We start from the raw sequence: 143,536 nt of genomic DNA, 5'->3' as shown, positions 1-143,536 counted from the left end.
TTGTATGTCTAATTCAGGAAGGAATAAAGCGTCGCACTAAAAGACTGGAATGTTCCCACACTTTTATTTAGTATACAAAATTGCTAAAGAGGAAGCAGTCCTATGAAATTTGTTGCCATGATGGAGATCAACACTCGCAGCAGCTGTGAACGTTTGTGTCAGTACAACATTGTGAAATAATAATAAAAAAAAACACATCCAATGATTAAAACTGTCTGGCAGCTGCCAGTTGCCAACCACTGCTCTAAAACTCACTCAGTACCTAATTAATACCATGTATCACTGCAGAGATGATTGCTCATTAAAATGTGAAAAAGTCACGAACCTTTATTAAAGACTTGACTAAAGTCTGCTGGTAATAAGTCTTTAATAAAGAGTTGTTTCCAGGTGGAAAGAGAAGCTTAAAGCGAATTTGGCAAGTGAGATTTTTTTCCTCTACACAGCTCCCCCTACAGTTCTGGAGTGCATATTTTTACAACGCCACCATAAACTGCTTCATCCTCACTGTTTTGCATGCTTCTGTGTTTTTATATTCTCACCATTCATTCACAAACAGCCGATGTTTACTGATGCGTGGCCCCTCACTCGGTCCGACATTAATTTCCTCTTCCTCGCTTCCTCCGACAGTTTGCTCTGCTTCATTTTCGTCAGCTCTGCCATGATGAACGGTACCTAGGCGGTGTGTGCGTGTAGTGCTGTGAAGCAAATTGTGTTTCTCGTGAGACCCGAGAATTCGCGAGACCTCCTGATTCTGTGAACTCAGTGACCCTGATCTTGCAAGGCTGTTTTTATTTTGCTAATTAGGGTCAAAATCCTGCATAGCTTAAAGGTCAAACATGCTGGAGGAGATTTTTCACAACAAAGGCTTGTTACTGACTTGCGGCATCACTAAGTCCTATTTACTGTATTTAAAGCCACTACGTTTCACTTACACACCTTTAAAGTGTTTGTACTAAATGAACATTCAGGAAGTGTCTGTCAGCATGTCACTTGCCTTCCTAATCCAATATTGATTTCATATTTTGTTCTCCTCAGGAGTAATAATTAACTCTAACACTGATAGTACAATTGACACCTTGGCAAATCCCCGGATAGCCGGTGGCAGCTTATCTGCAACAACAGGAGCTACCTTAAGTAACCTTCTCTCAGCTTGTCTCTTTTTCACACATGTAGCTGCACAAACACACATTTACGCATGCATGCACACACTTTATTAAGCTAATTTGAAGCCAATATCAATCCTTTAACGAGATTGGAGCTGTCCCTCGAGCTGAGTTTGAGGTCCATCTTGTGGAGTTACTTTAATGAGCTAACATAGATCTACATAAGCCAGTAAACGGGAGGGCATGAGACGTTACCTCAGTTCATCCCACGCATTTCTCAAAGCATGTAACTCACTCTCTAAATCTTGGTAAAGGTGTATTGGCTGTGCTGTGAGAACTTTTGGCTTTGCTTTGCCATCCATTCCGCTGACTTTCCATGTCTCTTCTCAACCTTTACTCCACCTTTTATCTGTCAGAGCGGCATCACTGCTGAAGAAAGGCAAGATGAAGGATGGATAGCATCTTGGCTCACCCGTGTAAGAGGCAGCTGGCTAAATACCCCCTATAGGCACTTTGTCAGACCATATAAAACAAGCCTAATGACAGTTCTGGAGTCGGCTCAAGCATCAGCATCAGTCTTTCTGCTAATGGGTTATGACTGGCCACAGTGAAAGCTAAGTTTCCCCGTGGACTACACAGCACCCTCACAGTGGGAGTCTCTTTCACTCAAGTCACTTTACTCCTCTGATGCTAAAGTTTGTAGTGATGTGGTGGAATACTGTATATGTGTTTGTGTGTTTGCATATGTCTGCAAGTGAGTGTGTGTGTGCTTGTTTGTTTCTTCTTTAGGGACCGTTTCTGGCATACACAATTGTGGATAGGTCGAGGTTAGAGTTAGGCATTACTTGGTTAGGGATAATGCTTTGTTTAAGCTGTCAAAATGAATGGAAGTCAATGCAGTGCCCTAAGAAGAATAGCTGCACAAACCTGTGTGTGTGTGTGTGTGTGTAGAAGGGCGGTAGAGCTTCCAGCATTAAGATTGCACTTGGCACCGTGTCCATATATGCCATTCAAACAAAAGTGTTTTGACAGCACACATGAAGATTCAGCAAGACTTTGGTTTCTCTGAGTGTCTCTTGTCACTTGAGGTTTTTAAACATGGTTTCAGCTCCCAGGATGGTCAGAATTCATTTCTAAAAGAGCTAAAAGACGAAGGAGGCTTTTGACTGGGTCTGTTCCTATAAACCATTTTGAAGTTAAGATGGAGTTTAACACATTGGGATAGCTCTCATGGAGGTCAAGCTCATACAGTATTTCAAATCTGATGAAAGCCGATGAAAATGATGATGATGGGGCAACAATGCAAAAATCTGAAAGTAAAACTGTTTAAACCCATCTTTAAGATATAACTATCCTCAACTTGAGGAAATCCCAGTGTTTTTCTCATGTTATATTAACCAGAAATTAGATGGAGGGTTGGTATTGTTTTGAAATGTGTATGCTACCCTTATTAATACACTAGGTGCCTTATAGTTGATATAGTTATTAGCAGTTTTGCCTACGGACAAGTTTGTAGTAGAGTTTTTAATTGCAGGACAGGACTTCATGATATATATAATATAGATTAATATAGATGCATTTTCTAATCTGACTCTGGTAGACGCACAAATAATTGTGTTTCTCCCAATATCAAACTTTTTTAAAATATCTATTTGTTCCCATTCACGGCCAAGACGCAAGAGGTTAGCGGTCCATCTGCTCTGTGTCCAGTCTGAGCCCTACAGAAATAAGAGCTGAAAAAAGGAAAGGCAACTGAAAGAGACAAAGGGAGCTGTCATGACTATCGATGTGACCAAGAGAGCTCAGATTCAGATATGAAGCGACGAATGGAGTGAGGTAATGTTGGATGTTGAAACACACAGAAAAGGAGGGACTGTCCCCCATCTCAACTGGAGCTGATCAATTAACTCCATTATGTTAATCTGGGATGGACTCCATGTTCCCTGTGGCTCAGTCTACCCAGCAACCAGGGATAAGCCAAGACACAGAGGACAGGGAGACAAGTTAATTTCCTGCCGGACAGCTAATGAGGTCATGAAATGAGAAGCCTGGGGTCCTCCGTTCTCTCCTGTGAGGTCCTCTCAGTGTTTGTCACAGACCACAGTGACCACTGTGATGCCTTTGTTGAAGAAATGCTTAAATGAAGATTTATCAGAGACTGTGTTGTGTCTTTTCTGTGTTTAAGCGAAACTGAGCAGGGTTATGGTTAGGGTTAAAACAGGATGATTTTTACCCAAATGAAACAGCCTTATAGTCATTGTGATGGTCAATTGTCTTGTTGTGGGAGATTGGGGGCTGTCTCCACTCCCCCTACTGTCTGATAGCGGAAAACCAGCCTTGTAAGATCAGGGCCACGAACCTGTAATCCACAGAATCAAGATGTCTCACAAAGTTTCAGGGTCTTGCAAGAAACACAAATTGCTTCAGGGCAATACACACACACACACACACACACACACTCCCTCTAGCCAGGTACGGGCCATGAGATCAAGGCAGCGATAGCATTATTTTAAACAGTCGTCCTGGCATAGCGAGCGGCCACACATGAGTAAACATTGCATCGACTTTTTTCAAATGGCGAGAATTGAAAAATACAAAAACGGATTTTGACCGGTATGGACTTCATGGCTTCATGGCTTGTGTTCGCCGGCTCTGTTGAAAACAAATGCACATGGCCAGGAGACGGGAAGGGAGGGAGGAGTGTCAGCGGTGAGATTTTACAACAGTGAGAATAAAACAGTAGACAATGGTTGGATGGATGTTTATGGTGGTTTCCTAAAAATATGTACTCTGTAGAGAATAAGCAACCAGACTTGCAAAGTTCCGCTTTAATGGGGCCAGATTGTTTTGTGCAAGATATTAAACGTGACGCACTCGGGGGAAGTTTTGCATGTAAACATGTAGTTACACATTAACAGTTGCACAACAGAGTGCAAAAACAGGTGCATTCTTGGTTCCATCACATCCAGGTGACTGGTAACATCTGCAGCTTTCAAGAAGAACAAAGCAACACACAAAACACTTTGTGTGTTGCCAGCAAGGTTGTTACTGCATTTAAGCGTGGATCCCTAAGGTTATTCATGACAGTTAAGGACCCTGGCGGAGTTGATAGCTTCGAGTTGACACACCACATCAAAAGCACTTCAATGAACCAGACACACGGTCAGGAGTAAAAATAAAGGAACAGAAAAGCCAAGAATAGCCGCAGCATGAGAGGAAGGAGTGAATTACTCCTGCGATAAGCCATGATTCCTACACATGCAGTTGGATCCCGATGTGGCGAGGGCATGCAAATTGGTACCAGCTGTGTGGCCTTGGAGTATGCTGCTGCGGACAGGAGACGGTGTCCAACTATGCGGATTAATCATTTACTCATATAACACAGCCACGTTGGAAACCTCAGGCACTCACTGCATTTATCTCCATTTATATGTGGTGGCACTCTTACTTGGCTTTGAGCTGCAATGTGTGTGCATGCGTGTGTGCACGCGCGTGACTCAGATAAGTGTCCTGGCCTCAACGGATAAGGTAGCAGTACAAGAATGCCCTCTCAGTGGATCAATAATTTCACTACTCCAAATCATGAGTGATATGATTGTTATATGATACACCTCCTCCCCTTAGGAAACCTCATCCCATCTCATAATGTTGTCTATTGATAGTCCAAAAAAGTCGCGGTGACTCCAGTTTCCAAGCTGAGCTTTCGTAGAAACCATTTGGCCCACATTTGGTTTAAGATGCATTCCTGAGATTTAGCACCCAGTTTTCTAGGAACAACTTTTTCTGGGAAAACTCCATCATACAGTATTTCAGACAACTATATATCATATGAAATTTTGATTTAGGAAAGTGTGATTGAGCAAGTCAAGCCAGCGATAGATGCAGCCAACAAATAAAGTTTATTACCATGAGAAACACTCCATCAAGGAGAAGCTGAAATGTCAGCAAAGTCATGGCTGACAGGAGACGACATCCACACTGAACTCTTTGGATGTGAAGCACCTACTGCCAGCTCTCGCAAACCGCTGGCTTCATAAACATAGAAGCTCCCACCCAGCTTTACAGATGGGGGTTAAAAACTCAGCTTCATAACATCTGTGTTCACATGCACACTCGTATACAAAAATCATTGCCTCATTGAGTTGTTAGTTTACAGGACAAGACCCCCACGTGTTACTCAGTGAAGCCTCTGTTTATGGTGTTGTTTTTACAGGTCTATAAAATATTAGTCTGAACCACTCTTGCTCTTGTACGTGTGGAAAAGCCACATCTGAGGCCTGCTGGTTTGTCATGAGTGACTGTGGGGAATAAGAGCTGATGCCGTGGCTTGGGACCCTTCCTATAACAACACAGACTCTTTCGAGGGTCCTGCCACGACAGCCAAGACCACTCCTTGGGCCTTGCCTGCTGTACAGACTTCAAACATCAGACGATCTTCAGGGGACCTGTGCTGTGTTTACTGACCAACTGTCTGGCCGTTTGCCAAGAGCATAAATCATTTGTCTGACATCACCACTCATCTCTGTCTGTGGGTGAATGATAGGTAGACCTAATTGGAGCTATAAGAAACCAGCATCAGGCATCTGTCTTGCACGACCCTCTGCCTGTCCCTGTTATTGTTTCCTTCTGTCCCATGTCTCTGTCTTGTGCATTTTCTTTTGCAGTGGGACAATTTCACATCTTTTTTTGGATGACTGGATTATAATAATCCTCCAAATCAGCTCTGGCTTCTCAGGGGATACAACTAAGGCCACTCCCTCCTGAGACCATTACAGCTGTTCATTTATCAGACAGCGAGACAGATCCAGAGTGACAAAGCACATGTCTATATCTGCCTTTGTTTATTCATCACTCCCTGCAAAGTAAAATCAGTTCAAACACAAACCTTTAATCGTTTTCTACCCTCTGTTGCGCACACACAAAAAACTCAAATGCCCACGTACCATTTAAACTCTTGATAGAGCTCCTTTTGCAAAGCCAAGAGCTCAGGTCTTATAGTATCTGTCGAGTTGAAGCCAGGACATACCATGGCAGGTACACTTAAAACAACACTGAAGACAAATCAACCCAGGAGATTTCTAATTTGTTTTTCTTGGAAAGACTGTGTGTAACTACATAAACCAAAGAGGATTTTGTATTCCCTATGAAAATCATGTCCACAGACAAGTACAGCTCATGCACAGCATTCAAAGGAGAACGCCTGGAATCTAACATACACAAAACAAACGTAAACAGACTGAGTTATCTTTGTATATTCAATGAATAACTGCACATCTGAGAAATGTAAATAACTCAGACCAACTGAATCTTGAGAGGGGATATTGACCATGAGAAAATGTGAACGCTGTCCCATAGGAGAGTTGGTGAAGAATTGGACAATGAGCTATTATAATGGAAGATGGCCCAGGGCAGCGCATTTGGCATACACACCATATGCACCACTTTGTGGACTGCATACATCCATTTACCCCCACCCCACACTCACACATTACAAAGTGTATCCCATCCACTAACCAAGAAGGAATGTGGGTCCAGTAAATATCTAGAAGGGGAGAGTTGACAGATGGCAGTCCTGAACACAATAATTACCACATACTTCCCACCACTGTGCATGTCTGCTACATCCTCAGCTCCTCAGGCCAATTCCCTCTAACCCAAACCAACGATGCACATTCAACCAGCAGAGAGCCCACACAGCTTAGGTCTCACAAGCCTGGTTTTGGGTTAGCAGCTAAATCTAACCCACACACATACAGATCGGCTAGCTGTTAACCATAAGGATTAGCCCACAGACATATAGGTTTAAGCTAGCACGAATCATGTGATACCACAGCGGGGAATCAGTTCCGACCACAGAGGCCTAAAACCACGGAGGCACCGGAGGAGCCATTGTCTGCCTCTCTCACCAAACCTACCGTGACAGACTCCACTAAGACCAACGATTAGACCCCAGGAGCATAAACACTCAACTTCAATTCACTAGCTGTCTGTAGCTCCCATCCAACCCACAGGTATGGCTACGCATGCTGGAATGGCCGAGTAATCATCAGATTGGGGTTGGAATCTGCAGCCATGAAGATGAGTGGCGCCCACCATCGCAATATCATGAAAACCGAGCTGCACCTCACTGTGATGAAGCTCCCTGGTCCTTGAAAATGTCACACTCTGCAAAGTGCCCTGTCCCCTGTTTAGAGAGTTCAGCGCCAAACACTGGAGGAAGACATCAACACTGCAGTTACTACAAGTACTCACAGGTCCAGTTTATTTCAAATCATTGCACAAGAGGAGCATAGCTTCAAATGTTTACAGCAGATTTTTCAACCTTGGGGTTGAGATGCTGTTTGTGGTTGCTTAATACAACCACAAACAAGCTCACAGGAGATTTGTCAAACCGATACATGAATGTCTGATATATTTAGATGAAAAATAAGGGGTTTTAAATCCTTCAAAAGTGATTTATTTGGAGCTCTTGAAAACAGAGGTAACATACAGAATTTGGTGACCTGAAAACTGGGTCAGAGAGGTTGAGAAACCCTAATTCAGACATAAGAAATAACTTGTCTTGAAATCCAACCAAGCGAACAAAGAACAGATTTATTACATGAGTCAATAAAAGGTGCTCACAGGCAACGGATGAGAAAGGGTTTAAGGGATAGATAAGGGATTGTGAGAGGGATAAAAGTGTGTTCTGAGTGTGCACAAACAACTGAAGGGAGTCTGCTTCTCTCTTACTGCAATCTTTCAACACAACGTAATGAATTGGCCTACCAGGGTTCACTGAGTTGATCTACAAGCACTCTACTGACTCCCCTCTGTGCACTCAGCTCAAGGAATGTTCACACATACGGTTACAAACACAAACACTCAGGCATGGCCTGAAAACTGGTAGCAGGTTATCTAACATTCCTGACCTGGAAGACATTGGCTAAATTTGGAGACCGGTCCTTACCAGCAGAGTCACAGCACTCCTTTTTAGCTCAAATGCCTTAAATGACCTAGGCTTGATTTTCTGAGAAGGACCTCGTGTGGCCATGTGAATTATAACTGTTGTTTGTCAAAAGCAATGGTGGAAGCAGTGTGACGTTGTTTATGCTCCATAAAATATCCAAGGCAAAGGGTCTCTGTTAGTGTTTGGTAAACGTTGATACTTGTTTACTTCCAGCTATGTGCTTTGCTATATTAAACCATGATATCATCATGCCCTAAACTGAACCGCATAGTGTTTTAAAAACAAAACCTTTTTTTAAATATTAACCCAAATGTCAGTCCTTTGATTAGTTATGTCCACGATAATTTATCGAAACATATCCTTGATGGATCAGAACAAATTTGAGAAAGACACAAATCATTTAGTGATCTCCAGATGATGATTCCTGTATTTTTGATGTGGCACAAAATATTTAAGGGATATTGCTTGGATTGCCTTTGTTGGGGAGTGTTTTTCTCTTAGTTCTTCATTTTCCTCCCACAAACATGCACATTTTGGGATTAGGCAAAATGGACCGTAGGTGTGTGTGTGAGAGTGGATGGTTGTTTGTCTCTATATGGCCCTGTGATGGACTGGCGACCTGTCCAGGGTGTACCATCATGTGGAGGATAAAGTGGTCGTTGGTTTTAACTTTTGCAATCATCTGAAATTTGTACATTGGTTTTTTTTATTCACCATATGCAAATACATTGACAAAAAAAACAAAACTAAGATGCTTTATCCACCACATGAGGGTCGTGGGGCCGCTCGTGCCAATCCCAGTTGACGAAAGGTACACCTTGGATAGATCGCCGGTCCATCCGAGGGCAAACACATAGAAACAAACTAACAATGCTTAGTGTGTCCATTTTACAGCTATAGACAATGTAGTATTAATTGTGTGAACTTCATACAAAAACAACCTCTGATGGAAACTTATTTGTTGTTGGCTGACAATTGTAGGTAAATGAAATTTCAGCCAAAGTTCTCTCTGAGCTTTTATATGAAGTTTTTAATGTCAATTAGCATCACTCGATTTGCCTTTAACCTTCTCCTGGTCCATATTTATTCCATCTGCTTTTTTCCCTGCGTTTTTCTTTCTCTGGGGTGAAGAACAGTGGTGGCGGGGAAAGAAACAGAGTAGAGTGCCGTCCAACCCCATAAGACCAGTCTCCATCAGCCACGCAGCGTCAGTGATGGAACCACACGCATTAGTAACCGCACTCACAATTGCTTATGTCAGATATTATAAAGTGGCCATGGGGGAATTATGGAGGTCCCCAGTGTGTATCTTGAAGGCTACTCCGAGTGGTCTGACCATCGATAGATAAATTACAGGTTCAGTGTGACTGGAGTATTGACAGAAACTGACTGAATATTCTGTCCTGATGTATTTGTATACATGTATAATCACTTGAAAATAAAAACTTAGGCTTCAACAAAAAACAACATTTATTTTAGTATGTGAAGGCCACTGTAGTTCTCTGACAAGCTAGGGAAAGGGAGCAGTGAGTGGAGTCCTGTGTTTGTTACAGTCTCCAGTCTCACCACTAGATGTCTCTAATTCCTACACAGTGGACCTTTAAAGAAAAAAGCAGGGGCCACTTACTGTGATATGATTAAAGTGATTCACTACAGACACAGTCTGACAGCAGCGCTAATAGGCAGTCTTTTGCCCCCTCCCCCCCCTCTTTTTTTCAGAAAGCATTGGGATGAGGTTGGGAACATGTTGGTCAGCAATGTTGTTTACAGAACTGCCAAGCTCATAAATTCATCTTTGCTCACTGTGAGTTGACATATTGTCAAAATAGTAGCACTTAATCAGTGAGATCTCCCCAAGGAACAAAGAGCAAACAGAAACACCCATGCTCAGTCCATACCTCCCACGACTCACACCACAGAATTTTTGTCCCAAAGCTCTCTTAGATGAATGGGCTGCACATAAAGCCAGGCTGACAACACTGTTAACCAGCTTTAACCTGTTTCCTGTGAATGGGAAATATGGGAGCAAGTGTTTTGATCACTGAAAAATACTTTTTTTTTTTTATTTAAAGTTCGAATATTTTTATTCTGTGTGTTCTCAGTACCAATTTGTGTCAAGTGTTCCACCAATCTCAATTTGTTCTTCTCAGATTTGTTTGTCTCTTGTATCTTTAAATGCTGACCTGTGTGCCTAAAAAAGACGGATAATCACACCCCAAGACTGACCGGACAAATCAGTTCAAGTTACGCTTGAGTACGAGGACTGCACATTTGGCGAACTCGTTGTTAAATTTGCTTCTTTATTGGGTGTTTCAGTTGTAACAGCAGCTAAGCACAACTGAAAAGAGAGTGGAAATCATCATTTCTATAGTGGAAATGTGTTCAAGTGAATGCTAATGGTGTTATTTGTGCAAGAGAGGCTCTGTTTGTTACCTTATCAATATATATGATAAGGTATTCGAGCTGTTTACAGTTGTAGAAGACCTGGTACTTGACATTTTAGGAACAAGCATGGCATGTATTCAAAATACCTGCAGTGACAGAAGGACAAATATTAATGATTGAACTACCAACTCTGGGTAATTCTTTGATTTTCCTCGTCTTCCTCCCTTTATTTCTCCATCACTGTGGGTCTGTCATCTGGGATGATGGTCGTGCAGGAGCAATCGGAATGAGTGTGTGTTGTGCGTGTGCATGCGTTCACATAGTAGTATTTGCAGTGGGTGATGGGGTAATGGAGGTGGTGGTGGTGGTGGGGATTCAGCGTCTGCTCTGCAGATGTCATAATTAGGAACTGGAATTCTGGGAATTCCTGGGAAGGTTGGACAGTCCTAGAGGGCTTTTTATCTGCTGCAGACCCAGCCCCCGCCACCCCCCCACCGTCTGAGCCACTGGCCATACGGAAAAATACAACATGTTCCAACACACACCATCACAGCAATCAATTACCGCTAACTGTAGAACACACATCGTTAACAACAAATATCCCAAAACATCCTACAATTGTAACCTCATTGCACTGAGGTTCACAAGCATCTGTGACATGTTGGTTTGATCTGAACCCAACCACTAATTTATGAGCTGGCTAATTAACCTCAACTATTCTAAATATATCATGTGCTTTATACCACAATCAGAAAATAGTTGGCAGTTGACATTTTTTTCCAAGCCGGGAAAAAAAAAGCTAAATGCATATGGTACTCCTCAACACAGCAATAAAATACTTCTTCTTTACATACATTTAGACTTAAGTAAAACTCTTACTTCAATGCTGTTTTCTGTAAACACAGGTGCCAGTTTAGAAACAATGTTTTTCAGTCAAGCCATGTCAAACAACACTTTCTAATGAGCTACCTACCAGGGATATTATTGCTCACTAATGCATATTTCTGCAGAGCATTGGCAAATCACAGACACAAATAAAATTCTGGATTTATTCTGCTTCAGAATCTGCCTGTTTATACACCAATAACTCCAGAGAACCACATTAAACCAAGCTGACAAGTTGGTGAAATGAAAATTAAATATTGTTGCTTTGGGTTTGGGCACTGACAACCAGCAGTGAGTCAGCTCATTTTGCCATTTTTAGTGTCTGGTTTACAATTTAAAATGGGGCTTTGGTTAAAAGCCTGAAATTATTTTTGCGGTTAACACAACTTTAACTCAATTTTGTCCTTCAATGTGAAGCAAATCATTCCATCAAATATACATTGGTGAATTGTACAATGTTCAGAAACCGTCAGGAATGGTTAGTTTCAGAATCATTGCATTACTTAACTATGTATGCAGCAATAAGAGGCCGTTCACAAACAAATGACAAACACATAGGAGAAGCTTGTAGGTTTGCTGTCATTAAGCAACCAAAACCTGGGAGCTGCTATGAAGACTGTAGCTGTGTCAGCGTCTCTGACTTAATTAACACATTACACTGAGAAAAATCATGAAACTAAACAAAAACGATGGATTATCAGCACAGCCTTTCCCTCACTGCAGCTTTGCTGCTCGATGCATGTGTGGAAAAGCTGTGCCTGTGTGTATCCTCTCCTTCAAGAGATTCATCTGGATGATGGAGGTTCAAAGCTCATTTCTGAGTCAAAAAAAGACCAGTTTGACCAACTTCTTTGGCCTGGTATGCTTTGAAAGTGATCGCTGTTGTCCCAAAAGTTTAGACATTTTCATCCTGATGTGACTTGGAAGCACCCAGAAAAGCAGGTGTGCCACAATGGATGTGCTGCGACTATGTGGTTCTCATTTGCGCATTACTGATGAAGTCCTGTGTTCTGGAGTGTTTGCACTGGCAAAGGCGCGGGCCTGCACCCCAAACAATTTACATTTGGCTGTGATCACCCAAACATGTCTACAGGCCCTCACCTGCATTCTGTCATGTGAGTGGTTGCAATTTATTACACACAGTTGGTTTTACCCAGATTTTTGGGCACCATTAAGTTGTTTACTCCTCATTTAGAGGAAGTGAAAGAGTTGTGTCTGTTCCTAACTCATACATTCCAGTGTGGATGCCTTCAAACACACAGACCAGGATTAACACCCAGTAGCCTAGACCTCACAGTGCCATGTGCAACAGACATTTCAGACAACTGCCAAATTCACTTTGGTTTGCCAGCCTTCCTGATGCTGGAGGCATGCAACCTATTAGTTTTTCACAGGTTGGCCTAACATTAGCTTTTATTTGCTATGTTTCAGCCAGTGTTGCTTTGTGGAGATAATTACACAATAACCACGCTGAAAAGCATGAACAGATTTTCAGCATTAATGCAAGAACATAATTATTCATAAAGTCATTAAAGGAACAGTGTGGGAGATTCAGGGATGATGGGAGAACTCGGCACTGGACCATTGTATGTTCTGGTGAAGGATTCAAAATTGGACCTGTGAGGTGTGTTTGTGGACCACATAGAGGAATAGTGGTTAGTGCTGTTTGCAGCCCGGTCGGATCAAAGGCCTTTCTGCATGTTCTCCCCGTGTGTGGGTTTTCTCCGGGTTCTGTGGTTTCCTCCCACAGTCCAGAAACATGCAGAATTTAACTGGACACTCTAAATTGCCTGCAAGTGTGAGAGAGAATTATTGTCTGTCTCTATGTGTTGGCCCCGCCTATTGCCCTACATCTGCTGGGATTGGCACCACCCAAATTAACTGGCACCAACCATTCCATTTCTCAGTCCCCTTCCCTTGGGGTACCAGAGTAATGGTACGGTACAGGTAGAGCTAGACCCATGACAGTCAGCTGATTGGGCGACAGAAAAGCGGCACTCCTTGTTTCTTCAACACTCGCAGTCTATTCTCATACAAATCTTGACGTCTTGTTGAGACAAACAGCCACAAACCAAGCAGAAAAAGAGCTGCTGGATGTCCTCCATTGTTGTCCGTTGTGTTGTTGTCTGCTGTGGCAACTATCGGGCACAGCGCACACCCCGCCTACCAAGTAAAGGTATTGTCCTCAGTCGAAACACAAGCCTGACCGAGGGTTTTACCTTTCCAAACCGAACTGTACCATAATGGAAACATGGCTTTACAGTGGGAAGAGGCGTTGTTCCTCTGTAAGAATACTGTGAGCCAGCTCATCTTCTAAATGAGTCTAATGAGGCAGGAACAAATGACTATCCACTCTTAACACTCTCCCTCTCTACGTGCACTTCCCTGAATGTTGTCAATTATCCCCCATGCCTTGGCTGACCTGACTCTGAATGTGGGTCACAGGCCACACAATCACCTGGTAATTACCACAGAGTAAACAAGCCAAACCAGGAGAGAAGTTTTCACAAAGGACCCTTCAGCTCTAATGAGGGGTAAGTGTCATATTATGTTGTACCAATGTTGCACCTGTCCATCCGGATAAATGTAGTATCCCTGGATCCAATATTACGGGATCAAATTTGGGGGATCAGTGTGAGCCAGATAGGCTCCCTGTGCCTCGCTCATGTTGTCTAAACTGACCTTACATAATAAGCCCTTTGCCCAGTTCTTGAATTGGATGATTAATTGCTCACCGGTCTTTTCAGCAGCTATGACACCATGTGCCACCCACGGAGTCTGCGCTGGCCTCATGTCTCACTCTCATTAAATGGGGCCTTTGTATCCCAGCTGCCTGCTTTTGTGCGAGCATGTCCACCTTTCAGAGGGGTCGACCCCTGTGTCTCCAGCCATGATGACATCACCTCTGTCCTCATCGGGCTGTAGCAGCCAAGGTGAGGGCTCTCATGTGTAGCTACGGCCCATCTCTTTCTCCTTATCACTCAATCACCTCTTTGTGCTGTGAGGCCTCTGGGCTTATATGGACAGTAATGAGACAGGGGACAGTGTAATCTGCCAGCGCTGTAGAAATATAAACCATACAGAGCAAACTCTATAATTGCACACTGTTTGAGGGAAGTTAAGTGAGGGTCTGAGATGTGGTGCTTTCACACTGACTGGAATCAGAGCCCAGTGCTGGTCTGATGAGCTCTTTCGAGAGTCACGTGAGTTGACACGCCATACATTGCATTAATGGTGATTAGAGGAATGTGCTTTGGAGGTCACTGTTTGTGTTTTTCTGGTTCTAAACAAACAAACAAACAAACAAGCAGAAAGTGCCTCATTTTGCTTTTTGTTTTTGTCAGTCAGGATTTTGCCACTCCTGCCCAGCAGCCAGGGTTTATTGAAATAGGATGTGAGTGCCTTTGAACACACTTTCTGCATTTATTCTACTCACAATGAGGCTTCCATGCTCCTCAGTGAGATCAACCACTCTCTCTCTTGAGAAAGTCTCTTGACAAAAAGGCCAATCCTGCACTTTCATTCTGCTGAAACAAGAATGTCTTTTTCCCAACTGCAGTTCCCATGTCAACATTCAGGAGAGGAGATGTACGATTTTCACACCTGACACCATCACACAGACACATTCATAAACTGAGACAGATTTAGAAACTAGGATATCATGTTTGGAGTTCCTCGAAGACATTGGTATACGATACTCTACAATCTCATTCTCTTACAGTCCAACACTGCTCCCCTTTCGTGCTCCTAGTCCTCCAAGGGATTGTATATGTTATGTTCACACTTCAGGGCTTCATGTTCAAACATTTATTTGCTGTTCACATGTATTCCTTTAAGGAGATTCACATTTTTGAAGTCTGAATTGACCCTCTAATTTACATCATTTTTAACAACAATGTAAAAAATAAACTCCTGGTATGTTTGAGTAGACGCACAATATGTATTCATATAGCACTTGATGAACACTCAAAGCTGCTTTACACTGCAGTTTTGCCATTCACCCATTCACACCCTTTCACTCACGCTTTCATACAGAGCAGCACATTTTATAGTAGTACATAATATAGCAGCCTGTGGCCAAGTGGAAAGGGAACTTGGCTTGTAACCGAAAGGTTGCCAGTTCAAGTCCCCACCAGGTTGAAAGGGCTCAGGGTTGAAACCCCTGAGCAAGGTACCCAACCCCCATTCCTCCCCGGCGCTACTCAGTGTGGCAGCCCACTGCTCCTAATTCTAGGATGGGTCAAAATGCAGAGAATAATTTCCCTAAGGGGATTAATAAAGTATCTAAAAAAAAATATATACTACAACCTTGTTTGTAGTTAGCTTAGCAGCTTATTTGTGTTGCTAAGTGGACATGCTCCCACAAAAGCACAGGTTCTGGTGTAGTTCAGACTGCTTGAAAGTGAACTCTGGTGTGAACTCCATCCACACCTTTCACAGGAAGTGGAGCAGCTGCAGCTGCAGCCTCTGTGTTTTCATCCACATCTCCCGATAAGGAGAACAGAGAACAGCACATTGATTCTTCATGTTGGGGTGGGGGTGTCCAAACTCCTAACACATTTATAGCCAAGCATCGTCACCCCAGAAGGTAGACCGTTGACTCCTCACTGATTCTGGGCCACAGGCAGTAGGGCACAATGGATGAAATGGCCCAGGAGATTAGGGCAAATGTGCTATCTTACCTGTGGAGCAGGATTGGTTGTGACCCCTCAGACCCAGAGGATGGACACCATTCATGGCATAAATCCTCTGACTGTGTTTCGACTTTGTTACAGTTGATACTTTGTTTCTTTGGTTCTCTCCCGGGTTCTCCAAGCTGTTCACTCGGGAATGTGGATGAGGACACTGAGGCTGAAGCTGCTCCACCACGCCCGCTTATCGGCCTCCTGTCTGCATTAAACATTAATGTGCCAGTGATCATGATATAGAGTTTTTTACTGGCCTATACATGTAAGACCAATGACTTAACAGTGTGGTTCCACTTTATCTTTAGCTGACATATAGGGTGAAAGGTGGGGTACACGCTGGACAGTTCCTGTTTGATATTTGTCTTTGTGAACGTGAACCGAAACCAGCTGGAAAATGAAACCATATATCAAACTCCCATCAGGTGCAGAGCAACGAAGCAGACCATAACGTGTCAACATACCATTAATGATAAGATTAAGTTAAAAAAATATACATCTATTTTTCAACTTGGGCTTGAAAAAAAAATGCTCCTAATCTTTGACTGACTGAAATTTTAAGTGCACTATTTCAGTGTTCAGTTTACCCACATTTTACCTCAATAAGGCGTGTATTCCTTCTTATCTGTGTGTGTGTGCGTGTGTGCGTGTGTGTGTGCTGTCTGACAAGCACTAGTTAAAATCAGCAGCAGTTGTGCATACAAGAAAAAGATAAAAGCTCCAGGAATTCTCACATGACTGTTCTCACATTTCAAATACGTGTCAGATAACAAAAAGATAGAAAGTGACCCACGCCATACCTGACCATGTCTTAATCATTGTTGTTTTCAGATTCTGTGAGCGAGAATGATCTATTGTGCAGCAGCTCTCCACAACAGTCAACCTTTCGTGAAATTGCACCCAATTATGCTTCAGGAAAAGTACTATATATAGTTGTAGTAGTATGAGAGGAGTGGCAACATTAATTGCTGTTATAGAAGCCTCCCTACCAGTGAAGTGACCACCAGCTCCATTTACACACACAGGTTTGTGCAGCTATTCTTCTTTGACTGCATTGACTCCCATTCATTTGGACAGCCCAAACAAACATCAATCATAACCAGTTAATGCCTAACCCTAACCACATTTTAAATATTAGCCCTAAACTTAACCATTTCTTTAAATATGTCTCGACAAGGTCAGTGTTTCTGCCAGAAAAGGTCCTAAAGAGGTAACAGACACACACACACACACACACACACACACTCCAGGCCTGGCCTCTCTGTTATGGTTTCATTGGTGGATTACTTGCCAGGGCCCGGGGGTCCAACTCAGAACACATGTCTGCTTTCTGTATGTTTATAGTACAGCGGTCACAGTGAATGAATGTTACTGCTGTCATCGTATTCTCATCTATTTTCTGGACAGTGTCACCAAGAGGAGACGATGCTGTTATACATCACAGAGCTGGAATACGCAGTCTTAACACTGCTGAAACAATTCAAACTCAATATAAAATAATTACAATTCAGAAGATAAAATAAAAAATCACATGCACTGTCATGTGACACATTGCAGCCATTTTAGATTGTGGTGAGAAGAGGAAGCGTGTGGAGGCTGAGGATCTTCATATGAAACACCACACTGATATTATTACAAAACATACTATTTTAGACGTAATATTAACTCCAAACAAAGATGACAAATCCCCAAATTGCTTGAAATTAAATTTTGAACATTTATAACTCATCAAACTATTAGTGGTAAAACAAAATTACTAAATGTTGAGGTTGGAATGATATTTTCTTAATTAAATCTAAAATGTCTGCCACAAGGGGTCTGTTAAAAAAACTGGAACAAAAAACTTGGTTTGATGATGTCAGGAAGGGAGAGTGGGATCATGGGTATTGTTGTCTCTGTTGGTTCCACTGCACTTTACAGCAGCAAAATGTGTAGCAAACAGCAATTAGTAGTTAGTGTTGTAATGTAACGAAGAACAAATACTTTGTTACTGTACTTAAGTATAATGTTCACATATCTGTACTTCACTTCGTTATTTATATTTATGACAACTTTTATTTTTACTCCACTACATTTCCTAAATAAAATGTGTACTTTTACTCCAATACATTTCCCTTAACCATGTTCGTTACTCGTTACTACAAAATAAAAGTACAGTTGGTGACACAATGCCTGTTGTCGCTAGTTGTTTTTAGCGGCACCAGCTGTTAGCCGCAGATTCCGCCTCCAAGTGGACTTAAAACACACCAGCGGCTCATGGTTTACTGTGTCGGACACTGAAGCTCTGGTCTCTGGGTTTCTGTTGTACACTCCGGACGCCGGCTATCAGCTATCAGCTGTTTCAGCTCTCAGCTGTCAGCTAAGCGGTGAGCTAGCGAGATCACGCAGATAAACCGCGTCTATTATTTCGTCCCCAAGATGAATTAAAACACAGTGTGTCTCGAAGCTCCACAGACTCCAAAAGCTCCAGAAACTCCAAAGGTTTTAAAAACACATCAGACACAGGGAGGTTGAGAGAGAGAGAGAGAGTTTGTCACCATTCATAACAGAAGGTTAATTTTAATGTTGTTTGAAGTTGTTCACCTGTACCTATTATTATGCTTTTATTGTTAAGAAGCCACAATAAATGTCAAAATTGTAATTGCTCACTTTGTTTAAATACTTTTACTTTAAATACTTTTACTACTACTTCTAATACAAAAAGTACATTTTCTATCAGATATTTACTTTTGATACGTCAGTTACTTTAAGACATATACTCATATGATTTTCTAAAAGTTGACTAACTTCTACCAAAGTCATTTTCTAGTAAGATACTTGTACGTTTGCTCAAGTATTGCTTTCAAGTACTTTATACAAGACTGTTAGTAGTCATGAATCACTATAGTGACAAATATATACAATAGAATTAAACAGAAACAAAAGACAAGACCAAGTACTGAATATTTGCTTTCTCACTCTGATCGATATTGCGTTGGACGGACATCACTAAAATCACAACCTCATCTTTCTTTCTCAACCCCATCTCCTGATCTCACCACTCGACCAACCACAAATTCAGCTCCTTCTCTGTCCTCTTTCACCCCTCTATCTCATGATCAAGTTCTTTCCCTAATAACCTCTGGTCACCCCACCTCCTGCCCCCTTGACCCTATCCCTTCTCACCTTCTTCAGTCAATTGCTCCTGATCTTCTTCCTTTCCTCACCCACCTCATTAACACATCTCTATCATCTGGTTGCTTTCCGGACTCTCTTAAAGAGGCCAGAGTGCCCCCCCTCCTTAAAAAACCCACCCTTGACCCGTCTGAAGTAAATAACTACAGACCTCTCTCTCTTCTTCCTTTTCTCTCCAAAGCTCTAGAGTGTGCTATCTTTAATCAACTCTCCTCCTACCTTCACCGGAACAACATTCTTGATCCTCTTCAGTCTGGTTTTAAAGCAGGTCACTCGACCGAAACTGCACTTCTTGCTGTCACTGAGCAACTCCACACTGCCAGGGCTGCCTCTCTCTCCTCTGTGCTCATCCTCTTGGACCTTTCTGCAGCGTTTGACACAGTTAACCACCAGATCCTTATTTCCTCCCTTCAAGAACTAGGTGTCTCTACCCTACTCTCATCCTATATTTAAAACCGAACATACAGAGTAACCTGGAGAGGATCTGTGTCGGAACCCTATCCTCTAGCTACTGGGGTCCCTCAGGGTTCTGTCTTGGGCCCTCTCCTCTTCTCTCTATACACCAACTGTCTTGGTTCTGTTATTCTCTCTCATGATTTGTCCTGTCACAGCTACGCCAATGACACCCAACTCATTCTCTCTTTTCCCAGCTCCAACACACAGGTAGCAAAACGGATCTCCGCATGTCTGACCGACATCTCTCAGTGGATGTCTGACCATCACCTGAAACTCAATCTCGACAAGACTGAGTTTCTATTTCTCCCAGGAAAGGGCTCTCCCACCACAGACCTAACCATCACCCTTGACAACTCTGTGGTAGCTCCTTCTCATACCGCAAGGAACCTGGGTGTGACACTTGATGACCATTCTATTCTCCCTCACTGCCAACATTGCTGCAACAGCTCGATCTTGCAGACACATGTTGCACAACATCAGAAAGATACGACCTCTTCTAACCCAGAAGGCGGCACAGGTTCTGGTCCAGGCTCTTGTCATCTCACGCTTGGATTACTGCAACTCCCTCTTGGCTGGTCTCCCTGCGTGTGCCATACGACCTCTGCAACTCATCCAGAATGCAGCAGCTCGACTGGTCTTCAACTTACCAAAATTCTCCCACACTACACCGCTCCTCCGCTCCCTTCACTGGCTTCCTGTAGCTGCTCGCATCCGCCTCAAGACTCTAGTGCTCGCGTTCCATGCTACAAACAGATCCGGTCCAGCCTACATCAGGGACATGATCAAAACCTACACCCCAGCCCGCCCACTCCACTCTGCATCGGCAAACCGGCTTGCTGCCCCCTCACTGAGAGGATCGCAGAGGCATTCGCAGAACTGTTCACTGTCCTAGCTCCCAAATGGTGGAACGAGCTCCCCATCGACATCCGGACAGCGGAAAGCCTCCACATCTTCCGCCGTCGACTAAAAAACTTGCTTATACATCGCACTTATGACTAGCACTTCATAGTTTGGCTTACTTGAAGCTTACTTACTTCTAGCTCTTATTTGTACCCAAATGTTTAAATGTACTTTTTGTAAGTCGCTTTGGATAAAAGCTTCTGCTAAATGACATGTAATGTAATGTAAAAAGGGAACCAAAATCAAAATGTCCCATATTTATGTAGAATTAAAGAGTTATGGAGATAAGTTTTTAGATATTTGGATGCAAAAATGTTACATAAATATATCTTTAAAATGAAAACAGATTGTGATTTTTATTTAAACATCCTGAATAAAATGTTAAAATGTGTGACATTCATTCATTTGGTCAGTAAAACCAATGAATGTTGTTATTGTGTGTGGCCTTGTGGTGACATACTTGTTAGATTACCTTAGATTACATACATTTTACTTTAATTTATCACTTTCACTTCAGTGGAACGTGACAAATATCCACTTAGGTCTTCCTCAGTGTCTGAAGATTATTTAATTTTTGTTTTAAAAAAAGTGAAGTTATGCTAAGGTGTGTGTTTGTAAAGTGTGATTAAATACTAAATAATAAGCATTATATTAACATTAACAATACTATAATCAAAGCAGAGATGTATGAATCTCTAAATAACGCCAGTATTTGAAGAGTTCCACGCCGTTGCTCTTGGTTTGAAGCCTCCCTGCAGTTTTTCCCATGCGTCTTGAATGCAGCACCAGTAGGCAGCAGTGACACACATACTATTACAAGCCTGTGGACCACTGCAGCACAGTGATTGGGCCAAATCGAGGGTGTGTTCACAGCGTGGGTAGTTTTTAACAGACGTGAATAGAGCAGGAGATTCCAGTTTGTGGTATAGGTAGGACTGGAAACACACTTAGCCCATGTCCAAACGTGTGTGTGTGTGTGAGAGAGAGAGAGAGAGAGAGCGTGCTGGAAATTCAGCGGACCGTGTGAATACTGCTGCATTGCATTTTCTGGTCTCTTCTCCTCAAGCATAAGCCAATTTGTGGCACAGACACTGGAAGAACTTTTTTTTTTGGGGACAAAGACTGAAGTGATGGCATGTTAAATTTAGATAACACCAGACTCATATTAAACCAAACCTTTGTATTAGAGTAATAATAGAGGCATAAATGACAAGATTATCATACATTCATGGCATAATTACTCTTCCACATTCACCATAAGTATATAATGGGAATATTGAAATGTTGTGGTTTTCTACGCTGTGCATCTCCTGGCCAAAATACTTCCCATTTCTCAGCAGTGGTAACGTCTCCGAAATTTCAATCCACTGATGGAAAACCTCAATTAAAACGATAGATACTGAATTCTCAAGATAATAATTATCTATATTTAGAGCTAAAAGAGATTGCCATTTTGGTTAGGTTGGCATGGGAGTCCAATTCCCCTCTCCAGGCTAATTTCATTGATGGTCTTAATATAGCCTGCATGGGTTTACGATTTTTCTTCTTTCCAGCATCGAGAGCAATAGCTTCCCTGGAAAAATGGGGGTTTATGAAAATAAATGAAATGTTATGATAAACAGATTTCAAAGTCACAGCTCTATGAAACTCATCCAGATGCCTGTTTCTCCCTCTGTCTTCCACACACATACACAGGTTTGCACGGCTCTTCTTTTTAGGAAACTGCATTACCTTTCATTCATTTGGAATTAAACAAAGTGTTATCCCTTAGCTCAAATATTAGCCCTGAATTTAACTAGTTCCTCAGAAATGAGGTTCTGCCTCATCGGGATCAGGTTTTAGTCTCCATGAGGACTACTGGTCCTGACAAGGTCAGTGTTTACGCCAGAAAAGGTCCTAAAGAGGTAACAAATATAAGAGAAAACACACGCAAACACACACACAACCACCAATTGTTTCCCCATGTTCATTTATGGGGTGCCTGAGCAGTGGCGTAATGTATTTGTCTCCGGGTCTGGGTTGTAGTCGGGCCCTCACCCTTTACCCGATGACACACACACACGAGACCACCTCCTTGTTCCTCATTATTCTGCCACCCAACCTGAGAATTTTAACAGTAAACTACCAGTGACATGAAAACTGCTGGTTGTGGTTTTAGGAGTGTGTGTGTGTGTGTGTGTGTATATGTCATCTCTGTGCCACCCTGGGTTTCCTCCAGGTGTTCCCACACTCCTCAGGCACGCAGCAGGTTAGGTGAAGACGAAAATCCAGATTGTTATGGCCTTTCCATTATACAGTTCTAGCACCACTCGGCTCAACTCAACTCAACTCCTAGTACCTGGTACTTCTTTTGGTACCTGCTCTGGCGAGGTTCCAAGTGAGCTGAGCGTGTCGTCCAACACAGGAATCAAACCTGCCAGCGAGCATACATGGGTTATACTGTATCTACTGTGCAGACCTTCATGTAGTTGGTGGGTGACGGAAGGATCCACAGCTGGACGTGTGTTTGTGTCACACTACGTCACAGCGCTTCCATGTTGAGTAGGTACTATGATGTAATGTAGTGAGTAGTGCTAGATTATTGTGACGTGCTGGTCAGGTAAGTCAAACTTTTAAAATTTCTCCTCGACTAGGGTCTGTATGTATGTAGTTAAAAATCTTATATGAAAGCAACATAGCATATTAACCCTTCTGTTACCATCCTATCATCGCCAACAGGATTTAGCATGCATACTTGTCATTACCGTTTGTGACGCCAGCTTCCCAGTACCCTAATTCGTAAACAGTCAAGTAACTCCCAGATACGGAAAGTGAACGTTATCTAGGAAAAAGGTTGCAGAAGCACTCACTCATTGAACATTTTTTGACAATTCAAGAGTAAATCCCGGCGGCCTGAATATCATGATGGTCATAAAAGGGTTAAAGGGTTTAAGTTTAAGTGTGGCGAGTTTGATGCTTGCTGCTGTAGGACGTTATTGGAGATTAGCATAGCAGTGTCCACCATTGCTACTATGTAGCAAAAGTTACCAATGTCGCTAGGTGATGACAATATGACTCCTGTGTCACCATTGTTGGGTGCACTTTGTCCGACAATAAACTGGTAACAGGGAAAAACAGCCTTGTCTGAGACCTTTTGAACCAAACACGTGAATGTGTTTTGATTGGCTGACACTTGACGAGTTGATCATTACTCAACTTCTGCTGCAAGCAATGTGAGCAAAACGAAGGAACCCATGATGTAGTTTGGCAAAACTTGTGCTGCTCCATTTAAAGTGAATGAGACGCCTCCTCATGTACACGTGTTCAGCGGCATCAGTATGCGCACACTCGCCAGGGTTTATGATAGTGAGCCACGAGTGGGTTCCTGCATAAAGCTGACACTAACGTATTTTACTCATGGACAAGACGCACACTGAGGAGGTAACTACAGCAACACTCTCGTCTTTGCTCGGCATCTGTAGCCTTCCTGTTTAGCCCGACATGCTGCATTTGATAAAGCTTTCTTTTGCTTTATTTCCATTCCTACACAAACAAAACTCAATGCTTCAGTAATGATGGGCTAGTCAGACCTGCATAACGAAACATATTTTAGATTTTCATGGAGAATCCAATCCAATTCATAAAAGTCAGTCTACCGGCCATTGTAGGCAACAGAGGAGGTTAGAGAAAGTCTAATTTTGTAAGTCACGTGATATCACAAAATCATTTCAAGCTATTGTCCAACTGTGTAACAAATATTCTTCGCCCATGAAGAAGAAATAAACAGAGCATGAATGCATTAGTAATCTTACGTAGCACACCTTTAAGTTAAATTATAAAACTACACAAATTGGCGCAGCAATACTGACAATATGTCCTAAAAATGTTTTCTAATTAACAAAATATACAATATCATTATTAAATTGATCAGTGATTTCAAGTAATTTTAAAATGGACAAATATTTAAATAAGCAAATAAACTAGTGAGTAGAACATTTGTCTAGTTTATTACTAATGACAAAATAAGTAAAGAAAAAAAGGAAAAGAAATAGGCATCTTTATTTATGTCGTCTATGTGACTGTACACTTGTTCAACAAGTATATATAAGAGTATAATTCTTGGATGTTTGTGTAGATTGCTGGTTAAGATGCTGTCAGAGTCCCAAAGATTGTGTTTACGAGGAGATACTACTCATCAAAAGCAGAAGATTATATATCAGGGGTGTCAAGAGAAAGAAAAGTGAGAAGGAACAACTGTAAACTTATGGGTGGGCAATTTCCATCATGACATCGCAATAAAGATATTCATGATTATATGAGTGCTTTTCTTGATGTGTAATGATGTATACTTCACAATAATAACATATTTATGATGCAAAATGAATCTATTAATGTCAATTATTAAAGTAATTAAAACATGGGCAACTGATCTTAGCTCAATCAGCAACACACTTAATGTTAAACAAACCCATTAGAAAGTGATCCATCCATCATCTACCGCTTTATCCCCCCCAGAGGACAGAAATGTTTTCACACACACCCCCCTCCCGAATTGAAATACTATTGAGAACCTGATCATTTTTATTTATTTATCTGTATATGAGTTGTCCTGCCCTGCCTCTCACGCCCCCTGGCCTAAAGAGTGCTGATACAAAGGCTCCTGAACTTCTCCAACATTAGTTGACAGACTTGTACTGTTTTGTTTGTTTTTAGTGTTTCAGAAATAAACAAATCCAAAATTCTTTTCTCTACTGTTGTTTTCCCTGCATCATTTTTGACCGGAGCTGACCCTTACACTTTGACCTGAGTGTGGAAAGTGATCATTCAGCATACTTTAAACATGTTTTAATATGTTATCAGACAAGCAAATTAGAATTCAAGGTTAAAAGAAATAAAAAAAACAACATTATGTATCTACTATATACGGTATATGTACACGCTGTGTGTTCCACCCCTTGTCAGTAGGAGGTGCTGCAGCAGCCTATAGGCACCCCACTTACCGCGCCCCTGTCGTGGGCCATGTTTTCATTATAACATGAAATTAAGTGGTGGGCCGCCAGTTTGACACATCTGAATAATGTGATAAAAACCTACCAGGATCACTGATAAAAAAAAAGTTTTATGGTTTTGTCTATGAAACTATTTTGCAATGTCCACTGAGATTTGTTTTTACATTTGATGGCGATCCCTCATTGTTTGTAACCTGCCTGTGACCTTCTGTTAAAATCTTGTTCCCTGTATTTAAAAAAAAAGTATTGCCATGGTTGTAATTAAGACAATGGAGAAACAATTAGTATCCGTAGGCCCCCTAGAGGCTGAGGAAACAAGTGCAGGTGCTTATGCCCAATTCACCCTGCACCTTGACAGTCGTTTCCTGCAGCCTCGCGCTATGCCATGTGAGTGCTGATTGACATGGCAATGTGCAGTCATGCACGTCTCACTCTGCTGCCTATAGAGGCTTTTATCTTAACGCACAGTTTACAGCATTAAGTCAGTGGAAACATTTTAAAGACAAGAGACTTTATGTTCCTCCTACAAGCTGGGCCTGTTTGCTGTTATTCCACATGGCATCCTCAAGTGTTGCTCTTGAAAAATATTCCTCTAACGTCTCCAAATGTGCAGCTCTGCCAACGCTGGCCCTCTATTCTTAGCTCTCTCCCTGTAGTAGTGGTTAGCAGACCTCATTGTCACAAACTAAAACTGGGCTCTGTGTAACAGACCTCATCATATTCACTCCCCCCCCATTAAAAAAAAAAACTTAAAATGCATTCTATTTAAACACATTGCATTAAAATCACTATAAAACAAAGCATATAAAATTCTCTTTATATTGCTGTTGTGTTGGGAGCACTGTTTGCTGCTGCTGCTGCTGCTGTAACTTTTCACCCACTTTCTGTGAAAGAAACGACTGCAGACATCTTGGGAGCTGCAGTTAATTTAATTACTACCTTGCATTAATGACTTAGTCGGGTCGTAGACGCACACACAGCTAAGCCTATTTTATGGAGAGTGTACTTGGACATGAGATGCCTCAATTTTCTCCAGTCTGTTGGCAGGCTCTGTACTTCTTTTTCCTCCCACCACTGCTCTCATGCATTATTGCATCGCAGCCTAAATAAGTGTCAAACAAACTATTGACTTAAAAAAAAAAGAAAAGTCTTGTAATTTATGTAAATCTGTTATGTGTGAGTTAGTGTACATGATGTTTGCACTGCAGCACATTTGATTACTTTATCACTCAGGACCTATCACAGCACATTCACTCATGAATATTGCGTGGTAGAGCTAGTTTTTCTTTCTTTTTTTTCCGCTAAAAAGAGGACTTTGACAGGACACTCCCCTAAAACCTTGGACGTGGATGTCTGCGCCTCTGATTGGTTGCGAAGCCCCGACCGACAACACCTGCTTAACTCCTTCATCCAAATTGACACCCGGGGCTCTGAGGAATATAGGCAGCATCCCTTCCAGCTCATGCACTCAGTCTCACAGCTGCCCGTAAGACACCAAGAAGCCGCAGCTGCGCTGAGCACTGATCCAAGGTGAAGCCTCATACACACATACACACACACACACACACACACACGCGCACCTACACACACACGCGCGCGCACACACACTGTCGGATCCTCGCTGGGAAACGAAGCGCACTGTCACTGGGAGACGCGATGTTGCTCAGACTGGCCGTGGCTCTACTGGTTTTGTCAGTGCTGGAGCAAGTAGTGGGATCGGATAATACTGATATTCATGACATCCCGCCGGAGAAGCCTGTGAGCCAGAAAGGACGTCTGTCCCTGCAGAACACAGGTAAGAACACACACACACACACACGCACACACAGTCTGTATTAGGTGTCATGTAGATTATTGTGTGCGAAACACTCACTCAAGTCATCAGCGTGGAGGCGTTTGTGTGTGGACACGTGTTTGCGTGGCTGCAAACACACGCGTCCGGGCGGTTTGAATAGAAACCCCCCGTTTTTAACTTAAACCCCGGCGCTGTTGCGCGAGTCAGTGCACGAGCTTTTTCGATTATATACCACCGGAAAGACGATCTCCTGTAAATACTCGCAGACAGACACCCAATATGTTAGTAAACTATTAATAGAACGGCACAAGGTAATAGGTAATGTATACGGCAGCGCGTCTAGGTGTGCGTGCGTGCGTGCGTACTGCATGGCTGCTGTACGTGGTGCGCGCGCGCGCCTCATCATAGGAAACAGTTTGAGTGGGAATCTTTTTTTTTTGTGAATTTGCATGAGTTCATGTATAGACAGTCTGTGTTCACACGATGAATGAGGTCAGTGGAGCAGAGATGATTCAGCAAAGCACATTTCTACTAGTTATAATTGTTATTTAATTGTTTATAAAGCTGTTTTCAATTAGTTTGTTTTTTAAAACATGATTTTCAAAATACAAGACATTCTTTGGGGTTCATTTGCTGATGCAATGAGTAAAAAGCAATTTAAAATGTTAAGAAAAGCGTTGTTGTTTTTTTTTAATTAACGCACAAACACCGGGTTGCGGCACCGTCTCGCGCTCTCTCTCTCGGTGTCTGTCATACTCCGCGGGACGTGAGACGCGCCGCGTGAGCACGTGTGAGAGGACTGAAGGATTGTTGTCAAGTCCCTTGTACAAACAACGAAGACCCACGGAGGGACTAACACCCACGCGGGTTCCTTCCTTCCACGGAGAGCACGGGAGACTTAACCGCCGCGAGCTCACGCCTCTGTGTAATCCAAGTCTCGTTGCGGCTGAAGACTCGTACGATCCAAGCACATTCCCGCGATGCCAAAACAAGCACTGCTGACAGCGGCTCACTTTTCCTGCGCACTAAAGTTCACCTCAGTGCCTACAAACCTCCACACACACACACACACACACACACAGCAAACAGAGGCTCTTTTGTTGACAGCAGTGGTTTCTAATAAGTCACATTAAATGCTCTATATCACCGAGACTAATAATAACTCCTCTCTTCAGGAGGAGACCGTTTCTCACGCCCAATCACTTATCGTCTCCAAGATAAATCACGCATGTAATTATGTTTTACTTCGGTCAACAGTCGGGTTTTCATGGCCAAACTGAAACTGTAAACCGACTGTTGGCTCCGGGCCCCAACCTGCAAAGTTTCCGTATCTACTTTGAAATAAAACAGCGTGAAGTGGAAATAAGTAGCTGTTTATAACAATAAATGACTCACAATTGTTATTATCAGTGGAGTAAAGAATGGAGATGATGTTAATATTTCAATCCAGAGACGTAGGAAAGTTGTCCAGCTTGCATACCTGCAGTCCTAGTTATTTATTTTTATAGTGCCACAAGGGGGAGTCTGCATCTCTCCAGTCATTCATCCTGAAAAAGATTATATTCTTTTTTCACTTTATTCAAAAGTTTAACATGTATAAAAACAGAATTTTGTAACACACTTTGCTAATGTAATTTTTGTCTTTTTTCTTACTTTGGTATCACTTTTTGATGTCAGTACTGTTTTTTTTTTTTTTTTACAGTATGTCTATATTTGTGCACATTTTCTGTAGGTTTATAGATTTGAACCAAATGGATGCAGACTACGGACAGAAGGCTCCACCCATTTACGTTATAGAATCTAAAAAAGTGTTGGTTAGATATAAGAAGGAGTTCACTGTTATTGTAGTTATACAATACAACTTTGTTTAGTAGCAAAAAGATATGACAATAAGCACATTAAGGAAAACTGTGACAGTACATTTTTCTTATTGTTCCATGATTACTAGAAACTTTATTATCCCAGCAGTGTGACATTTATTTTGTTAGTCTGCTCTGCTACTTGTTGACATTTGTGTTTCAAGGCTGCATCTGCAATGCACCATCCCACCTGGATGCTAGGCAGTGCAGATGTACCATGGTGCAGAATGACACAGTAATATCTCTGTCGCCATAGTGCTCCTCCGCAGGAACCCCTCGGCTTTGGCAAATTAGTCTTCTTCCCCCTCCTGCCCGTTTTGCAGCCCGCTTCTCTCTCAGGCAAAGAGTATCCGAAACTGGAGGCCGCGACGGCACCAACGACCGCCTGTGTCTGTGGAAACAGTTATACGCCACATCAGCTTTGCGAGTCGTGCAGCAATCAGTGCGAGATTGGGGGGAGTTGTGCCCCCCGAGCTGTTTGTTCTTCCTCGCCAACGCGCCTGTAACAATGTCCTGCTGTGAACAGACAATAACGTCCCCCTCCTCTCTCTAACCTGTCCTCTCTTTCCAGCTGAGATCCAGCACTGCCTGGTGAGTGCAGGGGATGTCGGCTGTGGTGTGTTTGAGTGCTTTGAGAATAACTCCTGCGAGATACGGGGGCTACAGGAAATCTGCTTGACGTTCCTGCACAACGCTGGCAAATTTGACTCTCAGGTATTAAATGAATGTCTGTCTGTTTGAAAAGAAGTGGTATAATCTGAGGCAGCATTTCTTTTCCTCTTCATTATCCATGAATAGATTTGAACACAACTGCTTTTTTCTTTTCACCTATACCTCAAAACATTTCTCAAGAAGTGCAATCGTCCAGCCTGTTTTCCTCTTGTAGGAAGTTCACTTCCCTCTCAGTGGACTGATGCATGTACAGTTAGGACCAAGGGTCAGGAGCCAGCTGGCTATAAGCCCGGTTAGCTCCCTATTCATACATAGCGGAGGTTGAAGCCCTGCCAAGCCAGGCCTGACTGGAGTCTTAATGTGTCTATAGGCTCACTGAATAGGAACTTACATCTCCCAGAAGATTTCAGTCGAACAATAGTAAGATTTATTGTCATTCATGCAGAATGGCATCTCCACATTCAAAGTCAGAAGTGTATCGTTGCGTGTTTATTCAACATTTCCTCTAACATAGCCACACGTACCCTCCAACTCTGCTGAATCATGTACACAACATCTACTAAAACTAGGACGTGCGAGTGAGAAGCGCTTCCCTCTGCCTTCAGTCTTTGTCTTGCGAGTTCAATCAACAGGTGTGCTTCTGTGTGTGCGCAGGGGAAGTCCTTTATCAAGGATGCTCTGAAATGTATGGCGCACGGGCTGCGCCACAAGTTCAGCCTTTATCAAGGATGCTCTGAAATGTATGGCGCACGGGCTGCGCCACAAGTTCAGCTGTATCAGCAGGAAGTGTGCGTCCATTAAGGAGATGGTGTTCCAGCTCCAGAGAGAGTGCTATATCAAACACAACCTGTGCTCTGCTGCTAAGGAGAATGTGGCCGTCATGGTGGAGATGATCCATTTCCAGGATCTTTTCCCTAAAGGGTGAGTTGCTGGTCCAGGTTTGGGCTGCAGGGCTGTAATTTCTCCAGGCTCCTCTGTTCTCTTCCATCTCCGATTGTTTACCTTCCCCGGACTCTTCTGTCCTTCCATGTTTAGTCATAGAACAATCCTATTCCTGTCATTTGCTAGACCTCATTGTATTGTGCTTCCAAACATTAAATCACAGGCGTCGTGTGAGTAATCTGCTTCTCTCTGCCCCAGTCCATATGTGGAGCTGGTGAATATCCTCCTGAGTTGTGGAGAGGAGGTGAAGGAGGCGCTGACGCGGAGTGTCCGGCTACAGTGCGAGCAGAACTGGGGAGCTCTGTGTGATAGCCTGAGTGTCTGCTCCTCCCTCGCCCCGTCTCCTGGCGGCTCCGTGAACGAACATCACCGTCGCACTTTGCCCTCTCACCCCGAGCCGGAGCCTCCACGGCCCCCACGGAACGGCGAGAAGGACAAAGCTGGTAAGGCGGGATTCAACGCCCACCCGCGCAGTCGCAGTCAAGGACCACGTCGCCAGAGTCCAGAAGCTGGAATGGCGGCTGACCAGGAAGACCTCGCGGCTACCGACGTCCGGAGGTGAAAGTGCAGAAGACTGTCTCGAATTTGAACCCCTACTCCATTAAAAACAACAACAACACACTTATAGACTTATGCACCTTTCTCTCTCTCTTTCTCTCTCCCCCTTTTTCTCACACACACATGTACACGCACACACAAACACAAACATACACACACAAACACACACAAACACAAATTCCCAGACAGACTGAGCAGAAGGAAACAAGCCCCGACCTTTCCTGTCCTCATTCCGCCCTCTCCAGTCATTCCAGCAGTCCCACATGGTAAACGTGCAGGGTAATTGTGGTGTAGCTTGTAATGTTATGCCAGACTGTAGGCCACAATTAAAAGAAAAAAAAAATGGAATAACAATTGTAATTATCATGATAACGTCAACTGTTAGGACTGTTTTGGCTCTAATATAGCTTTTTTTTTTTTTCAAATCGTACTTGCAGTAAGATTTGATATATTTGTATTATTTATTTTTATTCTTGATGCAATGTTGGAATATCAAAATGTACATAGAAATTGACTTATCTATATTTATATGAACATGTATAAATATAGTTACAATTTGCAATACTGATATACTATAGGTGACATAGTATATGGTGTGCTGCCTGTCGTTCTCTTCACAGTATTGCACCATCACACATTGGTTTGTAGATATGTAACATATACCATTTGTTGTTTCAGAGTGGGAATGTGTATTATGATTATAGATACTTGATGATTGAATACAAATTGTACAGGTTTCAAGTCCAGTTCTGGCACATAAGGATTGTAGTGCATGGTGGCCACGAAGCCAACAAACGTGTGCACTCTTAAAGTGGAAATCCACTCTAAAGAGAATGCAGAGGTAATACTATGAATATTATTTAACCCTCTGTACGTAAAGATCATAAAGCTAGAATTCAGAGAGCGAGACCGATTTCTGATGACATCAAGCATGACCGTCTGGCAACGATGAATGGGAGACTAACAAAGCAGTCACCGGTGTGACGGACGCTCTCTGTTTCATATGTATCAGTGCTTCTCTGACATGTGTCTGCTTTGGATTCGACCGGGCTTCGGAAAACGCTGTCTTTGTACAGCTTCAGGACACGTCGTTTCACAAATAATCGTGGAAACGTGTCACGCGTTATGTGTTATTTTTGAGCTGAGTTTTCTGTCAGCCGTCAGTGAACTGAAGCTAAAAGAGATGACATCCTGTGCAGTTTTCACCTTTTCAAATGTAAAAATCAAAAACACATCAAGGTGCCTAAACTTACTTGTTATTGTCCACAGTGACCGCTTCTCTGTGATTTAAGTGAATGGATGATACTGTGTCATGTCGAGCTATATTTTTTACCATGATGTTGAGCCACAAATTTTTAGATATTGCACTTTGGATGATTGTCAGCTTGTGTTTGACTGCTGCAGGTTGAGAACTGAGACCAGGCTAACAGAGCAGTCACATTCTAATCAGATGATATTTAATTTGATCGAGCCTGAGTTTATTTTATTTTTTTAATTAATCAAATACAGCACCAAAGCCTCATGTGCTCCTTAGGACCAGTGTAAGACCCTGCCTTAAAAGAGACACATTATCATTTTTCCAGTGTCCCAGTGGCCAGGAAAGAGACTTGACAGAAATCCTCCAGATCTCTGGCCCTGCTAAATCAGCCCTTATTCCTCTCTGGTCCATTACCTAGGTCAAGAGAGACATGGAGCCCTGTTATCCTACCCGTTAGAGCCGCAGGCAACACAGCGAGGACCCAGGAACTGGGTTAAGTCCACACATGAGGGCTCTGGTGCTGTTATTCTTAATGTTATATTTACCAAGGCCACCAGAGAATTCCTCTGGGCTACAGCCAGGAACCAGCAAAATAGTGAGGCAGAGAGGAGAGGAGCAAGAAGGACAGAGGTACACTCAACTTTTTTAGAAAAAAAAAAAAAAAGTGTAATGGGTGTCATCTTTGTGTGCTGTAACTGTAGAGGTGCCATTTGTGAGCACATGGTGTGCTTGGTACTTAAAAAAAAAAAAGGTCAAATGTTCAGATTTTGTGGCTCAGTTGAGGGTTTTATCCTGATGTACTTACAGTATGATAGTGTTTTATTTTCTCTTAATCCTCTAGAGCAGTGGTTCTCAGACTTTATACCAAGTACCACCTGAGAAAATATTGAGCTCTTGAGGTAACACCATTATCACCAACATTAAAACACAGTGGTGTGAATAGGTCGAGCAAAGTCAGCTACAGACTTTTCGCAGGAGGCAGATTTATTCCCAATAAGATCCCAATTTGCTCTCCCATCCTCCTCGTCTTCCTCACATATACTTCACACACTGGTATAGTGAAATTAGATTAAGATGGAGCGAGAGATAAGGTTACTCTAAGTATTATAATTATTATTATTTAATTTATTATCATCATTATTATTATTATTATTTTGTTTCATATTCTACACACTCCGGTCAAATTTCCACAGCTCCACTCCGATCAACAGTATTTCAGATTTACCACCAGAGAAAGCTAGCGTACCACTGGTGGTACACGTACCATAGTTTGAGAACCATGGCTCTAGAAATGACATAAGCTCCAAGGGGTCAACTCATCGGTGTAGACTTTCAGGCTTTTTATTTTTTCTGTTATGGAAGCTGGGATTCCTGTGACATCCCAGCACGAGACATAAGCTAATCTTTTTTTGAGAATGTACTGTATGTGTGTAACGTGACAATCTGTTCAGCTCTCTGTCATTAAGTTTGATATGGCTTTTTGTAATAATATAGTGGCTTGAATGGCTATTATTTGTGTGTTCAGAGGAAAATAAAACTAACCATGTCTCCTGCAGTGCTCCATCACCACATCATGACTTTTTCTCCGTTAAGCACAAGGACTTTACTTTCACTGCTGAAATACAGAACATGGTCTAGAGGTTTGGAACTCACCTGTAACACATTTGGGCATATGATCCTGTAAATGAACTCATGAAACCAGCTGTATCTTGTTATCATTAAAATATTTTTGTCTGTATTTTCTACATCTTGTGTATTTCAATATATTTTTATCGATATAGAAGTCTTATGAACACGTCTAGTTGTATGGCACAAACTCAGTTTTACTGTACAAGAGTTTCTAAAGTGAAACATTCAACCAGATCCAAGCACGTGACAAGAGCGGCCCTTGTTGTCTCAGGTATACACACAGGTTAAAAGACACCTCTTTCTAGTTTGACTCTGACAGTAAACTATGGAGCCTTGTTTGAGGAACATCCTCCTACTTGGAACGCTGAAACATTAAGGTCAGAGGTTCTGGACTGAAGACGATGCTTGGGGTCGGTTCAGGATGTTAGTCTCAACCATGTATAGACCATGCACTCTTATTTAATAGATAGACTTCCTACTATTGTTCTGGTGCCTGAAGTTTATTTTGAGCCAAGTGAACTTCATAACGGTACATTTACATTTGTTATACATGAGATTTTCCAGATTATTCTCCCAGTTTGTACACAGTGTTACAGGGAAAAGAAGAGTTATAACATACAGTATATGGTTTCTACCAGCACTGCCTCAACTGCCACTGCTGACACGTTACAGAGTCAGAGTGCAGTGATGACGATTCACCACAAGGTGGTGACATCTCACTTCCAGTTGTGAGAGCAGATGGTGGAAGCAGGTGCAGGTTATTTGAATTTTAGAAAGGGTGAGATCAGTTTCTCAGTTGGAGCTGCACATTCTTTAAAAGCCGGAATCAATAATTAGGCGTGAGGTATGTGTTGTCTTTCAAACTGTGTCCTTTTGTCTGCCTCTCTTCTCTTTGATCACAGGAAGCACACAAGAGCAGTGTGCTTTGTATTAAATATGTATATTATATACATATATATATACTCTGCTGGTAGTTTTGTATAAGTGTCAGTATAAAAATGCACCCATGGTGTCATCAGAGTTTGCCCTTGCAACAAACAGGAGGCATAAGTGGATATTTGCTAAACTAGGAAAGTCAAATGAAGGATACTATCAAACCGCCTGGAGAATATAGTATTTTGGAAATTAAACAAGGCTAAGACATGAAAGTTATATGAGAAAACATAACTTCTCAGTGTGAGGGACTAAAACAGTAACTGATCTGTTTAACCCTCAGGTAGAAAAATACTGCTGTGAAAATGACTTGACAATTTTGTTTGCTTTGACAGAAAAGATGATTCAGTTACACATGTCGAGTCATTTGACTCAACACTTAAATAGCTGCAATGAATTAGCCATCGCAGTCCAGAAAGCCACAGTCATGGAGCTGATAAACTCGGCCTCAGAGCATGAGGTGGCATATTCTCTGGGTCTGCAGTATGTGTGTGTGTGTGTGTGTGGGGGGGGATTATGCTGCGTCACACTCGTCTTGTTGTAACAACACATCAAGCATGAGATGGATGACCTCCTGGCTAAACAATAACCTGCTGGTTGGACCAGAAATCTCCCAGCTTGCTTGGTTGGTATGGTGACCGTGCTCTATGAATACGGAGGCTGCAGATATCACATCTGAGAGGAGGTGGAGCAGTGCAGAGAGACCGTGCCTGTGAGCACAGAAACCTGAGATAGTTAGTTCTGGGTGCTTTGTGAATGTCTGCTACCTGCTCCAGTGAGAACTAATGAATTAATGACTGGGTGCCTCAGCTCCATGGATGAATCTTTTAAGAACTGTCCAGGGTTTGAATGAGTGCACCCCGCATCTGTGTCCTGTTTGTGTCAAAATCTAAATTCACACCACACTGAATAATCATGTATGTACCTTTTTAAACAATGGAAAAACCAGTGGAACCTCTGCAGCCCTCCTCAGTTTCAGTGGGGATAAAAGTGTGTGTTACTCCCAGGGGGAGAAAAAAAAAAGAAATGCTGACACCACTGAGTGTGCAGAGTTACTGCCAGCCTCTAAAGGCCTGTATTGAACAGAAGCATAAATGAGAAAGTGGAACATGCATTCAAACACGTGCACATGCCAAAGCCGGCTCGCTTAGCTAGTGGATACTGTCCTGAGAATATCAAACCAGTAATGCCTGGACCAGCAGTCTGTTATTTTTAACCAGAAACCAGAAGCTCAAGCCAAACAGTGGTGTGTTGTTAAACCACCCCAACAGGCCCTGCAGTGCATGTGAGTCGGGTGGGGTGATGTGTGCAGCTACAACTGCAGGATACAAATAAAGGCTGGGTCTGCCTTAGGGGAGTGAACACTGTGTTAACAAGACTATCTCAACCAGCAGGCAGTGAATGATACTCGGGTGGAAAGGCAAACTCTGCATCTTGAAACAGGATTTAGTAAAGGGATTGTTGTCATTGAGTATTAATAATACTGTTTAAAATCACAATGTGTCTAATGTACCATTCCTAAATAACCATACATAGCTGTGTGGCAGTCGCTGCAGTTTATAGGAGTTAGCTTTGCTCGAGTAGGTTTAACTCAAGTAATTGTACTCCCACTCGTGTAATGTATACTGTCAGTGCAGTAGGAGGACTTCTTCTGAGCAGGATTCTCTTTCCCTTCTCAGTAAATGATCATTAAGGTTTTAATGAGTCAGCATGGGCAAAGAGAAACTGACACCCATCTGATGCCCAGGCCTGAGGCTATGTTGTCACATAAATAATATTGTCTACATTCTAGTAAGTGAAAGCATGATATGATAATGTCAACACAGATCTGACTCTAGTGACATTCACTAGCTCTATCTATCTATCTATCTATCTATCTATCTATCTATCTATCTATGGAGAAACATTTGTTTATCAATCTGCTATTTTTTCCCTTTGTTGGGGAGTTTGATAAAAAATTTCCTTAGATTAATCGTGTCTTCTCTTTTTCCTTAAAACTCCTCCCATTGATATGAAGGCATCCTTATTTGGGAGGAGAGCGTCTTGTGTGCATGTGCTGTTCAGCGAGAAGGCGTGTTGTGGGCGGGACTTATCTGCAAACATCCTATCAACTATTAGACTTTAGCTCAGATGGGAGGGGCTTGTAAGGGAAATCCTAACGCCGAGTGGCTGCCGGGTGATAGCGGGGGCGGGGCCCACAGACGGAAGTGTCTCCCGACTGGTCCAGCTGTCATCAAGAAGAGAGAGGAGACCATTAACACCGGCTGCCTAGGAAATACTGAAAAAGGAAAAACGCAAAAATATGGCAACACCAAAACGATAAGGTCATGTCGCCGAATTGAAGGTAGCTATGCCCGACATGTCACCAAACACATACGCTTGTTGCTACGTGTGAACTGCGGTCGCGGTGGCGTTGCGTTATTTCGAGCCGTGAAAATGATGACAGGAATCGGTAGGGCTGTGTGACATTGAACATACAGGACACGGAACAGACGAGGTCGTTTAAAGAGCCATATACACCATTTCTAACTTGTCATATAGTGGACATTCTTGCGCTGTGTTATCGTTGGTGACGATGCCGTGAGCGTTAACGACATTTCGGGGCACGTCGTAGCCGTTGCATTCGTTTTTATTGCTCTCCGGCTGTTTTCGCTAATATGCTTCAACGTCGCTGCGGTTGTCGGCTATTATCCTAGCCTAGCGGCTTGCTGTGGGGAGCTACCCCAGATTTAAGGCAGACAGGAGACGTCATCAACATTTTCCTGTATTTAAGTGGTTTCGAATGAGGAGGTCATTGCTGAAAAACGAAGATAATTCGGTAGGTGTCCACTGTATGGGCCAACACAGCGCCCGAGCGTTCACATATGCACTGTAATGCATCAACGCACTTTAAAATGGACTGCCGGGACCTGCATGATTAATATGGCACATGGAAGGTGGCGGAGCAGCTGTTAGCTCTGCTGCTAGCTGCGTAACGACCTTTGAAGACGTCAGGCTGTAAGCTGCCTGCTCTGCTCAAGGCTGGTTGTTTACCGTGGTCGCCTGCCTGCTAGCCAGTGTTATATTTCATCTAGGCCTTCAATAGCCAAGCAAGTCAATGACTTAATCTCATTGATAGCATCACAAGACCAGACAGAATGCAGCCCAAGCACGTTCACTGCGTTTGGCAAGGCTTGTGTGTGTGTGTGTGTGTTTTTTATAAGAGGCCTTATTAACTTAATGTGTTAATAGTCTACTGCTTTTCTGCCATACTTCTCCCTCAACCTTTATTTTAGGATAAAGAAGACGGTGAAAGCCAAAAGTCAACTGAAGATTTACTGGTTGTCCTAAATGGGTGACTACGGGTTTGGAGTTCTGGTGAAGAACAGCAGTGGTAACAAATCTGCTTTCCCTGTAAGGATCCCTCCTCACCTCCAAACCCAGCACCCTCACCACCCCTCAAACCCCCCCAGCCCCCCCTCCTTCGTAAACAACACCTGCTCCACCAATGGGGGCAGTGCTTGGCTGTTCCCTGCCGTAGCCCAACACAGTAACATGCAAGATGAGATTCTGGAATCGGACAAGTCCAAGGCCTTGGACCTCCAGGACATGCAGGAGAAGTCTCAGGTTCAGGCCCAGCCTCAGGCCCTGTCTCCGGGTCAGCAGGAAGCTGGTGGAGGCCTAGGAGAGCTTGAGGGGGCACTTCCTGAAGACGTTTCCCTGGAGAAGGGTTCTCTGGAGAGTAGTGGTGGGAAGGAGAAAATGAGGATGGAGTCTCCGGTGCTGAGTGGGTTTGACTACCAGGACAGCCTGGGAATGGGTACGAGCATTGCACAGTCCACCTCCTCTTCATCTTCACTGACCAGCTTTAACAACTGGTCCCCTGCCGTCCCATCCACCCAGTCTCCAGTGGTCGGCGAGGACATCGGAGGGTTCTTCGGCCCAGCTGGCTCTAATGCCAACGGACCTCCCCTGCTGTTCCAGAACTTCTCTCACCATGCTGGCCCTGGTTTTGGGGCAGGGGGCAGTTTCTCCCCGCAGATTGGACCAGTCTCTCAGCACCATGCTCCAACACCCCACCCCCAGCACTACCACCCCCATGGTCAGGGGGTGCCACAGCAGCACCGGCGCTCTCCAGCTAGCCCTCATCCACCTCAGCCTTCCTTCCCTCCACATCCCCATCGTAGTGGACCGTTCACCCAGCTTCCCCATCTGACTCCTGCCCAGAACAAACCACCCTCTCCTTGGGGAAGCTACCAGAGTCCCTCCACTCCCACATCCACCTCCTGGAGCCCTGGTGGGTACAGTGGCTGGGGAGGCCCACAGGGAGTTCGAGAATACCGGCGGGGGGTTGGTGGAGGCATGACGGGCCTTAACTCCATTTCACCACTGAAGAAATCCTTCCCCAACAACCAGGTATATGGGATTGTCACAGATAAGTCTTAGTAGAGCTATTTATTATTTCATGTGTTCTCGTCCTATAGATTTTGTCGGGAGACTTTTAGGAAACATATGTCTGTCCACACAGGTTCCCTCCCAGAAGTTCCCCAGAAATAGCTCTGGCTTCAATCACAAGGGCTGGATGGAGGACAGCATGAGCCGCAGTGAAGGCATCTACCCTTTCCAGGTGAGCATACCACATAGGTAATACTTGCGCTGATGTTAAGGGATTTATTGCATGAGTTTTCTAAAAATAAACTCGGCAAAGTTGACAATCATATGAAAGGCAAACATTCGACGTGAATGGAGGTCTTATATCTTCATGAAATGTAAATGTGTTCTCTGTGAAAGTCAACAATATCAATCATGTTAAACATGTGTATCTGTGTCAAATTCAACAAGTAAGCCATTGAGGAAAAACAGGATACATGGCCGTCAAGCAAACTAAAGGGATGAATTGAAACGTATTGTGCATGTTTGTGTATGAGGACTTATCTAGGTCATAAGGGTGATAGAGAGCATCAATATCATCCGCTCCGATCACATGGCCTTCCTCTTGTCCTGATTTGAGGAGTCTTGTGCTCTGCTGCAGCTTTGATGCTCACAGCCCATTTAGACACAATGTGAATCACCCTTGTTTGTGTTACAAATAACTCATGACTTTTCTGTGTTTTGAAAATTGTTTTTAAAATGAATCTATAATATTCTTCCTTTCCATTAACATTTGTGGTAGTTTGAAGTGGGAGCATGCATTTTTCTGGCTTCTTTAGTAGAATATATTCTCTGATATGATTTGAGATAAGATAATATTTTGCAGGGGCCATTTTCTGTTCACAGTGCTCTCTCTTCTGACGGCCTCTCTGGGGATATTCTCCACAGTTTTTTTTTGTTTTTTTTTAATTTGCTTATTGGCACTGTAGCAAAATTTGTCAGGGCTCCTACATCTTGTGCTACTTTCGATGTGAAGAGGAAGTAAAGATGTTCACTGTTGTCTTCCTCTCTTTCAGCAGGAGAGAACACGGTCCTTTGATGGTTTCAGTATGCATTCTCTGGAGAACTCACTGATTGACATTATGAGGGCTGAGCAGGATTCCCTGAAAGGTTGGTTCACACTCGAACAGAGGGGTAATTTTCCTCTCCGTCTGCAGTTAAGTTGAGGTCTATGGCACATACATGCTGCTTTGCTATGATTAACACAGTGTTATTGTAGCCATTTGAATACATAATGTTTCATTTTGAGTTACAATTTGACCAAAATGTTGGTATAAATATTTGACAGTAGTTGTGTATATTTCCACTGTTTCTTTGTTTTCAGTACATTTAGTAGACAATAAAATGTGTCCATAGCAAATTCCAAGTAATCCTTTATCTGGTTAGAGCCCTTAAGTATTTATTCCTTATTTAAATAAAAACTTGGACTAGGCTATATAGTTGTAATGTTATCACTATGAAAATGTCTGTAATTTAATTAAGCCAGTTATGGAGATAAATACTATATCCTTAAAGATAACATTTTGACGAATTAGAAGGAGCCACCTAATTATGGTTTTAAACTTATTTATGGGTAGTAAATGACAGTAATGAGAACATTACATCAATATGCAATTTAATAAATTGTCAGTGTCAAGTATCAGTGTTTTTTGTGTTGGTACAAAAACTACACTTATAATTATTCTGACCTTTATATTTGTACATTTCTGTCACATCCTCTGTAACCCCTGGATACCACCACCTGCAGCAGTTTTGTGATCTCATTAATAAAAGATTGCAGTTCTGTTTTGTACCCATCTCAGACAGCTCTACTGTTCCCAAATTAAGCTGACTAATAGTTAGTTTTTTGGCTCTCCTCTTCCATAATTTATACAGCCGTCATACCATTTGTCACGTGTGTGTACTCTGTCACTTAATTTGCAAGTTGGCCTCAATAATCTTGTAATAATTTGCATAGTTTTAAAGCTAACACTTTGCCTTGTAATGTCAGAAACCTTGTTTGACAGAAACATTGTTTGTTTAAATGTGAGAATAACCTGAATGAATTTGCTGCACATTAACTAAATACTCTATTTGTCTTCTTGAAAGGTGCTATTTACATTAAACTAAAATTCTCCTCTTAGGATTAGGAATCATTTCATTTTGCAGTGTTCTGAGTTCTCCTCTGTTTTTTTTTATCATACAGGACGTTACAGCTTTTCTCACCAGGGTGGAGATGGACCTCTACCTATGAATGGTATGTAAATAACATGCATACAATATTGCAGTGCTCTAGCAGAGGTCAGGTGTTTGAAAATAAGACCTGCCTATAGTTCCTAAAGCAAGTCCGTACTTCACGGCTATCTTTAAAAATTGTTCATTTGCTTTGGTGAGCTCTCATAAAACAGTTAAATGTCTGGATGTCATAAAATCATACTGATATGCACTAAATAACAAGTGGTAAAAACATAAAATGATTTACCTTACATTACTTATTTTATTGCACTCTAATTTGCTGTGCCATAAAATGTGGTATATGTCTTAATTCAATCTCAATACCCAAAGGAAATTCAAGTACAAAACATAAAAACTACAGCTCTGCTTTGCCTTTTTAAACGTGTCCTTATTGCATTTTTCTTTGTAATTTTGGTTTTAATTACATGTTATTTGAAACATTTAATATCTTTGTCTTGTTCATGCTGGACATAAATTACTCTCGGTGTGATGTCTGTTGCAGCCTAAATGGGTTAAAATAAAATTACTGTAAAGAATTTTGGTCTGTGGCCACACAGAATGGCTGCTGTGGCAGCCATTTTGTGTGGTAACCTAACAAATTATTTTCCAGTCTCGGCTGGCGTGTGCTTGTGCATATTTTATTTATGATGTACCTTTTTCAAAAAGCCATTTCAAAAGTGTTTTGTGTCGTTTTACATGCAGCGAGAAGTTATGGCAGAAGACGAGGTAAAGTTTGTGAATGTGTCTTAATTTGTTCATTGTACAGAAAGCTGCAACAACCCCTGAAATTATGACTCTTTGTATTGCATCTGTGTTTGTCTGCTTTATTTTGTTATTGTCACCAATTATTTCTGCCTTGATTTTTGTGACGTTTTAGCCTTTTCCTGTCGGGCCTTACGTCCTTTGAATGTCATGCTTTTATTGCGTTATTAAAATTGTAATCACAGCTGCTTTTATATGCATTTCTTAAAACAATTAAATTTATTTGCCTCTGATCATACTCCCTGCTCCCTGTATTAATACCTTTTCAAATCGGAAAGAACTGACATAGGTCAACCAGTATGTGAAATCCAGATGATTCTCTCCATTAGGTAATTCCTCTCTGTTCCCCATGGAGGATGAGCGCTCCTTTGGAGAGGATGAGTCAGGTGACCAGGGGCTTCCTGGACTTGGCTCCACCCACTGTTTCCCCCACCTCAATGGGGAACGTGTGGAACGTTATTCTCGCAAGGTGTTTGTTGGAGGGCTCCCCCCAGACATAGATGAAGGTAAAGGCTTGAGAAGGTAGACCATGCCCCCTAAAACAAATGAACATTAATGACTTCCCCACCCTAATGTAAGGATTCACTTTTATGTTGATGCTTGTCAAAGACAGATTTACTGACTGATTCTCTGTTTCAGATGAAATCACTGCCAGTTTCCGTCGATTTGGTCATTTGTTTGTAGACTGGCCTCATAAGGCAGAGAGCAAGTCCTATTTTCCACCAAAAGGTAGAGTCAAACCAGTTTAAATCTATATCCGTTACCAGTGTGTCTACAGTACAGACCTGTGATGGTGATCATTTTCTTGTGTGTGTAACCTTTGCAGGATACGCATTTTTGCTGTTCCAAGACGAAAGCTCCGTTCAGGCTCTGATCGATGCCTGTATTCAAGAGGATGGAAAGCTTTACTTGTGCGTCTCCAGCCCCACCATCAAAGACAAGCCTGTAAGTGTCATCTGTTGAGCGGCTTGGTAATCCTGCCTAACAAGTACAAAACTAACAAATGTTAACTTAATAAATAGTTACACAGGTTGTAGTTGTTTAAGTTTTGATCGTTGTATCATAGAAGTAGGCTCTTTTTCCCTTAGACGTTTTTTTTTTTTTTTAAATGAGCGGAGTCGCCCCCTGGTGGTCAACTGCTATTTCCTGCTACCTCCAAGCTTCACTTTTCAAACCGGAACGCTATGTCCATGTGTTTATACACAGTCTATGGTTTCTCCAAAACCTTACTGAAAAGTTAAAATGACAACCATGGTTTGTAAATAAGAGGGGTGATTTTTTTAACACCTTAATTTACTCTCATGCGCATGTTAGACATCAGTGTGCTTGACACAAAATGTGCAAATAGTGACCTCAACTGTCAGACATTGCATTGAAACCTGGAGATTGTCTGGAGGGACTGTACACGTACACAGAAGTCACCCCATACATTTTTTTGGTGATTTGGAGACGTCATGAGAAACTGTGAATAATCTACAGTCAGGGAATTGACAAGTGTCTCATCATATGAGAATATCTTGACCCAAATCTGTGGACAACAATGCAGTCCGTGTCTTGAAATGTCTTTTCAGTCATTGAGGGGGTTTGATGTAAACAATTCTTCAATCTACAATCTTTTAATTTTCATAATGAATTGACGAGAATTAATGATCGTTCGTTATTTTTTCTTCCATCTTGACCAAAGGTCCAGATTCGACCCTGGAACCTAAATGACAGTGACTTTGTAATGGACGGCTCTCAGCCACTGGATCCTAGAAAGACCATCTTTGTAGGAGGTGTCCCTCGACCTTTACGTGCAGGTACGCATGCGTGGTGACCTCTAAATGCAAAAGTGTGCATTCTCATGACTGAAATCGTATAGATTTCATTAAACTGCATCCTGTGTTTCTGTCACAGTGGAGCTTGCTATGATTATGGACCGTCTCTATGGGGGAGTATGCTACGCTGGGATCGACACAGACCCTGAACTTAAGTATCCAAAAGGGGCGGGGCGAGTGGCCTTCTCCAATCAGCAAAGCTACATTGCAGCCATTAGTGCCCGATTTGTTCAACTGCAGCATGGGGAGATTGATAAACGGGTGAGTTGAACTGAGATTAGCAGCTTCCTTAAGGTCTAAGTGCAGAGTGGATGTCCATAAAATATTAATTTCCACTTAGCTAACATACTGCTGTGTGTATTCAGATTTCCTCGGACCTCCTTTTTAACAGTTTCCCTGTGCTTCTCAGGTGGAAGTGAAGCCATATGTCCTGGATGATCAGCTGTGTGATGAGTGCCAGGGAACCCGCTGTGGGGGGAAGTTTGCTCCTTTCTTCTGCGCCAACGTGACCTGTCTGCAGTACTACTGCGAGTACTGCTGGGCAGCCATCCACTCCCGAGCTGGCCGCGAGTTCCACAAGCCGCTGGTGAAAGAGGGAGGCGACCGACCTCGACACATCTCCTTCCGCTGGAACTGAGGCGAGCCCAGGGCAAGGGAGGGAGATGATGCAGGTTCAGGGGAGGGGCTGAGAAAGGGGTTGTTATGGAAGGGGTACGGGCTATGGTATGAAAAATAAATGCACTTTTCTTTTAAGTTAAAAAAAAAAACAACATAATTTATTTTTTATTTTATTTTTTTTTAATTGGCCCTCTAAAAGAAGTAAATGCTAAGAAGAAAAGAGTGAAAATCCCATTTACGTTTTTTGACTTTAAGTGTGCATGAACATATGGGTGCATTAGATTTGGATTTAGACGTTTTCTGACTTGACTGTACTTTCTTTTCACGTTAGCTGGTGAAGCTGCTTACATTTGTTTTCAAGAGTAACATAAAATTTAAGTGAGGTTCATCATACCTTAATCAGTATACTAACAATGGAAGTTGAGTTTAAGAGGGGTGCATTTTCTTGATTTTTGCTTGCAGGATTAGAGAACAACTGTACCATTTACCAAAAGTTGAGTGCAAATAGTTGGGTTGTACAGAGAAATGAGTTTTTAAAGCAGCTCATTGTATAGCATCTGGCCACGTCCTGAAAAAAGAAAACAACAATGACAAAATCTCTTAAAGATTGCTAGCATGAGGTTTTAGGTCTTGGTTGAAAAGTTGACACTTTGTAACCAGATAGGGCAAACCAAAGATTGGCCTAAAACACATCATCAGAAGCAGACATCAACCTGAGGGTTTTCAGGATAATGTTGTGTCCTCTTGTCGTGCGACGGGAGGAGAGGCTGGGAGTTGTTTGGCGTTTTGATTTCTGGGTTTCAGCTAATAAAGACACGGCCCTCAGGGCTCAGGTATTGGCAGTAGTATTTGCTCACTTTATATTGTCAGGGATATTAGCACTGGAAGCTAACATGCTAATGTAGTACAAACTAATGGGAATGCACAGTCCAGTCTCCCTGAGCTGTCCTCATGGTGTACCACTGCACGCTCTACTATGACTGGAGCTTCTATCACAAGTGTTGTGGTTGGAGATGGTAGTAGCTAGAATTTGCTGTCACAGAGATAAAGATATTATTTTATACATGGCCTGCTGATTTTTGTACAGTGTTTTATAGCTGATTATTTTGTCATGAACATATATACATTTATTATGCACTACTTTTCTAAATATTTTTTTCAATAGTCATTTTAGGCACATTTTTCACAGATGGGAGAACTCCTTTTGCAATACCTCATTTTTTTCACTTGGTGAAAAATAATTTTGTACCTTTGTTACTAAGAGATCTGCATTTATGGTAAACTTAATTTAAAAAGAAAATGATGAATGATATTAATATAATTTTCAATTAGCTTTTATATATTTAAGTGCTGGTAAATCTGAAAATTGTCTGGTGCATTGGTGTGATTCTGTAGATAAAAAAAAAAAAAATAAGGCTATTATTAACTAGTCATATGGATTCTCCTCTGTCCTCATAAACATTATTACAGGATCCTAAGGCATGACAAGACCTTTCTTAACTGATTTTGATAGTCTTGAAACTATAGTCTGATATTTCACCCCTAGGTTCAGTCAGTAAGAGTATCATTAGGGTAAATGTTTTGGCTTTGTTCAATGTGATATCTTCCCTTCTCTCACTGGAGTGGATGTTGAACATATAGATCCTCTTTCTGGAACTGCCTGTAAGTTCTACGTATTCTTGGCATGCATAATGTAATACAGAAATAAAATGGCTAGTGTTAATGCAGGACCTAATGTAATGCACTAGATCTCCTTTTGACTTCCTTTTCCTTATCTCTTTGAGATCACCTCTCTCGTAGCCTCTCTTTACATGATGGAGTCTGCCTTCCTTACACAGACGTGATGTTTATGCAATCAACACAGTGACAACACTTTGGATGTGTTTTTTTGTAATGTAGAGGACACTCAGTAGGACATAGGTGAGGAGAGTTGATCACTTGACCCCCCTTTGTGATGTGGCATGCTTTGGGACATAACCTGAATGTGATTTAATGTTGCAAGTTAACTTTGAGCCATTATGTGCAATACTTATTCTTTCCAGAAACAAGTCTCTGCAGTGTAAGTCATTTAATCCATATAGACCATGCAGTCATTTAACACATTTGTTTCCTATTGTTCATGCTGATGTCTGCAAGAAAAAAAAAAAAAGAACTAATTTATACCTGAATTTATTTTTAAACATTAGTTTTGTGCTTATTTACTTATTTTGCTACAACCATGCTACTGTGATTGAAAACATTGTATATACTAGGTCGATAATGTATTTAGTATTTGCTATATTTTCTTTTGAAATGTTTAACTATGATTTTGATCAGATTTTTTGTTATATTTTTGGGGTGATGTGTTAAACTCGTGTGTCTAGTTTTTCTAATTGCTGTATTGTGCTCCACATTTTCAGATGAAAAGAATATTATGTCTGTTAGTATTACTTGATTGCAAAATTTCAATAGTTTTTAATTGTATGCTGGGAAGGTTATATTTATTAACTTTTTTTTACCTGATATTTTGATTTTTATTCAGCCATTTGACATTTATATGTAAGTTCCAATTTTTATATTTTCTTCCTGATTAATTTACGCTACAATACAGACATCAGTTTTTATAGTTGGTTTGTAGTATTGAAGTAAAACAAAGATCTAATGTCATATATTCATTTGCTGCCAACTATTTGTAACTGTATGCATACATTTGAAGTATTTGTAATGTGAGATGTTGAATGAATAAAACAGCTGTGAGGAAGAATTATTTGCATTTTGATTCTCAACGGTTCATAAGAGGTCTATGTTAATCACTGTGCTTTCTTAATGTTTCCTTGTAAATGAAAGTGATGTGATTGCGAGGGGAGTGGAGTTGAATCAGGTCATGGGTATTAATAGTCTGACTTATTACTCAGGTCTTAGTGGCTGCTATTTATTGCACCAAAAAACATTTGACAAGGCATTACCATTTAATGTTAAAACGATCAATGCTACATTTCAAATAGATTTAACAAATAAGCCATGGTGAGTCCAAACACCATACAGCCACAAAAATAAATGAATAACTGCTTTTATGTTGTGGCAGAGCAGTGCATTTCCCTGCCCTGTTATAAAGGAGGTCATTCTTGGCTTGGCAAGTCAAAAAACATACACTACATTAACATTAAAACCAGTAAATAGTTATACCGCTGTAGGTGACTGGTGTGAGTTGGTTGGTACGTAGAGATGTTTTCTTAAGGTAATATTACATCTCTGTCTAATGCGCAGTACATGTTTTGATTTGAAATGACTGGTTACCTTGGCTTTGATCTGACTACTTTGGCTTTGATCTAAACAACACTACTGAAGCCAACAGCAATGAAACACCAAAGTGCATCTTCTGTCTTCGATGAGGTAAGTGACAGATATGAGCTACAGCCACACAAGTAATCTGATAAATGTGACTTTTCGAGATACAATTATCTAATCAATGCTAAACACACTTTAGCAGTCATATATCGGAAGAATATGAACCACACCATTGACCAGACCATGGCACTGGATCTAACATGGCGCCAGGCCATAAATCTGGACCACACCATGGACAGAATCCTGGACCAAACGATTGTCCAGACTGTAGACCAAAACTTGGACCAGACCATGGACCTGGACCAAACAATGGGCCAGACCACGGACCAAACTGTGGACCAGACCATACATGTGCACAACACCATAGATACAATTCTGGAACAGACCATTGTCCAGACTGTAGAACATCCTGCAGATCTGGACCAGACCATGGGTCAGACCGCAGACCAACACTTGGACCAGACCATGGACCAAACTGTGGAACAGATTATAAACCTGGACCAGGCCATGGGCCAGACAGTAGAACACCCTGCAGTCCTGGACCAGACCATGGGTCAGACTGCAGACCAAACCTTGGATCGGACCATGGACGTGGACCAAACCATGGATCAGATCTTCGACCAGAGCGTGGACTGCACCATGGACCCTAACCAGACCATTGTCCAGACTGTGGCACAGATTATAAACATGGACCAGACCATTGACCAGACTGTAGAACATCCTGCAGACCTGGACCAGACCATGGGTCAGACTGCAGACAAAGCCATGGACCAGACCATTGACCTGGACCAAACCATGAGCCAGACCACGAACCAAAGCATCGACCTGCATCAGACCCTGGTTCAGACAGAGCCTAACTCTCAGTGCCAGGTGAAAAAGAGTAGGAACAAGAGACGTAGAAGTGATAAACCTCATTTCATTTTAAAAGTCAAATTCCCAATATTCGAAGTTTTGGCTAAGAAGAGAGCCATGAAGAGGGCCATCGCACTGGGAACTGTACCGTCTCCGCCTGTCGAGAATAGAAGCGAATCACCTGAGATCCCAGGTAATGTAGCTGCTAATACGAGCTAACAAGCTAGGCTAACTAGCGAGTGCTTGCTAGCAGGAACAAATAATGAGTTGAGTTAAAAATATGAATAAATTAAAAGGTAATACAAAACTATATAATGTGTTTGTAATTGTTCTTGGTAATTTAAAAAGTGACCTGTTTTCACGTCTGTTGGCCACCTAAAGTTATTAAGTATTGCTATGGCTAACAACCTTTGTAAATCATACTATTCAAAATTTTAGCAGTTAGTCGCAGAATAATTTATATAGCAACAAGACCAAGTTCACTATCCACATTAACACTATATTTATGTAGTATTGATACACTGCGTGTCAAAAAAGCATTAAAATACTTAAACTGTACTGCAATGTTGCAGAGATTCACTGAGCCAAAAATGTTGACAGTCAAACAAAAAAAATCATATACTGATTTAGATTTTCTTTCCATGAAAATGAGAGCGAAGGTGCAAAAATCATTATTCCTACAAATTGTGAATCTCATCACAGTCACTATCAGTCAAAATAATCATATTTTGTTTTTTAACCACTTCATGGAGCAGGAGTTTCTCTATGATATGTATTTGTACACAAGATTGTATGAAATAGTTATTTGTTAAATAAACTGTTATGTGTCTGCTAAAGCTAACATGAGGACGATTTATACAAAGCTGTAAAAACGAAGCATAAATATGAAAGCAACTTTGCAAAGGTTTGCATCTATACATACTACACTCTCAGCATCATATTTATATGCATCATCTTTATTTCAGGTGTTGAAACAGATGTTGACTCTGATAGTGGAGATATTTCCTATTACTCCCAGAGATCCACTAAAAAAAGAACATCAACAAAGGAGAAGGCTAAGGTAGGTCTTTATACTAAATATACAGTATGTTCAGTGACAATCACAGAAGTTTGTCATTTGGTGTTTTTTTTATTTTATTTTTTTTATATTTTTTTTTATGAACTATTTAATGTAGTTTCAACATGATAAGTGTCCCCTCAAAAATCTTTGTGGAAATGGAGATTATAAGTGCAGTGATGACAAATAAACAGCAGGGTGGGCTGTGGCTCCCACTGCACAAAACAACTCCCTGTGGTAGATGTTACAGTATCACATTATTCTATATATTGCAGGTTAAAAAGGCCTATGTTTTAACACATTTGTTCATTTAATATGGAAATTAAATTGTAGTAAAGTAATGTCCATTACATTCAACACATGGTCAATGAGTCCACTCACTGTTGGTTATGTCTATTAGCCCAACAGTTCTCCAAGTTTCTCAGTATGCCGTTATCAAGTTTGATTTTTGTGTCCGTGGAGACACAGAGTGATGCATTTTACATCACGACGGATGGAGGCAAGGCAGAAGCGCAACAGCTACACTGGTAAAGTGAGACGGCAGTGAACCTTAGATTTAGAGATAAACCGTGGTTCTCTGAAACACGACTGAGGTAGTGAAAATACGGAAATGAATGTTGAAAGTGAATGGTTTGAATATGGACTTCGAGTCGTCCTGTCAAAAAGCTCTGCAGGCTCATCTGAGGTGTGGGACGAGCGACATTAGCAATGTTTTGGCCATAAAAGAAATACACTGGAGCTGTAATATTAGCCAGCAGACATCAGAATGATCGTTTGCTCTCTGTACGTCCTTATTCACCATACATCTATGTCACCTTGTATCATGAGCTCTTATATTCCTCCCTTTTTCTCCTGCTGTTGATGTGACCCATGTCCTGCATAGGTGAAGCTGGCAGTTCTTAGGACCATGTCCAGGATGCTGGAGGAGAACAAGATTATCAGGCAGAAACTTGGCACCCTCACCCAAGCGCACTGATGCTGCAGAAATAGCTCACTTTAGCTGACTCTATTTTAAGACATCATTTGTGTTTATTTATAAGTGTGTTGTTATTATTTAAAATCTTATTTTAATTGAATTATTAGTATTCCATCATAATTTGCATTGGTAGATAGTTCTAAATGCATGTAGTTCCTATAGCATGTAGTGTTGCAAATAAGTATTTAAATATATAAATATATTAGTCTATGTTTAGTAGTACTACTTGTACTGTGAAACCATAAAGCAATAAGAAGAGGAGTATTTAACACAAACCTCATTGAAAAATGTTATTTAATTAAAAGAGTTTATATTTTGAATGATTGTGCCAATTCTTTTCACACTAGTCTGGATCCTAAAAATCTAAAATCCTAAAAAACATGTGGGAGTCCATCCACATGACTGAGTTTAGCTCAAATTACCATTAGTTTTTCCCAGAAACAACTCCCTAATCTGTCCACTAGAGGTCACTACACTCCATCATCACTGTGTACAGTTTATACCCATGAGGAAATACATGTCTTTGTAATATTGTCTCATTTAATTTTTGTGAACTGAAGAATATTCTCTTTAGATTAAAAGTTTGATAAATATATATGATTATAAAAGCTGCGGCACATGTTTAACAGCGTAAAAGTTAACAGTACATATTTTTTTTCTAATGAATGATTCGGCTTTTTCGTGTGCACTAGATTTAGCTTGATCTATTGACCTGACCGTGTTCATCAAAGTTCTAAGTGATGAATCAGGTTTCAGGATTTAGATTAGTTAATCAACTCGAGAGCAGCATATGGCAGTGATTATTTGAACTGTGAAATAATTGTTGTTAAACCATGGACAATTTATTTCAAATTGTTCCACAGTTTGTTAATGTTTTGATTGATGAGCCTCATTGCCTCCATGTTTAGAGGCCAGTTGTTCTACCCTGAACACAACATGGCAGCTTTATCAGTTCACACAAGTGTGGAAGTACAGTGTGTGCTTGATGTTGTTTGATAGTACACTGCCCGTATTTACCAGTGCAAAGAACTTTACGCTAAACATACGTATTTTTTGCAGATTTCGATTTCTATAGGATTGTCAGATACACTATACTATATGGACAAAAGTTTTGGGACCCCTGACCATAACACCAACAGTGACGTATACAGTACTTAGTAATATGGAGCTAGTCCTCCTTTTGCAGCTTCCACTCTACTTACAGGACTTTCCTTAAGATGTGGAAGTTTTTCTATGTGAATTTGTGCTCATTCATTCATTCTGTAGAGCATTTATGAGGTCAGGCACTGATGTTGGATGAGAAGACCTGGCTAGCACCTGTTCCAGTTCATCCCAAAGCTGGTCGATAGGACTGAGGTCAGAGCTTTATAGTCCTTGCTGTATGCACTTTGCCACAATCGTGTTGGAATAGAAAAGGGCCTTCCTTAAACTGTTGCCACTAAGCATAGCGTTGTCCGAAATGTCTTGGTATGCTGAAATGTTAACATTGCCCTTCGTTGGAGATAAGGTTCTAGTATAGTATTTGTACATGTGAGTTGGTGGAGGGTCATGCTGATGGACCTGTGGTCACCGATGCGATTCACACCATGTCATGATATATGGATTTAGACATGTTTCGTCATTAACTACGGCCAATCTCTTCATTTCACACTCTCCAATGAACAATTATGAATTTATGAACGTTGCGGCAAAAACTTCACTCCTGGTTTGTACCACACTGTCTAAAATTGTGATTTGGGTCATTTTCAGGTTATGTTCTTTTTTTTATGTTTTTACTTTTGATTATTTCATGCTACAGCCAGCTTTTGTGAACACAGATGCTTAACCTGTGTTTCAGAAACAAGCCATTAAGTTTGTGGTCTGATTTACTCTGCAGCAAATAGATCTGGTTGGTGGTTTGAACAAGTAAACAGGCAATTTATCCTGAGTGTTTTTGTTGCGCTGAAGATAAATGACTGGCTGTGATTAGCATTTAAACAGGTCTTTTAATCAGAGTTGTGGTCAGGCTGTGGAAGCTGTACCTTCAGACTCCTGTTGATAGGAGTTCGCTGCATTGTTAATGCTGACAGAGGAGGCCCCAGGATGTTGTACACTTTGTTAAAAGTTAACTTTGTTGTTCTGAACCTGAAAAACACTAATGCCATCAGCAGAAATGGGGAGTAAGATGAGGTGCATGAAAGGCACTGAGCATTATATTGTAATGAAAAGCAAATGAGTTGTGGGTTTGAATTCACCATACACACTCTTAATGGCTTTCTGGGGTTAGATTGATTGTTGGGTTTATTCATCCTAGATAAGAGTAGGTAAGAGACTTGTGTGGTAATGCTTGTGCTTCTTTCTCCTGATGTTCTTTTCCTTTAAACACCTTCTGTGCCACGTCCTGACTGATATGGCTTAGTGTGAGAAGCAGGACTTGGTAATGTCCTTCAGTTTATGAGCTGGCAATGCACAGAACCATTTTAGGTCAAATGCCAGACGTTTGGGGTTTGTTAATTGAACACTAAATTTAGGTGTGAATGTGAGGGTGAATGGTGGTTTTTGTGTTCTGGTCTGGACTGGTGACATGTCCAAGGTGTACCCTAACCATTTCACCTTGTGTCAGCTGGGTTTGGCTCCAGTGACCCACGACCCTCATGTGAAGGATAAAGCAGTAGATGATGGATAGATGTATTGTATGACACAAAATAGACAGTTAAGTGTACACATTTCCCCACTGAAGGGTGGACATGATTTCACTGTATTCAACACAAATAGGATATCTGAAGGCATTTTCCATGTCTTCTTTTTTGATGTTTTATTACAGAACAAACTGGCAGTACCTGCATTTATCTGTCTTTGATTATATTGTTAAGCCCAGCCTTGGGAATGCCTAGACAACAGCTTGACAACAGTGAACAGTTTATTATAATTTACAGTGTAAAGTGACGGAGCTTCTGATACTATATTTACAAAAAGACTTCAGGGTGAACCCAGGCCAAAATATCAAACAAAAATTCCAACTTCCCACCAACCAGAAAGTGACTAAAGCCTTTCAAACAAAGCAGAAAGCAAATACACACTAATCCCTACCTCCCTAGCCAGATAAACAGGAGAACAGCGGTGCTTAAAACAAAAGTGGCGATTCACCCCTACCGTACCGTGACTAAACACACAAATGTAATTTACAACAATACAACACAGGTCTCTGCCAGGTTCAACTATGTTTGGTCACGGTCTCACAAACACACTGTTGCCTCCACAATTACCCTCCTCTTGTGGGAGGACGCCTGTATGCCTCCTGCCACCAGGCATCAGCCAATCCCTGGTCTCCTGTCACCACGTCTGGATCACTGGTACTCCTGTCCCAAATTATGAAACTATAAACTGTAAATATAGAACATAACGGCCTTCGCCTGCATTTTGGGCCACTTGGCAGCTCCATTGACAGTTATGGAATAATAGTGTTTACAGCTCTGTCACACTTCTCCACAAAGATCAGTTTCCAGTGCAATCGTCTCTTCAGAAACACCCACGAGACTTCATTTTATTTCTCTGACTTACACTGATCATGTGCGGCTCTGTTGTGTGATGATTGATACGAATTTGTAGGTTCTGAAATACAGGGGTTAGAATTTAGAATGTCTTAACAAGTCTAAAACTGTATAATCTCTCAAAACAGTTAATGCTTAATTATACAATTGAAGTCACTGCACTGTGTGAATCACCAGAATCAGCTGCCATTTAAAGTGACGGTGTTCTGGACTCCAATATAGAACCATGGTACCACCCGTGAGGAGGAAAATATTGTTCTACTGTATGTGATCAGAGTGGAGCTGAGGAAGTTTGTCTGGAGTGTATAGAAATGGAAACAAGAATATTACTAATAATAATAAATTAAATGATAATAAAGAGGAGGATGATGACTTTGCTTGGAATATTTACACCACTGTATTTTAACGTTGGTGATAATGGTGTTGCTTCAAGAGCTCAGTATTTTCTTAGATGGTTTGTGAACCACTGTGGTAGAAGTTTAAAAGTGTAAAAATTTTTTCAGTGTATGTGGGCATTGAGTAATGTTATTTGCTGATCCTGTTTGTTCAAAGTATTAAAATTAGACATGTTCAAAAAAATCGGCTTTGGCTTTCTTATTAGTCCGTTCTTGTCTCACTGGTTCGATCACCGTCTTGTCTAACCAGTGCGAGGCTTGGTGTCCTCCCCCTTTTATAAACACAGGAGCTGTTGCTTCATTGCCTTTCTCAGCTGTTTGAAAAGCGGTGTGAGCGATTGAGAGGCTCGTCTCCCCGGCTTTTACAAAATCAGGCACTGGGCACAGTTATTCTCAGAAGAAGAGTAAAGATACTCTTTAATGTCCCAAACTGTGAGACAATCCACTTTGTTTGAATCTACCTAAAGGTGAAGTTAAGTCACCTGAGCCTGAACCGGAATCACATGGAAGCTCCAACTTGTACAGCATGAATATGACAACACAAAAGCACTTTTTAATAGAGTATAATAATATACTGGTAATTATACTTCTTATTGGATTGACATTTTTAAGAGTTAAAGAGCTGTGAACAGTTTCCAGATGCCATAATAAATACTGGCACAATGGTTTTGTCAAGGTGATATTTTAGCTGGGGATTAGCTGGCTGCAGTGTAATCATCACTCCGCCTGGAGCAGATGTGTGGAAGGCGTCACTCCCACTCCTCGCACATGCACATGGTGATGACTAATATTTCACTATTGTTGATGTGGTCTGAACATGCTCACAGGGAACCACAGCTCATTTCTTTCTTTCAGGAAGACATTTTAATGATAAGTTTGTCAGATCATGTTTCTGAGTCTATTTTGTGGTTTGGTTTTTTCGCAGCAAATGTGGGTCACATTAAATACCACCACATACCATATCACATTGCACATTAGCATAATTGTTGTGGTGAGATGTTCCGAGGGTTAAGTTGAATTTGTTTTGACTTTATTTTTATTGGGCGACACAAACGGCTACAAATTGCAGTGGGGGAATGCAATAAAGCGGCTGAAAAATATCCCGAAAGTAAATATTGCTTTGAAGGGGCCAACACATCGATCTCCCTCCAACACCCTAGGACACAATGACCTTCTCAGATTGAAGCTAGTTTGCCGTTTGTTCTCAGTTGTTTTCAAGCCACAGTGTCTAACTACTGAAATGTTTTATCTATAATAATAAAAAACCCTGTTACTGTAAATTGTTGCTGCCTCCTGACGAGGGTTATGACCGTTTGGAAAATGTGTTATTGTGACCTGACATATTAACACAGTCGACTGCTGCTTATAAAAGTGCAGCTAAACCGTGGCGCGTCAGTAAATAAACATTGTTGGGAGTGGTGGGTGTGAGCTTTACAGTGCAGGACTGATTTGAAGGCATGCACACCAAAACATCACAAGATTTCATTTTACTCTCGCTCACTCATTGTCTAACGCTTTATCATCCACATGAGGGTCGCAGGGCTGCTGGTGCCAATCCCAGCTGACACAGGGTGGACGGCGAGACACACACACACCCCGGACTGGTTGGCAGTCCATCATATGGCCAACACATAGAGACAAATGACCTGTGGTCAATTGTCCAATGAACCTCTGCATGTTTTTGGACTGTGGTAGGAAACCGGAGAACCCAGAGAAAACCCACACACTCACACACACACGGGCAGAACATGCCAACTCCATGCAGAAAGTCATTTAATTTGACTTTTTGCTGTAATCCACTAAACCCTATATTTACTTACACTGACATTAAACACAAGCTGAAGTGTTTAAAGATATTGACTTGGTTTATTTTGACAATCTCGAGGTTTAGCCGTTTTTTAAAATTGTTCATAATAGCCATATATACCTGTGTAAGCAGAGACATGCAAAATATACAGCATATGATTGTGGTGTTACATTTCTGCATCTTTGGACGATTGTGATTTTTAGCTTATGAATGTTTATCTCTGTGCGTGTGTGTGTTACTCGCCACACTGGCGGAAGAGAGAGCAGTTCTAATTGGTGTTTGCGGCGATCATTAGTGTAGAGCTGAGGATGTTTGCTCTCTGCTCCTCTGCCATCACACTCCGGTTGGATGGTCAGTTTGCTGCAGCTCTGTCAGTGTGTCTTTCCCTCACAGTGGGAGACAGTCCCAGCAGGAACACCCACAGTGCTGAGAGCAGTGGACAGCAGGGAGCTAATTGGTCATGGTTACTCAGCAACAACTACAGACACGTATTACTCTGGTGGCGAATTAAAGAAGCATATATACTGCAACGGATTTCTCTTTTATTATTTAATAATAATCAAATGAAACCAATTAGAGTAGATGCTCAAACATGTCAATATGTCTTTTACTATATCTCATACTCTAATGAGAATAATAATAACACAACGTTTCTTCTCTGACCCACTTTTAATTATCATTCTTTCTCTCAGAATATTTCAGTTTCTCTAATGTTTCAATGTCCTGTCCCCGTATTGAGTGACAACACGCAATGTGACTTTTTTTTTTTTTAGCAATTATAAAGTATTACTGTTATATACTGTATATACTATAACTCCAACTTTTACTTTAATAGAGAGACTAATAATGTTTTTCCATGATTCACCTTTGGCTTCCTGGGTTATCGTTTTCAACTTATAGAACATTTCGTGACACATAAATCCAATGTGCTTCACAGAAAAGGCAACATTAAAAACACACGCAGAAAACAGGTGGCTATCACAGCAGTCATCAGCCATAAGCTCGGGAGAAAACCTATATTTTTAGTGTTTTTTTTAAAGTCAATACAGTTGTAATGGATCTCAAACCAGCAGGCATTTTGTTCTGAAGAAAGAGTTAAGGCAGCCTCACAAGCCTTAGATCTTATTTTAGGCACAGTTAAAAGATCGGGGGTGATGTGTTCAGATTTCTATACATCGCTTGGTTCAGATGTAAAACATGTGCTCACTTGCGTTCACTCTGTGTGTGCCATGCAGTGAGCCCAACCAAATGACAGAGACGCACCTTACTTGATTTGTGTGTGTGTTTACGTGACCAAAAAGCTTGTGTGTGTGTGTGTGTGTGAGAGAGCGAGCACTTTGGTTCATATGTAGAGACAAATGATGTTTAGCTGTTGAGGAGTGGATCCCCTGATGCCACTGTAATCCTGCTGATTACAGAGAGCACGTACAATCTCTCTGAGGCCTGATCACAGAGTCACTTCACAGGTGGCCTTTGTGTGTGTGGGCATCTGCAGCTATATACTGTAACTCCGACACAAAGCCGAGGAAATACAGGATCGTGTGTTCAGTGTGTAGAATCACACTGTGATCAGTATAGGACACAACATGCAGCAACGTGGATATCTATCTTTAGCCAGAATCAATCGCACTCCTTATGACGTTAGAGTGATAGTTCAGGTTTTTTTTTGAACTGTGATTATATGACTTACTAACACAAGGTTAGTGTCTTTCATACAGCAGATTGCACTCTGCTCACTCCCCGTGTACGAGACAGGCAGGCACACTGCTGACAGCAGGGACTTCAGGGGGAAAAAACACATTTTAGCTACGAAATAAAAGTCTTAAGAATATGTTTGCCACTTCATCTCACCCTCAGAGAGCACTTTTGGACTGGAAACTGAAGTTTGTGTCACTTAGTAAACAGCTCACTCCCAGCACCAAATCCCATTGAGAAAACCAATGATTTTACGTCACAGCGCACAGGAGTTGTTGATCCACTGCTGCCTCAGTCGGTCAGTTCAAATGTGTTATTTTGTGACGTTTGTGTTTAAAAGTCCTTTGTTACTTAAGGGATATGAGTTTTCCAGACGAGACAGCAGTACACTAGCAGATCCTGTGTCCCGCTTAGCAAAAACTGCTGATATTTTCTATGGAATTTAGTGAGGGGAGTGAGAGTAAGATTCTAGGCAGAAAGGCTGTCTAACAGCAAGATAAAGTTGAAAACATTAGCATCGACTTAAGCAGGCATGGATTTTATTTGGTAAACCTTTTGTGAAACTGGCCACTGGCATGTTTTCAGCTTGTGGCTGTGTGTTTTCTGTGGGTTCTGGGCACAAGGAGTGGACAGCTACGTCAGCTGTACGTACTGCACTGATAATGTGTCCATACCTCATACAGCCACACTTAAAAAAACTCCTCTACTGTACATCTAACTTATAATGTCAGCTTTAACGTATGCACTTTGTGCTGAGCAGGACTGTACATTACCTTTGGTGATGACTCTCATCAGTGAGTGGTTAGAGGCAGTGTTTTGGAAGGCCAGAGCTGCTTTTCCACTCCCCGTGATGTTTCCTAATACTCCAGAGCCCTACAGGTATGAGCTTCAAACAGGCACAAGACGCCTCTGTCTCCACCGACAGAGCAGAGACTAGGACTAATCGCAGCGGGCGCCACACACCTCAGGAAGGTAGCAATTTTCCATCATTACCGTTAAATCCTGCTTAAAAGAACCGGATTCCACAGACCTAATTACAAGGTGTTAATAATAACAATGTAATGACAGTCATTTTAAGTCCTGCCCAAAACCATAATCTATCCCCCAACTGACTCTCACGTTTAAGTGTGTGCTTGGTGTACAGTGATGTTTGAAATGTAAAAGCCCCATAATGCTCATTGATTACCATTGTGATTACTCCCACAATTGGTGTGTCAGGTCCTGCGAGTCAGGGCTTGAATTATGAGCTCTGTCAGCTTTTGTTAAGTGGAAATACAGCTCTTCACATGTCCCACTGATGCCTTTCATCCTGCTGACACAGCCAGGCCAATCCACCAGCCTAATTGTAGGATGGGGAAGAGTGGAGCAGACCTGGGACTGAGTGGCATGCATTACTTCGTCTTTTATTTTCTTCATCCAAATTTCCTGTGATCATTAATCGGGAAGATCAGAAACGATTCCCGTGTGCTTTCAGCGTCAACCTTTGGGTCCGCTTTTGACAAGGTGAAGAAAATACAGTCTGTTGTTGTTTGCAATTATGATAAATAGCTTTGTGAGCTGTTTTTATCCCTGTTAATGCCTGCTGAATGCAGCTGATGGTGAGGGGTGTGTTCATGTTACCTGCCTCATAGTTCAATTCAGATTCAATAGTAGATCAGATGTGAGGTTAATAATAACAATAATCAGTCCATGTGTATTACAGTGCGACACAGAATGGTTCTGAACAGTAAATCCTGACCAGGCTTGTGTTTCCACCATGGGGTGTGTTGGCTGGATGGCTTCATTAGCTTCATCAGTAGCATGACATCACACCAGCGTGACTCACTGTAGCCCTGCAGTAAATTCAGCAAAGGAGATGAACGCGACCAAGTGGCACCCGATTGTGATGCAAGCATGAGAATTTGAACTCTTCTGAAGCCTCCACCATTGTGGTTTGATCCAGCGCGTTGTTGTAACAGCCATACTTCTTCTATTTTAATGTAAACTGGAACATTGAAGACCTAAAACTAGTGATTTAGAACTGGCTCATTTTCACACATTTAACCAAAGTTCTTTTTGCTATGGCCCAGAGTGGCTATTTAATATATTCTCACTTCCTGGTTGTCTTCAAAAGGGATCCAGAACGTGACACCGCAAACTTACCGACACAAATAACCGTAAATCCTCCCCCTGTTGTAACACTCGACACGTTTAAAAATGTTGTGTTTTGTGCTTTATATTCCTGTTGTCACCTTGAAGTGACAATTTTCTGTTGACTGATACCGACGACAGTTTACTCACTGTAGTTAGTCAGGCTGCACCCCACGGCGCTAAGTGGGGTGACAAAAAAAACGCCACTCCCTTACGACTGGTGTAAATATCCCATGCAAGTCGAGGCAATTTGAACTCTATCACTAGGAAGATGACAGAAAATGGTAGCTATTATTGTCTGTTGTGTTGCGTTTGTTGTCGTTGCACTGGTACGACGTCAGGCCACTGGACACAGTCCACACCCTGCCTACCAAGTAGAGGTGCTGTTCTCAGTTAAAACACAAGACTGACCCAGGGCTTAACCATTCCAAACTGTGCCATACTCTACCAAACCAAACTGTACCATGATGGAAACACCGAAAATGTGTTTGACTTCTCAACTGGAACGCAGTCACTTCCACTTCTGACTTAATTCCACCTCTGATGTAAACGGAATGCACCATCAACTGCAAGACACGATACTGTCCAGTACGACACTTCTTAATTTGACTATTTGTAGTACAGGAACGCCGGTTTATTTCCAAACAGAATACTATTTCCAAGGATGCACTACGTTCACACAAGTCTTTACACTAATAATAATAATAACAGGACAACAAATAAAATGGAAATGTTGAGGATAATCTGAATATACAAGACTACAAAATGTGCAATAATATTTTTTTTATTATTATTTTCATATGGACTAAATATTTAGTGGTCTTCTTCTAATTACTGAGTGTTTACTGATTTATTAACACAGAGACACACCTCATATGGATCTATTTTTTTTCCAACTTTACGCACTGGATTTGAACTATTTGACTTCTAATCTGAACATAGTCATTGAGCATACACTGAAGTATCACGAGTAAAAAGAGTCACTTCAGGCTGATCATGTGAACACAGTCCCAAACTCGGTGTCCAATCACAAGTCCTGCCCAAGCCGCCGGATTCAGGACGCATCCGAGTACCTCCCAAACTTTTCCCACCTCCAACTTCTTAGTCAACTCTCTGACAACTGCAGACAAGTCACACCCGAGTTTCTCTCCGTGCGTGGAGGCTGCATGTTCGCACTGCGTGACACTGAGTTATGTGTTTTCTGGACTGGGATTAATAATCGATCCCGTCAAAGTAAACATGTCTTCGCCTGGAGGCTGGAGAGATGACGACGATGCTGGACAACAACAACAACAGAGTTGCGCGGCGCAGGTGTCGCGTTTGCCCTTCAGCGTGGAGGCGCTCATGTCGGACAGGAGGCAGCGGACTGTCACGGACAACCACGTCCACCCGGAGTTACCACATCATCAGTCTGTGTGTGTGAAAAATGAACCCGAGGAACAAAGGGACAGAATCTCTTGGATACCAAGCCCCATTAAGATGTCCACACCACCCCGTAAGTCTGCCGAGGCTTGTCTTCGATTATTTATCAAGACGAATTTGCTGATAAATGTTATCATTATTGTTATTATTATTATTATTTTACAAAACAATACATTTTAAAATTAAAGTGAAAACTTCTTTACTTTTGTTTCGCTTTTTGCCCAACAGCAGTGCTGGCCCAAGCCTTTATGGGGCCCTAAACTGAATTTGATTCCCCCCCCACCCCAAAGTAGCCTGTACTTGACTGTTATTGATACAAATGTAACGCTATATATTATGTCATTAATTATAGTGGTTTTATTTACACCAAACCAGTGTCACTCTTGTTTGTTTGGTGTTTTTTTATATTTGAGGGCAGTAAAGTCACAAAAGTGGCCTAGTATTAATTAGCATTTTTGTATTCAAAGTGAAACACCAAGTGTTTTGATAGTGAACTTTAATTAAATAATTAATTACTGTTTTTTCTTCTACTCCAAAATAAAACCAAATAACTTATGTAGATATCTGTATATAACTAAAGATATCTAGGTTTGTTTGTTTTTTTTAAAAAATAAACACATTATTGAGTTCGCTTATAGCTTGTGCCAGCTCTGCCCACCAGTATGTTTTACAGTATCAACACAATGTTCAATACATAATAAAAATCAGAATTGCTTTTAAATGTGTATTTATACTGCAAAATTCAAATTGCCACTCACAGAACATACAGGGTGTTGAGTACAACACATGGCATAAAATGATAATAAAGACTAGAATAGATCATTTGGAACTGTATATTCATTAAATATCAGACTCCATTAGTTATCTGACCCCCAAATGTCATTTGTCTTTTCATGTTTATACCATAATTAATGAGTAGTTTTCTTCCTGTCCAACCAAATATGAGCTTGACCGTTTCCTTGTGTCCTGTAGGGCAGCTCAGTGCAGCAGTGTGTTCCCTGAGGAAGCACAAAACCAACCGCAAGCCTCGCACTCCCTTCACCTCCACACAGCTCCTGGCTCTGGAGAGGAAGTTTCGTCAGAAGCAGTACCTCTCCATCGCAGAGCGGGCCGAGTTCTCCTCCTCCCTGTCTCTGTCCGAGACCCAGGTCAAGATCTGGTTCCAGAACCGACGAGCCAAGGCCAAGAGGCTTCAGGAGGCCGAGGTGGAGAAGCTGAAAATAGCAGCTGGCGTCGGACCAAAGACTGTACTGCACCCAGGTTTCTCATCCTTAAGTGTCCCACTCAGTGTTAACCTGCAGGCAGGTTCAGCAGCACTCTATGGACTGGGCTACTCGTACGGCCGCGGCCCCATTCACCCTGCTGCACAGCTGGCCATGTACACCTCACAGGTCGGATACAGCCTGTTCCACTTCACCTGAGAGTGAGCAGCTTTATAGAAACATAGAGTTGTGGAGCTTAATGGGAAGGTTTTTCTTTTATATAAGAGCATACGTCAACTCATGCACCTTATGAGAGACGAGTCTGGCACAGATCTGAAGCTTCTCATTTGATGAGAACATTTACTTGTGTTGGTCATTTTGAGAAAGACTGCGGATGAGGATGAGGACACAGCAGCCCAGTCCTGTTTGTCAGTGCTGCATATATATTGTAATGATTGATTTGTCTGATCTTGTGTCTCTGTATTTCCTTTCGCTCATTACCCTTGAATATGCAGGAATATTTGACACTCCTTTGTGAAAAATGAGATGCTACAGTCGGAGAGCCAACGAGTCAAGTGCATGCTTGTTTAAACGGAGACGTTTATTTATGGGAGTCTTTAGAAACCTCAGTTTTGTGTTGCATAGCTACAATTTACTATACTACAAAGGTTAGTATTCTTTGTTTGACTTTAAATTAAAGCTTCTTTTTTTTTAATCCTGTTATTCTGTAAATACGGATTCTGGAAAATGTCCAAAAGATTGCGTCCAATGTCCAGAGCAACCAGGTGAAGGGTGGCGTCCACTAGCTGTGAATTTTTCAGAACTTTAATTGTTGTGTTTTCACTTAAGCTCACTCAGGCGTTATGTGGGAATTTAACTAGGAGGTTGACGTTTGAGGAGAACTGTGAGTGTCTTTACATTTGTGTTCTTACATACTGCCTCTCTGCGGAGAATTCACTATGAGCAGCTATAGTGTGTTGGTCGTCTGCCTCATCCACCATTAGTATCTCTGTGATTGTTCTCACTACATTCTCTGGGCCGAGACTTTCCCACAAATGCTCAGTGTGGTTAGAAATAATAGCACTAATATTTGTGAGGAATCAGGGCAGGCATATTTGAGATGCCTCGACTCTGCAGTCGTCCGCCACTGTAACCACAAGCCAGATTTATTCTTGTTTATAATTACTGTTCTGGAACAAGTCAACATAAACGTTATTTGTCCCGATCGTGCTGTTACTGCTAACACCAGCTGTGTCCCTCGTCTCATCAAGTGTTCCTGACTTGTAATGTCGAGAGCACTTTGGCTGTTCTTTGTCCTGCACTTAACTGACAATACACATTATGCTGGATTTCTAAAACTTGACCAGAAATAATTATAGTTTTCATACATGTTGAAAGTGAATAAGTACGTCTATGCCCTCAGCTCTCCTTGGGATTTACTGTACTACCCAAATTAGGGTGTAAAATCTGCAATGTTAGAGTGTTTACATGACGTCATCTGATATTACCCTGAATTTAAACAAATGCCCCTTGACATAGAATGAAACGTCTTTTTGTTTTCTTTCTGTAAGTGTCTTTATGTTTAACATATGATCTTAACAGTTAATTTAGTGCTTTTCTAGTGATATTTTCTATCACATCTTTCATACCCACACACACACTTTACTTAAGGTTAAGTGTCTTCTCAAAGGACACGGCGGCATGTAGAACCCATAACCTTCCAGTTGAAAGACGTCTCGCTCTGCCGCTGATCCACCGTCGACCCCACAGTGCCCACGGCTGTGTGCATGTATGGGTGGCCACAGTGAAGAGTTATACATTTTAATGAATATTTATCCAGCCAGATTTCCTCTCATGATGTCAAATTATCTTTTCTGAAAATAGCATATCTCACGTCGCCTTAATTGCACGTTGCCCTTTGATATCACGGCAGTTGAGTTGTATTCGTGCGACGCGAGCAGTATTTTTAAATTGTATACTTGCAGTGAACCTGGTCTCTCTCTGTGAACTTTGTAACGTAGCATTACACCCGGCTGTCACTTCGCAGTCAGTGGTGTAATTGTCCTTGTCTCTGAATTCTGACTCCACAACACTGTGAAATTATACGTGTAGACTGGGTGATAACAGTCTACACGTCTCCTGTAAACGTAGAGAAAGCTTGTTTCCATTAGCACATATTTCACAGTCCATTTGCTCCCCCCCATTTTGAAATTAAACCCAGCATTAAGCTGATAGCGAGGTCTTTAAAAGCCTTGATTGCCCAAAAACCTGAGCCTCCACTTTCAGATGTTTTCATTGGGAAAACTTAGTGGAAGAAGCGATCACAGCCAAAAGTGGAGCAGCTGACCGTGATAAACACAAAAGAAGTTGAGTCTCACTGCGATTTAATGCATAATTGATAAACAGATGAAATCAATCAAAGTCACACCAAATGAAGCTTCATTTGACAAATATTTAAATACCTTTCATGCAAATGTGTTCGGAGATGTTGGAGAAGGTTAAACCAAAGTAATTGGGTTTAGTCAGTAATTTAGAATCTAATTTCCTAAAAGGTTTTGCCAATGAAAAACTCATTTGAGGTTCTTAAAAGTCAGAGCGGACGCTAATCATACAAGTTTGATGTCCTCAACCAAGGGACAAGTTCATCATATTTTCCCCAGTCAGTGTAAGGTCACAGGTCTACAGGTAGACAGCAGTCACATATGTTCTGTTCATTAATGCTTTGCCAGGGTTCTGCTGAATATGAGGTTTCAGTGTCCAGAATAAGACAAAACAACCTTATGGTCCAGTGTGTGAAAAGTAGTGACATCTAATGGTGAGATTGCCTTCGCACACTCTCTCTCCCCTCTCTCTGCATCAGGATTATGTGTGGAGCTGCACTTCATTTTTTGTAAAGATCGGCAAATCATGATCATCTGATTTTTGAATTCAGATATTAATACTGGCGGGCCAGTTTTGGCCCACGGGCCGCCAGTTGCTGACCACTGACATAAGGCTATGAAAATCTATTGAGCTTTATTTTAGGTCTCAGTAGAAAAGGACATTTAATCCCAGTTTGACGTCCTAATATAATATGTATCACACACCAAATGTTACCACGTGTCTCGTCTATTTTTGAGCTCAGGCGTCTTCGAGAGAAGATTTGTTGATCGTGCTATTGAGATTCTAGATCAGCACGACTGCACACAACTGACACGTCTCGCTGCAGTTCTAGTGTCTCGGCTGAATCTGAATACGTCTGAGTAAAGAAAACAAATCACGCGAGGTTTTCTGTCGGGGATGAAATCATGACGCCGTGACACACACGCGGCACCACCTGTCAAATGATGTGATAATTGGCGTATGAATTGGAGCGATGTGTCTGAAAGTTGATCATGTGTATTAGAAAACTGAAATATTTGTTCTTTTACAAAAGCACATGTGTCCTGTATTTTCTTAATGAACCCCAATGAAGTGCTTGAGAGATAACTTGACTGTATGGTCATTGTAGCATTGCTAATATCAGCAAATCTAATGGTGGCACAGTGATCACATACTTAAAGGTGGAATATATACACTAGACCAGGACGATTCTGTTACACACTCAGTCGGGCCATGTTTTCAAACACATTTGGCTGGGACCAACATTTTAAAATTTAAACCAGTACAAATATACTGTATATTGAAAAATATGTATGTTTCCTCTTTTAGGTTTAGTCACAAAAGTGCATACGAACAATAAAAGAATTATTTTTTACCGTGTGAAGTAACAAATATACAGTATTTGTCATGAAAGCAAAAATAGTGCACAGTATTACCTTCTCTTCAAAATAATAATAAAACCTGTTTGTCATATTTGACCCAGGTGCATAAAATCAAACATTTGCACAACACTGGCAACGGTATTTGTTTCTTTTTGAAGTAAGATAAAGATTTGTCACATGCTGCACTAATGATAAGTGGTGGCACTAGACTGTTAAAGAGGAGACATGTGAAATGTTGCATCAACTGAGTTTGTCCTCTATGTCTTACTATCTATGTCTACTTATTCAGTGTCAAAGAAAAAGCTTCAACTGTTGATGTGACATGAGTAATGAATGATTAAGAACCTTTCCTCTAAGTCTGGGCAGATTAAAACTTATCATATTAAAATAAATGAAGTCCTCAGTAGTTAAGAATCTGAACAACATGCAGTTCCGTGATGAATCCACAGGGTGTAGCAGCTTCCCAACTGTTGCTGTTCACTGATTTCAGGCCATACACTCCTCACTATTCTCTCATATTAATAGACATTTAAAAGAACATTTTCAGCACAGTTTAGGTAATTAGATATCACAACATATCATTTAACTTGCAGTTTTGCTGACGGACTCTTTGAAGACTCGTGTTTACTTGATTAAAGCGAGTGCTCTGGTGAATTACAGATTCACGTTTTCTTTGTGCCGGTGGTAAAGGGGATTTCTTGGATTCATGTCGCAGGGACAGACGCGTTTGAGTTCTTATACGTGCATCAGTGCAAAGCAGTGCTGCATCAGTTCAGCTCAGATTGACAACCAAATTGGATGTGATTGAGAACAAGCAGCTCTTCTCCCCTTCATTGTGATTAAAGCAGATACTCACAATATTCGTAAAATAAACAGCCGTCTAATTACTTCTATCAGACTGGCATTTCATTAGACATGGCCGCACATGATTCATGCATTCATTTAACTGTTGAAAATGCATTCAAGGCTGCCAGAGCCATTGTGTTAAAAGAAAATAACAGCCTCTTTGGTATTTCTCTCTGTCCCTCTCCTCTCCTGTCCCAGCCTGTTAGGCAAAATTTAGAGTCAGAGGAACATTTCTCATCCAAGTGCGCGCAGGAACAAAGTCAAGATAGCGTGCACGCTTCATCGCACAGCAGAGAAACACACAAATTCGAGGATCACTACTCACAAGGGTGGCGGTAATGTGAGATATGACAAACAAAAGAGGGGAGGGGCCGAGTGAGAGTGAGAGTGGGGTTTGCTTCCTTTTTTTTTGTTTTTTTTTTTGTAACTCCAAACACCTCACAGGCCGGAGGAGTGAGACATTGACATTTGGCTTGTTGGAAGTGCTGTAATTAGAGGACAAGCTTTCATCTTGTCTTCAAAGCTGTGGAGCAGGTGTGTGTGTGTGTGTGTGTGTGTGTCTGAACAATCCATGCTCTGTCCGACATCGTCGCTGTGGATTTTTACGTTGTGCACCAACTGAGTGGCTTTTTCCTCCCTCCCCATACTCCTCTGTCTCAGTTTTGTTATGGTATTTCATGTTGCATGAAAGGCAGAGGGCGAAGGACGATCATAATGCAGCCGGACACACAATCACCCTTAATTCAATTGGTGTGCTGATTCTAATAGCACCAGCATTAGTTGCAAGCAGATGGATTTCTCACTGGAAGAACTTGATCTTAACTGAATCTCTGTCTCTCTGTCTCTCTCTCACACACACACAGACAGACACACGCACACACAGACAGAGGAAGCTGTCCTCATCCTCCGTTCTCAGAGTAATGCCACCTCCAGCAGTTTCTGTCTTTTGTTTAGTTCTTTCAACTGGTTTTCAAGAGACGTCTCCTTCAATCAAACAACTTGACCCATTTTATCATAAAGACACACCTAAAAGCTTTGGCTTTGAGGTTAGAAGACAGAAAGCCTTCTCTGGGGTCATGTCTTGTTTTTCTTTTTTCTTTTTCTTTGGTGTAAATCTGGGCGGGCAACAGGGTGAAGAAGTCATCACAGAAATGAATTCAGAATTCAAACAGATGCAACGGAAACAAGTTAATGTCCAGTTGCTACTACAGTTGCTATTTTCATAATCGATCAATCTGTTGATTATTTTCTCTGTTAATCTATTAGTTGTTTAGTCCAAAATGTAAGACACTGTTGAGAAATGTTGATCGGTGTTTCCCAAACCTCAAAATGATGATGTCTCTACACAAACCCGAATTTATCCAGTTTTAATGATCCCTAAAGAATCTATAAAACATTCACATTTAAAAAGCTGAGAACGCTCAAACCGCCTTGTTCGATATTCATAAATTGTCTCGTGCTGTCTTTTTTTTCCTCCACAAACTCCACAAAGATTTTTCTTTCCTCATATTTCTAAATGTATTCTCAGTTCCTTGTAAAGCACTGGCTCATGTTTGCATGTGTTTACTTCTGTGGGGCCTCAAAGCTCTTTTGAAGGCTTTACATGTGTGTTCACCCTCATTATTGACCCCTGAGACTAAAGAAAAGCATTAAGTTACATGTTAGTTCCTGTATATATTACCGTCTGTACAGTAATGCCCTCTATAGTGAGCTGGCAGTACCATTATTTTAAGCAGAGATTGCTTTTTTCCCCCCATTTTGCTTTGAAATGACTCTTCTAAGAAGGACACACCAATGTCAACTGAGTCAGTGTCTCACAGTGACATCCATACATCGCCCAGTGGGAGGTTTATCCCTGTGTCCGAGGCTTTTCTGAGCAGTGTCATCTGTAGCCTATACCATTGTCTGTGTCTCCTCACAGATCTGTGTGTCCGCTCAGTCTCCTGAGATCCCATGAGTCATCAATCTTGCCTATGGCCTCTATTGTACTGAAAGAGACCGAGCCCTCCAACACTCTCTGGTAACGTAAGAACATGCTGGCGTGAGATATGCGCCATATATTATGAAATACAAAGGGTGATGTGCACACATGACACATGCACTTGAGATTGCATGTCTCAGATGTTCGTGCCCCTGAAATGTGAGTTATGTTTCTATTTTTGGTTTGGCATACTTTGATGTGCTGTTGGTGAGAACTTCGCAAGATACGGATACAGAAAAACATTCAGGTATTTCTCATAGTGTGAAAAAGAGTAGGATCATTCTTTTGTGCAAGGCAACATCAGACTTGACTGAAATATACTGAATTACTTGATAGACATTCAAAATAAACCGTCAGTTCTTTATTAATGGTTTAGTTTAGTACAAAAATGATTTTAACATCCAACACAAAAGCAGCTGAATAAACCAATAGCTTCTAGATAGAAGTCCCTCATTCACAACGAGCTGCATTATATTATCTAATCTAAAATTTAACCAATTCAATGACTCTGGAGCTGTTAAATTAGAGTAAAAATCCTGCATAGTGCTGCTTTAAGACACAGAATGGCCATGATGTGTAAGAGGAGATTAAGGAAACATGTTCAAATGAAATACTGTGAAATACCAGTGGCACAGCCAGTTTATTCATAAATACCTTTTCATTTGCGGGCCACAAACTGTGTTTATGTTTTGGTTTAGTGTTTTGGTCTGTTGTGCCCATTAACGCAGTTAAATGCACTTGGATGCTAGCAGAGAGCAGCTAACGGCTAGTTTTGGAAATGGTTGGGTATGGGCGAAATGTCATCGTTTACAATATATCGTCATTGCCCAGGGTAAGACTGTGTCATCTCACGATAAATTCCCATTGATGACGTATGCACGCAAGCAAACGGTGGACAGAATTAACGGAGGCAGTGGCGTTTTGCCTGCATGGCAAAAGATATGTTGCTAAAGTAGCCTTTATCAGTGTTGTTAGCCCTGCAATAATTAGAAAGGACACATTTACCTTGTTGCGTCGATTGGACGCGCACTGTATCCAGGCCGGTTGTTGTCCCACCTCCCAGGCTCCGCGACAGTGCACATAAACCGCAACAGAGACTTCACAGGCCTGCCAACTTAATGTCAACGCATTTTGACATTAAACTATGCTACTACGATGATACGGCTTTCAGTTCAACTGTTTGTCAGTGTAGCAGCCCACAGGCTACAGTCTATAAATCTGACTTTAGCAACTTTAGCCTGCAGGGAAAAGAAGACTTAGACCAATCATTGCGCTTGTTTCCATCCCGACGTCCAATACAAGTGAAAAGATGTAAAACCTATTCGTAGGTCTGATTTAAAGTGAATCAGTAATATAAACAACTCTTATAGAGTTCTTGTTTTCCTCATTGTATGTTGAATATCTGACATAGAAGCATGTGAAAGATACATGTTCAGCCAAACATGTGGTCAGCCAAAATTACCAACCAAAAGGTCAATCGAAAATGGGATCATTTTTCCCTGGGACTCATAAAATGTCCCTGGGACCCATCTAAAAGACCACCCTTGGGTCCTGGGACACATTACATTGAAAACCTAGCAACATCGCTGCTTTATTATCATTTTGGTTATTGTTACCGTGATAAATACCAGAAATGATCAGGATACATTTTCATCCCTACTCAGTACCCCTCTCAAAAACATCTCCACCAGGTCTGCAGTGGAGATACTGTTATGACCAGGCCTATAGGGGAAAACCTGAGACTTCCCTCTTCCCAACTCACGAGAAATCATCAGCAAGACAAACTTTTAAAGGTTTATTAAAACCAAGCACAACATGTGAGCAATTCAAGGGAAGTCCACTGTAGCTGAGATGATCAGGCCCCAGTCAGCTCCCAGGATCCACATACACACATGTCATTCAATCAAGCACGCACAACTGCAACCCATCACTCACTCACACACACACACACACAAGGTGAAGGAAGGCATGACCCCAGGGTCGTAACAGTACGTGTAAAGACGGCTGAAAATGGAGAGGAAGTTGATGACGGACCAGGATAGACATGTCGGTGTGGACACATTTCTCCTGGACAGAAAAGTAAAACGATGAACTTCAACCAAGGTTAGGTAAAGCTCCGTCTCCCTTTCACTTTTTAGTGGATATTAAAGGTCCATAATGTTTTTATGGTCCATCATCCCCCTCGTCTCCTCATGTCGTGTGATATTTCTCGGCTGCTGCTCGAAAGCAGACATATTATCACTCTTAATCTCCGGCCTGTCGCTGACATGTGAAAGTTAGCTAGGATATTTTATGCATATCATCTTTAAGTTTCTTTGTGGAGATGAGACTGTCGGCTTTGTTTTTTTTATTACAGACTGAGCAGAATTCAGCTTTTAATTTCCCAGTACAACAGTAACACCCTGTGCTTAATCTTAATATATTTACCAGATTAAATTATGGTCATTATGCCTCATGTAACTTTAACAATTTATGCTTTGCTTCCCATTGAATAACTGATAAACAAAAGGTGTTCTAAGAGCAGAAGAGAGAGAGTTTAAGAAGATTAATACTGCCTTCAGAAAACGTCTAGTTCCACTTCTTCTGCCCAATGTTGATAAAAAAACCCATTGAAAATGAGTAAAAAAAAAGTGCTTGCTTGTTTTTAACCTTTGACAAAGAGCAGTTGGTCGTGTGGTTAATCAGTCCACCATTTTGGACCAGCCTGACATCAACAGCTATACATCTTAAAATCCTGCAAAATAAAGGATGACTCTCAGTGATCACCTGCATTTTAGGCTCCATTTTAAAATGCATCACTTCTGCTGCTGTCCACATTAACCCAGATTTAGAGCCCCATTTGAAAACACTGCTGTCTCTGTTTTAGTTTGAGAATCAGAATCAAGTACTGGGGGAGGGGGGTTGCTTTCATTACAGCTGCTCCAACCAAGGACAGAAAATAACAGAGATTCACGATACATAATGTGTACGATACTGCAGTGTTTATGGCACAGTAGTATTTTCACTCATTGTCTGACACATTGAGTGTGGAGTTCTAGTGTGATGACCACAGGCAGGAATGACTTCCTGTGACGCTCTCGCTGTGGTGCATCTCAGTGGGATCAGTCTCTGACTGAAATTACTCCTGTGTTTCACCAGGACAAAGAGTGGGCGATGCTGTCTGTGTCTTAGACCCCATGGTTCTCAAACTGTGGTAGTGTCCTCTGGTGGTACTTGGAGGAAAATCAGAAATGCTGTGTATACCAGGGTACGCGATCGGAGTGCAGCCAAGGAGGGCATAGAAAATTGAACAAAAAATAAATAGATTAAATAATAATATCTCTCGCTCCATCTTAATCTAAATAGTGTATGAAGTATATGTGACGAAGAGGAGGCGGATGAGAGAGCAAATATCTTATTGGGAATAAATCTGTGAAAAATCTGTAGCTAAGTTTGCTTGTTACTTCAAGAGATCAATATCCTCTCAGGTGAAACCACCGGCTTAGACAACACCCAACTGTCAGAGAGTCCAGCTCCACCTCCAAACTGAGACCTTTGAAAACAATGATGCAGTTCCTGTACCTGCATTCACTTCTTATTGGCCACAAATCAGCTCTGAATGTGATAGTGATGAAAACGTCATAGTATGGCTGTAGCTTTAATCTAGAATCACCAGCAGGTCAATGTTTTCTCTAATCTGACAAATGTTTGTTCTGGCATTCTCCAATCTTTATTCCAGACCAGCGTCTTGTTTGACAGAGAGAGAAATACTTTTATTGTTAGACACATGATCTGCACCTGTTTTCCATAGCAAAGGGTAACAATGACAGAGCTACAAGCCAATCTGATCCTATTAAGTGACTGGATCCTGGAGCTATTTTATTTTTGGTAATTGTTCATATTCAAATTTAAAATCATCAACCTTAAATGTAACATGTCATACAGACTCTTCATCTTCTCTCCTCATATATCAGAGGGTCATATATTTCATTTGTGATCCCATGTCCTGAGGTCTGTCCACTAATAGTCCCTCTTTTCATTACCTAGAGATGTCAAACAGGGGTGAACCAGCAGCAGGTTGGAGGTTGAAGTCCCTGAGCATCATCCACCGCGCTGTTGTGTTTTTGGGAAACATATCAAGTTCTTCCCAGCTGCAGGGAGACTTGTTCTGCAGTCAAACCCAGACGTTTGACCTCTGGTTGGAGGAGCAGCGGGGAAAATAGTTTTGCCGGTTACACGGGGTCACAGCGGAATTTGGTCAGCTGGTGAATTATGAGCCGTTATGTGAGGTCAGTGTTTTACTTCCTTGTCATAGGAAAGTGTAGAGAACGGATTAGATGCACAGACTCTTCCCATTCTCTGTTGATGGCTTTAGCTGTAATGAAATTTGCCTGTCAGGTAGAGAGGCCACAGAGACGCTGTTAGCTGTCTTCCCTCGCCTGACTCCCTCTCTCTCTCTCTCTCAATGATGTCATTAAAGGTGAGGGAAAAGGCTCCGTTTTTCAGATGGCTGGAGATGGATGTTCAATTTAATGGTTAGGTAGCAGCAGCAGCAGCAGAAGTGTTTTTTTTTGTTCTGTCTTCAACCAAATGAAGGATTGAATGTCCTTGTTTTCACAGCCTTACAGCTGTGTCTCCTGTGTGTGTGTGTGTGTGTGTGTAAGTGTTGCAGGTTTGCTCGTGCTCCTATGGTCTCATCTGAACTTTGTAGAGATTAAAAGAGTCTCCTGCTGTGCTCCTGTTTGACAAGTACCTTCCTGAAATAGACCACATTGTGTCTGCTGTCTTCTTCCCTCCTATAGAACTGAAAAACCAACACAACTGTGCAGCGTGGCACCGTCCAGCTGTAATAGCAAACCTTGTGTCCACTCTCCTCATGAATTTCCCACTGTTTATATTTTTAATCATTTAAAGGCTCACTAATTTAATTTATTCAAAATATCACTTATGCCTGTGTGGATCTTGTAAGATAATTAAAAATCACAATGAGCCACTTTGGCCTAAGCAGTTAATCTGTCTGAACTAGCTCTGGGTCAAGTTTCTGGTGATTCTTTTTAAGATGAAATAACAGTCAAATAACAATGTTTTCATAAAATCCAATCGCTCACCCTTGTACTCATCACCTTTGTTCTTTTCTTCAGGGGAGACACTATTGTGTTCTTCAGAAAACACAGCCCTCACAGTCGTTTCTGTTTGACCATGTGTGACGTTTGTAAAACTGCCAGAGGCACATGTAGAATGAGAAAATAACAAAATAATAAAAAAAGAATGTTTTAATAAAATGACAATTCTTTCAAACCATTGACTCACAGCATCTATTATTATCCTTGTTTTAAGTCACACTTTTCCCCACAATCATCCATGAAGTTGAAGACTGTAGTCAGTGTAAAGTTTGTAAGCATCAGCCTTGAATACCTGAACTTAAATCACCTTAAAACACGGAGCAGAATGTAACGGTTTCTGCCAATTTTTTTAAGATTCAGTGTTCATTTCTTCAAGGACAGAGACGAACTGCTTTAAAGCTACTTTCTTATCGTACACCTTGTCACGGTCTGCTCCTACTTTTTCACACCACTCTTGAGCAGACTTTCAACCCACCGTCGTTATCTCCTCTCCTCTCCTCTCCTCTCCTCTCCTCTCCTCCTTCCTGTTATTTCTGTCTCTCTGTTGGGGATATTTGTTCAGCTTGTCACTGTGTCATTGCTGGAGTGGGATTTCTGTAGCCGAGTGGTCTTCTGTACTATCCTCTCGCTCTGTTAATCCCCCTTTTGGAAGCAGGGAGCAGATCCATAAAATATGCAGTGTAGTTCATGTTTACTCTTCCTGCACTATTTCTGTCCCTCTGGTGCATTTTAATAAATTGTTCTGTAATTAAAACATACTGTACATATTATTTTTAATCTTCTATCAAAAGGTAAGGAGACAAAAGATTGTCATCAGCACATACCATTTTCATTAATACCCCTCTGTAATGTCAGGGAATTCACACGAGACAGTTTAATTCTAAAGTAGAGGATGTGATCCCCAGACTTTATCCCCCCTACAGACTTTGGCTCCATGCAGTTCAATAGTGTCCTTTATTGACCTCATCGTGGTTGTCATTTTTCAGGATTCCTCTCGGCTCATCATTTTCTGAAAGCCCCAGATGCTGGTTCTTTCAGGAGACGGCATCTAAAAACAATCTGGTTAACAATTAAGAGAAACATCTGACAGAGGCAAATGGGAATATCCACATTTTATTCAGATGTGGTGTAAATGTACGAAATAAAAAAACCCTCTATGACAAAAATGACAATGTACCGTAATGGTGTCATTGAAATGGTTTAGCGAACAAATGTGTTTAAAAGCTCTATATTCTGAAATGAGTTAAACATTCTGTGTGTTCTAAATGCATCATCACATCTGATCACATTTGGAGATGGTTTTAGGACACATGTGGCCACATTCCTGCATGAGTGCAGCCTATCCTCAGGACAGGTTAGAGCCCGCCTCCACAGCTGACATCGTCTGACCAGTGGTCGTTCCACTTTTTTTTTTTCTTTTTTTTTCAAATGGATAAGTGCTGTTTATTTGCAGCCACTTTGCACATGAGATAAAAGACGTGTCACAGACTCATCACACAGAACGATACACAGAGAATCCTAATTGCAATGATAAAAGTGCACTGCATCTCTGTCCTCTCCCTCTTGTGTCCTCTTCTGTAACACCAACTGTCCTCATGTCCTCCTTCACAACATCCATGAACCTTCTCTGTGGTCTTCCTCTTTTCCGCCTGCCCGGCAGCTCCATCTTCAACATTCTTTGTCCAATATTTTCACTATCCCTCCTCTGCACGTGACCAAACCACCTCATCCTTGCCTCTCTGACTTAATTTGCATGGAAATAAATAGAAGAAAGAGAAATAAAAGTCAAAGCAGTCCTTCAGTGCGAGCAGCCACAGCTGAAAGACTTTTTGCAGCCTTTCTTCTTGGCCACTGGGACCAAAAGTCTTTGTCCAGATGGTAGCTGCTAAAATGTTTACTGAAGAGGATGGACGTGAAAACCAAATCTTGGTTTAGCTTTTTGTAAAATGTAAATCCTGAAGTGACAGTTGTTTGCCGGCTTGGCTAATGATTTCTCTCTGCTGGTTTGTTTGCTCCTCTCATCTCTTTTCTCTCTCTCTCTGTTTGTTAAATCATTTTTTTAATCATTACGTAAAGTTGAACATATGGGCATGGGGGACCGTGGTGTCACTGTGAGTTCAGCAAGTGGAATACATCTTTTATTTTTTTATAAAATTGCATGAATCACTACCATTTGGTGTCTCTGAAAATTTAAACCGTGCAAGTGCAACACAGTGCGGTTATCTTTGACAACATACAGTGTTTCAAGTGAATATTATTTGAGGGGAAATTCGTATGGGTTTATGCTGCACTGACTCGCTTTTGGAGCAATTATTCATAGAAATGCAGTTTTTGGGCACTTTTGGCTTCACCTCTCATCCCTCAAGGCTACGTCTTTGTTGGTGCACATGATCATCAGCTCCTGTGCTCTCAGGATCAGCTCTGTTTACTCAGTCATCATCAACTCTCTTCAGCTCAGGTGTTTGTGACAACATTTTCTTTCTTGACACGTTCCCATCACAGTTTTTGAAACCGTCAGTTCCTGCTGCTGATGTTGTGCTCATTCAAATCTGTGCTCGCCCCCACACAAGCTTGCTGATTTACATGGGCATCAACACAATTCACCCATGGGTCATCCTACCAGCATGAGCATTAGCACTGGCATCTTTAACAGCATGATTTCCCCTCAGCGCCGTCTCTTCCAGACACCACCTTTCTCCGGCTAAGCTGCAGAGCGTGGTTTAAGTGGACATCAATCCCGTTGGACACACTTTTCATCAGCCAGCCTCATTTGCTCCCAGCTTAGTGTTTGCTGTATAATTCAATCTGCATTCACTGACTGGTTTATTACCCATCGAACAGGCTTCAGTGATATTATCAGCTCTGCTATAGACCAGAAACGATGGTGACATCTGCAATTATATGGCCGACATGTATAATCTGTTTTTAATTCTGTGGACAACCTTAGTGGACTTGGCTCAGCAGACACCCAAACTGGTGCCCATATGTGTTGGTCCATCTCAATCCCTGAGACAATATGACACTGCTTATTGAATATATTGTTTAATGTTTAATTCAGATGGATCTGACAATAAAAGTTAGGTTTTTGAGTGGAACAAAAGGCACAAAATCAGACTTGCTGTGTATTCAGAGATGGCCTTCTGCTTACCTTGGTTATAACGAATGTTCACTGGAGTTACTGTTTTCTATCTGGCTTTTATCCTCTGACTTCTGGCATAAATAAGGCATTTCTGCCCAGAGAATCAATGCTAACTGCCCACGTGCCAAAATTGGTCTGGGCCAGTGATGGCCCACACACAGCCATGAATTATAGTCCATTAATGACCCACACCTGGTATCCATAATGTGGGCCATACTTTAGCCAAATTGTACAACCACATCTGTCCCTCTTCTGGCCCTATGTCGGACCAGACACGTTTCAGAACTGGTTCCAGGTATCCTCTTCAACTATATGTTGGGACAAAAATGGCGATACAGATGTGACCAACAATTCTAATGTGATTCACGGGCCAAATACCTCAACAACTGGCCCATATTTTGTTTGCATAAAGCCAGTGGCATTTCTACCAAATCTGGGCCGTGTTCGATTCATGTGCTGTCGGCCACCTGTGCCCGCTTCAGGCCAAACCTGGACCAAATGTCTCTCTCTGCTTTGTGGATGAACCTCTTTTTAATTTGGACGACTGAGAGATGGTTGTGCATGAAAACTGAACATGAAAATTCCAGTAATGAAATACTTACAGACCAGTTTGTCTGGCACCAGCAACCATGTTCAAAGTCACTGTAATCAGCTTTCTTCTCCATTCTGATGCTCAGTTTGAGCTTCATTCACAGGTTATCTTGAAAATGTCTCTATACCTTAATGCTTTGAGTTGCTGCCATGAGAGTAGTTAAACTATTTTCATAGACCAGTTCTGCAGGTGTACCTAATAAAGCGGCTGAGTATATATAGCTTATAAAGATGAGGTGCAGTGAAATGTAAATGTGCTAATTAGTGCAGTGGATTGATGGAGATGTTTACTTAACAGCTGCTGTGAGGAAGTCTACCTTTAATGTGCAACAGCATAATGTCTCGCCGTCACTCACCCTCACTTCCTGCCATTTAGAGATAGTTGACAAATTAAAGGGGGGGAAAACCTGATGAACTGAGTGAAGCTCCACTGGAGCCAGTTGGAATGATGAATGACAACACGGTCCTGCCAGCGGCTCGCAGCACAAACAGTAAACAGAGCGAAGGTGGAGAAATAGAGCGGGGGATGTGATAAGAAAGAGGAATGAAGTGCAAGAGTAAACATGGAGAAATGGGAGGGACTCGTCACAGAGGACAAACACCAAAGGTCAGAAGATGTTCTTCTTCCTTCTCCAGCTTGTGTATCTATTTATGAAGCACGACAAATCAGATCAGCATTTAGACTTTCTGATTTGCTTCTGTTGTTTACAAAGACAGGCTCCTTCAGCCCTGAAATTAACATATTTCCCCTAAATGACTTGCAGGATGAACCGCGTGTTGCACACAGCACCCAGGTGTTTTCTTGTCATGTTGATCTCTCCCTTCTCTCTCATCTGAAAAGAAATGAGTACAAAGCATCTGTTTACCTCATTGAGTAAATGGGACACAAACAATCAGCCTGTTATTGTGTTAATAATAATAATCAGTAATCATGATAATTCAGACTTGTGTCTTTCAAGGTACCTAATTCTGCTTTACAGAGGGAGGGAAACATAAAACAAAGGAGAGAAAAGAAACAGTTTCTTGATAAGCAGGGATGGTACATAGCAGAGCATCCATTGTCCCATCTTGTGTTGGAATATACGGAATCACGAACACACTCATTCTAATTCATGTGCTGAGAGAGGTGTTAAAAATGCATGGGCTCTAACACAATTATGATGGCTCTGCCGGCTGTGAATAATACATACAACGTTTAATGGAGAGTAATACAGATTATTACAAAGCGTTTAATTGCATTTTACACCCCCAGCATCCTCCTGAGGTGAGGGGATGATGAAGAGAGGATTAACTATATTAAAAGTCCATCGTCATGTAACCAGGTGTGTGTCTGGAGGCAAATGTCATGTGACTGCAGAGGACGCTTCGTTCTGAGAGACTTGTGGTGATCAGTGTGTAAAATGAAGGTACAATTATTTTAATTTGTCAGAAATCTAAGATAAAAATAATTACACTTTTTTTAAATAAATGTACAATCATCTGACTGTGAATCGTTGTACATTACCCCTTTTATATCAGGGTCAGTGTCATTTTGGACCTCCATGTTTTTCCAATAGACAAAACTAAACATCTTTGCAGTTTTGATGCTAACTGAAAGCTGAGGAACTTCACCGATAAATGTTGCAGGATTTTACACACTGTACATTTTTAGTCTCTTCATCTAAAACCATGGTGTGTCACTTTTAAATACAAACAAATGTCACATGTCAAGTCAATGTAAAACAATTTCGCACAATCTTGATTAAAGGTAAAACTTTAAATTCTTTCTTCAGACTTCCTTCCGATCCTACGTCTCCAGAGCACAGGAACACGCAATGAACGCGGTTTCACAAACACCGCACAGCATCTGTAACTTTTTGTACTTTCCGACAACGCTAATGTTTTTGGATACTTGTTCAAATGACAACATGATGCAACAAATACTCTCGAAAGATCTCAAAGACATGAAGTTAACCTACCTGTCCAGTAGATACCGAGCCACCATGTCATCACTTTACAGGCCTTTCCGGGCTGTAACGCGTTACCCATGTTCACTCTGGTCTTGGATCGCTCTGCATGAGCCTTTTTCTTCGCAGTAATTTTCTCAAAAAATGTTTTTGGTTTGCGACCAACACTTGTTGTCGGCACCTTTTCTGCCATAACGTTGCTGCAACTGCCTGATGTCTTGTTGAATGTTTAGCAAGCTAGCATAAGCGATGGCGTTGTCTTCTGCTCATGCACGATTAATGCACACAGAGGGGGACGTGCATGTTGGGGGTGGCGATAGTTTGATTAATGCGTCACGATGCAATTAATTCGTTGGGGCCAATCATGATTGGATGGTGTTTTTACAGGCCTGTCCGTTCCACAACTGACATTTTTCATTTTTGTGACTCGGTTACAATCGGGTTGTGAAGAGGACTTCTCATAACTCTCTCAGTGTTTCTCTGTGTTTAGATCTCATGTTGCCTGGCAACACAGGAAGTGATTCTTTTTACTTAAAGAGGAGGCGACAGCAGCGCTGCATTATTAAAGAGACACTGATAGTATTGCTTAACAGATGAATGAAGTAGCACACGAGTAACATGACATTATTTTTGTTCATGAGGAGCAAACAGAAGCAGAATAACAACAGTAAAAGTTACACACTGGAGCTTTGAGTTGCCATTGCTTGATACTTATGTAAGACAGTGTCTCTCCTTGCCTCTTACTTTATCTCTCCCTGTCTCAGCAAATCTTTCCCCCAGGGCCGGTCATTAGCATCAAGTGAAGTTGCCACGTCCAACATCACTTCTTCGATGTGCCAATCTGAAAAGACAGTATCGCTTTGAGAATCTCACAAGCGTCACTGCAGCGAAATAATAAAAAAAAGGAAGATATTGAAAGGAAACAAATACTCTGTTTGCAGAGAGCAGTTGACATTGTGGGGGACACGGTGTTAGACGCCGGAGCAGGTGATTTTCTCTGCACACACACACACACACACGTACTAACATGCACATATCCATGCACACACACTCTTGTCGCCACCTCAGCTATCACTCTGAATGATGTCAGTCAAATTAATTGCCATTCCCTTCCCATGGCACGCTTGAGGAGTTTTCACAGAGGCAAGGACAGTCCGGGGCACAGAGAAACCAGGATACCTCCGTGTGTGTGTGTGTGTGTGTGTGTGTGTGTGCAAGAGAGAGACTTACTGTCACAGTATTTACAGTTTGTCATAAGAATGGAGTTAATTTGAACGACTCATCCTTAAATCTTACTTTTTAATATGAGTCTTTTATGACTCTAATCACTCTAAAGTGTTCATCTGACAAGTCAGGGCTACTGAAATTAATCAAGCTCAGATTTGTTTTGTTGTGTTGTGTAGGGGAGGACCAGACACATCGGGGGGACATTTAATAGCTTCAACGAGCAAAAACGTGATGCTAATCAGCTGAGGCGGTCATATTTTATCATTTAAAAACAGCAAGCAGATGTGGGAGGGAATATTTAACTTGGGCTCACACAACAAAATCCATTTCTCCACTCAAGCATCTGAAATGTGGACACATATAGGGTCTTATGTCACGTGGATTCATAATGAACAAAAAATTGTAATATTTAGTCACCTGGATTGTCCTTGTTCTGTCAGGATCATACACTGTACATAATAGAAAGGACAACCTCCCACTGTGAAGTGTCGAAATCGGTCAACCGGACGTTTGCAGACGCCATGCGACCAGGCAACTATTGGACGACACCGGCTGTCAATCACACTATCGTCCACTCACTATGTACCAAGCTTGATTGTTTTTTCCCCTCTAAATTGGAACATCCATCCATTATCTTCCACTTTGCCCTCCACTTGAGGCGGAGTCACACCCTGGACAGGTCGCCAGTCCATCACAGGGCCAACGTAGAGAGACGAGCGACCATTCACTCACTCACAAGGGAAACTTAGAGTGTCCAGTTAACCTCTGCAAGTTCTTGTTCACACAGGGAGAACGTGTAAACTGAACACAGAAAGTCCTGGACCAGCAACCTTCTTGCTGTAAGGCAACACTGATAACCATGTGCGCCCTTAAATTGGAACATAACTTTACATCGTATTCTGTTGAAGAAGACCTGACAGTAATGATTAAGATCATTAACTCCTTAGGGAAATGTTTACTGTTGTTAAACATCAAGTGAGAAACAGACACATTTTTACATAAACTTCCATTGAAAGTGTTATTTGGAGCAAGAAGACCCGGGTTGGAACAAGGGCCTTTCTGCTTGGAGTTTGCATGTTCTCCCTGTGCAGTGGGTTTTCTCCAGGTTCACCGGCTTTCTCCCACTGTCCAAAAACATGCAATAAGGGAAATAGGTAAATTGGACACTCTAAATTGACCGTAGGTGTGAGAGTGAATGGTTTGTCTCTATATGTGGCCCTGTGATGGACTAGCAACCTGTCTATAGCTCCCTATGTCAGCAGAGATTGGCACAGTGCCCCCCCACAACCCTCATATGGAGGATAAAACAGTAGAAAATGGATGGATGGACTAACATTGAAACAGTTCTTTCCGCAGCTTGCGGAGTTGCCCCCTGGTGGCAAACTGCTCCTTCCATCCTGCTCTTTGGGCTTCACTTTTCAAACCAGGAGACAACATTCATATTGACATACAGTCTATGCTCAGGACCTGAAATGTATTTGTCATATTAAGATAGAAAAGAAATGAATGAAATAAGTGTCACAGTTGTTACTCTACACTTCAGGCTGTTCACTCCAGATTGATTAGGCCTTTCAGTTTAATAAAGATGACAATAGATCATCAAAGTGACCTCACCCAAGAATGCACACTTTTAAATATCAGACACAGCTGGCCTGGTCCTGTTAGGTTTTACCCTTGAGCTTCTGGTGTGAAATATGCTTCAGGAAGTTTGATGTGTGGAGGTCAAAGCTGCACAGCCTCTGTCTCTCCCTCTCCCTCTCTCTCACACACACACACTCACTCACACAAACACAGCACACAGTGGATTTCATGTGGAGATGGACAAATACAGTTTTATTAAGCTGTCCACTGAGATATTTCCACATGGCTGAAGCGGATTCTGCTCCGTTTCATCCGTTGTTGTTGTTGTTGTTGTGAATGCATCATAACAACCTGAATGCAATAGTCACACACCTTATAAGACAACTGCATATTCCATATATGGTTTACGGCCACGTACACACTGCCTCGTCTGTGCCGCTAATGCTCACTGACACTGTCGCCACACCTGACACACAAATCAGCTCCTAAAAATAAATAGTACACACCAAATCAGAGGTCATTCAAGGGTGTTATATCCAGGTTTTTGGCTGAAATTTGATCAAGAATAAGATTGGAGGAGATGATTATGTTTGATTTAGCTTTGTAATGCTCTTTTTCTTTTTTGGTAACACTTTAGATGAAGGAATATTCACCATTAACTAGGTGCTCACCAACATAAATAGCATACCAGCCCTTTATTCGTAATTATTAAGCATGTATTAACACCTTATTCTACATAACCTTATTCTACCTCTATTACAACATGAATTAAGACTTTTCCTGATTAAGGTGTTAATACGTGCTTAAAATTACTAATAAAGGGCTGGTATGCTACTTATATGCATATGTATATATATATATATATATATATATGTATGTATACATATATATATATATGCATGTAAGCACCTAGTTAATGGTGAATATGTGTCCCCATAAGCTAAAGTGTTACCTTTTTTTTTTCTTTTTTTTTAAACAAACAAAGAAACAAAACATTGCACCAGCACCTCTAAAGCAGACTAAACAACTGTGAGTTTGCAAGGTTCTCCAGGAGGTTTTTCTAAAATGTTACACCTATTTCTTTATCTTCTAAAATCTGGGAACATATGACATCCCAAAAAACACAGACATGAGATCAGCTGATTACAGCGATCCCCCACAACAATTAATAATGAACAAATTGTCAATTGTAATGCAATATAAATGTGTATTTTGTATGCTGCATGTCAGTGATTATTATGTGTGCTTACTTGTAGGCTATTCATTTGTCGTGTCATCTAAACAATCTTGTTTCACTGACGTGATGTTTGTATTTCCCAGATTCCCTCTGTGATTATTTAGGGAATCAGAATGAAGCCGAACATAATACAAAAAAAAAAAAGATCAGTCTGTAATTCACTACAAATAGCAAATTAAATGGATTTACTCAAGCTTAAATGATATCAAACATGATTCTGTTTCAGCCTCAAAACAAGCAGAAGAGTCAGAGAGACACAACAAGTCAGGCAAAACATTTGATTTGTTGTTTGTCTTTCCCGAAAAGAGGTCATCAGCTGTTGTTGATGAAAAATACAGGACACACACAGTAATATGAGACACTCATCCATAAAACAGTTTCAAGCAGCAAAACAAATCATTCATCACGTGTCTGTTGAGGAGGTTAAACTTATATAATTTGATCTGATTTTATTGAGATGTAAATAACAACTCGGAAACCTTAATCACACTGGCTTGTGGATAGACTTTCCTCTCTGGAGAGAAGTGATTTGGTTTGATGCTTTCACCACCGGAATCCTTGGAGTGCCGGAGATGAAAACGGAATGATGAACAGTATTTCTGTGTCCTGTTGTGTAATTTGTTGTAGCGTGTATGCTGAGTGCTGCATCTGCACTGTAGAGCGGTATGTGTGGACAGTGGTTGTGTGTGTGTGTGATGGTATTGAAGAGAGCAGTGTCTGACAGCGTGAGGGAGTGCATTGCCCAGTTGTGGGATTATCTGTCCCAGAGGCGTGTCAGCACTGCTGTGCTCCCTGACACAACAGCGGAGAACCTTAATCTCAATCCCCTAAATCCCCTCCTCTCTTTCAGGAGATTTTTTCCCCCATCTGCAGACAGTGGAACAGTTGAGCGACCATGGAAAGCTCACTCTGACAGTCTGCACACAGGCGGGCTTCTCACCTAGTGCAAACAAGGGTCCATTTTAGGTCACTGTTATCCTTCAGTCACACTTAGCGTTAGCACAGAGAGCGGCGTCCTTGTTTGAAGTTGATCAGACTGGCCTCAACAGGAAAAAGCTCCGACTCAAAGCATGAAGCATGAGTCAGTGCTGGGGGAGAGTCGTGAGTCATTTCTTGTTTAGACTGACCGTCTCTATGTTGTGGCCTCCTGGATAAAGTCTGTGGCAGCCGAGCAGGATGGAGAAGGCCTTGCGGAAATCTGCGTTGAAGGCATAGATGATGGGGTTGAGGGAGGAATTAGCCCAGCCGAACCACACAAACACGTCAAACGTGGTGGGGCTGATGCAGGGGAAGGCCTCTCCTCCGCTCGACTGCTCGCAGAAGGGCACCATGCAGTTGAGGATGAAGAACGGCAGCCAGCAGCACACAAACACCCCCATGATGACCGACAGAGTCTTCAGCACCTTGGTCTCTCTCTTGAATGTCATTTTGAAGGAGCTCTCGGACTCTGCGATGCTGGACCCTCCGCCCATGCTGTCATGTCTGTTTTTGGCACTTTCGGCCGCTCGCTCCAGGGCAGAGATCCTCCGGATTTGTCGGTGCGCAATGCGGTAGATCTGCGTGTAGGTCGCTACCATGATGGCTACCGGAATGTAAAAGCTTATTAGAGACGTTGAGATGGCATACGTCCTGTTAAGGCTCGAGTCACAGTTTTCTGAGCTGTGGTAAGTTGTAGCATTTAACTCTGAGGAGCCAGAGAGCTGGCTGTGAGCATGGGTTTGGGCCTTGTGCCAGTTGAGCTGCACTGGGATGAAGGAAATGAGGACAGACAGAGTCCAGGCTACACTGATCATCACATAGGCCACTCGAGGTGTCATTTTCCTCTCGTAGCGGAAGGGGCTGGAGATGGCCCAGTACCGGTCCAGGCTTATCACGCAGAGGTTCAAAATGGACGCCGTGGAGCACATAATATCAAAAGCCACCCAGGTGTCACAGAAGGAGCCGAATGGCCAGAAACCAGCGATCTCTGTTACCGCCTTCCACGGCATCACCAAGATGGCAACCAGGAGGTCTGACACAGCCAGCGAGATCACGAAAAAGTTGGTGACCTTGGTGCGAAGGTGTCGAAATTTGGTGACGGCCGCACAGACGAGAGTGTTCCCCAGCAAGGTGGTGAGGATGAGCAGCGAGAGGAAACAGCCAGTCAGCACGCGGCTCGAAGGCGTCTCGTCCAAAAACCCACTGTCGATGACAGTTGTCATGTTCTTGAGCTCCATCCCTGAACCTGTGCCGCTTGGCGAGTGGTCATCTAAGTCATTCTGAGGAATTGTCCTCCATTATATCCACTGGATTACAACCTCTCCATTACTGTATGAAACAGTTCTTGGTGAAAGATTAGATGTTCCAGGCAAACCCTCTCAGGGCTGGACGTTTGGAACCTGATGTTGTAAATTAGATCTGACATCATCGGAGCGTCAACACTGAGAGGTATTGGTAACTTAATTCCTCAGTGTAAAGAAGGAAGCCCGTCAGCCTGTCCTGGTCCCAAACAGCTCTAATTTTAGAGCATTGCTAACAAAAGCCACCAGAAGCTCTGTGGGTTTAACAAAAAAAAAAAGGAGAAATAAATTATACAAGGTAACACTTGCCATAAACATAGATCAATGTTTGTTTTTTTTAAATAAATGTATTTTGAATTCTTGTTTGTATTAGATCTGGTTTTATGACTGGTAATAACCACATTTAATTTGCAGTAATTTCTCCTGAGCTTCACACTAATTATCAAGAGTCACACCGTTTACATTTAACTAAAATGTACTTCTATTTCAACATTTATCATGAGACTCACCTCTGCCTCATACAGACGCGGTCATCATTTCAAAATAAATGTCCCGTCGCCTCCATACAGTAACAACTTCAGCACGCAAAGTCCGTCCAAAGGGCGCTCCAGAGTCCAGGTCAGACAGAAACCAACCACAGGACAGTCCGACTCTGTCCTCGACCAGCTCCGCATCGCGGACTGTTGTGAGCAAATGAATAATACAAACAGCAGGATTCAAATGTCACTGAGGCATCACCTCCGCCACTGCTGATGCTGCTGCTACTGCTGCTGCTGCTGCTGCTGATGCGTCCTCCTGCAGCCTCTCCAGAGCGCGTCTGCGGACTGACACTGTGTGCGCGCTGTCTGATGCTGCTCCATCCAAGAGAAAGAGAAGTAGAGAAAACATGTGGATGTGGCCCTTTGGCGACCGGATGTCACACACCGATGCACAGCATTATCTTCTGCCTCAGAGATCAGCTGTGCGTTCTTTTAAATGTGACCTGCTTTAATCTGCAATCTGGTGTTTAATGAGATTATGCAGGTTATAAAACGGAGCCAGGGCAGAGGCCAAACCACACAGGGCTGTAGGCTACTGAGGCCCCCTAGCGGAGAAAGAGAACAATCGTGTGAGTGGATGTGAACTAAAGTTGGAGGGACATTTTTCAGGGAATTCACGGAATGAAATTAAGGTTTTGTATGAGGTTGGATTTATGACAAGACGTGAGATTAGATCAGGAACTCGCGTTTTTCATCCACCTAAATGTCACCTTCAGCAAGTGTCATCATTCCTTGTCATCGAGAACCGATAAATTGTGCACAGCCTGTAAAAATCCACACAGGCACAATATCTGTAAGCTTATCCCCTCGTAGTTTGATTCAGTTCAGGCTGGTATCTGTGCATGCAGAAGAGCATCATGGGATACAGAAACAACTGTGACATGCCAGCTGTCGCCTCACTGTGATGTGAGCACTTCTGACAGGAGGAGAAGAAACAGCTTTTACCCTTTTCCGTCACAAACATCCACTATAGGTCATTTAATGGACGGGTTGACGTCAGGAGAGTGAGGGAGTGATGCAAACAAGGAAATACTACTAATAGAAACACATGTTCACAAAATCATTTTCCTTATTTTGTCATATTTACATTCCTCACTCTGTCCTTCAGACCTCTTTTTTTTAAGATTACACAGCAATGTAGGATAGGATAGATAGATAGATAGATAGATAGATAGATAGATAGATAGATAGATAGATAGATAGATAGATAGATCACAAATTGTAAATAGGTTAACTCACAGACATGGGAGACATTTCTCATGATGACATTTTGGATTACTAACCCTTTGCTTTGTATCTCCACAGCAGCAGAAGCATGTGTCTCTCTCTGTAACACTTTGTCTGCCTCGGTCTTTATTTTGCTGTCTGTCTGTGTGTCCATCTGTCTGTCTGTCTGTCCTCCCTCCCTCCCTTCCTCTTTTTATTCGGCAGCTTGGTGGTGGACCATCAGTGACCCCAGACATGGACGTGATGCGTGTCTTATTATGACCTGGCGACTGCTCCTCTCTCTTGATTCCAAATCTTCTTTACTTCACCTTCACCTGTCTTTGACAGAAGCTGTGTGTGTGTGTGTGTGTGTGTGTGTGTGTGTTGTAATTTTTCACTTGTCTAATCTGTCTTTCCTCTTTTTCTATTTGCTTGGTGATGGAACATCAATAGCCCTGAACCAAAATACCTGTCCTAGCAGTGATATGTCTCATTAAGACTGGACCACCATCCGACAGGGTTGACTGGTTGGACTTCTCCTCTCTCCTGATAACAAATGTTCCTGGCACTCAACTGTTTCTCTGCCTCTTTCTTTCTCTCTGTGTCTATATTTGGTTTAATTATAGACAATTACAGTTGTTTAATTAATTGTCTCTCTTCACTCTTTCCAGGTTCCCTAGTGAAGAGGAAATTGTGTAGCTCTGTTTTTTTTTAGCAGCATCTGTAGTCAACATTCTCCTCCATCCAGAGTTTCACACGTTTTTGTTATCTGTCATGAATGTTACATTAAAATGGATTTCTTTTTCTTTTTTTTAAATGTGTTGTAATGTGTACTGCATTTCTGTCTGTACTGGTAGACGTATCGCTCTTTGCTGCTCTTGCAGAGAATTGTTCCATTTCTTATTTTTTATTATAGATTATAAAAGCTCCACTTTTGTTTTTGACGTTACTAATATGCCTATTCAATAATCTGATTTATATTAAATCATCCTCAGTATACGTTACATCGTGTGTGGAATCAGTGGCAGGAGGCCACTAATCATTATCTAAATTCATCTTTTCAGTTGCCACTCTAATTTATAAGTCAAAGATATCAGTTGTTGTTGGACATGGACGTTTCTAAAACCTCACTCGGTGTGCATTCTTGAAAACAGGCCACCATTATTTTTTGGAGCACTCAGGTTTATTAAATGTCAATTCCACATCGCCTACTGTGCATTTAACAGGATTGAAAGTGTGTGCTCTGCTGCATTAAGGCTGTCAGCCTCTGTGTGTGTGTGTGTGTGTGAAACTCCCAGGAGTTTGGCTGTTGTCTCTCCTGAGTCCTTTACAGTTTTACCGTGTGGGTCCTGGTCTAAGTGTGCTTTGTGCTTCATGGCCATCGTGATGTTGCTCTATATCAGTCACTTCAATGGCTCTTAAGGGAAATAGTCATTAACAAAGGTAACAGAAATACAGTGATGTTATCGGAAACCTGATCTCTCGCTTGTCTCACTTTACTGGAAACCTGGTTGGAATCTACATGTGTTTGTGTGTGTGAGTGTGTGAGCAGAGACAGGCTGACTGTTGGTACTTATTTTTACTTTTTTCATCTATTTTACTTATTTACACATCAATACTTTTACTATAAAATGCAGTTCAAATCAGTTCTCCAAACAGCATCTAATACGCCACACTTCACTTTGCTTTGGTAATGCAGGGATGTGGGTTATGAAGGCCTGACTATATGATATTTGTTGTATTAGCAACACTTTAATGACCACACAGTGATATTATTTCTCAATCTCTTCTGGAAACACAGCCAAAACACTCAGTCAACAGTTTAATGGAGATCTGCTGCCATCTACTGGTGGGATCAGTACCCTACACTCAAATGTATTACTATTTATTTGGTGCCTTTTCCCATTCTTTCTTGTCATTTCAAAACTCTTCCCCTTTCCCCACCTCTGGCATAAACACCACTTGACTTGTTTTGGAGCTCTCTTCTAATTAGATGAAGTAGGAGGAGTTATTTTTTCATCCTATCCCATCACGAACAGAAACACCTGAACTAAACTAACCCATCCTTAACCACACCCATTGGTTCTGGACCAAGTGGAGGCAGGTGGACAGATTGGAGGGGAGGAAACAAACATTTCTCCTTCTAGTAGACTGGTCTTTCCCTCTCGTCGGCCATTTTCTCTATTTCTTTCCAAAGAAGCGAGACACTGTGGGAAATGTCAGGGACTCCTGTGTGTGCCGGGGCTAGTTCCCCCTCAATCAAAGAATTGTCTTTTTATAGGGACACCTTTTTTTTAATCAAATATAAATAAAAGTTATGTTTTAGTGCTGCGGGCCCACTCACATGGTCTCCAGACATTAACCAGGCCGAGGCCCGGGAAGGAGAACAACCACAGAAGAACCAGGTGAGTCCCAGCACATACAGGATGGAGGGATTTGGGTCCCAGAACCTTTAATCACAAATTGGAGAGTTGAAATTTCAGGGTTAATCGTTTCTGAGTTGATTTCTACTCCCAAAGTGTAATATTAACACTTTCTGATTTAAATGATATAAAGTGTTGGAGTCATTTGACAGAGTTGATCATGTCTCTGCAGCGGTGTAATTAAGCTCCGCCCACCCACGCTTCACTGCTTCGGTTGGAGACAACACAGGTCGACTCCATCTTCCTCCTCTGATACAGTTCTACGCGGTAAGTGCAATTAAGTCAAACTAAACGTTACTGAAACTATTATAGTATACATAGTTTACATACATATAAAGTATGTTTGTATATATGTGTGTGTGTATGTATGTATGTATGTGTGTGTGTGTGTGTGTGTGTATATGTATGTATGTATGTATATATATATATATATACATATGTATGTATGTATGTATGTATATATATACATATGTATGTATGTATGTATGTATATATATACATATAAATAAATATATATATATATATATATATATATATATATATATATATATACATATATATACATACATATAAATATAAATATAAATATAGCCTTGTTTATTGCCAGGAATGAACAGCAAATTTGTCCAGGTTTGTTTTTAAAGCATTTTCTATATTTGCAGTGATGTCACTACTTCATTATTGTCATGATTATATGATTAAAGAAACAAAAACACTTATGAGACAGTTTTTATTCAATTTAATTTACTCTGTGTGTCTCTGAAAGCTGATCTCATTTTTGGGATAAATATGAACAATATGCCACCCTGTTATCATTCAGTCTAGGAACAGTTTTACATTTGAATTCAGTTAAATACTCACTGCTATATGTTCTTTATTATTCTTGTGTCTAATGTTAAGCTTCCTTATCTTAACCCTAGTCATGCTGCAGTTTGGAGGAGCATCTCCGCCACCAACAGTGTCAGCAGCCATACCTCCTTGCTGTTGGGCGTCAGAGGAGCAACATTGACAGCTTCTACATCACCATGGGTAAGAATCTCATCTCTCGGGGCATTTTGAGCTCATACAGTGTTTCACATGAAAGTGTGTACATTGTACGTTCATTCACAATCTTTTAATATAATGGTGAAAAGGCATAAATAAATGTGTTTGAAAATTAATAATTATGTTTACTGGAATTTTTTTAATTTAATATTTTCTCAGTATAGATAGTTCAACACTTCAGAGTGAAACTAATACTACCCAAATAGTAAAACATATTATAAGCAGTGTTACTAATCTAATCCTCTAGTGTTTAACTCTGGCATAGTGTTAAATGTTTAACTATTTTGAAAGTTAATTTAACTCTTCAGAGTGTGGAGCTATATAAACCCACACAAAGTGTTGAAATTAACTCTGTGGGAGTTAATTCAACACTGGACTTTTTGCTGTGTAGAACCACAACCACAGATCAGTCACACAGAGGCAGGAACACACTCATTAAACCAAATACAAATCAGTGGATGCACAACAACATGAAGATTCTCAAGAAACCATACAGTTTCTGTTTGAGGGTACAGGGGATGATCTGGCCTGTGGTCTAGTAACATGGTCACCAGATGCTACAGGACCAGAACACGCTGTTCTTTTCTGATACTTGTCATCAGTTCTTTCCTCTCCTCCTCCTTTATTACATTACATTATTATTTTCAGATTGCATTCATTTAGATCACCAGGCCTGGAACATATAGAATTTAAAATCCTCCTCATATATAAAGCATGTATCAAAGAGCTAATTGTTCCGTACTCCACTCTGTAAATGCAGGCTTGCTCGTGGCTACCAGAGCTTTAAATTGTCCTCTATAACTGAATGAAACACAGCTTTGGTAAACTTAGTTATTCATTTTATCCTAGGTGAGGGTGTCCAAAGAGAGGAGGATGTGTATTATAGTAAGGGAGGGGGGGGAAGGAGCCAGGATTTTCAACAACCTTTCGGCTCGTAAGTGGAGGGAGAGCAGGTCATTACTCCACTGCAGACAAAGACGGCTGTGATTATTTGCAAACACTGCATATTCCCAGCTTGCAGAAGCCTCTGCAGTGGTGGGCTCACAACAAACTGTTGGCCAAGTTGTGAATTGTGATCTGGCTGTTTCTGCCGCTCTCACACCAAGTGAGAGGATTTTTTTTCTCTGGCTGGAAATACCATCATGTGTTTCATCCAGCCCACGTCAATGACCTTGAGTTCTTACAAACTATGACTGAGCAGGACTGTAATGATTCCAGGCTCTTGTTTTTTTTTTTACAAACATTGCAGTATTTTCTTTCGCCCGTACAGTATATGAGAGATGGAGGCTAACTTAAAGTCTATGTTATGTATAATGTAACTGTTCTGTTTAAATTCCTTTCATGAGCTCACTGTTGTCAGAGAATACCAACTGTTGCTAAGCATTTCCTCCCCCTGTGATTTTACTGATAACTGAAATGTTTTTCCACGATGTCATCAGTGACTGGTCGATGTCTACTTGACCTTCATCTCATTCATGTCGACTTTAAAAAATAATCTGAAGTCCCGCGACCCCTCGTGGCAAGATGTTGTTGCATCTCAACAAGTAACATTAGTACACATTCTACTGTTACCCAAAACATTAAAAGGAGACCAAAATGAAACAATCCATTACGTTGAATAGAAATATGGATTTCTCATTAGTCTCACTGTTTTTTTTAGAATACGAAATGAAACCCGCAACTTTCCTGTTGGAAGAAGACACATTCTGAAGATACAGTGGTGTAAATAGGCTGAGCAAACAGCTACAGACTTTTCACAGCAGGTGGATTTATTCTCTCATCATCCTCGTCTTCCTCACTAAACTTCACACACTGGTACAGTGAAATTAGATTAAGATGGAGCGAGAGATAAGGTGACTTGTTTGTTTAATTTTCTACGCACCCAGTCAACATTCCTCATCTCCACTCTGATCACATACCCTGGTATATACAGTAGAACAGTATTTCTGATTTTCCCTTTACGTACCACAGTTTGAGAACCATGGACTCGGAACATTAAAAGGTGAACAGCCCATTACCTTGAATAGCTACATCTGGTGTGTTGTAGTTTTTCTAACGTTACAAGAAAAAAAAAAAGTACAAATTACAAATAACATTAAGTGCTAAAAAATGGTCGCCGTTAAAATGGGTTTGCGTTAACGCCGTTAATAACGTGTTTAACTGACAGCACTAATAATAATACTCCTGCGCACCTACACGGGTGTTTTCAACTACTACATAATTACGTGAAGAATCAAGCTGTCAGTCAAAGCCCAACAACACAAAACACCGGTGTGGGCCTGGACTATGCAAAAATCACTTTTATCCTGCAACAGGAAGTATCTCTGTAGTCAGGCAGGCGTTAGGACCCAGCAGACGGTCTGTCTCCAGTTACTGAGCCACAGATGTGTGATGTATCTCCACTGTATGTCATCATCAGCAGCTACTCTTCCACACGCTGCTACACAAACACACTACACACACACACACTCATGGGCCTGCACTGACTGTCATCAGCTCCACCGGCGCTATGGACACAAACAGCAACCAATGTAAGTTCTCTGATCCTGAGCATGAGGACTTTCTCTGGTGTTTTGACTGTTTTTAAGTTTCTTAGTGCAGTTTTGTTTGTTTAAAGTGCCAATTGGTGACTGTCCTTCCCTCATCTACTGTGACCTGGTGGAGATTTGCTGGAAGTATTCATGGAAAAAAGTGAAATTTGAATCACAGATCTTAAGGAAGAAGTTAAAAATTGTAGTTGTTTTTGTGGGAATATGCACAAAAGTGCAACAACACCTCTTTGTCCTTGTAATCCTCCCTTCTTTTGTACATGTTACTTAACACATTGTCAGTGCAGCACCACCCTTACCCCCCAGGCAGAAAGCTGAGTGCTGCTCCTCTTGTCTGATTGTTCTTTACAGTGACTCCCACTCCCTCAGTTGAAATATCTGGATGTGGAAATGAGATATTTTTTGAGATTATGTTGTCTTGGTGATCATTTGATTCCTCTGACAGTCCGACCCCCTGGAGATCCACAGGGCTTTGTGTTGGGGAAAGCTGGAAATACAAAATGTGTTTTTGCTTTAGATGTGTGTTTTGTTTTGTTTTCATTTTGTGGGAGGGGTGCAGCCCCCCTACAAAGTACAAAATTATTCCACATTGTGAAAGAAAACAAATACACTTCCACATGGGCTTTAGAAGTGACAGCACAAACAGGACAAGGTGTGGCCCTGAGGCAACATTTCAAATATGAAAAGTCCCATTATTTTTCCTTGGAGTCAGGTTGTTCCGTCTGTTTTCACACTTGGGCTGATGTTGTACGTCACACACAGTGTTTCACGCAGACGTGCTGTGAGCCGCCAGGCAGGTGACCATGTGATAGTGATTATAGGGAACAACTTTATGGACAGTTTAACTCAACTGACTAGAGTTTGAAAGGAAATGGGACAAAATTGCCTGTCATCCCTTATTTCCTGCAACTGTAAAGTCTCATTGCCTACAAGCAAAAAGGACAGTCTTTCTTCAAGTCCCTTGTTTTCTTCCCTTCCTGTCCATGACTGACCTCCTCTCCATCCTTCTCAGCCTGTCAGTGAATTGGATCATGTGGATGTTTATTGTGTACACAAAGTATCCAAAAAGGAGGGGAGTCTTTAGTTGTTTTCCAGGTTAATCTGTCTCTCCTGTCTCTGTCAACACGCAATGACAAACACACAGGAATGTAGCTCGACCGACTTTCTCTCAGAGCTCTTGTGTTTTTGTGTAAACCTCCACACAGAAGACACAGTGACGGAGGGTGATCCCTGGGGAGCCCCCTACTGTTTGTACACTCTGTAATTGGCCAGATTGGCTACTACCGACATTGCCTGTGTTTGTAATTAATGTTGCAGCATGAAATGATTGTCTTCAGTCATCGGTTAATATATCAATAAATGGAGAATAAGAACATGATAGTGCTCACAATGAAGATTATTGATGCATTAACGGCTTTCTTTATTGCAAATTAATGAACATATAACGTGAATTTACAAATGAGACGTTCCTCAACCTCCTCCGTTGCCTACAGTGGTTTGCAGAGTGACTTCTATGAATGGGATTGGAGTTTCTACAAAAAATCTAAAGGGTTAGCACAAAGTTATTTGTGATCACTTATGCAGCAGCACAAGCTGTGCATATGAGAAAATGTGCATTTATGTTTTCTATGGCAACTTCTGTTGTCATAGTCAATATAAGGTGTTATAGTTCCCAAAGAAGGTGCAACTTCATGATGTAAATAGTAGAAAACCTTTTTCCCCCAATTGCTGGTGTCGTAGAGCTGCAACATGGTCCCATTTTTATTGCTGATAATCGTCTATTACTTTATCTTGCACAAACTTTAGGATTGTTGTTCGTCATCAGTCCATAACTACCTCCGTGTCCAGTGCAGTGAAATGCAGAGGCTGAGTGACCTGCACTTTTCCACGACAGCACATTGCACCGCCTCGCCTTTACATGCTTTAGGTTGGTTTTCCATGACTATGATACCTCCTCAACATGGGCGGAGTCATCACAGCACGGCTGCATGAAACTGCCGTGATTTTGTTTTACACGCGACACACACAAACTTGTGACCCGTGACTTGTGAAGCAGTTGTTTTAGATGTACTGAATCAATAGAATCAGTTGATTAAAAGGATTTGTTCTGTGCTTACATGACCGGAGCACAGACTCCGTCTGAACTGAAATGCAGTGGCAGGGTTTGTGATGCAGCTCGTCGCTCGCGATCACAGGCTTTCACCAGTGCTGTCTCTAAGTAAACTAGACTCCTCTGTTAAATTATGAGATTTTAGAAATTCCCTTGCTAAATGTTGGATATTAACGCATGTTTTCAGGATTTTAAAATCCTTTTAACTGATCAACATGTCAGCATTGTTCTGTTTGATTCCTGTGTCGGACGTCTTGCTCATGCCTCTTCCTGTGACGGCACGCTGACCAATCAGTGGATGGCAGTCTGATGATGTCACGCATAGTGTCGACTCAGCTGGAACCTCGCCAAAGCAGGTACTAAAAAAGTACCAGGCACTAATGGAAAAGCAAAATAACCATGCTGTGCCGAGGCGAGTGTGTGGAAAAGTGCCATAAATGTCACCCTTTAGTCATTGTTTCCATTCCACATTTTTTGCATTTACCTGCTTTATTGATGCACCAAATTTTCCCTGTTCTTCAAACATGAGTCCACCCAGGAAAATGAAAAAAAAAACGGTTGAATTTAACGTTTTGTGAAGTTTTAATCCGCGTCATGTCAACATTTGTAAAGAGAAGGGATCCTGGAGTATTTGAGGCAAGAAAAAAGTCTCTTGAGGTGAAAGAGTTGCACAACGAACCCGTTTTGAAGCTGTGAGATTTCGCAGTGAGGCTCCTATTGCACAGTACAAGCTGTGAATCACACAGTGTCCACTTATTTCCTGACATCATGTGCTATAAATGATGACCTGGCAGTGATTAAGACCATTAACTCGTCAGGAAAACGTTTTCTGATGTCATAAATCATTTGTGAATTAGTCTTCCATTCAAATATTCTTTTTGTAACCAGTGGTATTGCTCCCTGGTGGCTATTCAGTAAATAGCAGTTGGACTCACCCTGCACACCAGAATACGATGTCCAGTGTTTATATATGGTCTATTGTAATGAGATGTTGACACAATGCTTGACGTGCTGCTTAACCTCAGCACAAGTAACTTACTGTGTTTAAACCTAACTGCATTGATAATCAAACAGTTATTATCGTTCTCCTTTTTTCAAATAAAAGCCAACAAGTGGTTAAATCTTTTGGTTCAGGAAAATCTTGTCTCGAGCTCACGTGTGTCTGCGGTTTGCAGAGACACAGTCATTTCTTATCTCAGCACTTGTCTCAAAAGTTACGCCTGTCACTTTAAGAGCTTACTGTGTGGAGTTCAAGCCTGGTGAGAGGCAGGTATGAGCTTGAATGGTGAGAGCCTCTTAATATGCGCTCTCCAGGCCAGCTGGAGCGGCAGCGTAATAAAGGTATTGTTTCCACATTCACCTCAGTGAGAAGCAGTTCATCAGGTGGGCGTGAGAGGGGAGAGGCTGTCCCTGCAGAGACGCACTGCAGTGGTGGGATTGTCTGTGATATGATGAATTGTGGCTATTGTCTGGATGTTTAGGAGCATATGGAAGAGCTTGTGGACAAAACAGTGATCTGCTGTGGACTCTGCAATGACGCATAAATGAACCGTACTGCTCGTGTAAGCACAAGTCGTAGGCATGCTAATCCAAAGCCCTGGAGTGGCCCACATGTCAGTGTAGTTAGAAATAATCTGGGGCTTGTTGAGAACTTCCATACAAGGGTTTGATTTGGTTGTGTTTGCATTTAAATGAGTTTTCACGGGGTTTAGATTATGAGATGTCAAATTTCACATGCAGTGTGTTGTCGTCACATAGCCGGTGGTCAGTGACCTCGCTCTGTGTGCACATGAATGCCACATCTCTCATTATGCACTCTGCAATCTGCATGTGCATGTAACAAAAGCAGTGTTTGTGTAAATGGTGTGACTCATATGTTTATAGCATGCATAAAGAATAGCCCAGTATGTTGCAGCCTGGTTCTCACTGTCGTGTAATTTTTTTTTTTTGCCATAATGTAATGTAATGGGGTCATTGTGCTGATCAAAAGTGACTCACAGGCTGATTTATGCAGGTCAGTGAGACCCTGGACATGTCAGCTGTCACAGCTGTGAAGCTGTTTGCAGTGGAACTCTTGTGTCCACGGTCTCCTCAGTGTTTCCTTTGCTCTATCAGATCAGAAATTCTCAGCAATAAAGTGTGTCGACACACCGGCGCTCATATTTTTAATTGCACACAGTACCATATAGCTTTCGTCGTATGCCCCGTCATGCATGAGAATGTAAATCATGCTTGAATGTGGAGCAGCCCTGGGAGAAGTGGAATTCCCCTCCTTAACCCACTGATGAGGAGATCACTGTGATTCATATGGCTGAGGTGTGTGCACAGTATTTGTGTCTGTGTGAGTGTGTGTGCACTTTCTATAGACAATGGTCATTCTCTGCACAGCTGTTGATGTAGCGTTTCCATGGAAACGTGCTGCACAACATTACTGCAGACCAGCGTTTCTCCAGAGTGTGTGGCGTTTTTGTTGTGTTGCGGAGGGTGAAAAGTGACACTGCCTGCGGGTTTCATATGCACACAGGTACGTGCAAGCAGTATATTCAAAGGGAAATAGTTTGAAACGTTTTATTGAAGAAACTTGGCAGTATATCAGTGTCTTGGACAAAGTAAGACTTGCCGAACCTGTTATCACTTTGGTTTACTGTGTGTTACTTGACAGCAGCCATCATTTAGCAATGATACATGATTTATGTTTATTTTACAGATATAGAAAGTCTTTTTAGCCTGAGGATTAAATCCATGTAGCAGTTCAAAGAATAAAGTGCATATAATGCTGCTGATAAATGTATATTTGTGCTCCGGAGAGTTGAAACACTCTTCCTCTGAAATGAATGACTTTATTATTAAAAGTCCCTGTGTTCTTGTTGTGCTTCAGATGACTTAAAACTGATTTTGAATTGTTAAAAAATACAATATAATAATCTCTGCTGATTTACGTATATCTCGTCAGATTCTGTAGCGTCTGAAATAAGTTTTTCTCAGCAGGAAGATCTTTTGATATATCTAGGTCATTTTAGTGTCTAGTGTTTTACTGATCTCTCTTCTGGAGTTGTTGATACACAATTAGTGATGTTTCTTTAAACAAGTGCAACTTTCATCCTTTCCATGAGTGAAATGATATAATAATGCTGGTTTAAAAATTGACAGCTCATATATTTGGTGAGTAATTGTGCAATGGCATCAACATGGGATTCATTCAACTCATTAACAAAAGCACTTGATGATAATCATCTTAAATCAGTTGCATAAACAGCCGTCATTAAGTTGTGATTTATCTACAATTGTGAAAGACTTTTTCAAAGGGTTTGACAGAAAAAAAAAATGTGGAATATCTTTAAAGATGTGGAGTTCAGTCATAGCTGCTGCCTTTTTGTTTTTTTAAAAGACTTTGCTCATATAATTAAGGGTTTTTCAGTATATTCCTCACAAGTGAGTTAAAGTGCACGTCAGATCTTTTTGACTGAGTCTTTGTTGTCTGGAGCTTTTCATGGTGTTGCATACAGCCATGAATGATTAGAAGAGTGTCCTACTTTCCCACTGAAAAACTGAAAATGGGGCTCCAGTCAAAATCCCATTAACACAAAAAAAAATCCCTAATGGAGACAAAGCTCCTCTTTCCTCGCCGTGCTTGTGTGTTCTGTGTATATCGCTCTAGTCTGTGCAACATCAGTGCAAAACAGTACTTCCACTTGCAGAATAGCATCTTTCTCAGTGTGTGAATACTTTTCTGTGAGGGAGACATAGCATTGTGATGATCTCATAGGACTTAGCGCAGATATGGGATCTGAATGATACTGAGGGGCCTTTGTCTGGCAGCAGGCTGAGTCAAGCCCTCTGTGCCATCCAGGCTTTGAATCCATGAGAGGGCAGAGGATGAAAAATGAGAAATTTGCCTAACAGTGATTGCCTATAACGTTTTGTGAACTTTGACCTTTGAACGTGAGGCCACACTGCGAAATACCCACATGCACATTATGCTACGGTTACTCGATCTCCTCTATCACATTTGTTCATGTTTTACCTGTCTCTTTGTGTCTTTGGAGAGCAACACATTCCATAATGAGCTGGAGAGAGACGAGGAAATCCCCTGCAGACTTCCTGATTCTATCAGACCACTTAACTGGCACACTGAGCAGCTATTGACAGCAGAGGCAGGCAATAAAGGACGACAGGGAGCTTACATTTGATGGCTTTAACAGTGTTTTTGGACAGAGTATTGTGACACAAATCAAATAATGAAAAACCCATTCTGACATGATACCCTTAGTTCAGGGCATCAGGATGTACAAAAGACTTCTTACTGCATGATTTCACTGTACAAAAGGAATTCCTCCCCACATGAATCAGATGATGCCTGTTCCAGAGTGAAACTGACTCCAGCCATGCAAAATTACAATATATATATATATATATATATATATATATATATATATATTTATATATATATTTTTTTTTCTCTGATTTGTTTTCTGTCCATAAATAAGTTAGAAATCACAATTAATTTGATTGTTCAACTTTCACTGAGGAGCAAACCCCAATCATTTTAATGTGGTAATTATCAATATCCAGTGATTTGAAACCTTTGCCATTATTGTTCATCCCTAACGTCTACTGACGAGCCAATAAAAGGTAGCATGAAATGACGTGTACTGTATACACGGTCAGACACAATGGAAGCAAAACATTAACAGATTGCTAGTATGTGGGAGACGATGTGCATGTGGGTCCTGTCTGCACACACTGACTGAACAATTGCTCCAGCATGATTCATCTTCTGCCGTTCCCGACTGGTGCATGCTAATGATGTTGCTAACTCGCGTCGCGGCTGATGGAGCGGCCGACGACTTGCATGGTAGCCTATGATTCAGTAGGTGTTGGCATCGTTCAGTCTGTGCTCATCACACTTCATGTCCCAAGTTTATTTGTTCCGTGTCGCACAGCGTGATTCACAGTACGTGTAATGAATTTGAAAGACATGAGACATTTCTGTTGGAGGCATGAGGCAAGAGAATGTGTGAATTTGTGCATGTGCACATCATTCCTCCTTTGTTGGCCTTCAAAAGCTAGTTAATGCTTTAACAGATTAGTGGGAGTGCACAAACCCACATTTTTCTTACTCCATCACTATGGAAACGCCCTAGCCGTCTAAGAGGCCTAATGACTTGGAGGAGATTTGTTTCTCAGCAGCAGGCTTATTAGAGGATCCTAATTAGAGGGAGTTAAGGTGCACATTTAAGAAAGAACCTTTTTTCCAGACATTGAGTATCCAAGTATTTCATTTTGTAACTTCTGTGCCCAAAATACTCTTAATTTTGCCTCATTAAAGCTAATGAAGTGGATGACTTCAAGTGTCAACAAACAAGGACAGAATCCTAACAGAGATATCCACAAAGCAACCCAAGTATATGGACTCATCTCATCTCTTATGCATGTACTGTATGACGCTGCTGTATTTTATGATGACCTGAAGCATCTTCCCCTGCACAATAAAAACAGTGGGCAGAACATGTTTTTCCCCTCTTGTCTCAATTTGTGTAACTTTACGACTCCTCAAAATAAGCAAATAAGTTTTCCCACATGTGTCTCTCACCTGCTGCTCAACTCTGGGATGTGTTGCAGAGGGCATTTTTTTCCTCTCATTCATTGTATATTTGTCTCAAATGTCCACCCACATGATAAATGTCCATGTCAAAGCTATGAGAAAGGAATTCACACTCACAAGGGGTGAATACCTGCAGTGGCTAAATAAAGGTGTGTAGTTATGGTGTATTTTGAACATCGTTGTTGAGGTTGGCACAATCAATCGTATCTCGCAAAGGATCTACACGCTGCGATGAGAATGGGGTCACCAGGGACGGTGAAGTAAAATGTTTGAGTGGGTCAGCTGACGGGAAAAGGAAACAGAAGGCCGGAGGTGATAGGTGATGTCATCATCAGTGGGAGGAAGCCCTCTCTGTAGGGAGCATGTGGGGCATCGCTGTACAGTTGCTCAGTCCATTAACTTATGCAGGACAGGAAAAGATTTGTGTTGGCAGCTTGCACAATGAGATGGAAATCAGTCTCTAAGGGTCTTCACATGTTCGCTTAAAGAGCTAGCACTGCCTGGGGAAAAAAGTGAGGAGTATCCTGGCAGATAGCTTCCGTCCCCTGTACAGTCAGTTTAAGCCTTTGGGCTCTGGGAGGCGCTACAGAGTTCTCCTGATAAATAAAAAATCTGTACAAAATCTCCCTATTTTTTTAATGTAATTTAACGATCTCTGTGGCAGGTTGTCAATTGTGTGTAACTGTGTTGTTTTTATGACTTTATGTTTCTCCTTTTGTGATTTTATGTTGGTGAGCCAAAGGCAAAATGCTACCGCTATTCTAAATGTCCACCATGATGATTCACAGCCTTATCTTTGTGTACTTGTCAGACAGTAGCAACACAAGACTTGACAGTACCTGCTACATGAGCCTCTACCACATTTGTTGGCCCCTTTCCCCGAGCGATTCATGTTCGTTCATCTCCAACAAATGTACTCTAACTTCCTGAACTGCACATGAATACATCGTGAAATAGATGGCAAAGCATCAGTAATAAAAAAGTCACTAAAGCAGGAACTTTTATTACCTCTGCAAACAAGTCAGAGGTAAAATTATTGGCCAACAGTATACCTGGGGCATTTACGAAAGTGCATACATGCCCACGCTTTAACTCGTGCGGGTCCACGCACGTATATTCGATCTCACTTTCCATTCCAGTCGTCTTGATTTCTAACCATTAAAGCACCCTCATTTGTATTGTCCTTGCATTCTTAAAGCAATGGCTTGTACAGGTGTGGGTACTGGCAGACGTCCTCATCTCCACTACAATGAAAAGTACCTACTCAACATGGGCAGAGTCGTCACTGCACGGCTGCGTGAAACTGTGGCGACTTCGTTTTATACGCGACACACACACACACACAAACGAGTAACTAGTGACTTTACACCAGACTCCTGTAGTTGTTGGAGATTAACCGACGTTTTTAGGATTGTTAAGTAGTTTTAACTGATCGACAGTTCGGCTTGATTTCTGTCCACACGTCTACGAAGTACAGCCTCCTACTCCAAAGACTACAGCGGCAGGGTGTGTGATGCCGCTCGAGGTCGGCGGTGTTGTCCCTAAATACACCAGATTCCTCTGTTAAATATACAGTAGAGATTTCCCTGGTATTCGTTGGAGATTAACCCAAATTTTTAGGATTGTTAAGCAGTTTTAACTGATCTACAGTTTGGCACTGTTGGGCTTGATTTCTGTGACGGGACTCTGGCCAGTCAGTGGCCGACAGTCTGACCAATCATCGCATAGTACCTACTTAGCACGCAGCAGGTACTAAAAATAGTACTTGGTAACAGGTACTATGCTAGTGGAAACGCTACTTAAACCATGCCGTGGCAAGGCGAGTAGAGCCGGTAGAAATACGCCATAAAGTTGTGTTTCTATCGAGTGGAACGGTTCAATTTGATACAGTATTTTTTATTGGCGTTTCCATTAGGAGTAGTACCAAAATAACCAGCTCCTACTGTTTCATTGTTTGGTGCCAGCACTTTACCATTCCAAATTGTGCCATGATTGAAAAACAGCATAACAAGCCTTAACTGGGTCAGAGGGTTAACAACCTGCATTGTTTAACATAATGACTCTATGCAGGTGTTCAGCCCATACTCTGATTGTACGGGCTTATTACTACTTTTCTTGAATATTGAACATAGCTGTAAGAAATATGAGACATTCTTAAATGTTCGTTAAAGTCAGAGTGCAACAGACTCTCCGCTCACCGCTTCCTTTCCAAGTGCTTCGGGAAACTAAGGTGTACTTACCAGAAGGGATGTTAATACTCTTTCATTATTGAGTCTACTCTTCTTCTTCTACTCTCTCTATCATTTCATCCTCCTCATTTTTAGGTTTCTGTTTCAGATTTATGTGGAAAGAGCTGTTGCACAATAAGCTTCTGTTTCAAAATATGAAACGCACGTGTTTGGGCCTCTGCAGGACCATGTCCGGGCAAGATGGCAGCCTCTCTTAAGCAAGGCCCTTACCTAAAGTAAACGTTAAGGCTAAGGTTACAAAATATGTATGTATTTTAAAGAGACCAGTCATCATGCTGTTTCACATCATGTTGCCAGTGAGCCAGGTCAGTCTGTGTTTACCTTGTGTAGTCACCAGGGATATCAGTTTGTGAATGCCCAGACATGTTTGGTGCTGGGTAGAGAAGAGCCGTCACACTTTGGAAATGCCTGGAATCTGAGGAGTAGAGTGGGAGTGGGCGATTTTCTTCATCATTGTACACTGGCTGGTGAGATTAGACAATGTTGGCACAGCTCTTCATGTCATTAAAAGACTCGAGCCATCTGGTTTAGCCCTTAACATTAAGGTGCAGACTCCACACACCTCACTGATCTAAGTCGAGGCAGTGGTGTGTGATAAAACCTGTGGTTTCTGAACCAGAGCTATGACATCTTCTGATCTGTGTTTCTTATGATTCAGCTGTCTAATGTCCCAGCTTTGATTACAGGGTTTGATGGTAGTATTTAGGTAACCCTCAAGCGTTATGAAGATAACATTCAGGTCTCTCCTTTGACTCACTTGACGAGATGAGAAAGTTGTGGGGCCTTTTTGTTCCGCTGGCTGAGACAAACGGGGAGTTCTGGACACCTCAAAGCCTTCGACCTGCAGTGTTCTCTCATGTCAGATCAGTTGGGAAATGACTGCACTGTGTATTTAACATGTCCAAAGACAATAAAGGAGAGACTTCCAAGAAACACCCAGCAGATTTCATTAGATACTGATCTCTTGTGGAGTCACAGATGGTACAGTTCTTTGAGGTTCTCACAATAATGCTGTACTTAATACACCAGCTTTTCTCAAAGAGAACTACAGTAGGTTCTGCTACAGCTTAGTTTGCTTTCTTGGTCATCCTCTAGGCCAGGGGTCTCAAACTCAAATGACCTGTCGGCCACTGACGGTCTCGTCTGGTCAGTCAGGGGCCAGTGAAGTAAAAATAAAAAAAGCAACAGTTGTGGTAGACGTTACGAGCTCATATCATCAATATGCCGTATTAATGTACTCTATTGCCTCGTGTGAGCTTTTCTGTCTTTTATCCATTATTCTGTACAGCACTTTGGTCCACTGTGTCTGTTTTAAAGTGCTTTACAAATAAAGTTGGATTGGATAATTTCAAAATATAAGTGGTTGTTTTAATATGCAACTATAAAAAAAACATATTCATGATGCAAAATTAATCTATTCATTTAAAAATAAAAACATATAGAAATGACTTGTTACAACTTGATAATGTTTGGAGGGCCACATGAAATTGATTGGAGGGCCACATGTGGCCCCTGGGCCGCCACTTTGAGACCCCTGCTCTAGGCTTTCACAATCCTGTGTGAGTTCACAGCCATACTGGCAGGGTTGCATTTAGTCTCAGCCATGAGGTTGTTGAGTTACAACCAAATGAGGCGTTTTTGTCGCATCATAGTTGAAGGTGGTTTTGGAAAAGATGGGAAACGCTGTTTATGCCAAAGTGAAGGTCTGGTCTATGTGTGAAATCAGACAGTCGTGTTTCCATCGTGGTACAATTTGGACTGTACCATACTGAGAACAGTACCTTTATTTGGTAGGCGGGGTGTGTGCTGTGCCCAATGGCTGCGTCAGTGAGATGCATAGTGCAAAGTCATACTGACGACACACAGTGACATCAAACGTGACACAACAGAGAACAATCTTCCAATTTCCTGTGGACGTGACTGTTCTATCAAACCCATTCACACACTGCAGGCTGTGCCAATGGTAAGTGTCTTGCCCAAGGACATCTTGGCATGTAGGCTACTGGAGTCAGGGATCAAACCCCAGCCTCAGAGTCTTACATCTGGACCACCTTATCGCAATACTGTTGCGATAAAATCTGTTTTGAGAACTTAATTTATGAGATTAAACAAAAATTCATCAAAATGAATCAAAACAAAATTGAGGAGGAAGATTGGAGACAACTTTGAGCTTTTTTAGATTTTAATCACAATTTTGAAGTCCATTATTTCACTGCAAAGTAATGCAGTAACAAGTCACATTGCTATTGTGGCCGCTGTTATTATTTTGTGTAAACATTTAGTGCATTGGCACTGTGTACCAGGAGACAAAGATTTACAGAGTCATCTATAATTCAATTGTTATTGTTATTAAGGCTTTAATTCCTTAGCTACATGTTGAAGTTTCAATCCTGTCCCTTACTCATGTTGTCGTGTCATTTTCACAGCAGGCATTGCTGTGAAAATGGCACATATAGTGAGTGAGAGCCTGCATTTATAGGAGAAACAGTGTGGTTTTTTTTTTGTGAGTGTGTGAGTTTCTGCACTGCTGTGAATTCAACTGTGTTTGCCTGTGTGCGCTCCAGGGTTTGTTTGTGCAAAGTTGGTGCTGCTGTGATTGAAGGCAGCGTGTTACATCGTGCTGGGACACACAACTCTGCCCCAAAGGCAACATGTCATCCACGTGGAACTCCAAAAAGTCTCAACTCGCCTCTGCCTTAAATCCACAGCCTGTACCTGGTCTCCTCTGTATCATTTTATATTTTAAGATATTGATGATTCAACCATTTTATTGGAATGAGTAAATGGTGCTAAAAATGCTCTGACTTCTGACTATGATATTAGAGCTGTGTATTGGTAATGTTAAAAGTCTGAGGAAGACGATGATTTGGTTTTCTTAATGTCATGTAAACACGTTAGTCCGACTACAAATGAGCTATAGTCTTAGTCGGACTAACATACCTGGATAATGTGATTCATAGTCCAATTACTCTTGCATGAATACGCTTAGTCGGACTGGAGTCGAACTTGGCGTCCTCCCTGGTCTTTGACCCAGAAGTAGGACATGATGTATGAACTGCACTGCAGTTATCGGAAAAGGACAAAAGCGATGGAGGAGACACTTTTGGACTTTTCGCGATTCACATGTACAGCAGGTACAAAACACCACAGCACGATCCATCTCACGTCGATCTGGCTGTTTGCTCTTCTGTGTCATAAAGGTCAACAGTACGCACTAAATAAATGTACTTTCTCTTCCGCATGTATACTCGGATTTGGCAAGTTGTCTAGTTGTCTGTCGTAGTCAGACTATGGCCTGAGTTCGATTAAACGGTGCACGTAAACATACTGACTGTCAAGAATATATACATATAGAGATTTAAAGAATTTTAAGAATCAATATAGTATCACACCATGATGTAGCTCAGTATTTTATTTGTAACAATATTTTCTATCGCCCCTATGTAATATATCGGTGGGTTTATTTGTATGCTCGGGATGGCAGACACAGTCTGTGAGCGGCTAGTTAAACATTAATAAAGTACACCAAGGTAAAGAATGTGCAAGAATAAAGAATGTGAGTTAGCTATCAGTCCACATGTGTGTGTTTACACAGCAAGGCTTTCCCAGGTGCTATACGATCCCTGGGATTACAGCAGAGGGGGGGTTCAATAGGGCTTTACGCACACACACACACACACACACACACACACACACACACACACAGGCACCGCCACCACCACCTCCTCTCTACCCCCAACAAAAGAAAAGAGAGGAGGGCAGACAGGGTGTGGGAGGGGGGAGTGGAGGGAGATAACAGATCAGAGGGAGGAAGAGAGGTAAAGGCAGCAGTAGGCAGCTCGCCTGCCTCTGATACAAAAGACTACAGGAAACACACACACACACACACACACAGACTGTGGAATATCTCACACACTACCTGCTCGTGTATGAATGAGTTTTAGTTTTGTGGAAAATGGTGGGACTGTCATCCACTACTGTTGAGGGTAAGTGTGACAAGTTTTTATAGCCCATGTGTTCTAATGTTGTGATATGTTGTTTTACTTTTGTTGTGAATATGTTTGATTTGGTAAAAGTGTTTTTATTAGGCTGGTGACCTTTTTATGTAGAGGTGCTTTTCTCTGCTTCCTGCTCGGGGACACAACAGATGAAAACTCTGGTGCAGCCACTAAACTGCACTCTGACTCTCTCAATGAAACGAATAAACTAATAAAAATCAGCACAGAATGCTGAACAGCATGTAAAAATGAGAAACATGGTACAGATGTGTAGATTTACTGTTTCTGAACAGTGTGAAGACGTACAAGGTGTGGAGCTGTAAAGGTGAGACTGAGACTCCAGGTGATGTTTACTGCAGCTTTCAGTCCTGATGAGGAAAGGCAGTCATTGTTAAGAGGTTGAGAAACCTAATGTTTGCCACACAGACTGAGTGAGTGATGCAGCACTGTAACTTTTTTAATCCTCTAAAGACTTTCTTGTTGGTTTGCAAATTCATGTGTGGTTGGCTGGAATGTCTGCCTGCAACAATATTGTGAAACAGAGTTGCTCCAGAATGACTGAATTTGGTCACTTTCGACACACATGGAGCAGTGTGTGTGTGTGTGTGTGTGTGTTAGTGTTGGGGGTGTACAGCAAGATAAGCAGGCTCAGTATGAAGACAGCCATATCTGCTCTGAGGTTATATTATTTTCTTTATATCAGGGTTTGTTGGACATGTTAGCACAGGTGTGCAACTCGCTGACATTACTTATCCGCCCACAGCTCCCCCTCTTCTTTCCCTCCCTCAGCAAGTCTGCTAATGTAAGAGTCTTTGAAAAGGTCTGAGTCTGCACCGTTAAACAAACTACTCTCTCTCTGTGTGTGTGTGTGTGTACAAATGCACTTTGCAGAGGCTTGCACTATTAACAGGGTGAGGAATGTTTCTCGTGTTTAACAGCTATTGTCAGGGAGGTGTGAGGAGGTAAATGTTTGGATGAGTCTAGTGCTTTCAATAGTTTCATACTTTCCCACACTCATCTTTTTTTGGCAGCTGATTTTTTTTTTGTGTGTGTGTGTATGTATTTATATCTTTTGAGGACATTTTGTCTGGGCCCCACAACTTTAAAGAGCTTTTTTCAGCATTAAGATTTAGGGTTTTAGGGTTTGATTTAGAACTAGAGTTATGGAAGGGTTAGGCTTAAGCACTTAGTTGTGATGGTTAAGGTTGGAGTAAGGGGCTAGGGATGCATTATGTCGATGATGTGTCTTCACCGAGATATAAAAAAGATGTTTGTGTGTGTGCGGCCTTGTCAGGACCAGGGGTCGTCATAGAGACCAAAAGCTGTCCCTCATTTCTGAGCAACTGGTTACGTTTAGGGCTTTAGGACTAAGATTAAAAATTGTGGTTAGGTTAAGGTTAGGTTTAGGCATTAACTGGTTAAGGTTAAGGTCAGGGATAATATACTGTTTAGGTTATACAAATAAACTGAAGTCAAAACGAGTCCTTAAAAGGAAAGCTGCATGAACCTGTGTGTGTGTGTGTGTGTGTGTGTGATATGCCCTCATAATGTTTTTGCTAAGGTTTAAAAGACCCCATGTAATCATAGCTTAGATTAAAGTCAGGTTTTCTCCTCCTTGTAGCTGCAAATGTTTCAATTTCACTTTGGTATGCCTTTGATTAAACCTGATCCAACCTGCTTTTATGTTGTATTATCGTCATCATATGTGTGTGTGTGTAGTTTCCCTCAGGTGCTGGGCTCAGAATCTGTTTTATCTGCCTTTTTAAAGCCCTAACACACACACGCACACACTATGAATAGTTGCAGCAACAATTAAAAGGATCATGTGCCGTTTTAGATGTGTGTGAATCCATGTGAGAAGTGCGGTGTGGATTATAAAGGCCTGACTGGTGACCTAAGGGAGGTCTTGTGTGCCTCACTCACATGCCAAATACTACACAGTGATTCAAAATGGATAATCAGCTTCATGGAACAAGTGAAGTAAAGACTTCACACAGACTCCTTGAGAGCACCACTTGGATTTCTGTGCAGTATGTGCTGACTGGTGTAAATCTCTCTGTGCTGTATATGAGTCACGCTGTGGCTGAGGTTCCTCCACTAGATTAGGGGAAGCCCAGTGGTTCACTCGAGCCAGAATCCCAACAGCTGAAACCTCTGGCAGAGAGACAGCACTGACCTGGCCAAGCCAAGACTTCCCTCGCTCACAAGTTGCCTTTCCTTCCCTTAACTCCACTTCCTAATTTCTGCTGGTTGAATTAGATTAATGAGGAAACATTCCATGTCCCTCCATTAATTTTCTTCTCATTGGGCTGCTTCCATATTTTTATCACAATTGATGGAAACCGCTCTTGTTAAACAGGCCTAGGAAAACACACACACACACACACACCTACTGTTGTCTGTGTTTGTACTCGGGTACATGTGTAAGCCCATAGGAAGACCCACCTCAGGAAAGTATGCCTGTTTTCAAGGAGTGGGAGCAGTTGGAAACATGGAACACACGCATCACAGACACACACCAAGATACATCTTGACATATACAAGAACACTGTGTCAGAATCATTTATCAACTCTCTGCCTATTAATAAACTCCATACACATTCACAGGGTGACACGCCTCACTAAATACACAACACATAAGCCAGAACTCCAGTATGTTTCAGATGTTGATGCATGTTAGATGTATGTACTGGTGTCTGTGTATAGTGCAAGGCAGGGTCTTGTTTCCATGTGATTGCCCACCAAACAAAAGAGTTTTCTGACTCAGTGAATGTCCCATGGTTGACTCCAGGCAGACGCATGGTTCAGTGGTTCCAATGTCAAACTGCATCCATCGCCTCATATGAGTGGTAGGAAATTCATTTTTATTGACCTGTTGTTTTGCAAGGTGAAAGGACACAACTCACAAGGAAGTGTTGTGATAAATAAAGGACCAAGAAGTATTTTTAATTTATCTTTCTATATTTGAGTGCCTCCAATGTCTACTCGTACTTTATGGACTACTCTGGGATCCAATGCTGTGTTTGCTCTGGTACACTGTCGAGCACACGACACAAAAGTTTTCATAAAACTGGGCTGAAGGTCAAAGTAAAATAAAAAAAAAATCAACAAATGAATAGATGATGAAAATAATCATTAGTTGCAGACAAAGACCAATGTGGTTGAACTGTGAGTTAGAGATCTGCAGCAAAAATGGATGTTGTGATGAAAACACTGCAGGAAAATGGGGAGGACATGGAGACGGAGTGGTGGCATTTGCTTATGTGTCTGCCATGATAACGGAGGGATCCACACACACACACACAGCAGAAGCAGGTTGCAGATCCGTTCTCAGGGTGTTCACAGCTGTCAGAGGGAGACGGTTTGTTTAAGTTCTGTTCTGAAAACAGGGCGTGGACTCCATCCCTCTTCTCAGATCAACACCACAGTGTGACTGATTGCTGGAGGTGTAGGAGTCTGACGCAGCTCTTCCTTTTGTGAGTCCGTAACTTGAGCTTTTAATTCACCCTCTCAGCATCAACAGTGACAGTTGATTGAAATGTGGGTTTGTGCCCATCTGTCTTTGAGCCAGCGACATGTTCGAGCTGCTGAGTTTAGGTTTTTACAGGATGTTCGGCTGTGTTCAAATTCTTGTTTTGGTGACTTTGTTTCCACTTTTTTTCTTTGTTAATGAGCAATTAGCAAACGTGTTTCCTGTCACTCCACTGCTCTGTCATTGTTTAGTCTGTGGAGTGACAGACTACGGAGGGAGAGGAGGCAGACTGTGAGAAGGTGGCAGATTGATATTGACAAACTGTGAAGCCAAGTGACAGAAAATGAAAGGGGGACAAAGCAGAATGGTCTCTGACATCCTCCTGGGATTTGTTTGGACTTGTCGGCATAACCTTTGCCCTCTCTGCTGATACACTGAACTTGTGCCCCCCTGACCTTTGCCCCCCTGCCATGTCCAGCGATGGAGGTGCTGGTGAACGAGCTGGGAGCTCTGCTGAAGATGCTGGACCAGGAGAACCTCAGCTCCTCCACCCAGGAGAAGAAGACGTCTGTGTGGAACCTCCTGCAGCAGATCCAGCCATCAGGTCAGAGAGAGGAGGGAAGATGAAGTCACTGAACAAATCTCTCACATGACATCGTTAGAGATGTTTGTGCAGGTCATTGTACAGATGTTGTGTTTCATTATGGATGTTTTTCCAGATGAAAAAAACCGACAGTATTCAGTTTAGTTTTGAAATGCATATTTAAGCCAATCATGTTTATTTACAGTCTGTAAATGATAGTGGCAGCTGCATCCTTTCATTTAGAAGCTTTTACTGCTGTGCCCCTTCAATTCGATTCAATTCCGTTGAATGAAGGTGAAAAATTTGATTCCACGATGCACTGCATCCTCAATTTTCTGCACACGAGGAATGGGATTGAATGTTCGATCGCTCATTTGATTATAAAAAAAAAATCTGATCATTTACCTAGTTTGTAGTAGCAAACATATGTTAGTGGACTGCATGTGTATTTTCCAGAAGTGATGAACTTACAAGGTTGTTGAATGTATCTTGTAGCCGCTCCTCCAAGCTCAACACAGTGTGAACCCTTCATTACTTTTACAAGCTTACGGCATGTAAGCTTATAAAAGTGCTCTTTGTTTTCAATGTCTGATGTAGAAATGCAATTTAAAGTCTGTCTTGTAGGTTTGGCTGGAGCTCTGGAATTGTGTTTTTTAAATATGAATTTAAACGTTTCTTTACAAATGCAATTAAAACATTCCATCCCCCTGAAAAACTAAAATAATGCTTCCTCTTCTACCAACTGGAAAATCAACAAGCAATGTGTTGCGTCGATACTGAATTATGTGCCGTTCCATCGATGAAGAGTTGTTTAGATTAGAAACCATTTTCACCACTTCTAGAAACTGAGAGTGTTGGGAACGAGTCTGATTTACTGCTCTTTTCTTACCTTTCATGTTTTTTTCTTCCTCCTTTCAGTGTCAGGGAGAGACTACATCTACATGAACTCGGCAGTTTACAGAAATGGCACCAGCTTTGTCGAGTCCCTCTTTGAGACATTTGGTGAGTTTGCGCTCCAGCTCAATGCCATAAAACACACATGTCATTGCCATTTAATAAGCTGCATTCATGTGCATTATTATTTATAGACTGCGAGCTGGGAGACCTGAAGGATGTTGAAGACGATATAAAAGAAGACACAAACACCCAAACCGACACTTTAAAACAGGCAAGTTGCCAAAACACACCAGTGCATTCCAAACTTCTTTCTCCTTCCATAAATATCAGTTCCATGTGAAATATTGGCTGTAAATCCTGTAAGTATGATGACACTGTGTGTGTGTGTGTGTGTGTGTGGGATGTGTGTTGTTGCGTATCCATCTTTTTTTTTTTTTTTTACATTCTAACCAAAATCCAGCTTTCCAAGGAACTTTTTACCCTTTATAATGTCATATGTAGAAAAAGTAAAGAGGGAGGGGTTTCCCATGTACATATGCTCATCACTCTGAAGACTTATTGGAAGAGTTGACTTGTTGGGATCCACCCAGAGACTAGGCTACAGTACAGTATGTGTTGATGATGCAGTTTCCTGGGTGAAGAAAGGCAATCTGTAATAGTTGTGAGGGAAAGTGAGAGATGACATTCATGTTTATGTTTGTGTGACCATTGGCAGACCTCGACAGACTCCCCGGCCCCGCGCTCAGCTGACTCTCCTCCCCCTCTGCCCACAACGCCTCCTCCTGAGGAGTATTATGAGGAGGCCGTACCTCTCAGTCCTGGAACGATGCCGGAGTACATCATCACACGAGGTCAGCATCGTCTCGCCATGAAAAACCCCATAATAAAAAGCTAGTGTCACATGGCAGAGTCGTGGCCTTGGCGTTTGAATGTTCTCCCATGTGGGTGTGATTTGGCGACCTGTGTGATTGGCGACCTGTCTAGGACATGATCAGCTTCATGTGGAGGATAAAGTGTGAATGAATGAATGAATGCATGAATAAAAAGATTGTTTTATTAACCCTGCTTTTAACTGACCTTTTACTTGATGTTATTGTTTGAAACATTTGATTTCTTCCACATTTCCGCAGTGACTGAATGTGGTCTTTGCAACAGCATTTCTTATTGCTTTATTTAACACTTTTCATTTTATCATTCTAGCTTGTACTTTGTCATTCCCTCATTTGGGTTTGGTTTCATCCTTTTGAGCCACTTTGAATGATTGATTGATGGTTGGGTTTACATTGATGATTAAACACTCATTCAAGATTAGTTTTTTTCCATTTCCAGTCCGGTCCAGCCCTCCTAACTCTATAGAAGATGGGTATGAAGATGCCGAAAATAACTACCCCACTACCTGCATAAATTCACACCGTAAAAACTCTTGTGAGTTAAGTTCACAGTATAATTACTGAGTTTAAACAGCCTTTTTGGTAGAAATATAAAGAGCTCTGTTCATTTTCTCTGTCGCTGCTCCTCCAGACAATGATTCTGACGCACTGAGCAGTTCATATGAGTCGTATGAGGAGGACGAGGAGGAGAGGAGCCCCGGCGTCCGACTCACTCATCAGTGGCCCTCAGATGAGAGCTCCATGCCTCCTGCCAGAGACTGTCGCATCTGTGCCTTCCTGCTGCGCAAGAAACGCTTCGGCCAGTGGGCCAAACAGTTCACAGTTATAAGAGAGAACAGACTACAGGTAATGTACAGTCACATACTCTGCTTTTTATTTTATTTTAGACATTTTACAGTTTTCCTTTGCTATAAATTGTATTTGTTTTCTGTTTTTTCACATGTTCTGAGGTCCTTTTGCCTCTTTTCTTTCTGTAAAGCACATTGAATGTGTATGATGTGCTATACAAATAAATGACAGGGCCATAACTGGGTCAGGAACCACACCACAGATTTTTTAGGGGGCTGTCAAATAAATTTTGAGTGTTTTTATCCCAGTTATTTAATTTGAGAAGTATTAAATAACCCATGCATAAAATGAAGTTATGATTAAGGTATCACACATGCAGCACAGTATGGAAATGGCTGCTTTATCTATATGTTAAGTCTTAGGTGTTACATGGAGGTCATCAGATATTCTATGGCTGATGCCGATCTTAATATTTGGTGCTGAATAATTTTTTCTGATTAAAATAACAGTTTAAAAACAATACAAATTATGCACAAAATTGCAAAGTGTATTTAACAGCTATTATAGTCAACCCTATACCCTAATGTGGTGGTTAAAGCAGTAGAAGATGAATGAATGAATGAATGAATAATGTATAAACTTTTGTATAAGACACCTTTGGATGGAAAAAAAATAATATATGACTTAGCCACATTTAGTTTCTAAGAGCAAATAATATGTAAACTGGCATAGGTAAGTAATAATCTTATTCATTAAATCAAAGTCACTTGTATAGTGAAGTGTCATCTTTAAAAAGTGCGTCCTCATATAAAAAAGAGGAATACTTCTCCTTGAACCTTCTGTCTCCTATAAATAATGATGTCCTTTTTTCTTTGCAGTGCTATAAGAGTTCCAAGGACACGTGTCCCTATGTGGACCTGCTGCTGCCCCAGTGCACTGTGGTCTATGCGCCCAAAGACAGCAAGAGGAAGCACCACGAGCTCCGCTTCACTTTGCCTAATGGCGATGCTCTGGTGCTGGCGGTACAAAGTAAGGAGCAGGCCCACAGATGGCTGAGGGTAAGCTGCATCCTGCACTGCACATATGCACATACATGTGTCTGCCATTATAGAGACCAGTAACACAGCCAGCAGTCATGCTGACAATCACTGGAAGTGTGTGCAAAAAAAAAAAGAGAGAAAATAACTCAAAAGGAATTCACTGTAAAATCCAGATTGACACATGTTCAAAAGAATGTTTCCCCTCAGGTTGTTAGAGAGGTGTGTGGTCAGAGCGCAGGCCCTGAGGAATCCAAGTCTCCCGTCGCTCCAAGAAAAACTGAACTTGACAAGGTAAGTGCAGAGGAGAGGAAGTTTGTGTTCACATCCTGTCATTTTAATCCTCAGGACAATAACTCAGCTTCACAGTCAAGGTGAGGACAAGTCAGTAGCAGGGTGCAATTGTGTTGTCAGCATCAATTCTATTACACAATTGTTTGGCCTGTAACAATAAACAGTGATTCCCAGAGATAACCTGTATTTGGCCTCCAGAACAGAGAGGAGGTATGCACTGCAATTGGTTGTGAATGATGAGGGTGGGAGTGAGTCAGTGTGTGTGTGAACACGCAGATGCTCTTTTAACTTTATGTACCTGTCGGAACAATCTGCAGAAAGCAAACATAAAGACAGAGTGAGGAGAGAGCAGCTGCCATACATTTGGACGGAGGAAAGGCAGAGGATGTTTGTCATTTCTGTGTATGGCGATGATGACACAACAGGTGGAAACATACGACAGCTTGTTTTCCGGGGCTCAGTTAGTTGTCTCTGAGTGAGCGGACAGATTGTTCTGGACGCCGCTGCTGTAAATCCTAATCTGTGCTTCTTCCTCAGAGGTTATCTGCAGAGAGGAACACGTCAGACTCTGACAGTGTGGGTGTGTCGGCTGGAGACAACTGCAGGGAGAACGGTGAGGCGGAGACTCAATCGTAGGGTTTCTGTACGGTACTGGTCAAAATCACTGGATCAGATAGCGGATCAAATCCAATATGATCCAAAAACCTTACATTTCACAGAAATGCTTCATTAAGCAGAGCTTGTCAAGTTTGGACTGTTTATTTCTTCTTAAAGGGAGCATTTGAGTATTTGTTTTATTTGTACACATCAGACAGATGTGGACTCGTATGGGGCGCGAAAATGTGGTATTGATCATTTCTAATCAATACACAAGATCTATTACACACACACACACAAAACAGCTTATCAGTGTTTCCCCCTCAATTGTTCCCCTGAATTGCATCATCTCATTCATGGTTTTCATTAGCAGCTGGAGTCTGTTCATGAATCTTAATATGGCTTTATATATTTTTAAGTGATATTTTTTAATAAATAAGTTTGTCCAAGATGTACTCTAGTTGTATTTAATCGCTTTCTTTAACTGGCATGGAACACATGACCCTCAAAAATACTATTAAAGCTGATATGCATAACTTGAAATGATTTTGTTTTTGTTGTTGATGTTATTCTTTGTGAACAGAAATAATGTAACACTACTTGTATGCTCCACCAAGCAATACTATCAGACCTGACTGTGTATACAGTGGTGGGAGGGGAAGTTAGGCAGTTCTGTTTTAAAGCTGTAATATGTAACTTTTGAGTTGGATCTCATTGTTAAAAAAAGTGGATATTCAGCAGTGTGACAGGATGTCATTTAGAGGCAGCGGGAAGACAGACATTACGCACTTGGTGCTTTAAACAATTAAATTGCAGCCTTTGTGCAGCCTAAATTTGGGCCCAAGTCTGCACATGACCTTATATCTATACTGCTGCATTTAAGTTGTGAGGGGTGGGTGGAGGAGGTGGTAAATTTACACAACAGTATGAACAGTATGATTTCAGAGTTGTGTTAGAAATAATTGGCTGTACAATCTGGCTTTAATTACATTGCACAAAAAAGCATTGGCTCACATAAGGAATCCATATTCATTTGGGTTTCTCTTCGCTATTATTCAGTGCCAAGTTGGATATATGAGAGCATTCGGAAACATCTGACTTTCCATGTTGTAATTACAACTTTCATGTTGACGTGGCTGTTTACATGTCAGGAAGATGGATGCAGCGTAGGGTCACACCAAAGTTCAGCACTCATTAAGACAACTGAGCTACCTATGAAAACAGAGAATCCACTGAGGAAGACCAAGAGAAGCAGATGATGGCTTTGTTGTGTACACTGAGTTAAGATATTGCTTTGATTTGACTTTTATCTAGTCCACAGCTTTCTTTTCTTCACTATCCAAAGATGAATTAAAACCAATTATGGAATTCTTTCGTTTGGTTTAGGCAAGGTCAAACGAGGGGCTTTGGCTGCGGGCCGTAAAATCACACGCATCATCAGCTTTTCCAAGAAGAAGCCCCCGCGGCCAGGTGATCCCCGGACGTCCTTCAGCGACCCACGACAAGGTCAGACTCGCACCTCACGTCACTCTCTAGATCTCCAGGTTGGCAGACGCGTCATTTTGTTTCCTTCCTCGCGACGCAGGCTACCTGTCAGTGCTGGTGAACCAGGTGTGGCGGGAGCAGTGGTGCTGTGTGTGCAGAGGGTTTCTGCTCTTCTACCATGACAAAGGAGACACTCGAACCTCGCTGCCATCACTTCCTCTGCAGACCTGTGAGGTGTTGCCGGGACTTGGACCCAAACACCCATTCGCGTTCCGCATCGTGCGCAGCAGCACAGAGGTGGCTGCACTGGAGGTAGAATATTTTCATTGTTTTGTTCTTGAAGCTTCACTCGTGAACATTTTTCATATTGTCAAAGGACTGTGGTGTGAAAAGTGCAGCCTAACCAAAAAAAACAAAACAACGCACTGAAGATGATCACTCAAATCTGAATTTTCCTTCAGCTTTATGAAGCATTTCATTGCCTTGTAGCTTCAGTGGTGTTGCTGCCATCATTTTGGTTTTATGCTTATCGTCAGCAGTATGAGGTAGCGGTTTTTGAAGCTCTGATGAACCCACTGATCAGCAGCATACAGAATAAAAAAGCAGCAAGCTAAGGAACTTGCTATGAACATTTAGCTCTTAAGGGGCAGGATATTTTGCTCTGGAGTCAGGAAACCAAAAACAAAGTTAAAAGAAAATGTTTCAACTGTACTTTTAAATCCAGGCAAATGTCTTAAACATTGAAACCGTTGTCAAATGACGTTGAAAGCCTGTGTTTTTTCTTTATAGCATTATTTAGGCAACATTTCCGCACTGCACACATGAAGTGATTTGTTTCATGTCATGTTGGAGTATGACTGAAAACACAAAGAAGTGCCCACGGAATGTTTCAGAAATGAAGTCTGCAATAAAAAAAAACCTTAACTTAAATGCTTATTTGCCCTTCCCACCCCTGCAATACTGCGGTGTACACACAAAAGCTCCCTCAGTCAGGTTTGTTTCACTTGACAGAGCATGGATTCAGATAAGGGACAATGTTACATTACATTAAAATAACATCACCAAAAAAGTTACCCACTGCACCTTTAATTTAGTGCCCACAAACATGTCTCCAAGATGAATGTTGTTGATGTGTCTGCTGAAGGTGTGAGTAGTTAAGTGTGTGCTAAAAAACGAGGTGTTTGCAGCTTGTCCTACTGCCGTCACATGGTCCACAGGCTGTAATGTTTAACAGTTGTCCCGACTGATTTGTCCCAACCCCCACTAGGCGAGCAGCTCTGAGGAACTTGGACGGTGGCTGGGCGTCCTCTTGGCAGAAACGGGCTCTGCGACAGACCCAGAGTCCCTGCATTACGACTACGTTGATGTGGAAACCATTGCTAACATCCGCAACGCTGCGCGCAATTCCTTCCTGTGAGTGAGACGGCGAGTAGGGGGGAGTTGGGATATTTGGTGGAGGTCAGTGTAAGGCCACCGACCAGAGCAGTGATGCTTTGACCTCATTTAGATTTCCTTTCTCTCTCTGACTGCAGATGGGCCACCTCTTCCAGCAGTGCCTCTACAGACTGCAGAACATATGACGAGGTCCCTAATGAGGAAATGCAGGTGGGGAATGTGCTTGGATTCACACACATTTTAGGTGTAATGTCTCACTTTAATATGACAAGACTGGATGCTGTCTGTCTGTGTGTGTGCAGCTGCTGGGGACACTGTCCCCGGTGGAATATGACTCCCCCTATCAGTCACTCCAACAGACAGATAGTTCTCTGTTACACGCCTGTCAATGTCGGCTTTTTGTCGGCCAGAGAAAAAGCACTTTGTGGGGAAAAGCAGTCAAGACTGGTGAGAGGAAAGAAAGAGGTCAAGGCACTTTCACAGCCTGTAAACCTCTTTCTTAACCCCGCTGACATGGACTTCAACGTGCACTCCTCTCCACCTTCAGATGCAAACATACACACCTCAGTGGTCAAAAGCCAATAAATCTAAAGGTTTATTGCTCTTTTCCTCCCCTCTGCTCATCCTTCCCACATCTGTCATGACCTCCCACCCCCCTCTTTGCTCCACCCAGTCAGGGGAGAACCGCAGGCAGCAGTCTGGGAATCAAGGGAAGCGCCGCTCAAGTTTCTCAAGCAGCGACTCTGACAAAACCAAACCACTAGTATCCCTCAAACGAAGCGGCTCAAGTAAGTGTGACTGGTTGGTTTTCAGTAACATTTCTGTAATGCCAGTGGTCTGACCTGAGCAAGACCCCATGAACTACATCGTGAGACTTTTTAAGGGCTTCTTATTCTGCTAGTGTTAGTATTTCACTGATACTAGAAACACACAGTTAGTCTTTCTTTATTTAACATGCACAGAAAATGCAAAGAATGCACTTAAAGGGCACCGTGATGTCATACGTGTCTTGAGCTTGCAGCTTCAATTATTTTCATTTTCAATCCATTCATTGTTATGTTGACTTATCATTCTTAGTATTGTACATGCACATTTTAGTCTCATTCCTATTAAAAGAAATGTAACTGTCATGTGGCTGTCACTTTAAAGCCTGCTTTTATTATTAGAGTTTGAAGTGAAGAGGAACTGAACCTGATCCTGGTGGAACACCTTTTGTAAATATTGCAAAGTTAAGGTTGAACACAACTCTCCACAAAGCATGAATGTTCTTTGACAGTTTGTTCATGTCGGTGACATACTGTGATCTGCATGAACCACAGGCATTAGAAGTACACAGTACAAACTTTATTACGAGTTATTCACAGAAACACTCGCCACCAACCAGGCAGCTGAGATGTTTATTTGTAAGTACAGTTCAGCCAAGTCTCTTTAGATGCTTCATGCCTGTGGATTTTCAGTTTTTCACCCCTCCCTGCTTTCCATCTGTCTCTCTTGCAAAATAAATAATCAAGTATATGAATAAAAAATAACCGTGACAGCAGCTTGACATCCCGAGGGGGATGCAACTAATTCGACAGATGGCTCTTTTTTTTAATATTTATGTCACATATGAGTTTCAGATTCAAGAGTTTTATTGTAGCTCGTCCAGTCATTCCAGCGCAGTACCAGTTCACCCACAAGTCATAAAATCTGAGCTCTCATCTGGCTGAATATTCCCCCTTTTTCCTCTCCTCTTAATCATCCTCTCAATTTCCATCTAAAATCGTTTCCCTTTCCTCCTTCCTTTCCCACATCCTCCTGTGTCAGCTGGACTCTGACATGCAAGCAAAGGAGATGAGCGTCCAGGGTTTAGGAACGTGATATTGGTGTGGTCGGCCGGCCGGCCGGCTCAGTTCTCTTCGCAGTGCTGTCTCACGGGTCTTCACTGTGACGTCTTGACACATCAAAGACTCTCCTGGGCTGAGAACTTTACGATGTAACCTGAGATTTATAAGACACTCGCATTAGAGCCGCCGTCTTACCTCCTGACCTTGTGTCTGTGTTGATCTTGTGACCAGCGCAGGTTTATATATGATGCAGATTCTCATTTTCATTTTTCCTCCATCTGATAAAAATATAACTTTCAAATGAAAAAATAAAGTGTAGTGCACCATCACGTTTTTGATGTGTCTTATACTCCTAATCAATCTATCTCTAATCATATCCCTATTCTCTCAAAACCATCTCTGAATTATAGAAAAGGTCAAACTGGTGGTGTCCTCTCCCCACTTAGTGTAAAGAGCATGACCGTGAAAGGACACGCAGACGGGTCACTGTCAAATATTCTGTCTTCTTCCCATAACCTTTGCACATCTGACCTCTTACCTTTGCTCCCACTCAGACGGCAACCAGTACGGAAGGTATGGGAAAACACGAGCGGAGGAGGATGCCAAACGTTACCTGAAAGAGACAGAAGAGCTGGAGCGGGAGAGAGATGGGATACGGAATGCACTGGTGACTGTTCGACAGGAGAAGAGAGAGCTGAAGGAAGAGCTGAAGACAGCCTCTGGTGAGAAGATATGATTCCAAATGCTGAACCAGATGCTACGAGCCCTGGTCTGTCCACAAATGTTTTGACCAATTTATGTGTTGTTTTTTTACAACCAACCAGTGTGGATACCACTTAGGTTTAGTCTACATGAAGGACTTGTGTCTCTGTTATTATTGGATATGAGAGGATGTTTCTCTGCAGGGCTGAATAAAATCTCATTATTGTTATTAAATGTGAAGTAAAACTAGTACTTTTAAATCTAATTCATTTTAATTAATGAATTAAGTTTCTCACTTGTGTCTTAGTCATATGTGATAGTAAAGATTGACTACACTTCTCGCGTAACTTTAAAGAGGTCACTGAGGTACGAAGGAAGCACTTTTCAGTATTTTTTTTTTAGACTTTTCAAATTATTGATAAAATTCAGCAATTTAATATAATATAATACAATAATACAAATACATTTTGGAAGTGTTAACATACATTTTCAATGCTGTACATACTTAAGTTGGAGCTAGTTTCTTTTGGGTAGGCTAATTATAGATATCAATGTGGAAGAAAATAGATGAACTTTTCTTTGATATAATAATAATTATGACAACAATAATGACTGGTCTAATAACAATAATAACTGGTCTCCACACCCCGCACCATCTTGTCTGCCACGATGTGATCGCCACTCCTGAGGTTTTGAGCGGATCAGTCAGGCAAATCTCACTTTCTGTTTAAAATGGCTGACTTCCTGTTGGGTGAAGGTTATGTTCTCAGACATGTTCAGGGTGGGTTTCTTGTCTCACGTTTGAATTTTCCGCACAGATAGGTCAATGTACGGCAAAGTTACAGCACGCTTCCTCTTTCAGAAGACCGACTTCCTGTTTCACTTCTCTTGTCTCGCATATGAATTTTTTGTGGATACAATAATTCGAAACTGTAAAATATTTCTGTCACCACCAGAGGGAGCTGTTTTCAAACTTCATTGTACGTCTTCAGGGCGGGATTATAATCCAGAGCAAGTTTGGTTCAAGAGTTATAAGAGTTTTGATCTTGTATTTTGAAAGTGTGTCGCCATCTAAAACACATAACCTTGTTTTAGCCTTAATGAGTCTAATTTTGTTTACATTTGTGTATTTCTGTGGAGCAGAGAAGAGAAAGAGCTCCCTGAACAAGCGTTTGTCCCATCTGGAGGAAGTCTGTCGAGCTAAGGAGGCAGAGAGGGTGGACCTGGAGTTGCGACTGACTCAGGCCAAGGAAAACCTCAAGAAGAGTCAGGCAGGTGGAGCACTGGGTGCACCAGTCGAGGCTAAACCACCATTTAAGGTGTGTTTTCTGGATTTCTCTTGAAAGATTTGTGAACATGCACATAATATACACAATTTTCTGTTAACCTCTTTTCTATCTGTGTGTGTGTGTGTGTGTGTGTGTGTGTGTGTGTGTGTAGGTCACCAGCAAAAAGAATCAGTACAGTGAGACATTACCGGTGAACTGTGCATCAGAAATGCGTAGGAGGCCTCCATCTGTTTATGCTTCCTCTGGAACTGTCATGCAGAAAGCAAAGGTGACATTTATCTTAGCGTTTCCCCCTCGTTCCTCACACATTTCTCTGTCAGACTCCACAGGAGGTTCAGCGTGAGCTCTGGGCTTTCACTATTCACAGTGTTGACATTTACAGTGAAGCGCCTGTTTTTGTTTAGTGTATATTCCATAATAACATTCAGCACAATGAAAACGAGAGAGAACTAGACTTCAATGGAAAGAAAAATGAAAAATGGACCCAGTCCTATTGGTTGAAAAGCCCAGCAAGAAGAATATAAGTAAAAGTTACTGTTTGAATACAAATCGATCGGAAAAGGATCCTTCCTCTAACTTCCTTTATAATGTTAATAAACATTTTCCTGAGGAGTTCATGTCATAATCTCTATTGTTGGTTCTTCTTCAAACAAACAAAATAAATGTTCTAAATGATGTTCCCATTTAGAGGGAAATTGTGGATTAAGCACAGCATATGAGTGCACACCACTGTGATTGACAGCTAGTAGCATATAATAAGTGCATGGTTACAGTTGACATCCATTTGTCTTCTAACCCATAGCACAGGCACAGGAACTGCCTGTAAAGACACCAAAGGTCAAACTCTGAAAGAGACTTGGGGGGGAATAAACGCAGATGAACTCTGAAGTCAATATAAGTGGAGAGTTTTAACGATTGAGAGATTTCCTTGTTCTTGTGTATAAAACAAGTGTCTATGTCTGTGCTCAGGACAGAGAGCCTCAATCTCATGACATCAGTATTCAAACAAATGATCAGTTCTTGTTGGGTCTTGTTGATATCACTTTGATATCAACTGTTTCTACTTAACTTAATGATAACCAGGTTTGGCAGATTTTGACCTGTGTCATTGTCAACATTGCAGTTTTTAAGCCAGTGTCATTTTTTATTATTTGTGGGCTGCCATGATATAATTGCTCATAGACATTAGTTTAATTGTGCTTATTGGGTTTTTGAGAATGAGTGGAAGCCACATTTATGGATAAACATTCTGTTCAAATAAGTCAATTAATGCTGTGCTTACTTTGAAAGTTGTGATAATGAAACCTAAATTCTCTGTTCATCCCTGGTATTGCATTTTGTGTAAAATTCATTCAAATTCTTCTCTTATTATAGTGTGTAATGTTTTTCATCGTCACTTACTTTAAATTATCTCCTTGAGTATTATTTCCACCTTATAAATAAACATCCTCATTTTTCTATTTCTACAGGAATGGGAGTCAAAGAGAGGAACCTAGGACCTGTAATCTGACCTGTAATCCCACTAAGGACATCAACATTCCCTAAACACAGAAAGAAACTGTAATGAAAGAAATCAGCCACTAGGCGGAGGTACATCTCACTGAATATTTACCCTTGTGTTTCCTAAAGAGGACTTTTTTCCAAATCTGAGGACTTTAAGGATGTCACAACATCTGTATCTAGGTGTTGTCCTTGTCTGTGGAGATGCAGATTCAAGGAAAGAGAGACACAGGACAAGTGTTTGAAAAAGCAGTCGTGATAGAAAGGCAGCGCAGAATTGTGCTGCGGTCAGGTGAAATGTTGAATGTGCCATACATGTGATGTATGTGTTGGAGACTAGGAGGAAAGGAGGGAGGAGCCATAATGTGCCTTTTATTTGTCATGATGTTTTTTAGTTCTGCCTGTTCATACTGAGCCATGACTACTGTTATGTATACTTTATACTTTTAAACTGTTCTTTTCTCTTCATATTCAGCTCAGTGCCATAGATTGATGGATTGAGAGTGTAATTACTTTTCTGACTGCACTCACCAGCTTCTTCTCAGGTTGAAGCTGTGCTTTTCTGCTGAATTATTTGGTTGGAACAAAACCTTCCATCCTCTTCCCAACTTTTTGAAACCATCTTTCCGAACGAGAAAATCTATTTCATTAACCAACGTCTTTGCTGAATCTGTGGTTGTCTTTTGCACTTTATTGTTCCTCTACCTAAATAAGGTGTGGAAATGTTTCGTTTCCCGTACATGTGTTCATCTTCGGTCACCCGTTACAATAGATATACATCATTTCTTCCTCATTAAAAAGCACCAACACGTTATCAGTCACTGACTTTTAATGTCTCATGATATGCTGCGAGGTAAATGTACAGTATATGATGTCATACAAGCAAACATGAAAGCCATCACAAGCAAAGCACCGTCTGTCACGTAATGAAGGTAATTTAATTTAGCGCAGTATAGTTGGGTGCAGTCCAGGCAGTTACAGTGAGTCATTTTTTATAAATGAAATTAAAGTCATGTTTATGATAACAGCTGTCATCACACAACTGGTTCCTCAGCCTAAATTGTTGCTCTTCATCAAAGTGAAGCCCTGTCTGAAAATGTTAAAGTTTTTTTTTAAATTTTAAAAACAAAAACAGGCTTTTGCCAAATGCTTGCATGGTCAGTTTTGATCCAGGCAGTGATGACTGCTACTGGGTCTCAAATGAGGAGGTAGAGCAGCTTCAAAATGGTGACATTAACTATGCAGCCGTTTGGAACCAGCGCTCAGAGAAAGAGATAATAAAGCCAGTAGAGGATATTGACAAAGAGGAACGCTGTGGGGAATGCTGTGCGGGCGTGGCGATCAATATTGTGTGGATTTTCCACAACGAAGACCGATGCTACCCTGCGAGATGCATCCTTCACTGAGGACAGGCTGCAGCCTTGTCCTTGCGTCTCGTCTTTGGACCCATCGTGGTTGTTGGCGTCTCTCTTCTCTGACTGCTCCGTGGCCTCCTCTGCAGAAGAGCTGATCTCCACAGACTGGTTTGGTTGGGCAGCCCTGACGATGGGGTAGCAGCTGGTGCCGTTGGATTCTCTAAACTCCCTCAGAAGTTCCTGACGGATAAAAAAAATACACATGGGCTGATGCTTACAATGTCTGCGTTATCATGACATGACACTTCTGCTGTTTTTTCATCTCATGCTTCAGTGCAAACATTTTCGCTCACTCTCTGTAATTCCTCTATAGTCTGGTGCTGCATGGTGTAAAAGTGGGCGCAGGCGTACTCCAGCAGTGCCCCAAAGATGAATGTGAAGCAGATGCCCAGGTAAACATCGATGGCTTTAATGAAGCAGTTTGCATTAGGCAGGGAAGTCCGGGCACCCATCATCAGAGTTGTCATGGTCAAGACTGTAGTCACTCCTGTAGAAGAGATTATATAGTGTCTTTACATCGATCATTAAAGGGGACAAATATTAGAAATGTATTATATCAAGTCAACATTTGGCCATGATGTGCCATCAGAGATTAAGGAAACATGTTACATTGAGATAATGACTAATGATAACAATGGTGCACAGCTTTATATGTGGCCCACAGACAGGTTTGGGGTTATAGTCTAATGAATAACTCACAGTTATTCATTAGACCATCCTGTTGCAAACCTAAAAAGCCCCGCGACATCTCTCAAAAATGTCTCGATCAGAGAAGAAAAACATATCTGCGGTGGAGATACGTTTGAAATATAGATGGATAAAAGCACAGATGACAGGCGATCTGTCCAGGGTGTACCCTGCCGTTTGTCCTATGTCAGCTGGAGGATACAGTGGTAGAAGATGGATGGATGGAAAACGCAGATTATACTGCAAGAAAGGTTAACTCACTCTGTCCATCTCTCCCTCTCTACCATGCATGTTGTTGGCGGGTATACCTGTATAACATAATGGATTCACAGCCCGTTATTGTTGCCTGGTCTTATCCTCTCGTCATGTGATCATAACATAATGGATTCACAGCCCGTTATTGTTGCCTGGTCTTATCCTCTCGTCATGTGATCATTCTCTGCTGCTGTGACTCTGACATGTGAGAATTAATCTGTGTGTGTTTGCATATGAACATGGTGAGTATAAAAGCAGCTCCATGTTTCTGTGTTCCAACTTTTCAGCCACATTCGCCAATATTTTTGTTGTACATATTTTACATATATCCTCTTTAAATAATGTTTTCCCAGCTCCTCATTTTGCACACTGATCTAAACTCTAGTTTCATTGATTGTGTGTGATACACGTTCAGTCAATCCAGGATAGGAGGATACATCTCTGAACTTGAGGCACTGACCTGCATCACAGTTGAGAGGTTGCCTGAAGTAAGACTGCACAAAGTATTCAGTATGGTCAATGATGGTGGGAAAGAGGACATAAAGTAAGAGAGTCATGGTTGAGATGGTTTGGTCACGTGCAGAGAAGCGATAGTGATTGGTCAAAGGATGTTTGCAGATGGAGCTGTCAGACAGGTGGAAACAAGGAAGACCACAGAGAAGGTTCATGGATGTTGTGAAGAAGAACATGAGGACAGTTGTTGTAAGAGAAGGAGGCAAATGATCCGCTGAATATGATGATAAGATGCACGTTTACCTTTATCAACACATTAGTTACTGTACCCTGTAAATATCCCTCTACATGCTACAGCACAAAGTAAAATATATTATTAACCAATGCATGTTCGAGCTGGTACAGAGGACTGGCTGATCCAGAAGGAGACCCAGGAGAGAACCACCAGCAGAATGGAGGGAACATATGTCTCCAAGATAAAGAACAGCACATTTCTCCGCAGTGCAAAATGCAGCACCAGCTTGGGGTATTGCCCTGAGGAGAGGAGCAGACGTGGTGAGACTGATTCATCCGAGAAATACGTTGAAATATGCATCTGTACATGTGAAGGCAATTCTAGGATTTGAAGTATTGTACCTGTTTCGTACACAGCCTCTGAAACTGATGTATAGTAGCTCTCGACACTGTACTGAGCCAGCCGCAGCGTGTCCAGACCCTTCACTGAATCATTCCCTCTGGTCCAGTAGAAAACCACATCCTGCAGGTTGTAGCCCCCTGACCACACACATGCACACACACACAAAATGAGCCACATCCAAGTATGTTATGGCTGATTGATATGGCCAAAAACATTATGATTAAAAAAAAAAGTTTAGTAATTATTGTGATAAAAGTGATCAAAAATAAAGATTGATTTTTAATTATGGACATAAAAAGATTAACACTGGCTTAACAGTAGGGCATCTCTCAAATCTGAGCTAAAATATTCAAATGACATGCATTAAATGACAAAATGAATAATGTGTGTTTGATATTAGAGGTAGACAGATTAGTTGGCTGGGCTTTGGCAGTTTTTTGATTATGTGTTTCATGATTGCATTATTTTTATTTAAAGTATTTAGGTGCATCGCAGTGCAATCACAAAATGCAGATTGGAGAAAGGACCATAGGTGCTGTTCAATAAATGTTAACAAGTTGTTAACTGTTCTATTTATCAGATGGAGGCTAAAAACATATCTGCAACAGTGGCATCAAAAATCAGCCAAATTTCAAGATCAGCCACAGAAACATCTGTCGACCTCGAACCCAATACTCGACTCCTGTTGCATCGTTATTGAAGACAATAATATTGGGATCCCCAACCCTTAGATTTCACCAATTCATTAGTGAAGAATGGTAATGTGATGATGATTCCACATACTCGATGAGGTGGAGGCTGATGGGAGCTCACAGGTTTTACTCACAGCTCTCCAGCTGCAGAGTGCACACCTGTTTGTCCATGGGATACTTGGTCAGGTCCATGTTGCAGGCGATGGTGGCCGTGATGCTGTTGTGTATATATTCACAGCGAGAACGTTAGCGGCCTTCACAAACCAAAGACTATTAATCAATATTTAGCGAGCATGAAAAGCTCTGAGCCCCTGAGACTGTGCCTGAGACTCATATCTGAAGTGTCAACATTTCTGATGGATGAGTTATTTATTAACGGCTGACGATCTGAAGGGAAAGATGTGTTAGTATAATGCAAAACGGGTTTTACCGCAACAAATATGATTTTTATTTCTAACATAACTACCGTAAAATCAGACACTGTCGAGTCGGGAACCAAAATTCATTCCTGAACATGAATGACACATGAATGACGACTGTCCAGTCACAGTGAGGCCGTCTTATCAGTGTGACATGACAGAGAAAACATTGTGACTCATGAAGCCCCATTTTAAGAAACATCGTTTTTCTGTCACTTTTCATTTCCTGTTCTTCCAGGTCAGTTTCCTCCTTCAAACTTCAGCCATATCTGAAAAGCCCAGTTTGTGACACATGGAGAAGAAAATGCCATTAAATGTCAAATCAGTACACCTTAAGGACAAAAAAGGAGGATGTACCGCAGAGCGTATAGAACTGTCCCGTTGCTGAAGATGCGTATGAGGCGGTTTTCCACTGTGACGTCGTGCAGGAAGGAGCGTTTGGAGTCAGGGATGAAGGTGTCAGGGATCCAGAGCAGTGACACCAGGCGTCCGTCCAAACTGACACTCTCATTTCCAGGAAAGACCAGCCTGGAATCACGCCAGCGCTGGCGGAGGAAGATGGTCGCTGTGTAGTCCTTGGAAAAAATGCCGTAAATCATCACTCATTTATCCAGTCATCCATTCATTGTTTTCAGTGACACACACACACACACACAGCCTCATGCTTCCTCATTGACGCACCAACAGAGAAGAGCAAAAAGCATGATCTTACCATATTGATTTCAGAGATGGCATCAATACTGGCGATATCAAGGCTCATTCCAATTTCCACAGGGCCTTCTATCAAAGACAGAGACCGAAAATGAGTCTATTCTCAATTAGGGGACACACGGGGACACAAATGACCCCTGTTTTTGTGAGCGTTTGGAAATGAAACCATTACTTTCCTACCATTGAAATTAGGTCTGAGGTAGCGGTTATATCCTTTCATCAGCTTCTGAATTGTTGGCTGAAGCTGAGAGTCGTTCCATTCTCCCCAGTGATGATTATGAAACATACAAGTGCTGATAGAAAAGACAGAGATGGTGGCAAATGGACAATAAATGTGCCGGGCATAAGCAGATGATTTACATTTTCAATCAATACGTTGTAAATATCACAAAGTGTGCATGTGTGTGTGTGTGGGTGTTCGATCTTAGGGTACTCACCCCGGTGCAAACGCCAGGCTGAGGAGCAGAACCGCATGCAGCTGCTCACACATTTTGGATTGTCAGCAGCTCTGGTGGTGGGGGTGGGACACAGGCCACACAGCATGAATTACTGACCACAAATCATACTCCTGCACATTTAAATTTTAATGGGATAACGCAGTTTCACCATAGGGGGGCAGCACCTCAGCCACTGCAATCACAAAGCTCAGGGGAAATCTGCAGCACAGCAGCCACTCTCACACTTGTGACGTCTCCCTGCTCCAATAGTTGCCAAATTTGCTGAACGCTTCTATTGATTTCCACCTGCCGCCTGCCTCTGTGAATATGTCCACAGTAGCTTCATTTAGCTGTCACTCACACACACACACACACACACACACCGTGGCGTCTGTGTGACTGTGGATAACGTTAAGTGCAATTAAAACGAACGCTGACACTAAATGTAACAGCTTAATCATTACAGGTCATCTTTCATCATTCATTTAAAGCTGCAGTGCATTCATTTTTGTTATTTTTTCCGTCTGTGTTTGGTTGTCGTTCATCTAAAAATGGCCTCTGGCAAGCAATACTATCAGACCTGGCTGAGGGAGACGTCATAGGTGTTGTTTTTTGAGCAGGAGAATTCACTTTGTGCGCTAACCCTTTGTTTTTTCAGTCACACTCACTTTAGTAGCACTATGTTGTTGTTGCTGCCTTTGTCTGTTGATTTAAAATGAATCACTTCCTGTGTGCAGGACAGGAATGTCACTGGTCAAACTGAGATGTAATAACTGCTGTACTGAGAAACACCAGTGTGTGGAACTGATGAGCTTAATCACATTGATGTGACCTCATTATTATGTGACCACACAATTTGAATGACTGATATCAAGGAGATTTGCATTTTGTCCCACAGTGACCACAAAAATGAGTAATACCTGAACACACACACATAACAGGGATAAAGCAGTGTCTAAATGACACATGAGTGCACTCACATATTTACACATTAGTGTGTGTTGTATAGTCACCTGCTGATTTATGTGACCACTACCGTGTGGCTTAGTCACAAAGCCGCTGTCAGATCTAATCTCATTATTTGATTTAAATTCCTCTTTGTCTGATTTTTACTCCCCACCACAGTCGTCTCTGTCTCGCTGCCAAAACCCTGTGTTCCCGTCTTATTAATCAGAATCAATAATGCATGTGTTCACATTTGCAGCCGTTCCCAAAGCAAATGAGTGAAACATTAAACATTATACCTGACATGTTGCCAAATCCTCAGCAAAAGCATTTCAATTAAACATCCAATGTATTATTCACTCGGCATATGAAGACATTTGACTGTTTTAGAAACAAATCTGTTTTCTTTCATGTTATTATGTACAGTACTTTAAGTCTGTTGATTTAATTTTTTTTGGGACTGCTTCAGTCCACACTTCATTAATCACGTGTACTGGCAACCGTTCAAAACGGATTGCTCTGCATTTTCCTTTCTTTACTTTGACTCAGAACCAACATAGAATTTGCCATGCAAATCCCCCCCATAATAAATCATTTCATCTCTCTGTACACATTATCTCCACCTTTTCTTTTATTTGTGCACATTTTGTTTTTCAAATCTCAGATTCCTCTGTCCCTCTCTCCTACCTGTGTCAATCTTTCTCCACTCCTCTTCTCTCTCAGCTCTTTCCTTTGTTTTCCTCCTCCACTCTTCTGTTTTCCTCAGTCCTTAATGTTGCCAGTGGCTGAGTTTTTCAGTTTCCTGAATTTGTAATTGAATCCCAGTGTTTCTTCCACCTACCAATAAATCACAGCTGCTCCTGTTCTGTGGCCGCGCTGGTGTGAGTGGCGACTGTTGGTTGTTTTAGTGTTTGCGCTTCTCCCTCCGAATCTCTGCACAGCTTTATTCATCTCTTTACTGAGCCACTGCGCACCCCCTCACTCACTCCCTCCCTCCTTCCCTCTCTCTCTCTCTCTCTACTTACACCACTCAACCTCTCATTTACACTGCATCAATCTCTCACTCTCTCTCTGTCTCCCTCTCTCTCTCTCTCTCACACACACATTCTTGTATAGCTATATAAAAGCAGGTCTTAACCAAGGAAAAGCTGTTTAACGTTGGGAGGATCAACCAAAATGTGAGGACTTTCCCACAATGCGCTCACTTCCATTGGTGCATACATTTTCTTGTCCTCACAGAGACATACAAGTACACACATGTTTGTGCTTCACTCATAGTGAGAACCCTCATAGACATAATGCCCTAACCCTTACCCTAACGGTTAACCCAAACCCAATTCTAAAAGCCATTGAAAGATGTGAGGACCAGCAAAAATGTCCTCACTTTACCAAAATGTCCTCCCTCCGTATGGTTTATGGGCCTGTCCAACGTCCGGTTCACGGGCCAATCATGGCCCTGGGTCTGATTCATCAGGTCATATCTGACTCCAGATGTGAAAGAAAGATATTTTCATGTGTTCACTCCTGCGTGGCTTAGCTCTACACACAGCTGTCCTTTTAAGGACCTCATTGAGTTCATTCATTCATTTGGACAGCCTCACCAAATCCTTAACTTCAACCACAACCACTTAATGCCTCACCATTTTTTTAACCTATAACTTCAACTCAAATCTTACCTTTAAATTGAACCAGCTCCTCAGAAATGAGGTTCTGGACCAGGGTTTGGTCTACGGGTCAGTGCTGATGCCAGAAAAGGTCCTGAAGAGGTAACAAATACAAGCACTCATGCGCGCACAGGCACTTTTTTACTGCCCACATGTCTTTCTTTTCCTCATTCATCTCATTCTCCCACACATTCTTACTCCCCTGATCTCAGTTCACCTTCTCTTCTTTCAAATTGCACTGCACCTCCTTCTGGGCTTCACACAAACTCTCCTCTGGCTCATTGTGACATGCCCTCTCCTTCCTCACCACTAACTCTGTCACCTTGCATCACTATCATCAGCGAGATAAGTTCCCTCTCGGTTCTGCCTCTATGTGTCTTAAAATACTCCTGTGTGAGATTAAAGGACCATATTCAACTCTTTTTTTCCTTTTTACAAAACTATGTCCTCCTATCTTTTCTGTAATGTAACTCTGGTGATTTCTAGCTTCAGAAGAACTTGATGATGCTGATGTCGATTTTTGGAATTACCCAGGGGAAGAACTTTGGTATTTTGTTATAGCACGCAGTCAACCATGGCCTGCACAGACCAAACTGTTTTAAACGGTCCATCGTTTGGTTCCAGCACTGTTGACGTTGTGTGATTAATCTCTATAAGCCCTTTGTTCTTTTCTGGCTTGGTAGCTGAGCTTCACCTCCAATTATACTTACCTCCAACATCCCACTGGCAGGAGCTCCAGCATGAGTGAGAAAGCCTCCGGGGTATACTGCCTAATAACGCCTTATATGATTCCAGTATCGACACTCCAACCTGCTGCAGCTACAGTATGTTCCATATGTATTGACTGATGATGTTAAGTGCTCACAAAATAGCTGATGTAAAACTCTCTCAGTGTATTTAATGCAGGAACATGACATACTGTGGCTATAACACCCATTCTTAAAACGAAGACTGTGGCATGGCTGTGTTTATTCTGGAATAAAGAAGCATTTTAGATTAAAGGATGACAATGAAAAGCACTTTGTAAGAACATAAAAATAATCTGATATACACATGTTCTTTGATAAGCATGCGAGTGCAGACACAAACCATAGTGAAAGAGATAAATGGAGACTTGCATCATGCACCTGAGGGGGAATTAAATGATCGATCTGTGAGTTAAGAGGTTAATGAATAATTAAGATCAGTTTTTGAGAGGCAGACAACTCGGCTATTGTAAGTATTTTTATGCCTCAAATGCACAGAAAATCCTAGTTTATCCACATCTGTCCATTTCTCATTGATTAGCCACATTGTCCGCTGTTGTGTCTCGTCCTCTTCATGATCCCTCCCTCACCCTCTGTATTTGTGCCAGCTTGATTTTGCCACTTAGCTTTACGACTGCGGTCACTCAAATCTGCGTTAATGTCCTGTTAAAACAACAAATCATTCATCTGCCAGAGGTCTGAATGTGGCTGCAGTTAAATCCAAATGTTCAGGCTGTAGACTTGTGCCAGGAGCTGATGAATCTGGCAGTGACACAACTGGCAGAACTCAGTTTCCAAAACCAGGGGAGAGAAAAAAGTCTGTCTGGAGGAGGAGACAAGTGCTGCAGCTTTACACATCTCACGTTTTCCCAGCAGAGATTTACTGAATTAAAGCATGTTGATTACTGAGTTTAGCTTGCTAAATGTGATATAGAATAAGGGGTCAAAGATAATATGATAAGTCCAGACATCTGATCTGACATGTTTGTCACCATACCTCAAATTATAAATAGTGTTGTGTTATTTGTAAGTTTCAGAATCCTTGATTTAAGTGTTGAAAGATGTCTGTGCACATTCTAGTGTGGCATTGTGTGTTGGACACCTGGCATTTTTTGCTGAAGTTGTGTTCTTTACCAACTTGGAGATATTGTTATCTTAGGCAAATTGCTCCACGTGTGGCTTATTTTGCTGAAAACAGCTGCGTCATGCTGCTAAACTACACTATAGCTGCTTTCAGACATGCACTGCACTCCAGGAGAGAAGCTATGTGTGAATGCAAATGACCGCACAAGTAGCCGCAGAGATTTTCTGGAGATTTTCCTGCTGTTGTTAATGCGTTTAACCCACTGTGTTTGTCAAACGTGAACAGCAAGGAGAGTTGGATGACAAATTCTCCCGACTTTACCAGCAGGTCATGTCTGGGAATGTCTTGCGAGGGCAATGAATTGACCGATGCAACATATTCTGTAGTGAAAAGTTTATGCACTACTTTTTATTCAGTCTTACGAAGGCCCAGTTGCATTAATGATCATTACGCCTGCGCAAAACTGCAGTAATCCCTTTTTGTGGAAAATATAATATATCACACATTATTTACAGGTTTCTTGTGTGTCTGTGGTGGTTGCTAGGGATACGCACATCCACTGGGTATCTTTTGACCAGAGGTATGTTTTATCGCTGCCGTGGGACGTCTTCTGCCCTCTCTGTGCCTCAAGTTGCATTGGAATAACATACTTTAGTGGCTATTTTACTATAAGAATGGAAATGAGACGAAACTCAAAAGGCTGAAGAGCGCTACAGAATCAGGTGTGAAGTTTTAGTTGGTTATATCAGATGTAGCCGCTTTACCTTTTTTAATGTTGAAATAGGAGTTATTATTGATTTAGTTAGGGATTCAAAGACCAACTGAATGGTTTTATCAATAACTAGTGAAGCCATATTATTAGAATCCATAGGTTTAGGTGTGTGGCTGTGCATAGACTATACATCTACAGTCTCAGCTTATATTACATGTGAGTAACTGTTCCCTGTTGACCAGTTCCTGAGATCATTTTTCACTGTAAATGCACTCTTGGAAAGCCTGTCTAACAGCACTCTGCAGCTATATCATCCATACATCCATGCAAACATACATATGTAGAGGAAACACTTGCACGACTATCATTCCTGTTACTCTTTAGTATGTTTTATGTATGTTTCTTTCTCATAAATCCTCTGCCAAACAACCACGTTTCTTTGAATCGCTTTGCCTGTGTCTTTGACTTCATATCTCTTTCTCCGTGTCAGTTTGGTTTTGATGATACTACATGTTCATTTCTGCATTGGCTCTGCATGGGCTTTGTCATTTGCTGTCATGTGACATATGGAAATGTCGCAGGCTTACTCATGAGACAAATCAAGATAAATCTCTGTGAAATGATAGTGAGAGGCGTCATGTCCTAAAGGAATTGGTATGAATCAATGCGGTGTGCAGACCACAGTTCTGAGCTGTCGTGTCCATTTGAGGTGCATTTTTTTTCCCTGTTCACAATAGATATGAACGTGTAATTAAGCATTCTCTCAGTTCTTTGTTCATAGGTGTATACACTCATCTGTTGGCCTGTGCCCTGAGCTTTACCATGTATAAAGCTAGAGGCTTTTCTTCCTTTCTTCTTATCTTTGTACGGACTACAGTTTCTGCATGAAGCAAATTTCATTACCCATGTGGCACACTGAGCTCAAAGTAGTAATTTGGCTTCTGATAAACCCTTTTGTTTAAACATCATTCCTCCTCTCAGTTCTCTGCTGATAAAGTTTTGCTGAAGTGGTTTTATTCCTTGTCTTGAATATATCACTTATGTGACATTAACTGTCTAGTCCCTTGAGTATAATATATCCACTAAAGTATAATTAAAATGCTTGGAAGACAGTGTTCATATAGCATGGCCCCACATTCTGTTTGGGACTGGGAGCAGAAACCAACCTTCAGGAATACTAAACACAACTGCGTTCAGTATCAGTAAAGTTCCTTATTAAAAGTACAGATTCTTAGGGGAATAGAAACAATAAGACAAAAATAAGGGTTGGAGGGCAGCTTTATTTACATAAAGCAGTAGTGATGATGATGCACAATAGTTCATTCTTCAAGAAATAAAACTTCAACATGCAGTAAAACATATTAGGCTCTTGAGTATTTTCTGTAGGTTTGATAGTAAATATGAATACATAAAAATTAAGAAACTAAAAGAAAACAGGAAACAACACACATTAATAAAATCTCAAATAAATTCAATAGGCAACAGACAACTTTAGCATTCCCATAGTGGTTAACTGCGTAGTTGTTGGAGTCGTAAATTCATGGCAGCAGTAAATGCTGTTAAGGACATTGGTGGTGTTTTTCAGAGCTGGTGTTGTGTTGTGTCAGGTTGTAAGTACCTCACTATGAAACACGCTGCAGATTCTGGGTGAAAGCTGTTCTCTTCATTGCTTTGGAAACAGATTAAAACAGTTCTTTGTATCACAATAAAAGCCATCCTGCTGACAGAGAGGGTCACGGGGTAAAAGCAATGCTTACAGGGGAAGAATATAAACACGGATGGTTTTATGTACCTAGACTTTGGAGTTGCATTTAAGTTAAGAACATTTTTTCTAAAGTCCCACTCAGGCCAAATCTTAGCAGTCAGAGCCACACTACAAACATTTTAGATTCATTAGTAGAGCAGCTGCTTTGCCAATTCCCCATGAGGACTTTGGGAATTGGAACTCAGCCCAGAGGGGGTGAAAATGGAATAATCCAGTGTGAAGTAATCTGCTTGCTCCCTTGATGCTACTATCTAATTTTTTTGTCTTCAGCCAGCTGCATTACTTGAAATGGCAGGGTGGTTATTTCATCTTCAAACTTTTGTATCCTGCAGATTGGAAAACAAGTGCATGGAGTGGGGCACAGTACTTACTTTTTTTTTAGCTTTTGGGACAATCTTGTGCATTTTCCTTGCGCAAACTGACAATGTGAGTTGCTCTATACTGTAAATCCACCTGAGTGAGTCAGTCATCTACTCTTTTATCTACAATACAGCTGGCAGGGCAAAGAAAATTTGCATGACTTTAACAGACTGTTACTGTTAACACCCACATATATATCTGTCTCCAATGTTTTATCAAACCAGCATCAATCCTTTTTCTCCTTAGGGATAAGCTCATACATTCTTCAATAGGCAAATCTTGTGTTGATACCATAATAATATGGTTTCCACTCTGTTACATTAATCCACACCATTAATTTTTTGCTGTGTGTGCATGTTCAGGGGGAGAACCAACCGTATGAGCCACGCTCTCCTGGTCATGGAAATCCTGCCCACTCTACCTTAAAGGAATACTTCACAAATTTGCATTTAGCTTTGTATTTCTAGAATAGTGGTAGTATTATTGAAAAATTGTGCCTCCCAACCGTGTCGAGAAATATCTTCGTTCTGTCTTTTTGTTATGTGCCCACCAGTGACACGTGGTCAAGCCTTGGTCCGAGGCTTGAAACTGCAACGCTAATTCCACACTTTTTAGACCCTCCCGTAGGGGGACGGGACCTCATTCCCAGAATAAACACAGTTCCAGGACCAAGTGTCACTGGTGGGCACGTACCAAAAAAATAATGAAGATATTTCTTAACTCAGGGGAAACTGAGGTTGGGAAGCACATTTTTCAAAGCTAAATGCAAATCAGTGAAGTATTCCTGTATGGTTCACGTGGGCTGTTATTAGCACTGTCAATAATAAAGACTGAAGGCTCCTCTCTGTGGACATGGTGCATCAAGACCCACCAGGAAGGAATGTCTTCCATTGCTAGAAATTCAATTTGTTACCCTCCTCTAGCAAAGCTGTGAAATGTGAAGGGGTAGGCTGTGAAGGTTCTTCTGCACCAATTAATGATATATTTAAATTTAAATCAGACATATCTCTATTCCAAATGCAAAATATCAGAGCAGGTTTATTTATTTTTTAATGTGTGGAAGGGAGCACTTAACGAAACATATGTGTAAAAATTAAACCACAAGGGGAGGAAAAGATAAATGTTGAGATAGTGTGAGGATAACCTCCCAGATGTACAGTGCTGGAGCACAATTATAATGCCTGCATACATGAGGCCGCTATAATTGACCACACAATAATATGTTAGATTTACGAATAGTTTGGTTGAGAATTATTATACAATAAACATTAATCAAATTAATCTATCCTTATTAGCTGGTTATTAAACACCTTCTCAAATAAAGCGACCCTAGACCCAGATGTAGCTAATTAGTGACCTACAGTATATCAAATCTTCCCTTCATTTCTAAAATCTGAGAAAAGGCAGGTGCTAATCAGTTTTGTGAATATTTGCGTCAGGTTTTAGACTACACTATAGCACAGAAACAGCACTAGTTAGTAACAAACTTCTCTTGGATAATAATCAGATAATGGTCTCGTCTCTTTACTTTTCCTGTTAGATCCTAGCGCTGCATTCAACCCCATTGATCATGATATTCTAATGCAGAGACTGAAGCAGACTCTTGGGGTCCCTGGTACTGCCCTCTGCTGGTTTAAATCATACTTATCTGATAGATTCCAGTTAATTGTGGAGTTCCACAGGGCTCAGTGCTTGGGCCTATACTTTTTACGTTGTATATGCTTCCTTTAGGGAACATTATTAGAAAGCACAACATACACTTTCATTGTTGTGCAAATGACACACAGCTATATTTATCAATGAGGCCAGATGAAACAAATCCAGTTGTTCAACTCCAAAGACATTAAGTCCTGGATGACCTGTAACTTTCAGACAAAATTGAGGCCATTATACTGGGCCCTAAACACATTAGAGAAAAACCTTCCGACCACATTGTCACTTTAGATGACATTATCATGGCTTCCAGTTCCACTGTTATTTTTGACCAGAACATATCATTTGATTCACACATAAATCTAATTTCCAGAACTACCTTCTTCCACCTGCGGAACATGAACATGAACATGAAACATGAAACTTGGAAACATACTGTCCTTAAAGGACGCTGAAAAATGATTTAATGCTTTTGTAACTCCTTATTACCAGGATTAAAGCCCTTCAGTTGCTGCACCGCATGTTCTGACAGGAACTAGAACAAGAGACCACATCACTCCAGTGTTAGCTTCTCCGCACTGCACCTTCCTTTTGATAAAGCTTACAGTTAGAACTGGCTCAGGGAAACCTGGACCATCTCTTAGTTATGCTGCTATAGACCTAGACTGCAGGGGGAATTCCTGTGGTGCACTCACTGTCTCACACTCAGGTTATGATTATGACTTCATTATATGTCATTAACCTTGTTCTTTCTAGTTTGTGTCTTTCCTTCCTGTCCTCTCTCTGTATCTCTCTCCCTCTCTGTCCTCATCTTGCAGGTTGCAGGATCCAGATCCAGTTCCGAGGCTATTGCTTTTATTATTTATTATTATCATTCATATCATATCATCACCATTATTATTATTATGCTATAATTAAAGTTGATATCAGTATAATTTTTATCAACAATCTCTGCTGCTGCTTTTATAAATGACATTGTTCTGTGGACGCATCATCACCGACTCGGAGCTGTCTTGTCTAGACTTGTAGCTTGATACAATTGTTGTGTATCTGCTCCTGGTCTCTTTCTTCTGTCTCTGCCTCACCTCCCTCTTCTCCTTTCTCTCCCCCCTTTCTGTCCCCCACCTCTCCTCTATCTCGCATTTTTTACTTTCACCCCAACTGGTCAAGGCAGATGGCCGCACATATTTGAGTCTGGTTCCGTCAGAGATTTCTTCCTAAAAAGGGATTTTTTTCTCTCCACTGATGCCTAGTGCTTGTTCATTGTGTGAATTGTTGGATTTCTCTGCTCTCTATAGTGTTGTCAATATACACTGCCTTGAGATGACGTATGTTGTGATTTGGCACTACACAAATAATAAAAATTGAATGGAATTGAATTGAATTCAATGTAATAGTTGACGATAGCATGGATATAGCAGGTTGTAATAAATGTGACATTAAACAGTAGACGTGAATATAAAGTTTTCTTTTTTTCGTTTTGTATGACTTGTGCTGATGCATTTTGAAAGCATTTCATCTCACATCTCATTTGTGTGTCTTGCCTATAGAGCTGGTTTCTATAAACACCATCATGGCAAAAGAGGATGCAGCAAAAATGAACAGGACTGTTGCTGGATTCAACCTTTTTACAAGTTTGGAAACCGTTTGGAAACAGCCATTACTCCAGACTTGCAGTGTCTTCAACTTCCCGATCAATTTCCTTTCATCTTACTCCAGAGAGTCAGTATCTTCAACTTCCCGAGCCATTCATCTTACCCCAGAGAGTCACTGCAATGCTTAAAAGAGTCTGGAAGAACACAAAGGGTCACAAATGTGGCTGTGTGACAAATATTAAACTCTGGAGTCAGCCGCCTACACATGAGGGTCACAGGGCTGCTGCTGGTGCCAATCCCAGCTAACAAATGCAGGGTCTATCCTGGACGGGTGACCAGTCCATCACAGGGCCAACATATGGAGACAAACAACCATTAACTCACAAAATATGGGCAATGTAGAGTGTCCAATCAATCTCTGCATGTTTTTGGATGTGTTTGCATGTGGATTAGTAGACTTTGTTTACGACATGAGGGTTTGGAGTTCCTCATGTTACAAGAAAAGTAAAGCCAATTTGAAATGCTGGCAGAAATGTGTTTACTTAGCGTATTTTCTCTATTCATTTACAACACGCATGATGAAGTGTGAATCCATTATCCAGCCCTGCAGATCCCACGGGATCTCTTACTGCTTCATCTAACCGGCTGTAACCCTGGCAACAATCGCAGAAAAAGGATGGGTCAAGGGTAAAGGTGCACATTGTGTTTTTGTAGTCACTGTGACGATTACATTAAGAGTAATTTTCTCTCCATTCATTCCCTTCACTTGAACATTACCTGCATTTCTCTATTTAAAGCATTCACCACAGCACTCAACTCTGACTCCGGCTGTAATCGCGTTATCATGGCACATTTTCCCTTTCCCCTTTACTGATCCATTGTCCCACTTCCCAGAGCCTATACCTGGAGCCTATACCTTGCTCCAGGTATAGGATCTTCAAGTCCTGTCCCTTTTGTCCATCTACTTGAAATTCTGATGAGTGAAGTGTCAGGAGTGGTTATCATCCGGATCTGGGTCATCTCGTTTAATTCCCCAGAAGGGAAGAGAGGTGGACAGGGAGAAACGTTGCATGTCACCTTCAACCTGCCAACTGTGATGGGCCAGTGGTAATGTAAGCAGTAAAAAGAGTGTCAGACTCATGTGTGTGTATGTGTATTTTTATTTTTATTTATTATTTAACATTTTCCACACCTTTTCTGGCAACATTGACCTTGTCAGGACCAGTAGTCCTCATGGAGTCCTAATAAGGCAGAATCTCATTTCAGAGGAACAGATTAAGTTTAGGGCTAACTGAATTGTGGTTAGGTAGGTTAAGGTTAGTGTTATGCATATGAATAAGGTTACTATTACTAGCAATACTTCAAAAAACTTCATAACTACATTGCTCATTGATCCCTTTTACAATACAATTTTACAACAGAAATGTTTGACTAACCAGAGCTGTATCTTTTTTGAATTATTGTCAATTATTAATTATTGTCCGATTGTCAAAATAAATGTCTAGCAAAGTTGTTAAAGGATATAATTCAGCTGTGTACCCTCTTTGATTTATTCACATACGTTAGTTTAAAGTAGAAGATCTCAAATGGGGGCCTGCTGGTGTGTGTTACACTGTCAGGGGAAAGTTTCCAGATTGAAGTATATTAATTTCTGAGCACTAAATGAATATTAGTAATCATATAATGTATGGTCAGGTAATATGTATTTTTTTTTTGCAAGTATTTGTATCCATTTTTATTGTCAATTACAGTTTGAGAGAAGCCAGTTAG

General features: G+C 41.5%; 6 protein-coding genes and 1 pseudogene across 13 annotated transcripts; 5 read left to right on the top strand and 2 right to left on the bottom strand.

The window, feature by feature from the left end:
* Positions 1-19,544: 19,544 nt before the first annotated feature.
* Positions 19,545-21,608, top strand: LOC122778795 (annotated as a pseudogene).
* Positions 21,609-26,952: 5,344 nt separating this feature from the next.
* On the top strand, positions 26,953-31,442 carry stc2a (stanniocalcin 2a). The gene is made up of 5 exons (XM_044039675.1): positions 26,953-27,320; positions 29,751-29,893; positions 30,506-30,523; positions 30,579-30,772; positions 30,992-31,442. The coding sequence occupies exons 1-5, from the start codon at positions 27,182-27,184 to the stop codon at positions 31,353-31,355; spliced, it is 858 nt and encodes a 285-aa protein (XP_043895610.1). The 5' UTR covers positions 26,953-27,181; the 3' UTR covers positions 31,356-31,442.
* A 5,948-nt stretch (positions 31,443-37,390) lies between these two features.
* On the top strand, positions 37,391-47,735 carry LOC122778525 (cytoplasmic polyadenylation element-binding protein 4-like). 4 transcript variants are annotated; one of them, XM_044040505.1, is made up of 12 exons: positions 37,391-37,515; positions 38,447-39,566; positions 39,679-39,777; positions 40,601-40,691; positions 41,767-41,817; positions 42,498-42,521; positions 42,887-43,063; positions 43,197-43,286; positions 43,384-43,502; positions 44,242-44,356; positions 44,454-44,635; positions 44,784-47,735. In XM_044040505.1, the coding sequence occupies exons 2-12, from the start codon at positions 38,502-38,504 to the stop codon at positions 45,009-45,011; spliced, it is 2,241 nt and encodes a 746-aa protein (XP_043896440.1). In that variant the 5' UTR covers positions 37,391-37,515; positions 38,447-38,501; the 3' UTR covers positions 45,012-47,735. The 4 variants fall into 4 exon arrangements, with proteins under 4 accessions (XP_043896440.1, XP_043896439.1, XP_043896442.1 ...); XM_044040504.1 differs by having other exon boundaries at positions 40,598-40,691; XM_044040507.1 differs by lacking the exon at positions 42,498-42,521.
* Positions 47,736-61,884: 14,149 nt separating this feature from the next.
* LOC122778628 (homeobox protein MSX-2-like) lies at positions 61,885-65,506 on the top strand. Its single transcript, XM_044040689.1, has 2 exons — positions 61,885-62,256; positions 63,156-65,506. Exons 1-2 carry the CDS (start codon positions 62,001-62,003, stop codon positions 63,602-63,604), a joined length of 705 nt encoding a protein of 234 aa, XP_043896624.1. The 5' UTR covers positions 61,885-62,000; the 3' UTR covers positions 63,605-65,506.
* Positions 65,507-85,220: 19,714 nt separating this feature from the next.
* LOC122778405 (D(1) dopamine receptor-like) lies at positions 85,221-87,828 on the bottom strand. The gene is made up of 2 exons (XM_044040273.1): positions 87,567-87,828; positions 85,221-87,311 (listed from the first exon to the last, which is right to left on the bottom strand). Exon 2 carries the CDS (start codon positions 86,992-86,994, stop codon positions 85,885-85,887), a length of 1,110 nt encoding a protein of 369 aa, XP_043896208.1. The 5' UTR covers positions 86,995-87,311; positions 87,567-87,828; the 3' UTR covers positions 85,221-85,884.
* Positions 87,829-91,413: 3,585 nt separating this feature from the next.
* afap1l1a (actin filament associated protein 1-like 1a) lies at positions 91,414-126,653 on the top strand. Of its 4 annotated transcripts, XM_044040270.1 has the most exons (20): positions 91,414-91,492; positions 92,146-92,254; positions 112,731-112,856; positions 113,754-113,837; positions 113,924-114,003; positions 114,448-114,583; positions 115,062-115,157; positions 115,254-115,468; positions 116,290-116,469; positions 116,659-116,742; positions 117,280-117,355; positions 118,726-118,845; positions 118,925-119,136; positions 120,092-120,237; positions 120,357-120,429; positions 120,893-121,007; positions 122,600-122,767; positions 123,891-124,066; positions 124,188-124,304; positions 125,506-126,653. In XM_044040270.1, the coding sequence occupies exons 2-20, from the start codon at positions 92,251-92,253 to the stop codon at positions 125,530-125,532; spliced, it is 2,235 nt and encodes a 744-aa protein (XP_043896205.1). In that variant the 5' UTR covers positions 91,414-91,492; positions 92,146-92,250; the 3' UTR covers positions 125,533-126,653. The 4 variants fall into 4 exon arrangements, with proteins under 4 accessions (XP_043896205.1, XP_043896202.1, XP_043896204.1 ...); XM_044040267.1 differs by lacking the exons at positions 91,414-91,492; positions 92,146-92,254 and adding an exon at positions 94,692-94,800; XM_044040269.1 differs by lacking the exons at positions 91,414-91,492; positions 92,146-92,254 and adding an exon at positions 99,383-99,452.
* LOC122778404 (gamma-aminobutyric acid type A receptor subunit pi) lies at positions 126,348-133,151 on the bottom strand. Of its 2 annotated transcripts, none has more exons than XM_044040271.1 (10): positions 132,875-133,151; positions 131,243-131,313; positions 130,986-131,098; positions 130,807-130,874; positions 130,452-130,669; positions 129,810-129,892; positions 128,983-129,120; positions 128,728-128,880; positions 127,245-127,438; positions 126,348-127,131 (listed from the first exon to the last, which is right to left on the bottom strand). In XM_044040271.1, the coding sequence occupies exons 2-10, from the start codon at positions 131,293-131,295 to the stop codon at positions 126,799-126,801; spliced, it is 1,353 nt and encodes a 450-aa protein (XP_043896206.1). In that variant the 5' UTR covers positions 131,296-131,313; positions 132,875-133,151; the 3' UTR covers positions 126,348-126,798. The 2 variants fall into 2 exon arrangements, with proteins under 2 accessions (XP_043896206.1, XP_043896207.1); XM_044040272.1 differs by having other exon boundaries at positions 133,029-133,151.
* Positions 133,152-143,536: the final 10,385 nt, after the last annotated feature.

The sequence above is a fragment of the Solea senegalensis genome, linkage group LG12, assembly GCF_019176455.1.
Source record: "Solea senegalensis isolate Sse05_10M linkage group LG12, IFAPA_SoseM_1, whole genome shotgun sequence".
Lineage (NCBI taxonomy): Eukaryota > Metazoa > Chordata > Actinopteri > Pleuronectiformes > Soleidae > Solea > Solea senegalensis.
Note: the sequence above shows the minus strand (reverse complement) of the source record. Positions and strands in the feature narration are given on the sequence as shown.

Coding starts and splice junctions, on each gene's coding strand:
- stc2a (XM_044039675.1), top strand. CDS start 27,182: ATGTTGCTCAGACTGGCCGTGGCTCTACTGGTTTTGTCAGTGCTGGAG. Junction 27,321..29,750: donor TCTGTCCCTGCAGAACACAG/GTAAGAACACAC, acceptor CTCTCTTTCCAG/CTGAGATCCAGCACTGCCTG. Junction 30,773..30,991: donor CAGGATCTTTTCCCTAAAGG/GTGAGTTGCTGG, acceptor TCTCTGCCCCAG/TCCATATGTGGAGCTGGTGA.
- LOC122778525 (XM_044040504.1), top strand. CDS start 38,502: ATGGGTGACTACGGGTTTGGAGTTCTGGTGAAGAACAGCAGTGGTAAC. Junction 40,692..41,766: donor TGAGCAGGATTCCCTGAAAG/GTTGGTTCACAC, acceptor TTTATCATACAG/GACGTTACAGCTTTTCTCAC. Junction 43,064..43,196: donor CCCCCCAGACATAGATGAAG/GTAAAGGCTTGA, acceptor TCTCTGTTTCAG/ATGAAATCACTGCCAGTTTC.
- LOC122778628 (XM_044040689.1), top strand. CDS start 62,001: ATGTCTTCGCCTGGAGGCTGGAGAGATGACGACGATGCTGGACAACAA. Junction 62,257..63,155: donor TAAGATGTCCACACCACCCC/GTAAGTCTGCCG, acceptor TGTGTCCTGTAG/GGCAGCTCAGTGCAGCAGTG.
- LOC122778405 (XM_044040273.1), bottom strand. CDS start 86,994: ATGGAGCTCAAGAACATGACAACTGTCATCGACAGTGGGTTTTTGGAC.
- afap1l1a (XM_044040266.1), top strand. CDS start 108,738: ATGGTGGGACTGTCATCCACTACTGTTGAGG. Junction 120,238..120,356: donor GCTGCGCGCAATTCCTTCCT/GTGAGTGAGACG, acceptor CTCTGACTGCAG/ATGGGCCACCTCTTCCAGCA. Junction 120,430..120,892: donor TCCCTAATGAGGAAATGCAG/GTGGGGAATGTG, acceptor TGCTCCACCCAG/TCAGGGGAGAACCGCAGGCA.
- LOC122778404 (XM_044040271.1), bottom strand. CDS start 131,295: ATGTGTGAGCAGCTGCATGCGGTTCTGCTCCTCAGCCTGGCGTTTGCA. Junction 130,670..130,806: donor CCATCTCTGAAATCAATATG/GTAAGATCATGC, acceptor ATTTTTTCCAAG/GACTACACAGCGACCATCTT. Junction 129,893..130,451: donor ACAGTTCTATACGCTCTGCG/GTACATCCTCCT, acceptor TATACACAACAG/CATCACGGCCACCATCGCCT.